The 144,179-nt window shown below is 35.1% G+C and overlaps 1 protein-coding gene across 1 annotated transcript; it reads left to right on the top strand.

Moving 5' to 3' along the window:
* Positions 1-37,500: 37,500 nt before the first annotated feature.
* TUSC3 (tumor suppressor candidate 3) lies at positions 37,501-136,886 on the top strand. The gene is made up of 10 exons (XM_015862354.2): positions 37,501-37,667; positions 72,617-72,786; positions 78,808-78,925; positions 80,922-81,062; positions 81,733-81,873; positions 89,869-89,958; positions 116,556-116,619; positions 129,662-129,736; positions 131,960-132,050; positions 136,600-136,886. The coding sequence occupies exons 1-10, from the start codon at positions 37,542-37,544 to the stop codon at positions 136,613-136,615; spliced, it is 1,032 nt and encodes a 343-aa protein (XP_015717840.1). The 5' UTR covers positions 37,501-37,541; the 3' UTR covers positions 136,616-136,886.
* The last annotated feature ends 7,293 nt before the right edge of the window (positions 136,887-144,179 follow it).

The raw sequence follows: 144,179 nt of genomic DNA, 5'->3' as shown, positions 1-144,179 counted from the left end.
AAAATAAATGTGGATTTTATATTTTTTTAGCCAAAACCAAGATTAAGATGGTTTGATCAAGGAAGCATAGTTCAAGTCCAAAATAGAGTGTTTCACTGTCATCATGGAGTGAAATGAATTTATGAAAAAAAGAAAGTTGGAAAAAATGAGGTCAGGGAAAAGAAAAAGGACATCTCACAGTCTCTGTTCAGCTCACAGAATGTAATTTATCCTTACAGCAAAATCCTACAAAAAAATTACACAAGCAATGACTTGGTCTTGTCATGCTAGAGTCAATACCAAAGATAGATATATATAAGACAATTTATCATATCTACTTTGAAGCCTAAACAGTCCCATAACAAAATGGGAAATAAGGAGAACCATCTGCCCCACAGCTTTTAAATGCAAATGAAAAGGCATTTGATAGGTAACATTTGTACAGAAAGCTGTAGTTGCACAAAAAAGTTTATGCAGAGGGGATTTCTAATGAAGTACCTATTATTTTATCACCATTCATACAGTTGATGAACAGAAAGCAGAAAATGCAATGGAGGAGGTGAGGCTGATTTTAAAAAGACTGCTATGTACAGATTATTTCTTTCGTGTCCTCCATTCCGATGCTATTTATGTGAGATCCCAAGAGATTGCCCACAGCAGAATCATATGTTTATTTTTGTCACCTGCTTTAGTTCAGAGCCATGCTTTAAAAAATAAATAAATAAATAAATAAAGTCATGCATTTATGCATGTAAAAACAGCAACAGTCACTGTTAATGAAAATGTGGAAGGATAGATAGAAAAAAGAAAGAGATTTCTTAAGTGCAGTACGGATCTGAGTCAAACCTGAACAAACTGATTATGTTCATAAGTTTGATGGACTCTCAACATCCACTGAAAAGATCTAGTTGAGGTAAGTGCAAGAACATGTTTGATCTCAGAGACATCAGAATCAAATAAATAAATGCAACCTTACTTGGGTCTTCTGCAAACAATGTTAGCTTTGTCTGGCCCTGCATTAACGGAATTGCATAATTGTTTTATTTACAAAAATACATGAACTGATTTTTCATGTTTCTGTGGACTTACTTAGGCATCTAAACTGTATTTTTTCCCAGGCTGATAAAGTCCATCTACTGCTGTAATGTGTTACAGAGTTTCTGGCTGTGATTCTCATTGGATTGAGTATAATCTCATTCTTCTCCATTCCCTTGGAAGAGTTATGGATTTGGAGGGCTTCAGTATATTTTAACCAGTTTAAAAGTCTTGTGTAATTGCTAGCATATGCCTTGCCTTTAACGGTAGTAGTTCTGGATTCATTTTTATGTGTTTCTACCTTTTCTAACATGACTAATGTATAGAAGTAATATACACATCTAGGAATATATCTGAAACCACAGGGTGTTAGAGGAGCCTGTAGGTGTGCATGTTGCTTGTTTCTTGACTGAAACATCCAGTTATTCCAAAAGTTTCATCTTAAAGAGTGCTCAGGGAGACAGTTGTTGGCTGGGGTGACCTGCTTGGGGTATGGTCTAGGTACAGATGTAATAGGCTGTCAGAAGGTGATGTACTCCATGATGGTTTCCAGGCAATGGCATGAGAAGCAGGAGTCAGATACAATAAGCAAGTGTCCTAATGCTCTGATTTTCTGCTCCTTGCAACACACAGGCAAGTAGGAGCTAAACCTTCTGTGAAGGATTACCTTCACACACTGGTCCTCAGTGTTTCATCCAAGAACTGCCTCAAGGACTGAGAGGCCTAATAGAAGGTAGAGAAGGGGAGGAGGAAGCTGCATCACCACTACTGCTCAGCAATAGCCCAAACACTGGTGTGTTACCATCAGTTATAGCCAAAGATCCAAAACAGGGCATCATACTGGCTGGTACCCAGACAGACCCATCTGTTTTGCCATTTAGTTAGGTTATCCAAGAAATATGAACATCCTAACAGGTTGTTAGGCCATCCTCACCTTTTGTAGGAGTTCGAGCTGTATCTAGAAGAGTGCTTCAGATTACTGTATCAGCATGTACACCTCTGATTGAGATAAACTATTTTCTCATTCAGTCTTGGAAATACTACTGGAGTTTAATATAAATTAAATGAACATTACTAAAACTAGCATACCTCAGAGAGTGCAGAAAAAACAGTTGGCTTACGGAACCTGGGAAGGCAAAAGAGACAGAAAATCTTACTTGGTAAGTCAACTTTACTTACATATTGGCCATCACCCAAAGCCAGTAGCATTTCATTAATCTGAGGTATTGAATGTACATCTGAACCAGATATAACGTTTAGCTTCCAGAAATCAATACAAAAATCAAATTTGCTGGTAAGGTTCCGGAACTAATGTAATTAGGCTGTAACATTCTCTGTGTAATGTTATAATGACTAATTGTAGAATCTTCCATAATTTACCTTTACTATGTCCCATAACTGTTTAAGATCTGAGTCATCTGTAAAGCTCTCTCAGGTTAAGGAGTTTCTGCTATAGAAGTAATCAAATCTAAAAGCTTTTAATTAGCTGTCTACCTTCTCCTTACCACTCAAAAGCTGAGTATTCCCAAACGTTATTTCTGATTCTTTCATCAGACTTCTGAGGTTCCAGCTGCTTCTGAAATAAGCTACTTGCCATATGTCTTCTGTGTCTCCCACTGTTTCAGAACAGTACCATGATATATATGAGCCCTTTGCCATTTCCTTACTGGCAAATTTATTTCCTAACTCTCCCTGCAGACCGGTAACTTCAAAAGCCTTTGGGCACTGATTCCTCTTCTCCAAGAAAAAGAAAAAAACAAAAACAAACAAACATAAAAAAAAAACCCAAAAAATGACTAAAAAAAAAAAAATCTGATTACTCATTTCTTTATCAATAACAGATAATAATAACTCTGAGTACTGCTGTAATATGTTGATGTATTTCCAGTGAAAGGATTGAAAAAGTTTTGGTATTTTGCCTGCCATAGTACATGCAATGCAATATTCTGATTCTCAGTGCCTTATTTCTCCTAGGACTTCTGAAGGTGGGTCCACAGACCCTGCAGATAGTTGTCATGACACTAAAATAAGGATGAAAAACTGCGTAACAACATCCACATTTTTAAGAACTCACTGATTCTGGGGCTCAACAATCAAATGTTTCATTAAGTGTACATTTGCATCATGTAGGTTTAAGGTCATAGATGAAAAAATGGCTTAAATTGTGTACACTAAGCAGATAATTGGGTGTACGCAGAGGATAAATAACCAAAAGTGAAACACAAATGCCATTACGGCTTGATGCATCGTTTGTAGGCTGGTGGACATTTCAGTAAGCTCAAGGTGGGCATAGACAAAAGCCTAAATGTTTCTAGTGGTACTGGAAATACAATGTATCAGAACTCTTGTAAGTCTAAGTCTGTATCCCAGCATGTAGGCACCTGATTTTCCTGAGACATATGATCAGCTTTTTTGTGTAATGAAACATCACAATAGCAGGAAGCCTACCAGAAAGCAGATGATGCACACTGAAACTGAGGTACTATTTTTCTATCTCCTTGGAGTGAAGAGGGGAAACAGATGTTTAGTTATAAATGCATAATCATTCATCCTTTGAATTCCACATACATCCATAGGGACAAGTTTTAAAAAGCAAAATGCTAATTTACTAGCTACATGTTGCATACTGTAATACATTCTATAATAGTTATATGACTGCTATCAGCTGCTTGTGCTGTATAAAGCTGGACATTGACCTAGAATTTGGACAGGAAATAGTCTACTTTGTCATCCAATTAATTGGTGAAGAACTTGTGTTACAATGATATCTTCCAAAATTTCAAGAATTTTCAGATTTCCACTTGATTGCTCCAGTGAAAAGAAATAAACACCTGTTTAGCAGTAAAAGACAGAGCAGACACAGTACTGAGATGAATAGCTGGATAAGGTAGGGTAAGGGTTTTCCAACACATATATCTTCAAAATAAGTCTTAATTAAATTCTATATAATGGTGTCAGATTTTGCCTTTAATTACATCTGGGAGACCTAGTGGAGAGAATAATATGTGCAAAGAGATTTTGGCCATGAGGACTTCTTCTTTTGAAACCAGTAAATGAACACACAGAGCTGCAGATTGGCTCTTTTTTTTTTTTTTTTTTTTTTTTTAAGAGAAACAACAAAAAAAACTAGAACTTGAACAGAGATTATATAAAGTCACTAATTAAAAACCAAATCAACCAACCAACCAACCAAACCTATCATGCTGCTGTTGCAATGACAAAAGTTGAGGTTGTTCTCCAAATTAGGAAATAATCTCATTGTCATTGTATCAACCTTAAGTTAAATTATATAACTTCAGGAAAAGTAGTTATATGTATGATGTATCATACACAGCTAATGTATCAGAATTTGTGTTTTCTAAACTATTACATCATCATTTCAAGCGTGGCTTTTCAGATGAGAGGAGGCTGCTTCTAAGAAATCACAAATGGCAACCTGAATATATTTTGTGACTCCACTGAACTATATCTGATGAGCATACTTCAGAAACTCACAGAGATAAGAGTGAAAAGACCACTGTGTTACCATTAAGTAAGAACCTTTATGGTAAATCCAACATCTGCTAAATCAGGCATTTTTCATAGAAGAAAAATAAAAATGTCTTCTGCAGTATAGCATTAGTTGTTAATGTATTTTTTTGTTATTAACTGTTCCTGGAACATTTTACAATCAATGATACTTAAAGAAATTATTTGTGAAGTAGTTAATTCTTTATATTTTTTTTTGTGTTAAACTCCCATGACAGTACAGTAGGAAAGTTCTGAAATAGTTGTATTTTTTTTAGAGCCTTGTAGAATAGAATCCAACAATTCCATAACACTTTTAGCATGTGCTTACAAAAAGAAAACACATTCTGTCAACTGTTATTGACAGTTGCAAAGAACTCATTGCAAAAGCCTTGTAAATCTAAATCCCAAGTGTTTAACATGCAATAAAATGGATTTCTCTGTGTTATTATTTTTAGGAGAACATGATTTTTGAAGGAGTAATTCTGGGAGTAGTATGTAAACAGAGTTCTTTTATTTCCTAGAAATCAATTTTATTTTACAGAAATATTTGTAGTCACTGATACAAATGCCATGCAAAAACAGCTAATCACATGCAATAATAGAATCAAAGTAGTAAGTTCTGTGGAATACATATAGAAAATAATTATTATAATGTTGGAAATAGGAAGCTGAACAGTAAGCACTAAGACTATACACAGGAAAAAAAAAAAACCTCACAGGGAAAAACATTCAAGTACTGAGCACACAAAAATGATCAGTACTGTAGAGCAATTCACATCCACCACAACTAGAAGAAGGAGCATGGAGAGGAGTGTGTTCTGCTTGCGCCCCAGCCTAAGAAGCCTTCTACCTGGGTTCGGAGTGCTGCCATTTCTGTCCTTCTCCCAAGGGCACAGAGACACCTTAATGCAAGATTTTTTTTCTGATGTGACACAACTCTACAACCCCAGAATAAGTACCTGTGGCAGCAGCTAATGTACAGAATTGCTGTGGGACTCTCCACTCTTACAGCACCTGCTCATTGGCTTGGGAGACACACTGAAAGTCCTTGCTTGATATGCCTCTGTCTGGCCTTTTATCCTGTTAATCCTCAGATCACCTCACGCTGACTTGAAGATTTGATTTCTTGGATTGTCCTCAGATCTGCCTTGCTGCTTTGGGTTTTCCCAGCTGTGGCTGATCCAATTACTTCTATGAGATTTGCTTTGTTCTTATTAAAGTGTTTCAGGGCTGAATCCCTTGTTAATGAATCTACCTAGACACTGTCCTCAGTTTCTGGCTTATTCTTCATTGAGGAGCAACCCACTGATGTGACCCTGGCTGCTACCTATCAGCTTTCCTGGTATGTATTTCAGTTGACTATAAACAGCACAGATTTTATTGAGCCTGATGAATCAGTGTGGAGCTAACTGAGTTGCAAAATGTTTAGGAAAGTGGTAAAATTTTAGTTCCATAGTACAGTTTAATGTGGATGTAGAAAGTTTTTTGGTTGCCAAGCTGTTAAGCATCATAAATGTCAACAAGTGAGGTCTTAAATAAAAGATACACTTGATAAAGAGTTACCAAACAACAGCTTTTATACAAACAAATACAGGTTTACAGTGCTACTTAGGTTTATGAAGAACTAGACATAGACATAACATAACAAATCATGTTAGCTTTAACACTATTGCATATTTAAATGTTTAAGAACACTTCAGATTAGACATTTTGTGGACTTAATAAATGAACAGTAGCAGACTTGTACATAAAACATTTAAAAACTTATCAGCAGTACAACGTATGTCTCAAAGGAGAGAAACTTCCAGTCACTAAGAGAAAATTCTGAATGTCTGACCTAATAATTTTCTTCTGGAGACTTCTTCCTGCAACGCCTGAAAATAATAGGAACATCGGAGAGAAAGAGTGTGGTAACCGATTTATAGGCCTTTAATAGTTATTTTTAACCCATGCGGCTTAATTACAGCAATAATTATTCAGTAAAATTTAGAAGCTATTTCCTGTTATTATGGTTGGAGACTGTTTAGCAGCCTATCTATTTCTAGGTTTCAGGTCCTGTAAGTTCTCTAAGTCTGAATGGAAAGATGCTCAGATCCAGGAATCACCTGTGTCTATTAAAGCTGTCTTCTAGCAGAGAATTTCTTGAAGTCTAAATAAGATCATATAAGAAGCTGCTTACACTACCAATAAAGAGGCATGAAAATCAAAGAGAAACAAAAATCTAGCAATCTGTGTATAGAAGCAGCAAATGCATATATATTTTTTGTTATACTCCAGTTGAATTTTGCTTCTGTTTAAGAAACTATAGGGATCAGTCATCATTAAAACTGCAGAAAGCAAGCTGAGCAAACCATAGCTATGTTAGCCTGTCCTCACTCAGCTGAAACGACAGCTACTATGGCTGCTGACATTTCTGTGCCTGTTGCTCTGCTGTTTGCCATATGTACACACACTGGAGATTATGCAGTATCATGCTCTATTTCTTTAAATTTCCCTTTAAATAAAAAAGCTTTGGAGCCTTCTAGATGCATGGCTTTTGATCAGTGTAAAGGTTGGATTAATGATACCTAGTGATACCCATCTCTGACAGGTGTTTCTCAGTTTCTTAACAAACACATTAGTTAGGATGACAAGTTTCCCACCTGTTTGTTTAGTTAGGTAGATGTCATTACTATTTGCTTAACAGAAAGGTTCAGATTTTCAGAATATTAGAAATGTGTTGAAGCTCAAAACTACTGTGTAAGTAAGGAAAATCTTTTAAAACTTAGTTTTCCATCCAGAGGTTGTTAGCCAGGAGGAAGAAAAGAAATTGAGCTTTACTACATCAGTTAATAAATCTTCAAGTTTTCATGTGATGAATGCTTAGAGTGACTGCTAGAATTACTTATACTACTAATTGGCCTTTATATAACAAAGATAAATACAGGTATGTTATAAGGGTTAACTGAAAAATGAATGCTGGCAGAAAGAATTCAGCCACTTGACTTACAAAATTCTGTCACATTATTTCGGTCCTTGGGGGCAATGAATGTGTTAGGGAAGACAGTGAAGTGCCAGCCCTCCCTGCCACACACACACCCCACACCTGTATTTTCAACTAGGAAGGAATATTCTGGACTTGAGTTTACTGCATTTTCTCACAATTCCCTTCAAGTATGTTGATGAGACTTGCAGTTATATATGTCTTAGAGAATTGTATTCTTCAGTGCACAGAATCTGAATCCACACCTCACATAGGCAGAGGTGCCTGTGCTAACATAACAGTGGTGGAGTACACATTTGAAAATCACACTGAATTTTGCCCCTTCAAAGCTGCTGTAGGTCTAAGATAACATCCATGTTGACGCTCAGCTGCACTGGTGAACTGGAGCCCAAACCTGTGCCTGCCACCCTTGAGAGAAAGTTGTTTCTATGCCTCCATTAAGCTTCTAACTTTTTCACTACATATACAAAAAATAGATGCTGCCTATTCTTTTGGTCTCTGCTCAGGAAGTGAATCAATAATTGATTTTTATACATATATACACACATTTCAGCAAAGTCAGAGAGAGATTTACAGTTACAGAGAAAACCGGAATTATTTTCTCACCAGCAGACTGGGTAGATTGTTCTTCAGCAGCAGTACATACTTTCCCCGGTCACTCACTCTATGTGCAGCACTTGCATACGAGCTTGTCAATATGTAATTGTATCCATCAGAGCCATGCATTCCCCTCAAGAGTTTAGTATGGTGTGCTTCACAGTATAGCAACCTTAAAACAGGGTATTTCAGAAAATTAACAGCCAAAGGGGTTCTCTCAGTACAGTGATCACTTCAAAGACCACTTAAAAGTAAAATAAAAGAAAAAATGGAAATATTTGCTGCAGACACTTATTTTCTTTAGCTTTGCAAGTTTTAGTATGAAAGGCATTAACTAGTGCATTATCCCTTGACCTTGCAGAAGTGAAAGGAAAAAGATACTAATCACTAACAATACAATATGCAAGCTAGATATGTTCTGTAATCAAAAGAGAAACATTCAATTTAATTATAAAAACATCTGATTGGAAATTATAGAAGATGAGAGGGTGGAAAGAAATGCTCTGGCTACTGTTATGAAAGCCATTCTGCTATTCCTTTGCATTGCACATAAATTGCACTAATCCTTAACATCATTTTAAAAAAACATCTTTCCAGTCTTGCTTCCAAATCCTGCAACAGTAAACCCATAAAACAACCCTAAGTCTTTTGTAGATTTTTCTCATGATGAAAATGTGACTAAGATCTAAAGAGTAAGAAAATACTCTGAAGCTGTGTAGATTAGAGACCTTTTTCCCCAGTCCATCTGATCCATTCTGTATGGTTCAAACACTACACAGGAGATCCATTCATTATTGAGTTATATTCTTAAAACTTTTATAATGAGTTTTATGTTATTCTAAATAATTTCTTCCTCCTGGTGTCAAAGTGAATAAGATTTGACAGGTAGACATTATAATGGTTAATTTTCTTTTTAGGCTGGAAATTTATCTGTGATATGAATTCTCATTACCTAATTAATAGTATACTTAACCACCTAAAGTTACTTAAAAAGCAGATTTAAATATTTCTGTGTATTATGAGGAATGTATCAACTGAACACCAAAGTTCAAGTTTACCAGTAATTATTTTGTGTTTGCTTATTGAGTTCATTTTCTTTGATTATTCACTGGAATTAAGCTAATGATTTTGTATAGATTTTTAGATTACTATCCATACTTTTCATTATAGGATTTTGGCAAAATTTGACTTGTAATTGAATATATTTTGCTGAGACTGCCTTCTACGTTTGCAGGACTTTCTAATAGTTTTAATTGTTCACTAAAGCAGCATTTATCAAACTGGGATATATCATGAAGGCAGAGCAAAAAAAAGTGTAAAGAACAGCAATGTGGTCCTACCAGTTGTCACTGTTATGCAGCACATAGTTGCTCAGCTTTCTTGGACTAAGATGTGGATCAAAAGACACCTCTCTTAATAAGCACCTATTTGTTTGCGTTAGTTTCAAAGATCATGCCCATCTCCTACATTTTTCCTAATAATCCTTATCTCAATCGTTTAACTAAAATACAAGTTTAAAGTTATTATTTTCCCACTGATTCTAAGGATTCTAAGAGAGGAAATACAACACTGTAGAAGTTTGAAGTGAGTTGCTGGGTACTGAAGAGTAGTAAACATTTTTTTTGTTTGTTTGTTTTCTGTAAATAAGATTGCTAAGTAGATTTCTTATCCCAGAGAAAATTCTTACATTTTGAGGCAAGCTTAATGGAATTCCAACAGTTAAAAGCCCATTTAAAAATCTTTTATTTGATGTTTCTTCTATTACTTAAGCCAATGGAGTGGATGAACTTCAGATGACTAATTATTGAGTTTATAAGAGTACAAGAAGAACTGTTCTGTTAGCAGAGCCAGATTTGATTTACTTTTTGTATTTGTAGGTATATTTGAGCACTTACTAGCTCTCCAGCTCCAAATCTGGAATCACATGAACTTCAAACAAATGCTAAACTCTGTTTTCAATTAAATAACTTACTGCAGTTTCTTCCTTACAGAAAGAAACCTTTACTGCTTACTAGCTGCACTTAAATAAGATCAAGTGTTAGTGATGGAGACTACAAAATTGTGGTTGGACCTCCAGAACAAGTATTTTGGTGTATTACAAAATACATTCTGAGCAGTTCAAATGATAATACCCAGTTCACAGTTGTGCTTGAAAGAATGCAATGAAGAATAAGAATTTTTATTTCTGAAGGATGTGGAGAAAATGTGTGCGGAAAGGCTATTACAGGAGTATTGTTTTGAACATATAACTTAACTCGAGGCATACAGAAATTTTCATATTTTATTTCTGTGGTGTCCTGCTAGCCTCTAACTTGGGGTGATTATATAGACCTGCTGGATAGACATATCAGAAAACTTTGGAAATATGAATGCAAATCTCACCAAACTGAATGCCTGATTTGGGGCCACATTCAGAATTCTGTTCTCCCCAGTAACTGTTATCTTTGGATTTTAAAAATATGTTTCTATATAAAAGCACACGCCTTAGAAAGGAAGTCTGCATTCATGCTCTTTCTGAATACAAAGAGGGGATATGAAAATATAGTATTTATGTTGCACTATCTATCTAAGAACTGGGTGAGAGCTAGTAGTTATTAGATGGTGAAAAGGAGTTAGAATTTTAAGAAGGCTTTTTGTAATGTAAATCACCAAAAGAGGGAGCAAAACTGTTCTACAGTTCTTTTCTTCAAGGACTTCCATCTCTTTACAGAAGATGAACCACATAGGATACTATTGTGCTTTAAAATCCATGAACAGGAACTATCTCCCTGAAAGAAGTTTTGCTGCACAGGAACAATCAGACCGTCATCCAGCACCAAGCACTAATTCCATCACCAGAATTCTTTGCAGAGGCTCAGTTCCTGCTTCCAGATTCTGGCTTCCTTTTCCCTCTTCATCCTCTCAGTTGTAGTCAATCAGTCGACTCAGAAGGAGACATTTTCACTGACACTTTTAGGAAATGACAGATGGAATTAAAGACCAACACCATTATGAAGGAGTTTGGGAAAGAGGAATTTATCTCTTAGCCAAAGATGCTAATCCTAGAATTTCCAGAGATTGAATATAGGTAGTGAGCATAATGTATATGGAGACATTTTCTCTTGCTAATTTTTGCTCAGTGCTGCTTCTGTAGTGCTGCAAATGGGATCACTGAAGGCTGCTAGAAAGTTTGCTGGTATGTCTTCTAGTGTTATGGCTGCAGGGTTTAAAAAACTATTTCTTAAAATTGCTGACCCAACTACTCTATGTATGGGAGAGTCCATACAATTTTTCCTATCCAGGACTGCCTTGGTGACCTGGAAGACTGTATGTGAAATTTCCAGATGTATAGGTCTGTGTCCTCAGCTAGCTTCTGGACATCCAGAAAATCCTGCACATCTTCACCATTTCTGGCCTGGTCCTATGACACGTAACAGCACGAGGGATGTTCAAGAGAGCTTCCACGTTGACTGCAGCATTGCACGAGGGCTGCTGCTCTGTGGTGCAGCACTGTTCAGAGGAGTGAGATGAAATGCTGATGTGCTGCATAAGTGTAGTGTGACTAACAACACTTCTATGGACTGCACTGAAGCTAAGCAGTGATGATTTGTACCTGTGTAACTCAAAAGAGGTTAAACTATTTTCCTGCATTTAAAAGATACCATAGAGGGGAGAGAACAGACCTTTCTCCATGACTGTGGTAAACAATGAAAAGAAACGGTCTTAAATGACACCAGAATGTGTCTGGCTATGCTTTCTTATGTGTAAAAACTGCAAAGCGCTGAAACGGGTAGCTGAGGGAGACTGCAATTCTTTATTGCTGGGAATACATAATGGCAAATTAAACTAGCACCTGTCAGGAGATATAGATCCTGCTTTACAGAGGATTCTGGGATAGCTGATCTCCCCAGGTTCTTTCTAGGCTTATTTCCCTATCATTGTATGCACAATAAGTCTGACATGTCCCAAAAGTTTCCAATTACTGTGCATGAACAAACCATCTGTGCAAAGCGATCTCAATATGGCTGATGCTTCCTGGAAGCATTTTACTTAGTGAAACAAATATAACATTTCTACCCATTTATACAAATGTCCATTCAGAGTCACCCCATAGAGGGAAACACAGTCTGGTACAGACATTAATTTGAAATTGTTTTCATTGTTTACTTAGCATTTCCTATTTGAATTTAAGTCACATCCAAGTCTTCCAAGAACAGTAAATGCTGAAGATATCTAACATCATGCAAGTTTTCAGATGTAGTCATGCCTTCCCCTAAAAATTATCAGCACATCAAAACGGTGTTGCCAGAATCAGGTCTCTACAGGAAATCTTGGTGTACTGATACAATTATTCTTGTTTAAGGAATGCATCAAAACACTGTTTAAACTTTTCCTCATGGAAGGAAAACAAACATGACTGTAGCTGAATTACAGTGTTAGTGGAGAATATTTGCTTAGCTGTCTCTAGCTGTAGCCTTAATGTGATATGCAGTCATTTCTACATAGCTGAGCAGAATGGCTGAAGCTGGAATCAAAGTTGTTAAACAAATTGAAATTCCTCAGCTTCAGAAAAGGTGATGTTCAAAATAAAAACACTTTCACATAAACCACTTATCATAGAAGGCTGTGGGCAAAGACTATGAGAAGTTATAACCAGGTAGAGCAGCTGACATTTGAGAGCTAGTGAATTAAGCCTTAAAACATCTGAAATCACTTTTGAAACTTTCTCAAAGTGATAAGCATGCCTCTAGTTTATGTAACTTCCTTATATTTAGATTATTCTTATAGACAGATATACTACACCAATTTTTATGGTTTACATAGACTGTGAAAAAAAAATTATCAGAACATATAGAACAATATTTTTTAAAGCTTACGTGGTAAAAATGCAATATATAGTTAACATAAAATCATGTCTACTCAAAGAATACAATTTTGTACAACAGTTCAGTACCTTTAGAATTGAGAATATAAAAAAAGTAGGACCAAAAATAAATGTTGCACTGTCTTTTTCCACTTCTTGTTTCTACTGCTGCTGTTTTATTGTGGTAATAGTTGATGGTACTGATTGATTAGATCTGGGGAATGCTCAGACCCACAGAATGCAAATCCTATCTGCAGCTCATGCTACAGTGAGTTCTGCCCTCTTGGAGCCTTTCTCTCATTTCCAGACAAGCAACACAGTGATAATAAGGCAGGAGTTGGGTTTGGGGGAATTTATTGTAGATTTTGAGCCTAAAAGGATGAGCCAGAAAGAAGGTAGAGGATACAATGAGAAACAATAAGCAGAGGAAATTTTTCCCCAAACACCTAGTATTAGTTTTGCATTTTAAACTTAGAGCTGAACTCATTCAAGTTCCATGCTATAAATTGGACTCTGCTGAATGAACAGACCCAGAAAAAAAGCTTGTTAAAACCCAAAACAAAACCTGAGTTTTACTAAAATCCTGAAGGACAACAGATCTGTCCTTCAGCTCTTATATGATAGAAAGAAAATTTATTCACAAGAATATACTGAGAACCAAGTTTTCTAAACTAAATATTTCTAAATGTTTAGTGTTTAACATCTGATATGCTGTTACTTTCCAAAATTACGAAATAATGTGAAACACTTAAAAACAACAACTGTGTGTTATTAATTTATTCAACAAAGCTGTGCTGCTTTTAACTGATAAATTTCTGAGTAGCATATTCAAGAATCTCAGATACATTTACCTCTACACAAGAAAAAAATACATGGAAGACAGAGGTCAAAAGAGTGAGATCTGAAGGGGAATGTGCATGTGTGGAAGCAGTGAAGGAAACATAGAAGACTAAGACTGGGAACAGTTTATCTTTGTCAGCAGATCTTGAATATTACTTCACATCTACATGAGGCTCTCAGTACACTTAAATCAGAAAAATAAAGAAAATCTGAAACAAAAGACAGAAGTGACGCCCAGAAGAAAGGGAAGGACAGACTGAATCAAACAATAAACAAGTAGGAGACTGTGACAAAAAAAAACCACACTGGAGCTATTAGACACCTGGAAGTCAGCAGAGATGCCAGAGATTCACTGACTTGAGACAGGCCAGAGAAGATCACAGTTACTGACAGTTCCTAATGGGTGCAAAAATCAGCATGTTGTTCTCAGTTGAAACAGAACTCAGAAAAAAGTGGTGAAGACTTGAAAGCCAATGTTTTTTTCGCTCTGCACCCTGAAAGAGCCTTTCATCTGACATCTAGAGCCCTTCTAGGAAAGTGGCTTTGGTAGATGAAAGCTGAAACTTAAGGCTCTTGCTTCGTAATTCAGACTGCTAGAAAGGGAGCAGAGGCAGCTTTAGTGACACGGGAGGTGTAATGAAAAAACAATATCTGGGTCAAACCTCTGGGTGGGGAGATGGAAGGAAGTAAGAGTAAGGGATTTTTTCTTTTTAGGGGATTATTTTGGGTGGTAGATAGAAATCCTCTTAAGTGTTCTAAAATAAAATGCCTGAGGGGATTTGAAGAACCATTCTGGTATCCAGTACCAAATCAGTGGCTATTTACTCAGATTGCTGGATAGACTACCCCATGGCTCTGAATTGCTTTGTGCTCCGTAGGAATGTAAGTTCACTCAGAAAAATAGCCTCAAGTAGTTTGTTGTTGTTGTTGTTTGTTTATTTTTTCTTAAATATGTTGTAAGGAAAACTGTTGATCACAGCCTGAACCTCTGATTAACCATCTGAGCACAGGTGAAGGTAATTCAGTTGTGTTCCCAGAAGGGGTGGAGCTTGACTCTACCTCTCCTAAATCCCATTTACGGGCTGACCACCACTAAGGTAGTATTTCTGTCTGGAGATTTCGCCTTTGTGTAGTTTTTGTGGTGAGTCTTGATATTGGTGAGTGTGCATCTTGACTGAAGGCCTCAGAATCAGTGAGTCTTTTCCTTAGATATCCTCTGCCTATCTATTTCCAACTATATGTGACAGTACTTGTATTACACCAACTGTACTTTAACTAATGGAATGGCATGCCAGTTAATTTATTTTTTTAACAGCTGAGTAATTTGGCTTAAGTGAAGTTTCTATATCATTCAATTTAGAGAAAGGATGGCAAAAAAAAAAAAAAATAAATTTTTTTTTTGCTCTATCCCTGCAGACAAAAAATACCTGGTTGGAAGACATGATGCAAAAAATGGAGCAACAAGGTTTAAGAGGGTTAAATCTGCAAATTCTGGGACAGATTTTTAGATAGGATGAATCTGGGCAGTTTGATTAACTAAGACTATTTAATACCCTATCAAAGATTGTTTCTGGCATTGTCTTCAGTAACAGTTCTGTAATTTAAAAAACATTCTGTTTGCATCTTTCATTGCAGGATAGCTCCTTATTGTAATTAATTTAAGATAGCTCAGTTTAGGAAAAATATGTCCACCTGATGCTACTTAGCCTGCACCCTACTTGACTACAATTATTGAACTCTAACATTTCTACTGTCTTGTAAAGACTGAGGCTCTTTGCTTGAAATACTGTGTTGATACGTTACTACTTACCTATTGTTCTCCGCATGTCACATATATATACACATTTTTTTTCTTAATGGCTTACAAGTTATACAGTGTGAAAACTTTTTTTTAATTATTCTTTTAATTTTATTCTATAAATTTGTAAGGGCCAGATGAGAACTGTGTCAGTCCTATGTATGACTGTATTTCAACTGTACCTTTCTTCAGGGACTGCTTATTTGAGGATGAATTCGTTTCTGGTAATTAATAGATAAATCTGGAAGGAAAAATGAAAGATTAAGGATGTAGTGAACAATTCATATGTCTCTGCCAGTCATAACAGCTGTTAGAAATGTCTGTTAGATGCTTTCATCAGCTTTGCTTTCAACCTGTGACTAACAGGATAGCTGAAAAGAAGCACATAGGTTTTAAAATTTCTTTTGAAATTTATTTCACAGGACAAGTTACTTCAGACAGGAGGTGAATGAGAGGGCATGTAAGAGGTGTACTGAATAGAAAAGAAAAAGGAGATGTAAATTTACATAGATATAAATTACATAATTCTATCCTCTTTCACAACAAAAGAACATTATAAAAAAACTGGAGGACAAAACATTGTAAAGCTAAGTATATTTGCAGGAAAATACTAAATTAGAAGCATCACAGATGGTATGGACTTGATCCCATATTGAAGAGATGACAAAGTTTCTCATTGGCTTTAGTGAGCTTTTGTCTTGTGTTGTGAGATGAATTTGCAAGCTGAAAGATAGAATGTGAAAGGGACTTGTGCCTACTGGAAGAACAGCATGCCTCATTCCATGGAGAGCTAGTTTTGCTGTGTTTTCACCAGTGGAAAGCCTTGCTTTGTAAGACATCATAATAAAATAAAAGTTGAATAAGGAAATAGTGGTCATTAACAGTTGGATGATACTGATACATCGTATAATTTAGATATAGCACAAGTAAAGTCTTGCTAGGAAATTCAATGAAAAAAAAACTTCACTTCAGCAATGAACAAGTCCTAGAATCATAGAATGGCCTGGGTTGAAAAGGACCACAATGATTATCTAGTTTCAGTCCCCTTGCTATGTGCAGGATCACCAATCACAACCAGACCAGGCTGCCCAGACCACATCCAGTCTGGCCTTGAATGCCTCCTGTGATGGAGCATTTGTTAAAAAAAAGGAAGTTTCTAACAAAAGTCGCAGATGTCACTATAAAAGTGAACTGGAGTCTGTGGAAGTGGTGGAGAAATTGCACAGAATGTGCTTAAAGAATGGAAGTTAGTGATGCAAAATGCAAGGTATCTCTTACGTATTAATTTTTGCTTTTTCTACCCTTTTAGAGAGAAACAAGTGGGGATATAGATGTGGTTGAGTGGTACGTTAGTGAGCTTGATATACTAGAGGGGTTCAGGAAGCTCAAACTACCACTGGATGAAAGAAAGAGGGAAAGATATGGCCTCAGTTATTGACCTCAAGTTATAGACTTGTTCATTGCTTTTTTCCAACATTTTACAGGATGTTAGAAATTATTGCAGAAGTGTTTAAATGTGTTCAAGCCACATTCAAAATACAAAGGCAAAAACCAAACTAAAAACGACAACAGAAACTGTGTAGAGGGTAGGCTAAATTCTTAGCTTTAGCAGTCAGTTTTATTTCAAAACTAGCTCTTCCTTAGTTTCTGCAGTGCCTTCTTAGCATAAATGTTAGTGCCTGAGTCTCTGGCCTTTACTGTAATTAGTGCTGAATTCAAAGCACCTGTGAAGAAGTTGTCATCCCTCATTGCTGTTTCAGTCCTCAACAAAGTTAAGCTTCTCTTCAAAGTGTGAGACATCAATTGAGTCTTAGCATTTCCAGAAACAAACCTTAGTTTGATGCTCTGTGTTTTTTTTTGGTTTTTGTTTTTTTTCTGCCCATGACCTGAGCACTCATATGATTCAGGGAAAACTAATTCTTCCCTTTGGGAACTCCTGTCAAAGACTAGGAATACTGCATGGTTTTCATTTCTTATGCTGCAGAAACACTAACCACAAAATTTCAAAGACTCTCCAGATAATTTAATTATGGAAAATAACATTCCTCAGCAGTCTTGAAATTCTAGTTCAGTGCATATAAGGGAAAAAATATGTTAAAGAATTGCAATATAATCTCTCCAATAAATCTTTAGTTATTAAATATTAAATAAAAAGTAAAGCTGTTCTGCTTATACACTTTCCCCACTGAAAATATTTTACCTGTGTAAGTTAGACTTGTAGGAAATTATTTGTACACATTAAAAATGCAATTAATTTGTTGACAATGACAATAACAGTCCTGTATTTGCACAAATGTGGGCTTTTATTTTCATATTCCATGTTCAACTATGCATTTTTGAAAAGTAGCAACTGAAAAACTTGTTAGGCAATCCCTAAGCTAGTAAGATTTCTCTAAGTTGCATGAGGCTCTTTGAGAAGATGAGTTCAGTGCATGCGCTGCAATTCATTAAGGTTTATATTCAACTTGCTTGAATGTTTGAACAAGAGATACTATTGCCTGATGGCACATTTGATATGTCTTGCACTGAAATTCAGACTTCATTACTATTTGACTGTTTAGAATCTTTTAGTTTGCATGTCTCCTTTATCAACCAGTATATTTTTCTCCAAATTCTGATTTTGTATACATTGTTTTTTTATTTTGTGTCCATGTATAATTTAGTACTTTCAAAAAGTGCATTTCTTACCAATAGCAATATTTATTTGCTGGACTTTGCCTTTTGTAAAATTTTGAACACATCTGAATGGGCACTTGAGGTTGCTAGGTTTCCTTAAAGACCTTTAACGTTAGTGGTAGAAATAGTATCACTGTTCTTAGGAAATCTGTAGGAAACTGTAATTGTGCAGAGTTTCAGTCCAATTGTTACAGCACCAATTTTTCTCTATATAAATATGACCCTAAATGGGCAGCAGAATGTCAAGCAATCACAAATAGGTCCTTTAGCTGTACTCTCAATTTGAGAGTAGATCCGTGTGTTTTACAAGGGGGAAAAAAAAAAAAAAAAAAAAAAGGTCACAAAAGCCATAAACAAAATCACTGAAAGAAATCTTTGGGTTGGTTTGGCTTATGCTTAATTCATCGAAAAGGCTAACTTCAGGTGGAACTGAACTCAGCCCCATTCTTATACTACAGACCACAACATTTTAAAAGTTTGTGACACTGGAGATACATTTCTTTGCCTACTGCTATAACACAGTCTTTTATCACTGAAACTAGAAGAATCCCTGTTAGTTATTAGCAGTGTTATACCCGTAACACAAAAGCTGGTGAGTCTGCTTCTGTACTGTAGAAATCAAAGATATCCTCTAGATAGGAACATTAATCACTCTAATCCAATATATTCTCCCTGGAATTATGTGGAAGAAAAAATTCATAAACAATATGCAGTAACCAACTTTTAGAAGTTTATTTTCAGTTCATGCAGTTAGTAGTTATACACATCCTGAAGCATGAAGACGTAAATGAATATGCTTTCTTCAGTGTAGTCATATGAGATCTCATGGTGTATGGAACAGTATATGGAATCCATGCATTTATAAAAATATGTACAATGCATAATGTATTACTTACATGCTTTGGTAATTTGTTTCCTTTATTAACTCCTGCCTCTATCCCTTTTTCTCCATCTATGCACAAGTTTTAAGCTGTCCTGTGTTCACAGGGCAATAAGAGGAACAGTATGCTTCACCAGCTTGCCAAAGCGTGGACTCCTGAAGCCATGGTGTTAACTCAAGTCCTGCATCTTCAGACTAAGACTTCTGAGAGGCCATTTACAATACTGGGTTTCTCTAGAGGAGCAGGAAGAAAGTTTCATTGTTTATATATAATCACCTGGCTTTTGTGATGCTTCTGCACTAACACTTGTTCAGAAAAAAAAACTTCAGCAGCTCTTATTTTTTAAACTTAACCTGATAGAGGATCAGATCTTGCACACTGCTCTTTAGTTAGCTGTATAAATTGCTTTGGCTTGTACAAGGAGATTTAAGTAGTAGCTTTCCCTCTTGTAACTACACTGCTTCACTGTTGATGTCCACTGCAAATCAGTGCCCTATTTCTCCATCAGCCTTTCAAATACAGAGCACAATCTTCATTCTAAATCAGTTGGGAGGAGGTGATGGTGTGTCATTGTTTCCTAGACTTATACAAAGCAGCCAAGAAACCAGATTGCAGACAGTAATGCGAGAGATATTTGCCTGATAACAAGATCTAATTTGTACACACGTGTCAAAATGTTTGTACACTTTCTGCAGGAAGACTTGTGCTTGTGTAAAGCTTCACAGGAGAGCTGCTTCAAAAGTAACACCTCCCATTTTATGCTGAGCTATGACGTAAGAGGCGAATGTTAGTAGTATGGCAGTACAGGCTGAACCTTCCCACCAGTATTCTGTTACATTTTGTTGCTGTGCAACAGATGGCAGCAGATGGGCTGACAAAATGGCATCTGACATGGAAGTACACATGGAGCAAAGGTGTGTCACTGAATTCCTCTGTGTGGAAAAAGTAGCTGATATTCATTCATGCTTGCTGAATGTTTATGGAGACTAATCAGTGGATGTGAGCACAATGAAGCAGTAGGTAGAGTATTTCAGCACTGGTGACAACAGTGTAAAGGATAAGCCACATTTTGGACAGGCATGCAGATTTTTATGAGCACAGCATGCAGACTTTCATCGCTGGTGAAAATGCTCAACTACTGGTGGGGGCTAAGTTGAAAAACAGCATCTTGTAGGTGACAATTTGCTTTATCAAATAGTGTTATTGTGCTCTTTGTACCTGTTGTAGTTTCCATGGAAATAAAAATGAGGCATTACTTCACATTTTTACAGCTGCTGCTTAAGGCTTTTCAGAGGCAGCAGTGAAGTCTTGCCACTGAGAAAAGCTTTCAGTGTTGTTCTGTTTCAAAAGCTGAAGCCTTCTGCATCAGTTCTAAGAAATAATGGAATGGTTTTACCTGCAGGTATTTCCTCTACATGTTCAGCTTTTTGCTGAGATATCAAGAAATTTTTGGCAAAAATATGCATTTTTCTTCTTCAATTCCATTGCTACTTTCTCTAATCTGTTGCTTAATTCTATTTTTCCCTGAAGTTGTAAGCACTTAAATATAGTTTACAGAAGCTGTAGAACATGTCCAGTAGCAATTCTGGGGTTATAACTGCATGGATTAAGGGTACTTCTTCAAGTTGTGTAGCTCCCAAATGTTAAAGTTTATAGCAGCCCTGCCTGCACAAGCGGGATGATGTCTAAATATTTTTTTTTCTACTAAGTTTTCGCTTTGTTTTACATCTCTTTTGCACTCTTGTTTTCACCTGAAGCTACGTTATTACAGGTGAGAATTAATCACTTGAGAAATGACCAAGGTCTGTAATCAGGAAACCAGATATTATCAGGTTTCATTATTCAAACTTGACACTTGACCTTTCAAGTTCAGCATGAGGCAAGGGGGAATGTGAAGCACTGACACATGAGTTTTTCTAATACAATCTAGAAGTGCTGAGATTTGCAGACATCTGGCTGTGTATGTAGAACATAACAGTTCAGACACATGAACTGTCTATGTCTCACTAGTTGTGCATAGTCTACACAGCGATCCAGCTTGCTCGAGGTACTTGTGATATATGTTCTTCATTCATTTGCAGATCATGCCTAGCTGGTCTAACACTTCCTGAAGGTCTGAAGCTCCCTGCACACATGCTAAACAGCACTTATGCATATATGCTTGCTCAGAAGTATCCCAGCCAGAAATAGGGCAGTTTTTCTTTGAAAGCTATCTATCTGACATATATTTAGCAAAAAAATCATGTGGACAATGAAATTAATTTATAAATGGTATTTTTACTATGTAAATGATAATGTCAGAGTTAGCTGTGGATAAAAGGACTAGTATTCTGGCAAGTATTTCTGAGGGGAGGAGGAGAAAGCAAATCATAATTAAAAAAATCATTAAATCATTAAAAAATCATAATTAAATCTTTATATGTTTGCATTTTATCACTTAGAGCCACACTGTTCAGAAATGATAAAATTATGGATATTTAAAACAGTGGCCATTAGTTTTTAGGAGCTTGACTTTTCCTACCCTGGGTGTATGAGCCAGCAGGTGAAAACATATCACAACCTATTTGATCTCTAAAGCAGAAGCACAAGAGAAAACAGACTCTCAAGTTAAAAGGTTTATCTCTAGATGTAACAGACTGTTTTATTTTTTTAATGCTACAGATTAGCTAATACTCTGTAGCCCTAGTACTGGTGGTGTCCATTGTTCAGATGAGTTCTTTATTTCACTTTCTGATGTGTAGCTGCCTTCAGTATAGTTCAGGCAGCAGAAATATAAACTTACAACATAAACTAGTAGAAATTAACATTGAATAAGTCCTAAGAGGGTTGCCATTGTCATCTTTACAGATATGAGCTGAACAGATTTTTTTCTTTCCTCTTTAGTGTGGCTTATTTTAGAGAATTATTGGAGTAGCTGCATGAATAGTCGACTATTTAAAGCACTACATCAGTGTTCTTTGTAAGGCAGATTTTTCCATTTTATCAGGAGCCAATTGCAATATCTTCCAAAGTAACCATAAAAGAAAGAAACTATGCTAAGACTTAATTACATTCAGACTATTATCTTTTTATTAGTCTAGATTTACTTCAAAGTATTAACTATTATTTCTATTATATCCCCATAAAGGAAAAATTCAATATAGTACTAAAGACTGGGCAGTAAGAAGACAACATTAAACAGCTCTTGAAGTAGAACCTGCACCTTTCAAATGTCTTTGGAGCTGGTTTGTAAAAGTAGGAGTGGTGTTTTTTTGTTTTTTTTTAAGTTATTTTTTTATTCAACTGCACTTCAGATGTGTTTTTTGGAAGGAGAAAAGAGGTGAGCATATTGGTTTTAGAGAGCTACAACTCCTTTTGCCATTTGCAGATACCTTTAAAAACACTAAAAAGCCAGGAAGGGTGGTTTTCTTGCCAAACAGATGTGTATTATCTCACATAGGACCATAATTATTATGCAGATATATATAAAGATATATATATATATCTTATGTATATAGATATAGATATGTATATATATCTATATATATATAAGAAATTATGCAGATATATATAAAGATATATATATATATCTTATGTATATAGATATAGATATGTATATATATCTATATATATATAAGAAATTATGCAGATATATATAAAGATATATATAAAAGAGGGCTATCATCTTTTAAACCTGAGCCTATGAGGCTTATAAAAGGACAGTGTATGATTGTAGCCTTTGGACATTATGGAGAAGAGGGATTTCTCCCTTATTACCTTCCTAGGAGCAAGACATTGCCCAGGAATGGGAGTGGGAGCAGTATGCTACTTTAAGCCATCTGTGTCAACTTGAAATACATAGAGAGGACATCACAGGTAATGCAATTTGGAGATCAATTACCCAAGCAGCATTCAAGTGTCTTGGCTTTATGTTTGAACATAATTAAGAAGGTACCTTATATGCAAATTGTTGAAACACACTTGATTCATATATTTGCCCTTGTGGCATCACTGAGAAAGACACAAATCTAATAAAAATCACCTTTAGAAACAAGCTAAGCGATGTCTCAATTCATTTCCAAGGACAAATTTCCTGCATCAGTTTCTGAACCTTGTAGTCTTTAAATTTTGTCATTACCGTACAATTTAGATATTGATTGTGAACCCCTTGATTCTGTTCATAGAGATAGTATTCAAATCTGCCTATGAAGTTTTGTATTCTCTTCATAAATTAATATGTTCCAAACCTCACTATACAGGCATAAGGAAAATTTTTACTAGGTGTTTTGTTTCACATGGGTGTTGTACAGTTCTGAATCAGCACTATTTATTATTTATTTATTATTTATATTTATTTAGTACTTATTATTTATTTAATATTGTTTTCTAAAAATTGTCTACTTCTAATTTTAACTGAAACACACAAAATACCTCAGTGAAATGTTTCAGAAATCATTAACAGGATCTTATACCTTATCCACATATTCCAGTGTAAAGTGCAAATGATGGGGAATGCTACCAACTTGTGTTCCTGTTTTGTTTTGTGGATATTAATGCTGCAATTTACTACTTTTTTTTTTTTTTTTTTTTTTTCCTCCTCTGTACAGTATTTATTCTTAGCTAGAATGTTTCAGTTCTGCTTTTCATTCAGGATGACCATCACGGAACATTAAATTGTAAATAATGATATATATATATATATTTATTATTATTTCACTAGGTGAAGTGTTTAATATTAATTGCGTATTATACAACATATGTTACATGTCATATATTCATTGTTATACACCACATACAGCACCTATACGCTAAAGAAATTATTATTTATTATCATAGAATCATAGAACTGTTATGATTGAAAAATATCAGGTCCAAATGTTAACCGAGCAACACCATAGTTGGTAACTAAACCATGTCCCTGAGTACCACATCTACATGTCTCTTGAACACCTACAAGGATGGTGACACCACTTGTTCCCTGAGCAGTGTTACAGTGCATGACCATTCTTTTGGAGAAGAAATTTTTCCTAATATCCAACCTGAGCCTTCCCTGCTGCAACTTAAGGTCACTACCTCTTTTCCTATCTCTATTACTTGGGAGAAGAAGTTAACCCCCACCTCACCACAATCTCTTTTCAGATCATCGTAGAGAGCAGGAAGATCTCCCTGAGCTTCCTCTTCTCTAGAGTGAGCAACCCCAGTTCCCTCAGCCACTGTCCATAACACTTGTGCTCCAGACCCCTCATGGCTTTGTTGCCCTTTTTGGATATGCTCTAGGGAGCCAGGTGCAGCTGATGACAGCCTTCTGATGCAGAAGATATGTGCATTTGCAATATTCATTCATGATCTGTAAAGTATTACTAGCCTCTTGAATAGATGCATGAGGTAGCTTCTGAAAGGATTTCTCCTTTTTCACGTACTAGGTTTTTCTTCAGAAAAAAAAAAAATTATTTGGTGCTGTAGCAAGTGCAGCTGCATAAGGAGTAGGAGCAATCACATTGTTTGAAGGATACAAGTAATTTGCTTTTGCTGATACAGAAGCAGCACTATAATTTTCTGTGCTGGTCTTCTGCCTATCATATTTTGTCCTCACAATATCAAGATTAGCTCAACTTATATATTCTTCTTTGAGTTGATTATACTACATGAATTACACAGCTTTTATTCTCATATTGTTCTACTTGGACTTCTGATTCTAAAGCTCAACAGTCAAAGTAGTTGATGCATACTATTAGCATCTCCTACCAAAACTGTTAGTGTCAACTATGAAACACACCAGTGAATGCAGATCTCATGCATGTTGTTGGCTGTGACACTTCAGGAAGGTTTTTTTTTTTCTTTTTTTTTTCTTTTTTTTTTTCTCCACTTTTCATTAAGGCCAAGAGGGATCATTAAGTCATCTAGACTGATTTTATTTACAATATCTACTTCTGAGTTTCAGCCAGTTAGTGCCCACAGCTTATTTCGTAGAAGGAAAGCTGCAATGAGGTCTTCCTAGAGCCTTCTTTTTTTCCATCCTGAACAACTCCAGATCTCAGCCTTTCTTTGTAAGTCTTTGTTTTCTTTGTTTTCTTTGTTTATAGCCAAGGACCAGATTTCTCTGAGGTTATTAAGAACTGGTTTTCTCTTGTAAATTGTTTTCAGGATTCTTTTGTTTGTGTTTGAGTATTGCAGTTCTTATTTACAGATGTAGAAAAAAAGATTTTCTTAACTATCTTCAACCTGCTGTGTGATCCAAGCAATTTGACAGAACTGCATTGTTGCCATTGCAATGTTCAGGTTTTGTCAGCAGTGTGGCTATGGATTTTCTTATATAGAACAGTAATAAGAATGTTTAACAGTAGCAGTTAGTTGTTCTCTGCAAAGCCTCATAAAGGTATGCCAATTTGATAATTTCTTATTAAAAGAAATTCTGATATAGACAGGTATCTGTTCTAAATCTGTTTTACTAAGTTACTTAATGACTTTTTTTTTTTTTTCAAAAGCATGTTATCCATGGTCAAAAACTGCTGAAGAGCACATTTATGACATTTACAGTTACCTTTATTCACCAAAATTGTAATCTGATAAAAAATGAATATAACTTAATATGTTATATTCACAACAATTCAAAAGCCCTGAAGATTTTGATGGATTTTGAAACAGCTGTCATTGCCACCTGCCTCAATTTCACAAGGACATTTATGATTTTATGCTTGTCATCACAATTTTTTTCATGTAGACCTTTGGGATGAATATTGTCCATTTTTTCTTTCTTCAGACTCTATTATCTACAGTTTCTGAGCATGGTAAAAACACACAACAATGTTTTATTTCTCTTGTACCATCTCTCTATGTACTGCAATATTTAACAGAGAGAATTTCAACAGTCATAAGAAAAAAAAAAAAAAAAGAAAAGAAAGAAAAGAAAGAAAAAGAAAAAGCATAGTAAAAGTAATTCCTAAGTTTACTATATGCAGCTAGACAATCGTAGACAATTGAGTTTGCTTTTTTTTTTTTTTTTAATTGTTTGTAGGTATGTGTGTCCAGTGTTTTCACCATCTAAAATGCTGCTTTTGTATAATAGCAAGCCTAGTCTGAATTACTATTAGAAAGAAAAATCATAGAATTATAGAATCATAGAATGGTTTAGTTTGGAAGGGACCTTTAAGATCACTTAGTTCCAAACCCCCTGCTATATGCACAGACACTTCTAGACCAGGTTGCCCAAGCCCCATCCAGCCTGGCTTTGAATGCTTCCAGGGAGGAGGCATTCACAACCCTTTTGGTCAATCTGCTCCAAGCCACCACCCTCACAGTAAAGAATTTTTTCCTAATATCTAGTTGTATGGGAGATTGGTAATCACAGTGTGAACCACTGATTAATCATTTGGGGCAAGTGTTGGGTCAGCTGCGGGAGCACAGGTGAGAGTAATGTAGCTGTGCTCCTGGGAGGGGTGGAGCTCGACTCCACCTCCTCTGAGACCTCATTTAAGGGCTGACCATCTCTGAGGCAGCATCTCTTGGAGATTGCTTGCTAGTGAAGATTGCCCCAGCTCCTTCAGCTAAAGCGTCATCACTGGTGAGTTCCCCTTTTTCTTATATCTTCTGTACATTTGTTACCATCCTTGTAGTTACCACCTATACACTAGTCTAAATCTACCCTCTTCCAGTTTAAAGCCATTTCCCCTCATCTTGTCACTACCTGTACTTCTAAAAAGCCCTTCCTTTTCCTGAAGCCCCCTTCAGGTACTAAAAGGTATAATTTCTTTAAGATTCAAATTTTGCTTTGCAGTATGTTACACAAAGCAGTAAGCATCAAATCAGCTGTATTAAAGGCTGTTTCCACATCTGCTTATCCAACTCCCTGTCTTTCAAAGGCAATACACAACAAGTAAGGGTTTATCTTCTTATTAGTACAGGAGAGGTGAGTATAGTACAAACAATGGGCAGACGGAAGAATTTTCCAGGACATACTTTGAGTGGCATTACTGATTCTAACTTTCAGGGGATGTTTGAGGGTAAAAAAGAAGGTGAGTGGAAGAGATATCTGAACACTCAACAGAGGATGTCATTCTGAATACTAAGAGCATTTTTTTAAGCTAAAACTATCCATAAGTGTTTACAAACTATGAAAAGAGACTTTGATATCTTCACCTACCATATGTTGAAGGAATTAAAAAGACAAGTCTTCAAATTTATCTTAAGTAATTCTGCTGTTTTCTGTTATTGCCTAACAGTACCCTGTTCTACAATCGTTATGTTCAAGGGTTGCAACTCTAGTGGTTACACCCCAGTTAAATAGGAACAGGTGATCCCAGTATTGGAGGCATTACCACCACTAGTCTGAAATTCTTTTTTTTTTTTTTTTTTTTTTGGTTGGTTGTTGGGAGTTTGTTTGTTTTTTAAGTAGACTTTCAGTAAAGATTAAAGTATTCCACAGAACTTCCATAACGACCTAACATTTGCTTCTGCAAATTATACAGGAAATTCTACAATTCTACAGCACTTCTTTCAATATAAAAAATAGTGGTGGTTGTTGTTGTTGCTTTTTTTTTGTTTGTTTGTTTTTTAAATTTTGAAGGTAGTGTCCAAATTAAAATGTTGCAGGCATGATTCTAGACTTCAGTAGTAGTATGCAAAGAAGTCAGAAGTCTGACTAAAATATGCAGGCATAATTGTCTTGAAGGTTAGTTTCCTATAGCAATGGAGGGAGGGTAGACTGATAAACAGTAAAATGTCCTCCTTAATCAGCACAATTCATGTGTGACACCATCACAAATACACCTGTCTGTCTAATGCAAGTATAATAATAAAGCAAATTCAAAAATGAATGGTTTGAGACTTACTAACTCCAAGGTAGAATAATGTGCATTATTTCTGTCACAGATACTATGTCAGCATAATTAAATTGGAAAATGTAATTAATCGAGCATCTTAAGTAACTTAGTGTGCATAAGGTCAATTTTCATCTATCCAAAGGCAACGTAACAGCCTACAAAAGAGGCTGGAAAGGATTTGCCTTCTGTATTGACTTTTATGACAGCAAGATGCTGTCAGTGGAGAATTATGTACCTAGATTCAGAAGAGTATCCTTTTGGGATGTTTTTAATTTATCTGTTACAGGTATGATTCATCAAAACTTTTGGGACAATCATAAATTTTTGTGATTGCTCCAGAACATTACAAATATGCAGTGAAGTTTACTAACCCATATAGAACTTTATTATCGACTGGTGATTTTTCTAGTCTAGAGACAAGATTGGTATAAACACCTTGAAATATATGTACATATACTTAAGGGTCTTTCATTAGTTGTAAAATGAAGTTTAAGTGTGCTATTTCCTTGTACCATTAAGGACAGAATTGTTTCTCCAGATGGACAGAAAGGAACACATCTGATGTCTCACCTGTATCCATTGTGCTAGTGGCACACTAAGGGGAAACAGGAGTAGGGAAAAGTGCAGTGGAGGAGAACATTCCCAGGTAAGATAACGCAAACTTGGCATTATTTTTATGAAACATTCTGAGCAAACTGAGATGAGTTTTCATTTCACTTTTTCTTATAGGCTTCTTCCCCTTACTTCTACCCTTACAGGTAGATAATCTATAAAACCTTTAAAATCAGGCAAAGTGTGCTCAGGTGTGCTTGAACACCAAGAAATTTAAATGCATGTACTTTTCCATTCTGACATGGTCATGTCCATTGTTGTGGGAACAGAAGAAAAACTATTCAGAAGCTGCGGAGCAAAATAAACAGCAAACAGTGGGATTCTGTCTAACTCTGGATGGAAACATGCTGAATGTTCAACAATTGAGTAAAGTGGATGAGGCTTTGAAATTCATTTAAAGCACTCTGATTTACCTTGGGCTTGCACACACTTTGGATGTAAGTCAGGTACGGAGTGAAATGTAGGCTCAGGCCTGCACTTAGATACATCCACTGCAGCTATAAGTTAGCAGCTTTACTCTGTATACTTTTCTTCCTGGTTAGTTTGTTCTCATCTTGTTTGTTGTTGTTGCTCATGATAAACTGGTAAGCTCTTCTGAAAGTTAATCCCCTGTTAGCTTTGTAGTTCCTGTGCCAGGCTCTTATTAGCTTTGCTACTTGTACTTCTGGAACTGATTTGCATTCCCTAAGCCAGAGCTGAATCTCTTTGCAGAGTGCTTACTATTATTGCATGGATATGCATTTTTTAAACAATATGTTGAAGAATCCTACCCATAGAACTTAACACAGGTTGAAGACATTTTACATGAAATGATGTTTAAATGGCCTTAAAAACAGCTACAATTTTTTATTTTTTTTATCCTTTTATCTGGGAATAGACTAGCCAAATGTTTATGACTTTTAAAATTAATGCTCAGCTCTAATTCTAGCTCATACTTTTGAGACTTTAGTGCTTGTATTATTCTCTCCTCCAGATGATGAAGCTCAGCTCCTTGTACTCAAGTCATTTCCTACCTTTGATCGTTACGGTTACCATCCTTTTGTAGCCTCTCTTCAGTGTTGTAATTTTCATTTAAAAAAACAAACAAACAAAGAAACAGCCGTATAAAAGATGATACCACAGAGTTGTACCTCAGAAGAGAAGCTCTTAGCTAGAATGTCCTTTCATTGCAACAGTGTTGTGATACTGTTGGTGGGATGTTTGGAAAACTATTTGGAGACAGTAACAGCTTGGATAGTAGCTGGACAAGAAAGTCAGTGTGTTTATGCAACAGGTAGGCTACTACACTGAAGAGCTATTTGGCATTCCTTTTGGTGCTCATTTTAGAATAAAATAAGTAATTATAGAATAATTATAGAATTACCTACAGAGTTAACATCAGATTGCCACAAGTTGGGTTTTTAAAATTTTTTTCTTTATGATTCCTTACTTTATTTTTCCCTAGAATGCTTTAGTTCGTGTGTTCACTTAGCTCATTAATACATAAGCATTTTTATGGTCAATCATAATTCATGAATGTTAGTTTTTAACTGTGGTTGCATTCACAGCCATTTGTGCTGGCCTGTCAAATATAATCCAGCAGCTGCAATTAGTCAGGCTAAGACAGTAACAGAATGGTGGAGACAGAGGTCAGGCCTTATACAGCTCCCTGAGCAAAATGGTACTAGATGAAACACTATTCTCTAAGGAAAGTAACAATCAGAGAACTCTTTCTCCCATTCAAGTTTCTTTTGGTGAACAAATACTTGCCTCCATAGAACTATAACAGATATACAGACATTTGTGTTTGCCCCATCATCACAAGTCCTGAATGCAATTTGCCAAATTAACTTTCATTCACTATCTTCTTGTCTTTTCTTCCCTTCTCCCATTTCCCTCTTCCCTTTCCCCCCCACTTTTTTTTTTTTTAATTGACTGCAGAGTGGATATACACCAGAATGTTTGTTCAAAGACTTCCAATGGAGTTTGTGGAGTTCGCTCATGCTAGCGCCACCCAGGTGTTCATCACGTGGCTCACACAGTGCATATGTTCAAAACCAAATTAGGTCAAGTGCCTTGACATCAACTGTGTCGCTGCTGTTAGATCCACTGCACATAAAAGTAGAGTTCAGATGGTTTACACATGCAGTTTATATATGCTCTTACAATGTAATGCTGACCTGGCTCTGATAAGTGTTTTATAAAAGAAAAATGACAAAAAGTGCTTTAGTAATGCAGATGGTTAAATTCTATTAACAAATACTAATGCACCTTATGATCCGGAAGGTAGGAATAACATATAGTAACAGTGAGCAGATTAGCTTATTGGACTACATATAAATAGTGTTTCTTACAGTTCCATGCATACCAGATAGTATACCAGAAGAACATAATTTGTTGTGATTAGATTAATTACACTACTGGGATTCATTTTTCACGAGATTCTATCATTTTCATGCTCATCTGAAACTAAATTATGACTTAGCCATCATATTAATATATAGCTGAATAGCACTTTCAGTTTATATTTTTTGACTATCCCTTAATTGGGATGGATGATTCAATTTAAGATTCCTAGTAAAGCACTTAGTAAAAAGTGTATTATTAAAAATTTGTCATAATAATGATATATGAGCATGACATGACACTTACCTTAAGTTCAGTGAAGAATTGAATAGTTGTTTGTTTAATAATTGAGTCCGAGTCCTTGCTTTTGTAGCAAAAGGTTATTGTAAGACTCTTCTGAATTTTTTCACTTTTGCTCATTAATTTTTCACACTGTAAAGTGATATGTTCCTCTCCTGACATAAGATTCATTGCTCATCTTTTAATTAAATTGGTTAAGAATGATGAAGGATACTAGACTGTGAGAATTTTGATTACATTTTACTAATTTCAATCCACTTTTAAAACATTTGATGTAAAATTTGATTTGATACTTATGAAAAGTATATTTACTTCGGGTTTTAATCCCTAGGCACATTTTTGTACTGTAAGCACTCAATTTTTATCTGTAGATGTTAGACATCTATCTGAATGTTTATATGTTTTTAATATATACTGCTATATAAAAATCATTTATGGGCAGAAATAGAGAATACAAGCTCAGTTACTTTGGTACCAGGCCAGTGTTTCCAAGTGTAATTGTTTCATTCAAGTACTTTTATCTGTTGATATTGGTATTTGTCACAATGGAGTGTAGAATGTATTTCCTTTACCTATGCTAATTTTTATCAGTAAGAGGTCTCATGAACTTAAACAAACTGTTTTTGCAAGACTGGTCATCACATCCCCATCATAGGAAGTCTTCCTATTGTCTTGGGTTTTCAAAAATGAAGGAACCAAAGTTGTGCCTTCCTGCAGTTCTTTGTTTAAGATTATCATAATAAAATATTTGTTTTATCACAGATTTTGGTCTCTAGATTCCAAATACACCACAGCATATATATATATAAACATCAATTTCTTAGTAAAAAACATGTAAGCAGCACTCAGCAAACAAACATATCTAAGAACTCTTGTGGAAGTTTTTTAGAAATTCTGACTACAGCCTCAGTGAAACAAAACAATTTCATCACCTCCTGTGTTACTGAATATGCTTTTTTACACGTTTCTGATTCAGTTTGTGTTGGGAATAATTTGTATTGATGAAATGTTTTAGACTATTTTTAGAAATAATTCAAGCAAATCATTCTATGTTCCGAAAATATATTTGAGCTGAAAGACATCCTTTCAGCTTAAACACAGTTAACTTTTCACAGAAAGCTGCAGACTTTTTCAATGTTTGAAAATTAAAAGTTTTGAAAATAAAGCTTAAATTGTATGTTAATGAAACAAAACAAAACCAGTATAACAGCTATGACCAGGCTGAGATTTTGTGCACTACAATTAGGGACTAGAAAAATAAAAAAAACATCTATATATACCTATTGACTGTAATCATGTTATATTATTCTCTTTAATTAATAATATGAATTTCTTTAATGTTCATTGAATCACAGCTTAGATGTCACACTACACATTATCCATTTTTCTGGTTTAAACTCCATTTTACACAGTGTACGTACAACATTCCAATTTGTACCTACACAGTGTAGATACAATATTCCAATTTTGGTCTCTCTAGTTTCTAGAAAAACATTAATGCTGTCCTAATTCATCTGGGTATTGGGTCACAGTACTGTGTTTCAGATAATGGTAAAATCTCATCTAGACTATGTGTTGTTTATAATAAGCCGTTTTGAGTCCTTAGGAAAACTGTAATTATTTAATCTGATTATTATGTCATTAAAATGTTTCCATTACTTTTGTTTAATATCTGATGTTAAAAATTATCTTCATATGCTTGATGACTATCATAATTTACACATTAATGTCATTGTTTCCCTAAATATACATACAAAACCCTTTTCCTCTGGAATTATTACATTCAAAAAGTTTCTTTGATATATAAGTTTATCTTCCTTATGCCAGGAAGATGCACCTTACTACAAGCTGTCATGGATTTATTTGTTTCTTTGCTTTGCTAGAACCATTTGATTTTTCTCGATCTCTCAGAGACCCATTGAAAAACTCAGAAATTGATAGTTAATACCACAGATGAGCTTTTTTTTACAGAGAAGAATCCTGGGTTTTTTTTTGTTGTTGTTTGGTTTTTTTTTTTGTTTTTTGTTTTTTTTCTAGGATACTAGAAAAGTTCACATATTGCCTGTATCTTTAGTCTATCCATCTCTCACAGGCTAGGACTTCTTGTCATTCTTTCATACTTTCTTTCATTGCAAAATTAAAAATTAAAAACAAATAGACTTTAAACTTGTACTAGAAAGTTTGAAAGTAATGTGTAATAAAAAAGAAAGGGCAATTAAAACTTTGTGTGCAATCAACATTTGCATAAGAGTATGCTTAGGTGAGTGCCTGCAAGAGCACTCATTCATTAATTCTCTCTTAATATCATTCCTTAAGATATTATTTATAACTAAATATTGCAGTTTCAGCTAAGTAAATATGTAATAGGTTATTTAAAATAACCAAGCACTTATTTCAGTTATATCTGATATTTTTAACACTTTTAATAATTACAAATAATTTTTACTATCTACCATAACCTAAAACATATTCAGTAATTATTATTTTTTTGTTACTAATCAAATGTTAATTTGCATTTCTATTAAAAGCATACAATCCGAATGAGTGTTTAACAGAAATATTTAGCATCTTAGAGTAAAATGGATTTTCAGCACTTTATTACAATTATTAATGGAACAAATTAAACCTTATTGTGTGCAATAAAAAGTCTCATTATTGGTATGGAAATAATGTAGGTTTGCCTTAACTTTCCTAGAGAAGAAATAACTAATATTCCCAATGGCATCACTTGAATTTAGTTATTTCCACAGGGAGNTTACTGAAATAACCATCTGTGCTGCTTGATTTAGTAGCTTTCTTCATACTTTTTTCATTTGTTAATGAAATATTAATATGTAAGACTAGTAAGTATTTTACAGGCCCTTAATTTTTGTGATTCTCAAGATATTATGAAAAAATAAATAAAAAACAAATTATGTGTGATCTTATTTCTACCTATTCTAGGCACCATTGGAAATGAAAAATTCAGGGTTCTCAAAATACAAATCACTTTCAATTCTATTTCCACTTTCCATTAATACCCAATTCGTTACATTTGTAGATTAAATTTCTGTGGATAATGTTAATTTGTTCCAAAATCAACCAACGTTTTAATGTATTTTCTTAAATACACCACCTATACAGTCAATGAAAATAACTGTTTCCAGAGAGTGATTCACTGTAATTTAAAATAGCTGGTAACTTAAATTAGTTTAGAAAAATTCTACTCCAACATAATGTGCTGACACAAATCTTCTGTATATCACCAGTGAGGATCAGTTTGACATTTGTATCAAACACTCACTCCAAATTCCAGAGTGAGATGTTAAAAGGCATGAGCAATTTCTTATTCATGAGATATCTTTCTTTTTCTATAATCAAATGCCAAACTTTGAGTTTTCATATCAAAAAAAAAAAAAAATAGCATAACTGTGGGCATGGGAATGAGTTGTGGTGGTGTCTGTAAGAGTTATAGGAGCTTATTAGCATATGTTTTATTATTAGTGTTTGTCAGCAATGGAAAATTTCAAAAAGCCTTTTAGCCTATATATTAAACATATATGTTATATGTTGTATTAATGAGCTGCAAGTGATTTTGCCATTCTTCGGTAAACTATTATTTTCTGAATGGTTTTGTTTTCATTTTCCCAGCTCCCATTTTCACTGCCAGGTGCTGTTAATGTATATCTGTAATTTTCCATTGAGGTTAAAAACATATTTGCTCTATTCTTGGTGATATAATGATGATATAACACTGCATAGAGATGAAGGAAGTTCTAAAATAGCATTATCCAGAATCATACTAAACAGTGAAGGACATCAGGGCCAAATAAGCATAAAGCTAAAATGGTCTAAGACTTCCTAACCATGGTCTGGATTCCCATTCAGATTTGATTACACATTATCAGTATGGGTGATCTGTGCTTGGGTACTGATCTCAAAGGAAAAACCCCCCTTGTCTTATGTAGTTAAGAATCTTTTAATATATTTATATATATGGACACATAGAAATCCATTAGTCCAACCCCAGCACTGCACTTCTTTTATTCTTTCTTCTGTACTTCTTGAGAAAAGAGGGAAGGGGAAACATCCTTTCACTTTTAGGCCTTCATTAACATGACCATACATGTCATAATTATACAGCAGCTATGTCTGTATAAAATACCTTCCAGGCTATGTCTATTTCTAGATAGCTTGAAAGTGAAAAAACAAAACAAAACACAGTTGCAGGTTCAACAGTTTAATTGTATTGCAGCTCCCAGACATTAATTCAACCATGTGAAGTCTCCTTTAATCAATGAACTAAAAAAAAAAAAAAAAGTAATGCATATCATGAATATGAAATAAAAGCTCTGGTTTATACAGAACACAGGTTAGAAATCCAAGCAGAAAAATAGGTCAAGCCCATGCTGCTGTTTCCTGCTTGTGGTCAAGACTTTCAGGACTCTTGAAAATTAAGACTTTTGATCAAAAGTAAATATAAGATCCTTGACAGATCTGCATCATGTCAAAACAGTTCCTTAGCATTTCTTAGAAGGAAACATGAGCTTTTCATTGTTTGTCATGTTCTCATAGTTTTAATGCTTCTCTCACACAGCAAAAATGTGGAAGGTCCATGGTGCCTGAGGTTCAGGAGGAGACCAAGAGGATTTAGCAGTTCTGGATTTAGCAAGAGCATCCTGAGATTTTTAAATTACATATTATTTCTTTTAGCACATTGTTAAAAAAAGCCTCTCTTGTTCCAGTGTAATGTTTCTAAATGTATAGAAGAGAAAAAGGTCTACATCTTTCATAACATCATTCTAATAGCAATATCCTGTCCCTATAAAGCAGAGTTCTGTGCTAGGAATCGCTGTAATCCACTCTAACAACAGCTTTTTTTATTTTTAATTTTTATTTTTTAGTCATTTATTATAGGGAAGTAGATTCCATGGGAGGCATTGGGATAATAGCAGTACTAAGGCATTTTTTTTGTCACAGTCTTGTTGAAATATTTGTACTGATGGTAGTGGATAAACTATTTTGGGAGCGTAGGCTTCTCAATAAATGCCTCTGTATTAGATTATTAGATTCTAGACTAGAGAGTGGATGTAAACATATGGATATCACCTTTTGGAGGGGTAAGAATTACAATTAAGGGTTTTGGGACCAGCTGAGAAGCAGAGCCCACATAACTGACCACCTTATGGTTACTGTTGTCCAGTGGCAGAATCTGACACATGCGGATAACTGGATATTTAACTCTCTTGAATTTAAGAAACTAATATCAATTTTAAGTTGATTAGCTGAATATGATCCATAGTTCCTGTGGGTATGAGTAACTTTTCAAAGACACATTGCAAATATAAAAGAACACCACAGCCTTACAGAATGTTTTAAGCACATATTGCTAAGTTTGTAGTACTGTTGATCTAGCATCCAATGCTGTCATTAAAATACCATCTAAAAATTCTGTGCCCAAAATAAATACCTTTGAGCATTCTCCCAGTGCTTCAGCTTTCTATTTTCATCTGATATTTTGATTAGAAGACTCATAATATTTTTTGAGTGACATAGGAAAATCTCTAAAGAAATGAATAGTTCTGTCTGTGGAGCCTTCAGCACAGATGCGTGTAAACAAGGCACAAAGCATAACTTGGAAGCTGAAAAAAGTAAGAGGAAAAAAAAAAGGTTGGTGCTCATTAATTTAACATTACCTAACCTGAGCACTGCAGTGTGTGTTCCATGGAAAGAAATGAGATCGATGATTAGAACAGTGTACAGTGCACAAGAATATTAAATTTAAGCTGCATGGTTAATGCTCTGAGAATAAAATTAAAAATAACTTTATTAGTGTATTACATGAATATTATTTTCTGCAGAGATGACTTTCTGGGTGAATAGTGAGATCTGAGAAGTGTATGCAGATGAATGTGGAAAATAAGGGTCTTCAGTTCTCTGTTTGTTTAGTATAGTCTCAACTCATAACTGCACTCAGTGCCTCTGACATCTGCCATGGCGGCCAGCTGTTATATGGACTGGAATTCAGGTAAAGCTGCTCACCACTATCACTGCTATCAGCTGCTTGCTTGGGGACCACTGCTACCTCTCTCGGGCAACAGCTCTGATAGATGCCTCCCCTGATAAAGCTGCCAGCAACCCTTCACCGCACAGAACCCCGTGCGTTGGTGTCCGACGTGCCCGACACTCAGCCCTATGACACCGCCTATGGCACCACCGCCAACGTGGCGTCGGACCGCACTCACCGGCACGCGGCGCTGCGGGTGTAAAGGACTACACTTCCCAACAGCCTCCGCATCGGTCTGCATCCAATGGGCGGAAGGAGGCGGGCAGTAGCACCGCAGGTGCTCCCGTGCGGAGGCCAGCGGGTAGCGGGAGGGGGATCATGGCGTCCGGTAGCTGTGTGCTGCGGCGGCTGCTGCACCTGTCGGCTGGGAACTGCCTCCTCCTCTTGCTGCTGCTCCTCCTCTTTCTCTGCGGCCAGCTCGGGGGAGGCCAGAAAAAGAAGGAGGTAGAACCTTTGCTTCTTTCGCCTTCGCGCCCGGCTGAGGGGCCGGGGCTGCTCTGCCGTGCCTCCTCCCCGCGGCGGTGTCCCGGCCGAGGGTCTCCGTCCTCCTGCTCCGCGGCCCCGGTCCCCCGGGGCCGCCTGCAGGGCGCTGGGCAGCTGCTGGCCCCCGCCCCCCGAGCATGGCCGGCTGCGGGGCCGTCCCTGCGGCCACACGAGCGCACCGGGGGGCTGAGCCGCAGCAGGAGGAAATTAAAGCAGGTTGCGATGCCACCTGAACGCCCCCGGATAATAAGTAACAGCGAAGCGATCGCAGCGGGCGTGTGCTGTGCTGACATACGTGCTGATTGCCGGCCCAGGGCATCATCTGTTGTGTGAGAGGTGGAGGAAAGGGTGGCTTTCCTTAGGTGGCAACAGAATGTCTGCCTTCAGCAGACGGGAAATGTGTAAATATTTACCCTTTTCCAGGTTTTAATGCTTTAATGCAAGTGCTTACTGAATCAGCTTGCCCCTAGTTCCAGGTGAGGTTCTGCTCACCTGGGTGTCAGGCCCTGCTGCTACCAAGCCATCTCACTAAGCTCTGCTCAGGCAGAATGGTCACAAGCATTGGATGGCTTTGATTTTCTTTTAAGTAGGTAAATGATTAAGATTCTCAGCTTTCTGGAATTAATGTAGTCTGTAAAATCCCAATTTCATCATTAAAGTGATAGTCTGACTTTGTGGCAAACCTACCATGTTATGTAGTGCCTGTCCACATAAGTCATTTGGGTATCAATGTAGAAAATGAACACCTGAAATCTATGTGTTCTGCCCCCCCCCTTTCTTTTTTCTTCTCCCTTTTTTGCTTGCTGGACAGTTTTATGCAGCTGGAAAGCATAGACAGTAATGTATTGCTCTGCCATATAATTAATGTATTTTTTCCAATATTTACTTTTTTTTATTTAATAAAATGTGTTTAATGTTTATCACTATCGATTCCCTTTTGCTGTGATGTACTGGCTTAGCAACTTTTGTTGACACTTTAATGTAGAGTGGCAGCTGTGCTACCAAGATAGCCAAAATAATCTTTATTTCTTTTTACATGAAATCTTTTTTTTGACAGTAAATAATGGCAAGTTAAAATGGTTGTCTACAAATGCTTTCTACAAAGTTAACTGGTTTTACTGCATAGTTGCATTGTGAAACAGGACTGAAACATACCTTTTATTTAGCAACTTGCTAGCACTGTTCAGGATGGTGGTGCTCTGAAAAGCATCTGTTTGCTCAGTATGAAACTTCAGCTTTCTCAGAGTAAGCAGCTTGGAAATCACCTCTAAAGAGTATTTTTTTGGAGGGGGAGGGGGAAGTAGAATATAGGACCTTGTGTTAAAGGAAGCTTCTGTTCACAACACCGGTAGTTGTAGAAGGCAGAGATGACAGAAATTAAGTGTGAAGTGAACCTGTTTATCCGTATAAACACTGACCAGATTGTCATAGCTTTTATGGAAGCTGGAAAAATGGTTGAAGGTACAGTGAAGTGAACCTTCTTGAGGGAAGTTAATGGAACTAAAAGGAACTTTGGTGAAGACAATTATTTTTTATAGCGTCAACCATATAGAAAATTGTGCATAAGGTGTAAATCGTTGCTGTGTCTGGATCAGCTGTTAGAGTGTGGAAGATGGAAATAATGACTGCAGAAAGATCTGAGTTATTAGGTGTGTTTTGAAGTACTTTTTGCTAGCAGAAAAGAACAAATAGAGGAAACTAGTGACTGACATGACTTTGTGTCACAGATTCACTGTATTGATTGTGGTATACTGTTATAACTGTTTAGAGCGGAAAATATGTCAGTTCTTAAGTTGCTGAAATACACTGTTGTGCAGCAAAATACTGTGATAACTCTTCGGAAACTTTTTGTTGTGGCATATCATGGAAGGCTGCTGAGTTCCATATTAAATTTGCAAAAATTTCAAGAACTGTCAGAGAATGGTTTTGAATTATTGCATAATTAGCTGTGTGCCATCATTGAAGTTACTTTTGTGGAACAGTAGCATTATTATATAAACATAAACATTCCTGTTTCTTCCCTCTATCCTGCTCTTCACATTTCTGTTTTGCTCTTTCATTCTCGACAGCTTTTGCCACTGAGGAAATAAGTAGAAAACATTGCAGTCTTTTTTCTTTCATTCCTCTCTGTCTAGTTTCTGGTGATGGACATAAATGCAGCAAAAAGCAGCCTGACAGAGCTAGGGCCTGCCCAGCTTGCAGCAGTGTGCTGCTGCCTTTGGTCACCATTGCTCCAGAAAGGAAAGGGCTTAATGGGACTTCTTCCTCCATCTCCTGTTGCTGTTCTTATTGCCTGTAGATTTATTTCCTTCTTAGAGACGTTCTGGTTGCCTATTTAAAGAAAAAAAAAAAAAAAGATGGTGAACATGTAGCAAAGCCAGTGGAGAAAAAAGGAAAGAAGTAAATATTAGAAGCAAAGTCTTCTGCAGAGGTAGTTGGTGATACTGTCTTGGGCATTCTGTTATTTCCACGTGGAACAAATAGTGTTGGAAGAGCAAAAGTAAAAAAGGTGGGAGAAGTAGGAGCATTCAACACCTTCAGTGGCATGTGTGGTATAAAGGGTAGTTATCCTTCAGGACCTCTGATAATTTTAACACAATAATGATAATTAAAACCCTTCCCTGTCTTTCTGCCTTGAAATTTTGTTTCAGCTCGAATATAAAGACTTTTTGGTCTTTTAGTCATTAAAATGTGTTTGGTATCCAAGTTGTGGAGCACTGTGTGTCTTTGCTTTTGAAACAGCATGCAGTCAAATGTTTGGTACTTGAAGTGTAGGCTCCTCTCTAAAAGCTTTATTAAAAATCGAGATGTGGCTAGGGTTGAATTTTTGAAGGGAAATGCAGTCAAGCTGTAGATTCAGCTTGAAGTAATTTTAAAGCTGTATTTAAAGTGGAAGCTTTATATTCTTTTGGGTAATTTCCCATTTTCTCTTTTGTTGCAGTAGGGAAAGAAGAGGCTTTTTCAATCAATACTTAAAGCTTTTAAGTAACCGTCCTGGTTTTGAAGTGGAATAACATCTGTAAGTCATACCTCAGAATGTAAAAGTCTTTGAATGCAATTCTGAGTGTTTTTTACTCAACCCTGTCCAAAAAAAAAAGGAGGTATGTGATTGCAAGAATTCTTTGTTTTTTTGCTGATCTTCTCAAGCAGCCAAAAATATCTCTTCCCTCTTCTGTTTCTAATTAACTGAGGTTTTGGAGAAACTTTACAATATTGGCTTGCAGTTCTTATTTTAACAAGTGTGTGTAGAGAAACTTAATGTCTCTTGTGATCGGATACGAGAAGTGGAATAAGGAATACTTACAACAGCAGCCTGATAGTGTTTTTTGTAATTGGATTGCTGAAACTTCTTTCTGCCCAGATGTCTCCATTTGGCATCCTTGGTGTCATAAGATACAGCAGCGGATTAATTGATTTTTTCCCCTGTTCTTCTCTTTAATCAATTATACGGAGCATCCTTTGTACCCACGTGGAAGACAAATAGTATCTGCTTAGGTTCTAGCTACTCTGGTAAAATCAGTCTGTATAGTTAGAGGGGTAAAGAATGTTTGTTTGATTTGTGTTTTATTACTTACTGTGTGTGTTATTATTTTGGATCTTCAGGTTTATTTTCATTTCTAAAAGTGTTTTGGAGGTCGCATTTTTTTGGCTAAGCTAGTGATCAGAACTACATATGGTAAATCTCAAAGCGGGCATAATAAAAAGTGGTGTTTTTTCATCTAATGCTGTTAGATCTAATATTCATAGGTATTGTAGTTGCTATGATATGTATATCAAATTTAATAAATTAAAAAAAAAATCTTTAATATGCTATTACCATGAAATACATTGAAAGATATTTCTGTAATGATCCTCCAAGCTGCATTTCAGATGCTATGCTGTGATAAAAGCTTAGAAAACACGAACACGTCCTATACATTCTGAGAAACAGGCAGATTTTGTCATTTCTTTGGGAAGACTGTTTTCCTTTCTAATAGTTTTTATTGGTAAGATTTTGTTTTTATCTAATCATTGCGTCTCATACTTTGGAATGCCCTCAGTTAGTCATTTTCTACAACTGCAGTTGAAGTTGTTAACTTTATTATGCCATTCCATTACTTTTTCTTGCCTTTTTTCTTTGAAATCCCAAGCAAATTATTCTTGAATTTCATATTTACCAGACTTAGTAAGGTTTGACTGTATTGCATAAAACACTTGTATATCAACATCATAACATAAGTAGTAATTGGAATTGTACATTGCCTTTGTGGATTGAAAGCTTAGCCTTAGAATTCTTCAAGGTTATAGGCCATAACATTCACTGCTTTTAAGATAAAATCTATTTTCTCCGCTTTTGACTTTTTTATTATTTTTATTTTTATTTTTTAAATAGTAATTCCCTACTGCTATTGCTATCTGCTGCACTGTTACATAATGAGGATGTTCAGTTACTTTCCTCATCTTGTTGCCATTTGCAGGCCAGCAAAGACATGCTGTAGACCCGAATCTTGTATAGTTCCATTTCTGTTCAACTTTCCTTGATTTTGATGTGTATGTCTTTATGTCTGGGCTTCTGTAAATGTCCCTCTAATTTTTTTTTTTGAGCTCATGCAGCAGAAACAAAGACAATATAGTGTAAAAACCCTGTGAGATTTATGATTAATATTCATGAACGTGATTGTTTTATGAAGACCTTTGATGCTTAGCTTGTTTTCATGACATGAAATAATTGTTGGTTGTTATGCTAATTTACTAGCTAATTCCCTTTATGCTGGTTTTATCAGGTTTTGTTTAAACATTCAAGTTCTTACATTTTCTTTTTTAGGTTTTGTTAGTGGCAAAGAAACATTCCTAATCTAAAGTTAAACCTTTAATTTATAAATGCACTGTCCTCCAAGCACTTGTTTGGAATAATTAATTACTGCTTTCACATCAATTTTTTTTATTTATTTATTTATTTATTTTTTGGTCTGAATAATATGGTAGATTTATGGGAGAGGTATTTATTATTCACTGTCTCTTAAACTTTTCATGCTGACTGTAGATGCTTTCTTTTTATTGTTGAGTCCAGTCCAAATTGTTACTTAACATATTTTGATCATCTTCTTAGCACCAACTCCGTATCACCTTCCTCTACTTTTAGTAGTAAACTGGAATCTAAAATGGATTGACTCCATGGTTAGTAAATTCAGTGGGGTATGCTAAAAATATTAAGTCATTTTTACTTTTAAACCTGTTTTCTGTGAATCTTTGTCATTCTGTAAAAGTTATAGCTAGAGACTCACAGTCTGCAAGGGAGATTAATGTGTGAAATAATAAAACTGAGCAGACAGGTTGCTTTTAAATATGGCTACTTTTGATACTCTGCTTCATCAAGGTTATCTGAAGATATAAAGAATACAAGTAGAAATATATTTTAACTGAAAGAGGTGATATATATTTTTCCAGATAACGTGGAAGGTGTCATGTAGATAAAGTGAAGAAATGACATAACTATACCAGCATGTGTTTAGGCATCTCTCAAAAGAGAGAAATTCAAACTGCAAATAGGTGAAGCAATTGAAGAGGAACTTAGTAAAAGGAGGAGTAGGACATCTCATCAGAGGACAGTACCGGCTTCTGTTTGGACTGTGTAGAAGGTGGTAGTGAATTTGTACATCCCCAGCTGGCCAAGCCAAGAATTTATAAGGGTGCATGAATACACACAGCAGTAAATGGATTTAGGTTTCAAGAAGCTTTTTAAAGTAAAACTTATTTGACTCCTTTTAGTAAGACAGTTCTGGGTTTTAATTAGTTTTTTTCTTTTTCTTTTTATTTATTTTTTATTTTTTTTCCAGATTATGCCAAAGATCAGATGCCTAGGAATGGCACTTGTTGCCTTGTTTTAGTATTGTGGGACTATAGTCATACTCTCAGTGCAAAGTCTGAAAGAATGTAGGATGCATTCAGAGACCTAAAGAACACTGAGAGTTCTTCAGTATAAAACTATGAAGAGCTGGAGATTTGTATTTGCTTCCTGACCTCATTTGTAAAATATGCTGTAGGTTTTCATCAACCACTTAAGCTACCATTAGATTGTGAGGACACTTCAGCCTATCTATCAGTCTAGCCATTGAATATTGCAAAGAACATTTCAACAGATCAATCTTTGTGATGATAGATGACTGAAGTTGATAAGATTTCTTCTTATCAGCTACCAGCCATGTGCTTTAAATGGAATTGCAGTTAGTGGCACGTAAAATGTCATTAGTAGGCAGATTTCTCCTTTGAGAACACTCAGCAAGCCATAGATTCTTCTAACTTACCTTGTGCTGAAGCGCAACTTGCTCAGTGTAGGACCTGATCAGGTAGGAGTGTTGATACATAAATATATTAGGAGGTACATAGTAAGATGCACTTTTGAAAAGACAAGTTTTGATTACCTAATAAGAAACTGTTTTGATCTAGCATAAATATTTTGTTCATTCTACCTAGATGTGTCTGTCTGTTACAGTTTAGCAGTGGTTCTCATGAAATCCGGATGATTCCATTTAGTAGTATTGTGTAGGAAACTGTTCCAGCAGCATGCTATAAGGAGCCACAGTATGACCTTGCCTTAGCAAATGTTTTGCAGGCTTAAATACTGCAGTTTGAGAAAGCCAAGTTCAGTGTTCAAATGCTGTAAGATGTGTGGGTTCTTTAAACTTTTAAAAATCTTCGGGAAGGTGAAGATGGTACTGCTAAGCTGTCTGAATTCTTTTTTATTTTTGCCTCATACTTTAGTCTTTATTTGTGTTCTTGGAAACCATATGATGGTTCAGCTTTAATAGATTCCGGTGGAAGGTTTTTCATCTTTTAACTCCATGCCTTATTTATGTGAAAGCTTCCAACCTAAGTGGGAAGGGAATGGCAGGAATGGCAGGAATTTTGTTGAAGTTTCAAGTAGGTCAGCAGTCCTTGGAGAACTAATCCAAGATGAAAATGTTGGACAGTTACACCTCTTATTTTATCCACGGCAGATGTATTCACTTACTGAGAATATCTCAATGCAAGAGATGAGGCAGAAGTTTTAGTCTGTCCAGCTGGATAGGAGTTGCTCATTAAATACTGAAGTTACTGTGGCAAATGTTTTTCTTTTGTTGTGAGGCATTTTTTCTTCTAGGCTGGTTGTGGATAGCAACTGTTGCCTATATTCATAAGTTTTCTTCATATCTCTGCTTATTGATAGCAATGCACTAACTCCTTTAGTGGGCAATTTGTTTAGAAACTACGATAAAACATTATTAATATCCGCTGGAGAAGCTCCAGATATTATCATTCCTTTTCATTTCCTCTTTGCTTCTTTGGCTTTAGGCACTGCTGATCATTTTCCACTTAAAATGCACGATAGGCTTTTTCATTTTTCTAGTTGTTTTGTCTAAGCTGGATAAATGAGACAATACAGATAGCAAAATACATATATAGTGGTTTGCCCTGGCCTATACGGGAATAGCATTTACCTTTGCATTGACAATTGAGTTTTTGTCTTCTTATGAGTCTAAACTTAAGTCCTACAAGGGATGAAAACACTTAAACCAGAAATCATGGAGAATGTAGCTTCTGGAGTCTTAAGTCTTCATCTAAAATGGTCTTGCATAACTGCATATTGATTCTGCAGGTTGTTAACTAAATTTGTCTTAAAAGTAAGAGGCACATGAAGTCATGCTTTTATGCATACAGAGGACAGTCCTCATCTAATTTGGTAGCTTGCATTTTAGCCCATTCTGTGCATGAAAATGTGGTGGTCTTAAACTTCTGTCATTGTTTGCTGTGAACTTGTGTGGTGTTTAACAATAGGATTTAATTTCTCAGTGGAACGTGACATCTTGTCCCTTTAAATTGTAGCCTCGTGGTTAGAGCATGTCTGGGAAACTGAAATAATGAAAGCAATTGATACCATTTCCCGGAGATCAAATAATTATCCTGCTTCACAGGATAAATGCTTGGCAGCCTGCTGTTCTGGGTGCTTGGGTCCTCTTAAGGTGATCTGTCATACTGTTTAAATTAAAAAAGAGTAAAGTGAATCAGCTGTCGTCCATCTGTGAGGCACTGTTTTTGTGTTGAAATGGTCTCTGAGTGTGTGAACTGGATTCTCATATTGAAATTAACATGAAACATACACTCCAGAAATGCACATACTGTACTCCAGCTGCTAGTTTACAGCTGGTTCTTGGTTGAGAATTAGTTCGAAGTAAAATCCTCAAAACATAGAGGATTTTATATTAGGACTAAAGACCTAGGTATTTTTTTCTGAAGATCTTTTCTTTAGTTTTACTACTTGCTAATACAAATGTATCCATAATACAACTATTCTCTTGCACAGGCTCGGAGCTTCAGAGAAGGCTGAAGCATTTGCTGAGCCAAAGAGGAACAACAAGAGGGAAAATAATTTTGTGGCTGAATGATGATCATTCTGGAGAGGGAGTTTTAGAGTTCCCAGAACTGTTTATACACTTAATCCAATAACTGTTTAATGTAAAATATTGTAATGCAATCTGTTCAAGTAGGTTTACTTGTCCACCATCTGGAGATGAGTGCTTCCTGCCAGACTTCTTAGTTGGGGAACAGACAGAGGGCAGTGAAAGATGTCAAGGTTGCTTCTGAATAGTGAGTTCTTCTGTACAAGCCCTGCACGTTGACTTTCTCCATCCAAGTTGCCATCACTTGTTGTAACTGCTGTTATCAGTGAAAGTGGCTGAAGGAAGGAAATGTAGACTCTGCTATGCCTAGTGCCTTAAGTGCCGGTGCCTGAACTAAAATAGAAGTCCCTGAAATAAACAAGAAGTGCTCTAATCAGCACTTTCCTTCCACTCACTATTCTAGGCTTGTTAATGTACTACAAGAATGTGAAGGAGAGGGAGAATGCACTACATTGGGGCTGTAAGTGCCCAGCATAGCCAGGAGAAGCTTCTTCAAACCTGGAATTGCTAGCTCTGGTCTCACTCCCCGGTTGCTGTACATTACAGTACTAAGTTAACTGCTTCTATGTGGCTTAATCAAAGTGTCATATTACTTTTATGGTACCAAACTAGTGAGAGTATAGCACAAAAGTAGTGGTGTTTGGTTTAGTTTATAGGTAGTCAGATGTGATGAAATTTGACTCTTATTGGTATACAAGATGGGAGGGACGAAATTAATTTGTTTATTTTACTGAATAATGTTTTATAAAATATGTTAGTAATAGGGCTGCAGTAAAACACAGTGGGACCTGACTTCACCCCACCTGAGACTTCTAGTTGAGATATTTTTATTGGAGGTTTAGCAACCTTTAGTACCGTCAGTGGCAGAAGAGAAGGCAGTTTCACTCACATATCATTGGAATGATATCAGTCATGTTCATTTTAGAAGATTCTTGAGTGATGTGAACTGGAGAGATCTGAAGTCTGAGTATGTATTATATGCTCAGGTTAAGTGTGGTGTTGTAGAAAGTAGAACTTTAATCTTTACTTAAATTTTTCTCATCCCAGTGTGTTCAAGTAACATAATTACAGCTGTGTTAGTATGTTAGTCTCTTGGCATATATCTTAGATGTCTCAAAAGTCTAGCTGAAGTTGTTCAGTTATGGCTACATTAGTTTTTTGAGCCATGAATGCATTGTGCTCTGATGCAAAACTCGTGTTCACTTGGCTGAGAGGGGAAATTATAAGTTCATTAGCTGATACAGCAGCTTTGTTTTCAAAGGTAATTTAAAGTCTGTACTTCTCCCAAGAAGTCGTAATAGATTTTTTCTTAAATTTAATGAACTGTTTAATAGTAAAAATGTTTGAGGAAACACATTTTTACTCAAGTTTCTTTGCTGAATCTTGAATCAACAAAGAGTTAGCAAAAATATTTTAAAAGTGAGTTTATGGTCTTTTGGCTCCTTTCAACTGGTTTACTGGTTTTGATTATGTAAGAAGAAAAAATATGTAGACCTTTAGTAATTAGATTTCAGTTAAATTTCAGAAATTCTTTTCAGAAGGTAGAAGACTTCATGACATATGCTACTGCTACTGAACGCATTTAAAGGTTTTACATTAAAGCATGCTGACCACTTCAAACAGTTTTGATTCAGCATTCAAGAAGAAACAAACATCTTTAGTCTTATTGATTGCACTTCTTTATTTATATCTAATTACACATTGGTATCTGTAGTCTGTCATCAAACTGTTCAGAAATAGATCTGAAACTACAAAAAGAATTACTCAGTGTTGAAGTGATTGAGAGTTCTATCCATCACAGGAGATATCTCCTCTTGACCACAGGCTGTCCATTAATTTTAGCACCATGCTATGTCTCTTGTCTTGTAAAGAATTAGTTACTGGCAAAGATGAGGGGAAATTCTGCTGAAGGAATGCTTAATACTACTCTTTGTTGATATATTGGCAACTGCAGGTATGCAAGAACTTCATCCAGATGACTGACAGGAAGAATGAAAGTTGTGTAAAAAGGTATTACTGTTAGAAAATGTTAAGGTAATAAGCACAGAAAAAAAGAATGTTAAATTCAGTGATTCTGTATATATATATATAATTTTTTATTTTATTTTATTTTTCCCCTCAAGTGAGATAGAAGCTGCTAAGAAACCATGATGATAAACTGACCAGTGAAAGGATGATATAATAGAATGAAATTAAGGTGATTAAATGTCAGAGACAGTAAAGAATATGTGGGTAACTATTAGGAAAAAAGTGACACTGAGATAGCATAAGTAGGGATGGATAATCTTTCCCACAATGAAAACATTAGTCATTAGTCATGATTGAAATTAGTTTGATAGAATATTAGGAGGCATGCTACCCTGAAGTATGCATTAACACAGATAATGGATACAATATGCAAATCACTTGATTTTTATAAGTAGAGCAGTGAATTGCATTCAGTTAATGGTGATGCTCTCAAAACTTTCTTTATTGCCTGCTATCTCATTGTTTAATTGCTTGTTTTATCTTTTAACTAAAAAATTTCACCAAAAGGAAAAGGTTTGTTTTCTGTACAGTGGAAGGTGGGAAAACAAAAAAGAATATTCAGAATTTGAATCCTAACTTAAAGTGACTGTGAAGTCTGCATGTTATGAAATTGCTGCAAGCAGAGGAAATTGTGTTTGATGGACTTCTGCTATATACTTAGTGAGGCACATGGTTGGAGAAATCCCACAGCTATCTTTTGAGGCAATATCTGCAACTTCTGTACAATAGGTTTGAAAAGAAAAGCCTGAAGATCTTTTTTCCTCTTATATTGTTGTCATAATTATTGGCACCTTTATCAGTGAACATTTGTATTGGGCCATGTTAGAAATCACTTTTTTAAGGAAGAAGAATGCATCCAGATTGTTGTCTGCTCTATGAATGTGTAGTACTACCTACATAGTATAATAACAGTTGCTTAGAAATATTTAAAACAGCAGCCCAAAGAAGAAGTGATTTTTGTCATCTCTTCTGTATAACCATTCTGAAGAAATGTGCATGAGAAGTGAAAAATTGTGGGAGGTATTGAAGAAACAGTGTGCAGCATGCCAAGGACAGACTGGTAGGTTGTTAGTTATATTCCAGAATTCTTTTCACAGAGAGAGACTTGTGACAAGTGTTCTATTTCATCTCCCTGAAGATTTTAGGCTTCCCATTACTGACACAAGTACTTGCATTAAATTAGTGTAGATTGGTTTTGTCTTATTTTTTTTTTTTTTTTCCCATAAATATAAACAAGAACTGAGGGAAAAGTCCTTTTTCAGGCAACAGTTTTCAAAATGAATTTTTGTCTTTAACCTTCTTGCTCTTGGTTGGATATGAAATTACTGCAAGCAAATGCTACAAGATGTTATCTGGTTCTGAGCTTGTTTTTTTTTTTCTTTTTTTTTTTTTTCCCCCCTTCCTGCCACTTCAGACTCTTCACTGCATATATTTGACAAGCCAGAACTGCACATTTTCCCCCTACCTGCATTCTGAGGTAGTCTTTCCTGTGGATAAGTTTATTTCATTTAAAACTCAAATTACAGATGATTACACCAAATCTTTTGATCTGAGATCTTTCATGCATCTCAGTTATGGCTTTGTTGGTGTTCATCTGTAACAAACATTGTTTTTATCTGTGCATCTGTTTGAAGTGGGGAAAAAAAAATAGTGTGCAGGAATTAAACTTTGTCAATATCAGAATCTTTTACACTGCTTTGAAAATTTATTGAAGCAGAAATGCTTGTATATTTTTATTCCTACCTATACTTAATCCATAGTGCTTAATTTGTTTTTATGACAGTTTGCCTGCTGTCTAAGGCCCTTACTGGATCAGGTTGCCCCATCCCTAGAGGCATTCTAGGCCAGTTTTTGGGGGATCCTTGGCAGCTTAATCTAGTGGTTGGCAACACTGTTCAAGGCAGGAGAGTTGGAACTAAATGATCATTAATATCACCTCTAACCTAAGCCATTCCATGATTCTGTAGATTTGTCTTTGCTACACAGTAGATGTGTAGAGTTTACAGCATATTTCAAGGTAAGAACTGTCACATTAGCATAAAGCTGCAAAATTAGAGCTTTTACTAACTTATCTTAGTGATCAGCAAAACAGCAATGGTAAAGAATGCGTAAATACCAACATGAAATTAATTTCCCTTTTGCTTGTGTAGCAACATCAGTTGAAAGCCTACCATGATTGACACGAGGCAAACTTTTGCTTTATCAGTTGCATTACCAGGTTTCCAGGTGATAATTTAGAATGTGAAAGGATAATAACATTCAAAATCATCTCCAGTAGATCATTGCCATTATATTTACTTTATTATTTTTAATTTTAATGTAATTACTTTCCTGCTCAGAGATTAATAGTGGTATTATATTTCATTTTAGAAAATATAAATATTATAAAAAGGTATGTCTCAGTGTTATTCAAAATGTTGATGTAATGCAAAACCAGAAATAACTTCTCTTTAATTCCCCAGAAGGTGTAGATTTTTATTGATATTTCTCTTCAGGTAGAAATACCGTTACACTTCAGTATTTCATTTAAATGAATAACAGTACTTCTTGTTTATTTACATTCACAAGAGGATGTTATGTTTACCTAGACTCTTATAAGAATAGAAATAAGATGAACAGGAAAGTGTGTGTGCTCTTTTCCATTTCATGTTGCCCATATTTTTTCCTTGTTTCATTATTTTCATCTTTGGGCTAGATATCATGTCTTGGGTCAGTACAAATAACTGCTTTGTGTTCCATGCCTGCAGAAATCATAAGGCAGTCATATATATATATATACAAGAACAACAGCAAAATTAATTCCTTGTTATAGACTTCTTTGAGAAAGCTTCTGTGCCTCACTGATGTATTTAGGAATGTACCTACTGCAATCCTGGCCCAACAGGGTTGCAACCGATTTAGTATTATGCAAAAATTATGCACAGTATTATGCAATAATAAAACAAAACATGCTTAGTGCATCCCCTATGAAACAAAGTGCATTTTTGAGGTTATGTTGTTAGTAGGTACGTGTTAGACTGTTTAAAGCTTCCCTTTTTGAATATTCTGGTATTCAAAGATGTATTGAGTTGGTTGAAAAATTCATTGAACTGATTGTAAAATTATTAGATGAAAACTTTTTCAATATTCAGTTTACGCTGTGATCTGTTGTGCTGATGTATTGAATCTAGGGCTGCTGTTGATTCCTTTTCCGGTGCATTTTCAGTATCTTCTTAGTTAGGTTTTTGGATATATCCTAAGGATACATTCCAAATACATATAGTCTTTTAGGTCATAAATGTGCATTGAATTGATTGTTGATTTGCCTCCTTCCCTGCTGACTACAGGCTGAGAACTGCATCCATGGCTTGCAGCTGCCCTTACTAAGGGACAGGCAACCCAGCCTTCAGTGGAACTAATTTCTCCCCTAAATTTCTTTGTCCATAAAATTGATGAGCAAACTCTAAATGTTTTTAAAGATTTCTCATATAGCATATGCACCAAGATTAGAGGGTTGTTTCTTTCATTTTCAGCTGTTTGGGCCCACGGACTGAGGATGTTTAAACTTGGAAAAGGCATTAAAGTCTTCAGCTTAACAAACTGAAGGGAAGATGTGTAAATTACTGTTACATCAGTAAGAGGATTGTCATCTGTTTTTTATCCTTTAGTTTTCCTTTTGATTGTACTTTCAAATAAAATGAACATATTCTTTGAACACTATATAGGTATACTGCTTTTTTTTAATGGAAATGAATATATTGCACAAAAAAGACACACAAAACAAATAATTGAAATAATTAAACCTGAAGTTGTTGTTTATGAAAAGTTACCATGTTGTTTACTCCAAAGTGATATTAACTCTCTTGTATATCACATGTCATATCTGTCCACCTGAAACAATGGTCCTTCAATAGTCAATGACAGAAATGATACACAAAATATTACAGTTTTATGTGAATAATTTCCTTCTAGAGTGAAAATAACCTCATGATTCAGTCAACTGTATGTCTGCTATTTGGTGTTGACGGCTGCATTATGCCTAAGATTTTTCACAAAGATTGGTCCAAATGGAAATAAGCCATTTACCATGTCTCCATTCTATTCTGCTTTTACACTTTCGGTACTATTGTCCTTCCCTTGCTTTGGTCCTGTCTCAATCACCTCCCTCCTTTTCTCCTGTTATAACTGTGTAAATATTTTAATTTAGAAATAGTTAGTGCTCCTGCTCATTAGCATGCCTGTCTTCCAGAGAGAAGTAGCTTAAAAGTAACCAACATAATTCTATTTGTTTTATAGGAATAGAGTATGTGCCTTATTTTAATAGCACTATACAAAACAGCAAAACAGAGAGCAAAGAACAACATTTAGTAGTAATAGTGAGGAATCCTTAGGAAATTAGAATACAGTCTGCATGTTTGTTTGTTTTTAAATATGATTTTGCTCTTACCTGCTGTCCATCCTTCCATATTCTCAATTTTTGGATGCTGAGTTCTAACAGACGAATTAAGGAGTAATCAGATCAGTCAATTACTCCTGTGGTAACTAAACTGACTTGATTTGAAATGGGATGGGGGAAATGTAAGGTGCCTATATCAGTTTCTGTCTGTGGAATGGCATTTCCTCGTTCATTTTACTTCATCCTCTGAATGTTATTTTGATCTTTAAAACAAATTTACCATCTCAGCAGGCAGTTGTCTTTATGTATTGGTTAGTCATTCTGACCTATCATTTATCCTTGAAATTCCCTTATATGGGCAGAATAAATTATTTCCCAAATGTATGATAGGGAATGCAGTCTTCCTGTAATAGCTGTTGCTGCAAGCATTGACTTAAAATGACTTTAGATCAGAAGAGTGTTTATCTTTTCATTCCTCAGACTATTTTTGTTGGCCATCTTCCTCTGTTTTTGTTATCTCTTTTTGTGTAATTCTCCTGGGAAGCAGTTTGGTACCTATGTTGTCTTTGGATATTTGCCTATAAAAACTGTACATAAAGAAACAGCATAATAGCAGGTAGTCCTTTATAACCTCATTTTTTCTCTCTCCTTCTGACAGGGATTTTGCAGTATTTTTTTTTTAACACCTCTAGAATTAAATTCTAATTTTCTGAGTAGACTTTCCTTGTACTTTTTGCATTTTCTTTTTCTTTTTTTTTTTTTTTCCCAAGATAGAATTCTCCTTTTTCTGCCAAACCTCTGAGCTTTTATGAAACAGAGTAACAAGCTGTAGTATCAAGTCATCACACAAAGAGTTTTATTTTGCTACGTGACTTCGTTCTTTTCTTAACTGGAAGGTCTCCCTATTTCCTTCCTGTATTCGAAGCGCTCTTTTGTGTGGATTCATATCACTTGCTTCTTTCTGTTAATTTCTGTTAATCTCTCAGCTTCTTTATTTTCTCTAGAAGTTGAATATTCATGTATTTCATGGACATTTGATTCCTGTTCAGCTCATCTTGGAATGTTCATGGCTGCTGTGGGGAAAGTTACTGGTGCTTTTTCTGCCAAAAATTGGCCTCCAGGTCTGTTCAAAGTCAAATTTAAGACTGCCACCATTCATTTACTGCATTACGTTGTACTTTCTTTTTTTCTTATTGTTAGAATGTAGTATTTTCTTCCATCGTTTTCTCATACTGTAATTCCCAGTGCTTCTGCTTTTTTCTTTATATTATTTTTCCTTTGTCCCTTTAAAAAAAAAAAATAAATAATAGTTATTAATTTTCTATTTTTTTTTATATTTATCTGGGCTGTTTTCATTGTAGGCTTTGGTTTCATAATTTACATATTTTTTCAATAACATTTTTGACTTTTTTTTTTTACCAAGAATTTGAATTTTGATAATTTTTCTTCTTACAGGTGTACTGCTTAGTACATGTGAATGAATTTAAAGAGGCTGTTCTGTGATCTGTTTTTTGTTTGTTTGTTTGTTTCATGTTCTAAAACAGCTGTCACTTTTTGTTCCTTTAAGATGACAGCTAAATGAAATAACAATGTAGGGTGACTTAGATTTTGATCTACTTGTATTGGAAGAAGTACATCAAAAGTACATCATTTTTTTTCTTCTTCTCTACTCTCTTCTGAGTATCATGGCTCTGGATTTGTTAGGAGTGGAGGTGAAAGGCATGTCTGGAATCATGGTAACTGAAGACAAGGGTACCAAGGAAACAAGGGTTTCATTTCATTATTCAAGAAATAAATTCTCATACCTTCTTTCTCCATTTGTATCATATATTCTAAGATCAAATACTATGTGCATATTAATGTTGATGTGCATACAAACATATCCTGTTGATCAGGACTGGAGTACATTCAGTTTACAGCATTCAAGCAGTAGTGCACCTAATGTTTCCTTCAAAGCTTTTAACCCTTTCAAGTGAAGACATCTTGAACGATTCTTTTTATAATTATTATTTTATTTGAGCTTTTAAGGAATCAATTTTTCCTAAAACTGTAACATCTGTTTATTTCTATGTTCATCAAATCTTATAGAAAGCTATCCTTCGGCTTCCACTCCAGAAAGAAATAGTCAAAATCTGCTTTCCAGATATTATCTGATTTGATTGAGATTTTCTTTGAGAAATTACTAGCAATACTAATCTAATTGATAACAGATGCTTAGCATCTTGTGCTCTCCTCTTGCCTCTGAACTTTGGTAAGTAAGAGCAAATAAAAATCCTTTGAGGACAGTTACTGCCTTTTATGACCATAAGGTGCTACAGAGTGTTTTAGCCTTATAAATACTTGACACATTGTTAATAAAATGAAATATTGTATTGACTGTGCCACAGCTAGCTTGTCTAATCATGAAAGGAAGTTCTGATATTGAGCACAATTCTGTTTCTTTGGGACCACTATCGTTTTGTCTTAAGAAATATATTTCATTCCTCATTTTTGACTAAAAGGTCTTCATTGTGATCTGTTGAATGTTTTTTTCCTTGTTTGTTTGTTTATTTTCCTTCCTCATCTCCTCTGATTGCAGTACCCTGATGTGTACCTGGTGATGGATTCTGGACTCATCTCTTCACTAATCTATAAAAGGGATGATTCTCACTTATTAGGCTCTAATCGTTGCCTCTCATGTTATCCATCTATTGACAGAAGACCTCATGGAAATGATTTTTGTTCTGTTACTGTGCTCTATTGAGAGAATATGGTTCAGATGATATCTTTCAGGAACAGTAAACTGCTTGCTGTAGTGAGATAATCAGCGAAAATCTTTTTTTCATTTTTCCTCAGGAGTAGTGGTGAAAAAAATACCTTGCGCATTCAGTATGTTTTAACATCAGATCAGCTGTGATCTTAATATAATATGGATAAGAACGATTCACGTCATTCAGATTGAGTTAATCCAAGCCCACTGTTCTTTTTCAGACAGCATCTGAAAGGGATGCTTAGGGAAGAGGAGTAACAAGAAAAGAATTACCCCATTCCCAGCCCATAATCTCACACCATTCCATTACATTATGCTCTTTCTCCAGTCTGATGTTTTACACTAATAGAGCTCTATGAGGAATGCTCTGTTGTGATAAATTCAGCAGTCCTGCATCTTGTATAGCATTCTTTACTTAATAGAATTTTTACAGAATCTGGATCTGTAGTGTGTGAAGAGGATTGATCTGACCCCAGATTAAGAGTATCTAATCAGTTGTAAATTCTACTATTGTGTGCCTTCTGTTGTGGGAGAGTTGTACTTGGAATCTACTGAAATACTGTCCTCCATTTAAGAAGCAGGAGAGTCCGTTTTCCCGCTGAAGAGACATGTCTCTTTCAGGATAATTGGGTTGATATTTTGACCTCTTATTAATATTCTTAGACTGTGAATGCAGTCATTCAGCTTTCTATGACTGAAAATAAATGAGATTGAGCAGTACTTTTTACTTGACAGTACTTTTTCGTCTTCAAATGTATTTTAAGTCATAAGTTTGGACTGCATTTTACTGTTGAGGTAAAAGTATGTTTTGTTTTTCTGTGCAATTTACTGATGTACAGATTGCTGATGTGGCATGTTGGGCAGCCAGTATTTCAAATATTGCAATTTAGATATGCTTTGAGTGGGAATTCTTTACTACTGTGGGTAGCTGTTCTTCTCCATGTCATGCAGTTTCGGAATTGTAGAAAGACTGAAGCATTCTGTTCTGTTTGTTTCTTAACTTATTCCCCCAAAAAGATGATCTATGGACAAATTTTCCATTTTCTAGCACTTTGCATAGTGAAAGGGCAGACAGATGAGGGTCACAAAATGCAGAAAGTGTAAAATTTTCACGGTGTGTAAGGGAAAAAAAAGATCTTTATGAAGAGGATACCTCAAGAGGTACAAACAGTCTGGATGATTTTATGCTCACTGAGTGCACCTGGGATATGCTACAGCATTTCTGAAATGTAAAGAAATGTGAAAGTTTCTGAATCTACCTGTCTAATGTTTCTGGGGCAAAAATGTTTTCAGAGAAAATGTGACTATGGTTTTTTTTTTTTAAATCCTAAAGCTTGTTAATGCATGGCTGTGTATTTCAATAGACAACCATGAATGGACTGCAGACAGCAAGTGCCTTATGGATTGAAATTGAGTGGCTTGACTGCAGATAAAAATTAGTTTAATATGGTTGTTTTGGTAAAGAGATTAGTTGTCAGATGGTCATATTTAGCTACCAGTTCTAAAACTTCATACAAAAGAGAAAAATACACTTTCTTGAACAGGATTGTTTTATACTTACTTATAACGTACAAAAGCTTAAGGGTTTTGTAAATTATATGTTTTCTGGTGTTGAGGATGGCTGGTGTGATAGCATGAGGCTGTACTATCAGCAGTAGTCCTTTGAGTTTGGAATGAACTTGTGGTGGAGATCAATGCATTGTAAAATGTGACTGCTTTATAAGTACATTAGCAATCAGTCTATCTTGAAAAATTGAACTAATAATGATCATGTGACAGTAATTTACACTAAACACAAAATATGATTTTATTTTGAATGGTTGAATGTATGAAGCACAGTCAATAACTTAAATATAGAAAGAAAACGGGAGAAGCTGTGAAACAGTAAACATAAATTTAGATGTAGAGTCGAAGCTGATTTTAGACTCTTTATTGGCTGTAGGGTGATAAGGTTAGAGTTATGGTAACCATTTGCAAGAGAATACCAATTATAAGCTGAGTGTGATTTCTGGATAAACATCAGGGTGGTGCTTATCTGATCAAATTATTTCATATGCAGATAGTGTTGGCATGGATGAAACAATTATAGCCAGTTACAGTAGATGTGTCAAAAAATACATTTCATGAATAGCGAAGAAATTAAGAAACAACTGCAGGGAATATTTGTACGCTACCTGGATGGGTTTCTGGTATCTGAAAGTCAGTTGGGTAATTTGTTACAATGTTAGCTGAACATTTCAGTCAGACTATTCAGCACTGAAATTAACAGTGATAACATTCTGAATGTCGTTTGTTGATCTTAAAGTTGGAGCAGAGTAATAATGCAAGTCATGCTGTCATAGCTGTTGTGTTTTCTACAACATGAAGAAAACAACACTGCACTGATGTCTAATCAATCCATTCATTTATAGATTATAGAGTTTCCATTGCAAGCCTCAGAGCTGGAATCAAGATTTTTTTTGTTTTAGATAATGCATGTCATTTCTCAAAAAAAACCAAAAGTGAACAAAAAACATAAGCACCGTCCTTTCTGCTCCTCCTTCCTCTTCTGTCCCCTGCAGTACTTGAATATGCTAGTATTGTGTGAAGGCAGCATTTACTGGTAGGACAAGGTTAATTGCGTATATGCAACCATCAGTATTCAGTTCAGTGATTATTATTATTTTTTTTTTTTGCTAATATTTTTATATCTCACTATCTTTGTTTGTCAGAACAAGGCTAATGAATTACCTATGTAAAAGTACTGGACTAAGTACTTTTCAAAATTGCATTTATACTATCACCAAATTCATTATGAAATCTTTTATCTGCAGTTGGTAACCCCACTTTGAATGTCATTGTGAACTTCCTTGCTGATCTACTTTATATGCTATCACCTGAACAAGAAGATGAGAACAGAACTGTCAGCTTGAGAATGGCTAGATTTCACACTTAATTTCACACGATGATTAGTAACATTATTTTAATCAATTACCTGAGGAAGTGATCAGCTGTGGTTTAGGGATGTAGTAAGTAGATGCTGTAGGGATTATAGTAAGTGTCAAAGCGTACATCCAGACACTATTTAGTAGTAAAGTCCCTGTCATAAGAACTGACAGATGAAATTATTTAAAAAAAAGTAATTTGACAGGTAAACTGAAATAAGTTTTTTCCATACCATTAATCTGCAGAGAAGTGCTTTAGGGTTTGCAGAAATTTAATAAATATGCATAAGGTGATATTTTGTGTTCCACATCCTTTACATTTATACTGGCTTATTAAAGATTTAATTAAGTTTTCTAAAAAGGGAGAGGATGCAGTCTTGCAAAAAAATGTAGATGACAGTGTGGGTTCACAATAATTAGGGCTTCAGGGATAAAATAAAGGGTCTCTACAGTTAATGAATGTTAAAGCAATGGCTCCTCTGAAAACTTAAAAAATGACAGCATTTTATTTATCCCATCTGCCTTCTGTTTGTATTCTAGCTCTGGTCCTTCAGTATTTGTGACAAATGGCATACCATTTACTTCTGCAACTATTGGTAATAAACAAATGCTTCAGAACGTATTTCATTTTCCTGTTCTGTGCATAAGCAGATTTTTTTTGCTGTCTCCCTAGTCTTTATTACCCTGCAGTGTCTTTATTGTCCATCTGTTTAACTCTTCAAAACAAAAAATCAACTTTAGTAATATTTTCCTATTAGAGGAGCATCTCAGGAAGCATTGTAAAGCATTTGTTCTTAGACACCTTCGTAAGTTGCTTTGGCTTTTGTTTTCTTATTTCCAGAACCCTTACAATGATTAGACAATAGATCTGAAGCAACTGTAGATTGTCTTCTTGTATTCTTAATTGATCTCTTGTATGTTGTATGCAGGTGTAAGTAAACAAACGAAGGAGACACTTCAAGGGCTAGTGCTCTCTGTGGTCTGTGCTTGTCTAGTGCCTTGTGTGGTTGCACTCTGCTCCTTGACTATGATTTAATAGGACTCTGCTTAAAGACAAGTAGTCAAATCATAGTTACTTGCACAAAATAATTAAGAGCATAAATCAGAACGATGTTATGCTTGTGACCTAAACTTGTCTACAAAAATCTTTATCATTTAGAGTAGAGGAAATGCATTGATTGTTCTGCTGTTTAAAAGGTCTGTTCAGTATTGAGTTACTGAGTTGAATACAGCTGCTATGGGCTCTTTTTTTTTCTACCTTCTTTCAAGTGTGTAATTCGACTGCTTCTTTCTTTAAGCTTTACAGACCATATTTAAGTATACTTTTTGTCCTTGTGCTGTGAGTATAGTAGAAGCTCACTTTATTGTGCTTATACCTTCTTGGGTGTTTTCCCAATCTGCTTCTTACTTTCAGTGTTAATCTTTGTTGTTGGTCACTCTTGTTGATCCCATGTTACTTTTAAAATGGAAAAAAAGAAAAAGGAGCTGTTAAATCTAGTTTGGACCATGAAGAGAGACAACAGGTAGCTGAGCTTGCTCTAAGTGTTTGTTTCACTTCAGGAACTGAACTCTCACCAGCACAGCCAAAGCCTCTGTGAGAGCCTTGGGTTTCCTCTAGTGTACATCTTCTGGCAGGAGTGTACCCTTACCTGAAAATTCTCTTCTTGGTTGAAATTTTGGATTGTAATTGTCAAGAGATTAGTGTGTGTACATCTCTTTTTGTCTCCCTGACAGTCTCTTTAAATGCCATTTACAGGTAGCAGAAGAGTAAATTTTCTTCTTGAGTTAACTGTGGTTTTTGTGTGGAAACTTTGATATGCTTTATACAGACTATTTGTATTTATGTATAAGTGGAAACTTTTCTTTTGGCGTTAGAGATTCTGGTTAACTGTTCCTGACTGCAGAACTGTGGGTATATAAAATGACTTAATAGCATACAGATTACTTTTATTTATTTTGTTGCCGTTATGAAGAAGCGGTAAAAAGCCATCTGGGCTACATACCCTACGTATTTTATGGGATCTTTAAATACTTTTATTTCTGAACATTTATTTGTCATTTGAACCATATGTGCCCATAATTTTTGACAGACGTGCTTTTTTCAGTAAAATATTATTTATCATCTCACGTTACGGTGTTGGTCGTTTGTCCAAACTCAGTTGGCCAAGCTAATAGATTGGAAGGAAAACAGGTGACTTCAGTGTAGCTGGTGTTACTTGGATTCTGTGTATAAACAAATTTACTTGATGATATTATTCTACAGTTTCAGTCCTTCATGTTTAACTTCTTGTGTGTATGTGTAGTCTGGAATGCTATTTATAATTTTTATTTTTGTTTACTCTATATGTTCATTTAATAAACTATTTCTTTACTGGAACTGAATTGTTCTGCAGAGCAAATTAAATTCAACTGAACTAAATTCTTGGAGAAGGAGATAAGTACTTATGCACGAGGATAATAAATTGGAAAATAATGCCTCACATACTTATTTTTAAATTTGATTCAGAGCTGCAAGTTGACAGCAAAGCACATAGTGCTCTTGTTAAAGGATAGCTCTCTGTCAAATGGAGATAAAGTGTGTTCTCAGTCTTCATGTCTGTAGGGATTAGGACAGTAATTGCATCTAATTTTTGGTAATTCTTTTCTCCTCCGTATGGTCACTGATGTATTAGTTCAGTTTAGTTCAGTGAAAATGTATGGAAGAGTTTAAGTGTCCGTTGTGCATTTCTTGAATCTGGATGTAAACCCTGTTGCTTATGTTTGATCTTTATGCATGGTAGAATGAGGTGTATTTGTTTGTTCTCTGCACCCCCTCTGCTTCCCCCCCATAATTATCTTCAGTCTTTTTTTTGTTTTTCCCCTTGTACTAGTGGGTACATTTTGTGACTGTGAATAATAAAGTTTTGTGGAAAAGGTATTTGTTAGTATGAAATATAATCATTCATGAAATTAGTTCATGATGTGAAGTCTAAAACCATGGGTCCCTTGAACAGCATGATTAATTGTGCTGGGTTAAAATTGGAAGGAGCTAGTAAGGGTTATGTTTGCTCTTCCTTTGGTATATTTCTTAATACTAGAAGATGTTTGGGTCTCATATGCAATGAAAATCACCCTAATAGATTATGTTTAAAGCATTGTGATCAATGTGAAGTGAATGTTCCTGATTGGTGCTTTTCCATGTAGTAAGGCAGTTTGGTTCATGTTCTTGCATGTGCAGTGAATACGTAACCATTTTTATGTTAAACACATTTATGAGGTCTTACCTTTGTTTTTAATCTTCTTCTCAATAGCAATTATTTTATCAAAGCTATTTCTCGCATACTCTCTTCTCTCTCCCCTCCCCCCAGCCCCACCCCCCCCTTTTTTTTTTTGTTCTCCCTTGATCTTTGCGTAGTTGGTTAACTTGCCACTTAGGTCATCATTGGAAAGTGAATATATGAGAACGATGAATAGATCAGAACTGGTTCTCTGCTTCAGTTACTACTTGAGTTTTTATGGTTTATCTTTCTATCAGGGAGATGTGAGCTTAGACCATTGTTCTTTGTTAGCAACTAGATCTAATGGGGTAGTTAACTTTGCCAGTTAATTATAATGGTAAGAACTGTAGTAGCATTTGTTGGGGAAGCGGTGAAGTGATTTTCTGAAGGGTCACATTGAGAAAAAGTGCAGCACTGCAGACCTTCTCTTTTGTAAAGGAAAACCTTTCACATGAAAACTGCTTCGGCACAGTAAAAAACAAGGTTTCTGCCACTCGTGTTGTATTATAATTTTTTATTGCACACTGGATGGGAATTGAAAAGTGTATGAGTGCTGGAAGGTAGAGTGGTTAACTAGCACATTAATATTGACATTGCAGGATTCAGATTTCTAAACTAGAATATTTAAATGTGAGATAATAAATTGAATTAGCTGTAGTGTATCTTTTCACTTAGCTGCTAACCAAGAAGAGAGGAAACTGCATACATTTTATTTGTGCACATATGGATGTGTTCCTTAAAGATAACACAGCCTTTGGATTCAGTAATTTTTCAGTATTTATCCTTTGTGGATATTTATTTATTAAAAGACAAAGATAGTGTTTTCTATTTCAGTTTGTCACTTAAATGCAAATGATGAGGAACAGGACAGTACGTAGTAGGATGTGTGTGCTCAAGTGGATTAGGCTGGTACTTGGCCTGGCCTGATGGAGTTGCTGTTAAGAGCTCACTGTATTAAGAATGGATCAGGGTGCCTGCTGGTAATCAGAGGCAGAGATGTCTACTTCTACAGCTTCAGGAAAAACCTGGAAGTGCGAAGGAAGAAAGTGCAGCTGATACCAGTGGTGGAGGGTATTAAGGTGTTTCAGTATCTCTGATAACAATAGTAACTTTTCTACTTTAAAACTTGATAACCAGTGTGATCACAGATTTCAGAGGAGAAGCTTTGATTTTTCTCATTTTTTACATAGACCAATTTGTGCAGAAAATATTTAGCATGCTTAACAAGACAGGAAACAACTTTTGCTTATTACTGCATCTTTGCAGTAATGCATCTGAAATCATCCTTTTAAATCTCTTACTATTAAGTGTGATGTGAAGAACCAAATGAGAAATTTAACAGTATTGCTTCATTTTAAGGAAGGTAACTCTTATTTATTAAAAGTAAAGGTGCTAGTAGGGAACAGGTACTTGAGAATTCACTCTGTAATCTATGACCTCTGCCTATTCTGTTTGTATGTTTTGAGAGATTAAGTAGCCAGTGTACTCATACCTAGAATGTTTTTCAACTAGATGCTTTTTGAGGCCTCAACTGAACTGATCTTTTTGTGCTTATGTGGAAAACCTTTGCAAGAATTCTGCTGATGTATTTAGTTAAAGGTCATTTAGCCTTATTTAAAAGTCTTTCATATTCTTTATTATTGTCTACTCTCATTTTAAATGCCCATTATATAGTAACAAAATAAGTTGAAGTACTTCTATGTTCCTTGATGGAGCTATTAAAAAGATAAATAAATCTTGCAGTCATTATTAGAGGGATTGTGTCAACATTATTACGGCTTGTTTGATGGAGCTGTCATTGTTTTCTTGTTCAAGCAGTATATTTCTGATTACTAAGCATGACTTAAGGTACTGTACTACAATTTAATTTCTGTCCTTTCATTCCCCTCTTTTACACTAAGTTTTGACTCATTTATGGACCCAAAGCATCTCTGATTTGTATCGTATTTACTGTGCATTTATTTAAACAATTGTTGAAGCTAAATTAATTTCTTTTAATAGAATGCCCCTTACCATTCTAACTTCAGAATCTAGTTAACTGTAAAGTGTTATTGATTTTCCCATAGATAGAAGTTTATAATAAGCTGCTTGTTGTTGTTAAAAGTTGATTTAATTGTAGCAAATCTTTCCATGATAGAAAGAAGAGCCTACAGGATTTGCATTTTAGCATGTTACTCGAAGTAACCTATAAAATTGATGATGAGGAAGTAAGTCCCTTTTCATCATTGCCTGTAGCTTGGTTATCTGTCATAATCTAGTTTGATTATCTGATAACTGGGTAACTGCAGTGGTAGCACAGTAACTGACAGCTTGTAAGAGTTTAGACTATGTGGTGATTCCACCGTGAAGAGAGCTCAGCTATGAATGGCTTTGTAAAATGTCTTTAATATTACTGTATATAAAGAGAAAAAATCTGACTAACATTTAAGTTCATTTTTTTCGGATGCACTGTTACACAGTTCTATAAGATTGACTCAAGAGGCACTTGCCTATATATATGTAATTTCTTTCATCTTCACAATATTTTGACTGACTCACCTGAGCTGGTTTATTGTCAGCATTCCACTGAAGCAAAAGGAACCTCAAATTTCAAAAGAGATGGAGCTGCTCTTCAGTACTGTTCATATACCTTTATTAAATATCATGCTTTCCATCTAATGTTTTGAAATTGAAAGGGCTCTGAGGAAGGTCTGAGAGAGCTGAGACTGTTTAGCCTGGTGAAGAAGCTCACAGAGATCTTATCAATGTGCAGGAATACTGAAGGCAAGATAAAGAAGGTTCTTTTCAGTGGTATCTGGTGAAAGATAAGAGGCAGTGGGCAGAAGCTGACACAGGAGGTTCTGTCTGAACAACAGGAAGCACTTGTTTGCAATGGGTGGCTGAGTACTGGCATCTGCTCTTTGGAAATTCTCTGAAATTGCTCTAGAAATGTGAACTTAAACCTACAACCAGGCAGGTTTTTAAAACCTAGCATCATTTTGTGGAGGATGAAATCCAGGGATGTGAACTGTTTTCTTTATCTTCTGGTTTAAAGTTTGTTTCTAATTACCTGTACTACATTCCAAAGTAACATCAAAATCAACTTCATGTTCCAGTTCTTTTGTTACGGATATCGAAAATATTACTGGAGAAATAATTCTCAAAAGGATTTTTTTTTTTAAGGATCTTATTGCTTTTCTCAAGAGTGTTGTTTTTTTGTTGTATATAAAGTACATGAGTTGCATTTTCTGTAATGAACTCTTTAACGTGTGAACAAACAGATCCCGGATTACCGGGTTCTAATGGCTTGTTCTGTAACAGTGTATCTTATTAATAGTTTTCCTGCTTTAAAGAGATCCAGTAAAATATGAGAATTCATAATAAAGCTGGTGGGGAAGCATTTGGCTATGTACGGTTGTTTGAAGAAATGGTCAGCTTATTTTTAGAAACAGTGCTTGAGAATAGCTGTTAAACAGAAGTCTGAAGAAACAGAGACTGAAATGATTTTTTTTTCAAAGGCTCTAAGGACATTAGCCTCAAAAGATAGAAAAAAGACATTTGGGGTAGGGGGAAGAAAAAAAGTCAATGGCTTCTACCTTGGTTTTGTACTATTGAGATTTTGCTTTTAGTACTCAGATGCCATTTCTTTAAACAATTTGTATAGTTTATTAAGGCTGCATGCTGATTATCCAGATCCTGAAGAAGTGATGGGAAAGAGGAGGGTCAAAAGTTACTACCTTTTTTTTTTTTTTTAAAAAAAAAAAAACCAAAAAACAACAAAAGAGGTTAAAAAAAGCAAAAAGCAAAAGAGCACGATGTTAGTGGTGAGTTTAGAAGTTGGTATTCTTTGTAGCAAGAGAGAGGTACTCAAATTATGTAATAGTTGTTGAATGACTTCCAGCGATTACTTCATAATTCTCTACTGGAGATACAGCCAGGTTTGTGAGTGCTGTGAGGAGAATACTGCAGCAAATTGAACTTGATGAAAGATCTTGGAGGGTGTTTGGAGGAATTCCTGAAACTACTGGAAGTACTCATAGAAATTAATGTAAAAGGCTGTCCTAGCTAAGCATGTGATCCTGACTAGAACTCACAAATATTTGAAAATGGCAGACTGAATGAATGTTAATGTGTGTCTCAGTGATCTATAAGCTGCAAGGTATGTTTGTGGACTAAGAAAGTTCACTATTTGTGAAATTATAGTTGAGCACAGAAATATCATAAAATATCTGTTTTAAAATTATAAGCTTACCTATCTACAAAGATCAGCCATATCATGTTAGAAGGAATCTGAAGAGTTCTAAAATACTGAATGAAACAGTCATTCATAAGGTGAATTGAACTATCGGTGGAGATCTATATTAGTTTCTAACTTTTTACATCATTTTAATATTTTTAAGTGTTTAATTTACCCCTGTCCTAGAGCCAATGAATTTTTAGTGTTCTTTGCTAGGTCACCCTGAAATCTTTTCCAGTGAGAATAAACGGACCTTGTTAAGCCTTTCATTACAGAATCCTGGTTGTCCTATATTATGCTGTCTCATGTGTAATATCCCTTAAGTATAAATGTGACCTAAACAAGATAGAATGTAACGTTTAGCAAATGCTTTTGCTATAGTATGTTCTCTCAAATTCATCCTTCTGATATTTCTCATTGTGTTTTTAATTACTTATATACTGTGGAAAACAACAACAACAATGAATTAAAGTAGGGAGAAAAGTCTATTGTGTTGCACATGGCGTCTTATGTAGACCTATTTCTGTATGTTCAGCAAGAGATGAATGCAGTGTTTAATGCAACACAACAGGGATATCTGCTTGTTCACAATACTAGAACCATACTTTATTACTACTAGTTAGTAGTTAAATTTGTTTTAGATTAACTGTATATATCTGTATCCATGAAAAATAGAATTTGTGACAAATCTTGAAGATGATGAAAAGTATTACAAAGAAAATTGTTTTCCTGTATTTTTGAAAGTAATCAAATTTGGATTGTACTTCCTGGAAAGTCATGGAAATCCACTGGATCAAATAAATCCATGTAAACAGTTATGTAGGTTACTTTCTAGCCTGCATTTTCTCCTGTGGGGAAAAAAAAAAGCCAAACAGATGCATCTTAATGTAATTTCTTGTAAAATTATCAGATGATAGCTGTATGTAATAGGAAATTAACTCAGTTTTTTATTTAATTGCTAGTAATGGGCCTTGTGGCCAAAAATCAAAAACGTCAGTTCTCTATTACTTTATTTACTCAGATCTTAAAAAGACATATTACGTTTATTCTCAGAAAATCTAGGCTATTTTACGTAATTATGAAAGTAAGTTGTATGACTGGAAGAAGCAAATCCTGCCTAAACCATCACAAACACATCAAGTCAATGGAGCATAATATTGAGTAGTTGTACTGTGCCAGCTTACATGGGTTCTCATTACTACGTTTAGATAATGGTTTTTTGTAAATAGAAATAATACTTCTATATCTGTTTTCAGAGAAGTTACTGTCTTAAAATATTTCTGTGTACGTTGGTAGTTATATTTTCACTAACACATGCTTGTTTATTAAATGAAGTCAACCAAAGAGAAAAAAAAAATAATAAAAAACTGATGGCATGGGAAGGAAACATTTACAGCATGGATTCTCAATAAAGGAATTTATTTCTTACTCAAAGAACAAGGATCGAAGAAGTTATTTTTTAAAAAGAACTTGATATCCATATGCCGTGTGAGCTCTAGTTTAGCATTTCCTCTTAATGAAAGAGAGAGAAACCATAGGGAATTGTTAGAGAAACTCCTGCTTTTGCAAAAAATGTAGGGACATTGTGTTGATTGAGGCCTCTTCTAATTCTTAGTATTATTTTTGAGGACTTTTTCTTAATAATAGTGCTATTTTATAATACAGACCATGACCCTAACTTTCCAGAGTTAAGATTTACCGTGCTCACAAGTATTGAAGGAGCACTTCAAAGCTAAAACCTCTTTTGAAAGCTGAAGGAGCCCGGTTGATAGATCCAGTACTTTCTAAATGAAAGGTGGCTAATTTGGGCTAATTAAGAAACTGAAGTATTAAATAGGATTTTTGGGACTTCCCTTTTTTAACAGTTCTTTATGCTGTATGTTACCCATGTGGCAATGGTCTAACGGAAGACAAGGTAAATTAAAGGAGAATTAAAGATGAAAACTCAAAATAAACTGTATGCAATGTAAAGCACTTAGAGAAATCTGATTATTTAGTTGTTTATTTTCCCCTGGCCATGAATGATTTTATCTGAGTCTAGAGAAACGAAGTTTTAGCCAAAGAAGATTAACAGTCAAGTGAAGGGAAACATCTGTAAATATTAGGTTGTAGTTTCTGTTGTTTATCCCTTTATCTTATAGGCATCGTGTTTAGGGAGAATGAGTGAAGAAAGCTTTGTTTAGAGTTGCTAGTCTTCTAGTCACAAAATACTAAAAGGAAGGCTTGTGGATACCAAGCTCTACTGATTTAAGAGTCAAGAAAGAGACGGGGACGTTGCTGGAAAGCAATCTGCAACAGGGTGTTGTTTTGTTGGAAGCTTCTAATCAGCTGCAGATGCCAGAAGCCAAGCCTGCCAGCATCGTTTTTCTTATAACTTGTTACAACTTGCCTTCTGTTTTGATAGGTAGCATAGGTGTTTCATCACATAAGTGGAAATAAAGATTTAAAACAGAGGAACTGTAACTATGCTCCTTTGTTTTTTTCTTGTTTCAGTGGTACAGACAAGTTAACATGGAAAATTCCTTTGTTAGCCATGGGGACAAAAGCAGAATTATGTAAAATTGCTCTTCCAAGAACCTAATTTCAGTAGGGACTGCTCTTCTGGCTAGTGGGATTAAGGCCAAAACATTAATTACTTTGCTCCTTCTGAAGCAACAAAAAACATTTTCGTAGGTGATGTCTTCATGGAAAAATCCCTGTCCTAATTAAACAAACAAACAAACAAAAAAAAAAACCAAAAAACTGCTTTCAGTTTCTTCCGTATTTTGATTTTTCTCAATTAAGTTTTTAAAGGTTACTTAGTTTGGATAACATGTTGTGCTTTGTATTTGCATTGCTTTCAAAACAGTGTAAGAATGGAAGCAATATTATTGTTTTGGTTTTATAGTTCTTAGCATTTATTTTGTTTCCACGTGCCTTACGTATTCTCTTTCTGAGTGGAGAGGATATCAGCTAATGAAAGTAGATATATGACACAGAACTGCTTTCTCATCCACTGATTTAAATACTTTGTGTAGCTGAGTAATTCCAAGATGTTTTTGCTTGAAGGAGGTATTTCCTGTCCTCGAAATTTTGCTTGTGGGTTTTTTGTTTGTTTCTTTGTTTGTTTCCAGTGTTTCAGCTAAAGTAGTCCCATTGAATTATCAGCATAATGCTGGTAAATTAACTAGTAAATATTCATAGCAACTCTGCAAATAAATAAGCTTAAGAAAGTGTGGGGTCTTTATTTGTATGGAACAGACAGGAGCAAAAAATGAGTTATTGTCAGTAGTTTTCTTGATAATGAGCAACAATTATTCCTATATCTCAGTAATCATTAGATGAGTTTTAGTTTAGAGAATTATAGTCTTAGGGACCTTAAAGATGATCCAGTTCCAATCACCTGCCATAGGTAGGGCTGTTACTCAGCAGGTAGGCTGCCTGTGGCCCCATCCAACCTGTCCTTGAACATCTCTGGGGACTGTGCATCCACAGCTTCTCTAAGTGCCCTGTGCCTCACCACCCTCCAAGTAAAAAAATTATTCTTAATAAGTAATCTAAATCTCCTGTGTTTTAGTTTAAGGCCATTCTTCCTTGTCCTATCAGTATCTGCCCATGTGAAATGTTGGACTCCATCCTGTTTATAAGCTCCCCACAAATACTGGAAGGCCACCCTCAGCCTTCTTCATAGGAGAGATGCTCCAGCCTTTTGGTAATCTTTATGGCCATCTTCTTAACCTGCTTCTACAGGTCTACATATTTCTTGTGATGGGGTCACCATGCCTGGATGTAGCTCTCCAGCTGGGGCTTCACAAGGAGAGAAGAGGGGTACAATCACCTCCCTCCCCCTGATGGCCAGCCCTCTTTTGATGTAGCCTAGGATGCTGGTGGCCTTCTGGGTTACAAGTATTCACTGCTGGCTTGTGTCCAGCTTTTCATTCATCAAGACTCCTAAGTCATTCTCGGCAGGGCTACTCTCAACAAGTTTTTCTCCCCATCTGTACATTTACATAGGACTGCCCCCAACTCAAGCGCAATGCTTTGCACATGGCCTTGTTGAATCCCTTTAGATTCACAATGAGTGAATCAGATTTAATCATGTTCTTTTATCTGGAGATGTCAAGGGTTGTGGCACACATAAAAGTTTGCCAGGTGGGAAGAGTTTAAGTTATTGACACACCTGCAAAAGTTGGGAAGGCTCAGGGCGATTCACTTGGTTGATAGTTTTTGTACTTGTGTGGTTGGATGGTAACTGGGGAAAGAATTATACTGAAGGACATCTTTATTTTCTTTGCAAGTATAATTTTGGAGAGATCGCTTTCATTTTGTTTTCTAACAGTGCCTGCCTGTGTATCAATGGAATATTTTCCCCATCAAGGCTTTTTCCATTGCTTTTCAACTGTTATTTTATACAGAAGTTTTTTTTGTTTGTTTGTTTGTTTCTGGAGATGCAACTCAGTCATGCCTTTACTTGACAATAATTTTATCTTATTTTTATACAAGTTTATTTTAAAAACTCAATTTTCTTAGAAAAAAAATAGCTAAGAGACATTCTGGATTGTGAATCTCTAAATCTTCAGTATTTAAAAGTAACATTTATTTCCCTTTGAATATGCTGCTCATTTTTTAGAGCATACTGACTAAGAAGTGGGTGCCTTTCTGATACTAATTTTAAACAGACAGTTGTAATGCTGAAATCTGCCATATTTCCTGAAAATTGATACTCAGCTTCAAACTAAAGCACATCACTACAGCAGAAGCTCATTTAACACTAGATGTATTTCTTTCATTATTGAATGAGATGAGCAGCATTCATTGTGTGAAGATCCTATAAATGATAGAACAATATCAGACCTTCAACTGTCTGCACAGTGCTATAAACCAGAAGGCCTTAAAATATAATACATTCCACAGGTTTGACTGTGAAGTTTAGACCTACTCTGGAAGGTCTTTTCTATTAATAATTCTGCAAGAGTAGACTTTCTGGAATAGAAGTGGCTTTTAAAAGTTGTAGGATAATAAAGTGCAGCCAGTGACCTAAGCTTTGGTAATCTGGCCTATAGAAGGAGTTTTATGATGTATGTAGTTATCCACCATCTATTCAATGGTAGTTTTATATTTGAAACAAGTATATTGTTTGGAATCCAATAAAGCAAGTAATAAAATGGTACCTGATAGCTTCATATTCCTGAAGTACTAGCTTGGCTGCCTAGTGTGGTAAATTTACTAGGTTAGTTTGTTTGGTAGTTTTTTTTATCTGGTGCACTGAGAAAAAACCTGCTTACTGTTGGGTTTGTTTTTTTTTTGGTTTTGTTTTGTTTTAAAAGAAGTTTCCTAATGTCTTTTTGAAGTTAAACTTCCAAAAACAAGTAAGCCTTTTAGTGGAAGTAAAGTTCTAGTATTAATTGTTTCATTGGTATTCTCCTGATAAACAGTTATAATCTCATTCAGTTTGGTAATTATTGATCTCAACCAAAGTAAAAGAATGTCAGTGAAAATTCAAATGATTATTTTTAGGCTTTTTAGGGAAAAAAATTGTTTCAAAACTATTTGATATGAAATCTTCTCTTAAACTTGAAACTTCTGATTACAATTAGTGTATCATAAGAAGCTGTGCAAGAGCCATCTTTTCTAATTCTTAGGATGGAAAATAAGGAAGACAGTGTAATTTACTAGTAACCTTAGTACTTCAGTCTTTCTCTCGCTCATATACATAGGTCACTCTGGAAGTAATGCCACCTCTTTATTTCCATGGACACTACAACACAGACAAAGAGCACAATAACACTGATAGAGCAAATCTTCAGCTACAAAAACATTATTTTTCAGCAGTCACCATAATTAGCTATGAGTTTTCACAAGAGATAAACAAGAGCCTTTGTGCCGAGCTTGTAAAAATCTGCATGGCCATCTGGAATTTCACTTGTCTTTCATGTAATTGTTACCACTGCTGAAACACCTCCACTGTTTGGTCTCCGTATACATGAATGCTAATAGGTGTTTTTTATATCATGGAGGAATTCAGTAGCATACCTTTGCTTCATACACACTTCCATGTCAGATGCCATTTTGTCAAACTGCCCCTCTGCTGATATCAATTGCATGGTAACAAAATGTAATAGAATATTGATTAGATTGTTCAACCTCTGCTGCTGTACCACAAATGTTTGCCTCTGACATAATGGGCCAACTGAATAAAATAGGAGGTGTTACTTTTGGAGCAGTCCTTGTATGTATATTGCTGATCAATATAGCCTGATTTTTATACTGATCTTACAGTTTATTTATTTAATAACCTATTTATTAAACTCATCTCCTTGGACAGTTCTTGCACAGTATTTGGTTTCATCTTTTTCATACCTGTCCTCACGTTCTCTTTTTCCCAGATCCTCATTAGTTTGTCTACTGCCAACTCTTGTTTGCTTTGGCATAGGTCTCTCACTTTCCAATTTTCTGACCTCAGTTTCTCTCTCGCTTGCTGCCCTTTAAACTTGTTTCCATTTCTGTTAATCTTCCTGCAGCACTCCACGTCTGTGTAAGTCATATTATCCAGTTTTCTCATCAATTTTTTTCTTTCCATAGCAGATTTTTTGCATTATAATATTACCTTCCTGTAATTCAATTTTTACTGAATAGAGTACATGATATAATGTTTCAATTTCTAAAGCTACATGGAAGTTAAGTGCCATACTGGTATCTTACATTTAGTCATCCTTGCTTTACTCCTTTGTTTAAGTAACAAGCTGTAAGTCTGATTTCATGTGTCATTTCTCTTAAAGACCAGACAGTTGTTTTAAGATACTTGTGATCTGCTTGTCTACAAGCAAGGATAGACTATGATATAGAGCTGCCCCCTAACTTCCAGATTAAGTCAGTAGGAGCTCAGGAGATGCAAAAATAGAATATAGTCACAGAGTGCTTCATGTTTCAATTTAAACATTCCTCTTCTCTGTCCTCAATTACAGAATCTTCTGGCTGAGAAGGTGGAACAGTTAATGGAATGGAGCTCAAGGCGCTCGGTCATCCGCATGAATGGAGACAAATTCCGAAGATTTGTGAAGGCTCCACCTCGTAACTACTCCGTGATAGTGATGTTCACTGCTCTCCAGCCACAGCGGCAGTGCTCTGTTTGCAGGTAATTTATACCTTAGCGATTTTTTTCCATCTTTCTCACCTCAGTTTTCAAGTGAACGTTTTAATCAACGTTCAGTATGAGTGGGGTTGTTTTTTGGCTTGGGGCGGATATTTTCTGTTTAAGTCTCATGTGGTTTTTACAGCATCTTCTTCAACTTCTTTTTAATCTGTAGGACAATGTTCAGAAGTTTTCTCAGCATTTTTAATTACAATTGAATAAAATGTATACTGCAGAAAACAAAACAAAACAAAACCAACACACATTTAAGAAACAGTTTTATGCTTTGGTCTCCCCAAAGGTGTTTTGTGATAAAGAGAATAATCGTTATTTAGTAACATGACATCCCACTATCTTCTTCTGTTAAGTGATATCCTGGGCTCAAGTGAGCTCTGTGATTTCGCAGATTTGAACAGTTCTTAAAAATGTAAGCATATTTTCCCATGAGAGCATAAATACTGAGGAATGTAGTCTGACACTGCACTTCTGATATGTGCTGGTAGTTCCTATCAAAATTTATATTGGAGTAGTACTGGTATTCTTATAATACAAGATTTTTTTCTACAAATTTCTAGTTCAACGGAGTTAATCCAGAAATGATTAATGATAGATATGGGACGGGGGCCAAAGTACTGAAAGCTAGTAATGCATTTAATTACCATACTAAATCAGAAATTGAGCTAATAAAACCTTCTTCAGCCAAAACATGCACTGGAAATTATTGAGTCTAGTAATAGGTGGGTTTATTGTGCTGGATGTTCTAAACAGTATCTAAATCTGCAGCAAAATGCTGCATGGAACTGTGAAATAGATAAGTTTTATAGGAAGAAGTATTTCTTGGTTTTAAGTAGGTGCACTGTAAATAATATGCGAAGTTGATAAAGTCGCTAGTTGGATTTGTTAGGTGATGGAATGCAACTTTCACAATAGGAACTTCAACTTGAGTAAGGTTGTAAGAGGTAAACCTGTAGTTCTACGTATCTTTCCTTGAACTTTGCTGTAGATTTTTTTTTTTTTTTTTTGTTAGTGTTGATTGCATTCCCATGAGTTCACCATCAACTGTGAACTCTCAAGGAGAAGGTGTAGGTACAGAAGGTGTCCAAAATTCTGAAGTCAAAGGAATATTATTTTACCACTTCCTAAACATGGCAGCTACTGTTTGATCTTTATGTTTCCAGAGTTCAGCTTTAGGAGGTGAAACAGGTGTTGAAAGTTTGCCATATTTTAAATTGCTACTTATTTTATTACCAGGTAGATAAAAGTACAGGAGCTCAGCTTTATAAGGGATCAGTGTATTTGTTGTCGTAGCAATAGTAGCAAATTCATTCCCTATATAATGCACAGATTTTTTGCAAGATGTGTGAAAACACCATTAATATTGCGGTTATTAAGGAAGTTAATTTTGCTTAGAACTGCATATTGTTTAATGAAGTTAATTTTGCTAATAATCTTTATCCTGTAATATGCCAGTTTAGGCATTTATGTACACAAACAACTAAAAATCTTTAAGCATAGGAGGAAAAAATCAACATTACCGCTTTTGGTTCGGATTGTTTAAATGATTGTGAAGCTGAGATCCTCTCTTTCATGTGTAATAAAAGGAATTTAATGAGGTTGATCATACTGCGCATAAAACCATTATCAGGAAAATCGACATTTTCAAATCAATGGGTAATTAATGTGCAGGAGCACTGATAGGGTATACAGAACTGAAACACATGCGTTATTTTATTGTTAGCTATTCAGTGGTCAGTTTGCCTAAAGGAAAATTAGATTTTAAAAGAAATCTGTAATGTTCTGTGAAGATGCTTCTGTCCAAAATTTATGCTAACAGTTTCTCTTCATAATACTTATGAAACAATTGCATACAAAAAAAGGAAAAAAGTAAATGAGTAAAGAAAGGTGGCTGTTTTGTTAGCAATTTTTAAATAGATTTTCCAAATATATGTTGCTGTTTCTATGAAGTACACCTGAACAGAAGATTAACAGACCAGTAATGTTGTTGGGACAGGATGTTGTCTGGGTGTGCTATGTCCTAGCTCTGCACTTCTGAGAATAAGCTGAACTGTTTTCAAGTAGCTGATCAAACAGGTCAGCAGTAAAAAAAATAAATAAATAAAATTGTCGGTCAAGGGGATGTTACAAAGAAGAAAAGGACAGGATCTCTCCATCTGCCTCTCAGTTTTCTGTTGGTTGATCAAGAGCGAAAGAGCAAGTAGTGAGAAAATCATTGCCACGTGTCTTAGCTGTAGTAAGAACAAATTATCTTTTGAACTCATGTTCAGAAAAGGAATAGGGGGCATGGAAGGAGTCAGTGAAAGTTCTATGTGTATTTGTTTTTCCAGTACAATTTAGTATCTTGGTAGAAAGATAGAATAGCTTGGTTTGGGAGGTACATTAATGATCTTCCAACCCCCTGCTGTGGGCAGAGTTGCCACCCACTAGATCATACTCCTCAGAGCCTTGCCTAACCTCAGAGCCTTGAGTGCCTCCAGAGATCCATAGGTTCATTGGGCAACCTGTTCCAGTGCCATACCACCTTCTGAAAAATATCTAAACTCTTAGTATCTTAGTTGTTGTTTTTGCTTTCCGCTTCTCAGATTCCACAAAATATGAACTCTGTGTATCACTTTATCTGCAGAGTATTGGACTTATTGGAATGATGTATATAGAACAGCATGGATTTTAACTTGCTTTCTGTTATTACTAATATTTAGATTGCATAAATACTGCAGTTTTTAACTCCTATCCACACTGTATCATTTTGTGCTATGTGGGGAATATTCTGGACGTAATGGTAGGTTCTTTCATGCTTTCCACCAAGAAACTGAGTCACCATAAATGAAAACATAGAAGCATATAAACTTTCTGAATTTGTTATCTTTATACTAAGTAGCAGTAGCTAAAATATGTCTTTAGCCTCTTCCTCTCTTCTTTTAGGGAAAAGATTCCAAGTAGTATACAAGAGTTGCTTTGGAGTTAAATTACTGTATTGATCACAGATGGGTAAGAACTGGTAGGTCACCTGCTAGTCCATTCTTTAGCAATTGTACATTTTTAATGTTTTTTTGTTTTTGTTTTTTTTTTAATTTTTTTTTTTTTTTTTTTTACAGTCTATAGTATGCCAAAAATAATGTTTCTACTGCTTTGTTTGGCAAGTAATTCCACACTCTATTTTATTCCTTCAGGAACATTCCCTTTGTGTTTTCCATACTATAATGTAGGACTAATTGAGTAAAATTAATCAAATTTAATATAAACCAAACTATACAGATGTCATTATCTGCCATAGACACCTACAAAATGAATCTTCCTAAATAAAACATTTAATATCTAATGAGCATAATATAAAAATACTTAATGAATGTAATGTAAGACATTTTGCTTAGCATCTTTTTTTTTTTTTTTTTTTTTTCAGTGTGCTGAATATTCCAGGAAAACCTAGTAGTAACATTTCATTGAACTGTTAGCTATTTTCTGAAAGCTTTTTAGTACCACTGCTGGCATTGCTAGTTCCTAAGTTGCTACCCATTGTTACAAAATTAAGAGGAGACTAGCAGCAATGTCATTTAAATCTTCCCTAAGAAAAATCCAGTCAAACCTAACAAGAACAGAGGTAACATTCTTATGATGAGTTTATCCCAAGTGTGATCATGCTGTATGTCTGTAGAGTATTTTATATATTTTATAATAATTTCATACTATGTTTATATTGTCATAATTTTATACAATTGATATCACTTAATGTAAACAAATGATAGAGATGATATTAACTAACGGTAGGTGTAGACTAGTAGATAAATGGTGATGGAGTTGATATTAACTGTTGTTAATTGGAGGTTGAATTTTTTACATCCAAGCACTTACACTAATATTGTATTTAAAAACAAAGAGTAACAAACATTTCAAAAATTATTAATGCAATTTGTTGTATCAGCAGTGCATCTCTTAGAAGTGATACAGAGGATGTAATTTTTGTAATTTAATATAGTAATGGTAGGATGTTCTTCAGTAACTTTGTATACTTACCCCTCCTTGTTGGAGTCGCCCCCTTCCACAGTAAGAGCTGCAATGAGGGTGAACTGCAGAATACTTTGCTATCTTCAGTGCATTGTTATAGAACATCTGTATGCTCTTACAGAAAATTTAAGAAGACTTTTTGCAAAATACTACTTTCTGAAGGTGCATTTTACCTGTTTTTTTTTTTTTTTCAATATAGTTTAATGTAAAAATGCACAAATACATGTAGATCACAGCGAACAAGAGGTTTTTGTCAAACAGTAGAGGCATAACTGGAGTATCCAAATTTCCCAGACATAGTTACTTCACAAGTGAAAAGTAGACGAAGAAGAATGCTGTCGTGAAGATGAAGTGATTTTTATCTTGTTCTTATAATGAAAATGGTCCAGCTTTAATATAGGAGGTTTAACGGAACAATGCCCTACAGATACTTCTTGATTTTACAGCATGCCTTTGATGTTGTCTGACTGCCCTCTTCAGGATCACAGTGAGCATGTTAGTCTGCTTAATGCTGGTATGTGGTTCTAGAAGCAACCAATCCAATGCATAATCCATTATTGTAATTGCAAATTTAACCTGTTGAATAATTGTTTTAGGTTGCAAGTTGTATTCAGTCAGTAAGGGTGAGTTTATGTCTCGTAAGATTTACTTTTTAATGGGTGGAGATTTTTTGTGTGAAATATTTTATACAAGAAAGATTTATCCCAAAATAAAAGAAAATTCCACTGGAGTTGTTTGTAATATATCTCAAGCCTAAGGCTGGTCTCAGTTAAGAGTTAATGGGAGAGAGAGGTGTGTTTTGTTACAACACTTACCGTCTTCCTCCTCTTTGCTCTCAAAAAATGATATTTTAATGTTCAGTGCAGAGTTTCTGTCTTGAAGCTATAGTTTTTAATTAAACAGTATTCTTTGCCATCATACATGTGTTTTGAGAAAAGCTGCAGAGCACATTTATGCTGCTTTTGCATCTAACCACATGCAAATAGAAGTTGCCAAATATTGGATTGCTGGTTTGAGGTCTATGACAGATGCAATTACTATGATTAATTGCTAAAATGGAAGTAATTAGTGAAGGAGCCTATGTGAAGATGAAAGTATTGCAAGGTTCCTTCCAGGTTGTTTTCCTTTGCTTTTTATTTAATTATTTGTTGATACGAATTTGTCCTGTGGAAGAATTTGTTTTATATTTCTGTCTGTTGTTTTGTGGCTCTTCTCTGTGGGTAAGGTTTCCCAGTGTTTCTTTTCTTTTCTTTTTTTTTTTTTTTCCCTTCTTCTCAGTGTGGACATGACCAGATTTAAGATAAATGAAGCAACCAAACAAGAACAGAAACAACCTTGAATACAGAGCTGTGAGAAAAGCCAATTGAAGCTTTTCTTACAAATACTAGTAGTAATAAAATTGACTTTCTAATGATGATGGAAAGGATTATGTAATGCTGTTGTGTTGTGGAAAACTATCCTTTATCACTTCCAAAACATGTTTTATAGAAATAATCTTGTGCATTTTTCTGTTACTAGCAAACCTCCTGTCAGTTTAATTGCTTCCCCAGTGTTTAACAGTTTTTTTTGAAATAGTGTGGGCAGAGCTTTTTCTATGCATTTGCAGTCACATTTCTTCATGACTTTTCCACCAGTTTGAATATTCTCTTCCTCAAGTAAATCCTGGTATTGTACTTGAGGACCATGTAAGTGTCTCCGTGCATAGATGTGCTTGCAGATTTTGGTGATGCTGGCCACTCAGGCCACTCCTGAGGCTTTTGTGTTTTCTGAGGCTTTTAAATGTGAGCATCTGAAATGTTTCTGCTTTTAGTTCGACTTAAATCATTTGTAATTTTAGAGAAGGCAGGTATGAAGCAGTGATGCATAGAGCTGAGACTTCTTTTAAAATTGATAATATGGATGTTGAGAGTGATATTGCAAGAGTAACTAATCTAATTGCTGCAGCTGGCTAGAGTGTCGCTTTTGCCAGTGAATGCCACACGGATATATGTTTGTTTCTTTTAGGCAAGCTAATGAAGAATATCAAGTTCTGGCTAATTCATGGCGCTATTCGTCTGCTTTTTCAAACAAGCTGTTTTTCACAATAGTGGATTATGATGAAGGGGCGGATGTTTTTCAACAGGTAAATGCTTCATATTGTAAAACATTCTTAATGTTATTTACTAAAGGACACTAGAAAACAATTATTTCCTTAGATAACATTCCTCTGTATGCACTTCATATGTAAATTCTTTCTGGATACAAGTAACAGATGCTGGAATTTCTATGACGTAACCAAGGACTGCTTATGCAAGTAGCTACTTTTGGTATTTTCCAAATGTGGTTCATAATGTTTATTAATAAATTAACTGATGCAAATGCAAAATTTAATCAGCCCTTTGTTAGTGTGTTCTGTAGGTAAATATAATAGAAATAACATTTGTATTTAAAGATTTCCTTCAGGGAAAAAAATGTATTTTAAGTTATTTAGTTGCCTTTATGTGAGAAATATTCTTCAAATTTAGAACTCTTTGTCTGGAAGTTCTTCAGGCAAAAGAAAATAGACTTTTGGTTTTCTGTATTGGCTGTGATGAATGAGGAATCACTTCCTGGAGAATAGTCTGAGATTCCCTCTTAAATTGAGTATTCAAGAAAAAACACATTCCTGGGAAGTGTTGCCAATTACTTCAGTGATGTTCTGTTTAATATTCATCTCTTGACTGAGGCTAAAAATGGAGATTAAGAAGAGAATTGAGTTTTGAAGCACTCTATTTTGAGTAAACTTTTCAGGGAAAATCTCTAGTATTTAATTTTCAGAAGTTTAATATTTTTGAAAGTTTAATTACTGTATTTCCTGACTATTTTTGTGTCCAGTAGATACTTTGGAATATGTTCTGTTAAGTAAGTTTGTTAATAGGTAAAATTTTGCTTTATTAATTTTGAAATAACCTTTAAAATTTTAATTTCACATTATATTTTATAGCTGCAATAATACAAAATATACTGTTTAATCTTGCCTTAAGTCATCAGTGCATATCAGAATAGTCCAGTCCAGCTTTTTCCTTATGTAGAAGAGAGCAGCTAGAGTTTATGTCAGATTATGTGCATTTAAACGCACATAGAAGTTATGCGAAATTAGATAAAATGTTTTTTATGTCTGCTTCTGAGAAATCCAGTGTTAAGCATAAGGGACACCAATTACCAGGGACTTTTAACACGAATTTTGAAATAATTCTGACCTTGTGCGTATGTATGCAAAACAGTACTGCTCTAGTGATGTCAGAGCAAAAAGTTGGGGGGAAGGGGGAAGGGAGGAAAAAACAACAAAAAACTGTTTTGCTTTTTGTCTTTTATCCTATTTGTCGAGAAACAACAAAACATCTGCAAACCAGCTTTCCCTGGGCCCTGTACAATGATGGCAGATGGTTTCTGCTTCTCTAGCTTTTAAATCTTAGAAAATATTGTGTTAAACTACTTCACAACAGCTCTCTTATCCTTTCTAAGGGTATTTTTATTTTGGTATTAGTTCACTAAGGAAGTGGGCTGCTTTTTACTTAGATGAAAAATATTTAAATATCAGGTAATTTCTAATGATAGAGTCAGTTTTGTATTGATTAGATAATGTTTTGGTGATGTGATAGAATTCATTTGTTTATCTTATTTTTTTTTTTTTTTTTTTTTTTTCCTCCCTGTATGAAGTATAGCTGCAGAATATAGGGAAGAATGCGCTGGCCTTTGAATTTCAACCTAATATTCTTTAATTGATTGGAGGGAAGCGAGGTCTCTGTTTTACTATTTATGGGGAAGTTCTTATAGTGTGTGGAAACTATGAAGCATAAGATACTCATACTCAGAAAAGCTTGCAGGTGAAATACTCTGAGCTGTGAAACATCCCAAAGGCTCTACCAGAAGAAAATAGCAAGAAATGCAGTGCTCTGATCACTCTTCTTACAGAGCTGTGTATGAAGATGTATTAAAAAAAAAACAAACAACCAGAACAAAACGACACTAAATTATGATTTGGGAATGCAAATACTGCTTTTCACACTAATTATGCTTATGTTGTCTGGTACATAAAAAATAAACATTTTTAGATATGAAGTTACTAATTTTTTTGCTATTTTTTCCTGGTTTTATAGCTTAATATGAACTCTGCTCCGACTTTCATGCATTTTCCTCCAAAAGGTAAACCCAAGAGAGCTGACACATTTGACCTGCAGAGAATCGGATTTGCGGCTGAACAGCTAGCGAAATGGATAGCTGACAGAACAGATGTTCATGTAAGTCTTTCAACAATTTTAAAAGTTGGAGCCAAACGTATGTACCTTGGTAGTTTGAGACAGGCAGATGATAAATGTCATCTCCCCTTAATACCTGTTTTTCCCTCAAATGTGGAATCATGACAGCAAAAAAAGAAAAAAAGAAAAAAAAAAAAAGGAAAAAAAAAAGGAAAAAAAGTAGTAGTTATGGTTATGGTAGCTGCAGTTTGAAGATTGTTCTTGCTTTGTAGATTATATGTGGTCTTTTCTAGATGAAGAGAAGTGGTGATATTGTGATAATTAGTTCTTAATAAGTAATATGTGCTTGGAGTAATACATACAAAGTAAATCAAAGTAGCTGCAACTAGTTCAGTCACAAAGGCACATTTGTTAAAAAATATAATTATTATATATATACATATATTTTGTTATGTATGTCAGCTTCATTTTCTTACAAGTTAAGAATTGAAATGTTCTGTATATAGGTTTTCAGATTAGTAGCAAATTATTAGTGCTTAAAAACTGTTTTCCTGTTACCAAAGCTAGTACTGTTTCTTCTTATTCATGGGTACATTCAGTTATTAGTCTTTGTTAACACCAGACCTCAGATGTTCATTGTTTGTCTGTAATGAAGGTATTCTCCATGTATGTATTTCCTTGTGATGTGTATGTTTGCATTTATCTCTTTCAGATTAGAGTGTTCAGGCCTCCAAATTATTCTGGTACAATTGCTTTGGCTCTTCTGGTATCTCTTGTTGGTGGATTGTTATATCTAAGAAGAAATAATTTAGAATTCATCTACAACAAAACAGGCTGGGCCATGGCAGCTCTGGTATGCACTTTTTCCATATGTATATGCTTTGAATTAGTTCCCTTTTTTAGCATATTTTGTTATTGCACAGTAAAGTTAAATCTGTCAGTACATACATCAGGGTGGTAGCAACAGATTCATCTTAATCTTGGAGCTAACTTGTCAGCTGTGAAGATCAGTTACTAGGAATCATTCACTGAAAATTAATGTTTTTTCTTCAGTTGTTGGCTGAAGATTATTGTTTGAACTTCAGCAGAAAAATATGTTTAATAGAGAGTGTTACTGATGTTTCTTGTTATCATTCAACATGCTTTTTGTAACAAGTGTTGCAAAATGCTACTTTTTATGGCACTCAGCTGATGAGCTCGCTGACAACTTATTACACTTATTACATCAGTTCAAGGAAGAAGTTACTTAGTGCCTGGTTGGTTGTAATTCATTTTGATGTCTAAATGATTAAAAAGATATTGAAGTGGAGTCACTGTCAAGAACTCTTTAATATTTGGCTGAAGGTCTGAATTTAAGTTTTCTTTCAATTTCAAGAGCCAAGGGCAGAATGTGTTCTTTGTTCCAGGATGTCATGTGGAGTATGCTGAGCTGTAGCATATTTTGTTACTTGCACAGAAACTAGAGTTTTAACAATTTCCTTCCAAAATAAGGCTGTTCCCTCTTGTTAGTTCCATGTATTTGTCTAGGTTACTGGTATTTCCCAGTGATAATTTTTTTTTGAAAGTACCTGAAAACTTGTTTGATAAAGATATGTAGCAGTTATTGGAATCTTACTTGAATATTTTGAGGTCATCTGTGTTAAATAATAATTAGCACAATAAAATAGATATTTGTGTCAAAAATCAAGTATGTAATCAATAGAACTTACTGTGTTTAATCATGCACCATGTCTGTGGAAACAGCAATTTTATTCCAATTTCATGCCCCAGTGTTTCTTACCAGAAACTCAATGTTGGGAAGGGGGGAACAGGAGAAGTTGTTTTCCATCTTGTAGAGACTAAAACTCAGTTCTTCAAATGAAGAATAATTCTATTACTATCTGCATCAAATAGATAGTTGAATACGTAACTAACTTAAAAACTAAATTAAGGAAGTTAATGAATCAGTTTTTTTTTCTCAAAATATTTGCTGTTATCTCTAGTGCTGCTTGACATTTTACATCTGTACATAACTGTATACTACAGAATAGGAAACTTCTAATTACAGTGAACCAAGCTCCTTTGGAGAGAGTCACTGCCTAAATGTAATCAGACATTTAGAAAAAAGACAGCACAATATTTGTGCCTTTCAGTACTTACCTGCTGATTGCATTAATAGGTAATGATAGAATTTAAAGGGATAAAAGTGGCATCAATGTGATTTATTGCTATTTCTAATACTGCTTCCTGTAAAATCTGTTTGTTTTAAAGACGCGCAGCACTTGAAAAGATATTTTAGAAAAAAACATCTTATATCTCAAGGTAAATAAGAGGATAGCAATTAACTGTGACTTCAGCTGTTGTTTTTAAAACATCTTCATTACTCTCTTCCCTTCGCAATGTTGTCAAAGCCCCATGCTGAAATGTTTGAGCAATGTTTGTCCAGTTACTGTGAGTCCTTTTAATCAGATCTATATCAACGTACAAGTTAACACCGATATTTCTTTTGATGGAGTCAGCAGGGAGTCGAGATTTCAGGCTTTGAACAGGTGACCTCAGATTCTCTGTATGTTCTGTGAAATGACTAGAATGAGTCAGGATTCACAGAAGTGAAAATGGACAACCATTAGTATATTCATTCTAAGATATATGATTATCATTGTCTTATGTTGGTGCTTTTTTTCTATCGTTGAAACGTACTTTACTAAAAGTTTAAGTTCCTAAAACTTTTTTTTTTAATGTGTTTTTTGTTGCTGTTGTTTTTTTGAAGATCTTTTAATTTCCTAAATTTTGGATAATTGTTTTTGTTTGTTTTTAATGAAAAACTTACAGTGTGTCTCTTCCTAAAAACAAAACAAAACAAAAAACAGAAAAAAATTCACTGTATAAAGCACCTCTACGAGCAGAAGAAAAAAGAATACCAGAAGTGTTGACTAGACTTATGTTCAATATGACCATCAACAGCAATGAGTTGTCTTAGAAATAATATTTCCAACAGTGTTTTAATTGAAAAAAATTGGAATGCCATTTTGAATGGCACTTGTAATGTTTTTGATAGGCTCAGAATTGAGAGAAGCTTCATCTCATGCATTGATTCCAGCTCCAGTTAACACAAGACTCAAATTAGTTTTGTCCTTAACATTAAATTGAGCAGGAGCAGCGCAATTAGCTGTTTTCATTCCCTCGTGGAAGCACTGGAGACTCAGTAGTACCTTGTATGCCTTAGGCATTTTTACTTGCAGCATTACCCAAAAGACTTCTAGAATGGCAAACGTTGGTGGTTGAGTACCTAATATTAAAAAAAAGGCATCTTTTGGAATCACACTCAAAATTTATCCCCTGCATTATTTTAGACTTTAATTCATTCTTACGACTCATCTATGGATATTTTTCATATTGTGTGTAGTGCAAAAATGAGGAGGGATTTAGACTTCAGCCCTTAGATATTTGCAGAGTCATTCATTTTATACTGATAACAAGAAGCAATCCAGGTTCTTGTCAAGACCGTTCATTTCTGAAGCAGGGAGCAAAAGGTCAGACAGTGGAAGCTGAGCAAATTTCTAACGTTTTAGATAAGGAATTGCTACATTTCAGACAACAGTTCTAGTGCCGAGAAAATATTTGTTCAATTAACTAGAATGTAGAACTGGGAGGGCTTTCCAAAACAGTGTATGTACCAGATTGTCACCATGCTTTCCTGCAAGTAATTTTCAGTTTCGTTTTTGGTGTGTATTTCAGTTTTGCCTATGGTGTCTGTGAAGGCAAAGTCTGTGTTCAGAGTACAAGACATCTGCCTAGGAGTTGATTCTTCTGGACAAAGGCTGTGAAATCACTTCAAGGAGGAGATGAATACATGTATTTACTGTTGTCTCAACAGTTAGTGATTATGAGATATATGTTCTGTGCTGCACACTGCACAATGCCTATATCATATAGTACATTCATCATTAGTTACAGCTCCAAAGGAACTTGAAGTCTGCTAGTAATCCTTTACTTCTTTCTTGAAATGAGGATAGATAAGCAGTTTGTTTTATTCCAGTATACAGAAGGAAAAAATCAGGCTCCTATACATGGGAACTCTAAAAAAGAGGTGCAAGTCATGTTTAAAGATACAGAAATGCCTTCTTTTTGCTTGTGTACTTGTAGTTCCTGTCCTTGAAATGTCTGTGCCTTGCTAGAGATTCTAATAAGTTGTTCTTTAGAAATTGAGTACAAATACTGCAGCCTTTTTTGAGTGCAAAAGGAAATTTAAACTGGGTAGAAGGGATTAAATTTCTTGGGAGCAGTAGTTGTGAGTTGGATAAAATTTACAAATGTAGAGTAATTATAGAAATTGGGTACAGAACTGGCTGCTTGGGTCTCCTCATTTTTGAAATTAGGCTTCTATTTAACTATTTTTATAAATGAATTTTCCTGTTTTTCATGTGTTGCAAAATTATCACCATGTTTTGTGGTCTAAACCTGTAGAGAGATATAATGAGCTTCTTTGCATAGTACCTGCTTGCAGGAAGTTTTATTTCAAAATGCATGCCAAATGGCCTTTTAAGCCTCTAATACATTTGTTAAGTAAATTGGCAGATAGTGTTAAGCAATGTTTGTACCTCTGGAGAAGTAACAAATCACACCTAAATCATTTGACAAAATTTTGAAAGTTTGAGAATAGTAGAGAAATTTTCTCCATGTACTTGTAAGACTGCATCTTAATACTACTTCAGTGTTCTGAAGGAACCCTATGTGCTTAGTTACTGTTTGTCTACTCTTAAAAAAACTTCTGGTAAACCCAGACACACCACTGGTGAATTCAGACCTGTTCCCTCTTATCAGAACTAAGGCTGAGATTTTTCACTGTGAAACTATTGAGAAAGACTCCCACTTGCAATTTGTTCACAAGGTTCTTGAGCAGACAAACCTATTTATATATATGGTGCACTTGAGGTGAGCTTTGTTATGTTTGAAGCCATCCTGTGGATATTTGGTCCTTGGACCATAAAGTGTTGAAACTAATCATTGGTCCTTCCCTCTCTGTACTGCTTTTGTTGATCATTCTGTTCCACACTTTGCTGTTATCATTTAGATGCAGATCAAGCAAGCTAGATCAAGAAGCTCCTAAAATATCACAGAATCACAGAATCACAGAATGACCCGGGTTGGAAGGGACCTCAAGGATCATGTAGTTCCAACCCCCCTGCCTGGCAGGGCCACCAAACATACACATTTACTAGATCAGGTTGCCCAGGGCCCCGTTCAACCTGGTCTTGAACACCTCCAAGGACGGGGCATCCACAACCTCCCTGGGCAGCCTGTTCCAGGACCTAACCACTCTCTTAGTAAAGAACTTCCCCCTAACGTCCAACCTAAATCTTCCCTCTTTTAACTTAAAACCATTTCCCCTAGTCCTGCTATTATCAGCCTTTTCGAAGAGTTTACTCCCCTCCTGGGAGTAAGTTCCCTTCAGGTATTGAAAGGCTGCAATGAGGTCACCCCGCAACCTTCTCTTCTCCAGGCTGAACAAACCCAACTCCCTCAGCCTGTCCTCATAGGGGAGGTGCTCCAGCCCCCTGATCATCTTTGTGGCCCTCCTCTGGACCCTTTCCAAAATCTCCATGTCTTTTTTGTACTGAGGGCTCTTTTGTACTTGGACACAGTACTCCAGATGGGGCCTCACAAGAGCAGAGTAGAGAGGGACAATCACCTCCCTATCCCTGCTGACCACCCCTCTCCTGATGGAGCCCAGGATCCCATTTGCTTTCCGGGCTGCCAGAGCGCACTGCTGGCTCATGTTAAGTTTCTCATCTATCAGGACCCGTAGGTCTTTCTCTGCTGAGCTGCAGAGAAATGCAGCTAAATCCTGAGCTCCCCTGATAAAATTATGGCATGCAGTTGGTAAAATATTCTGGGAGTATGATGACGAGAAAGAAGGGGGCAGGTGTATGAAAGGGCTGTCCTTGGTGAGGTGTGTGTTGTACCGTATCTGTAGTACTGGGTAAGTGGAGTTATAAATCCTCTTACGCTCATAGAGGAAAATGCCACAGCTTTTTTTTTGTTTTTCTTTTTTTGTCTTTCTCCACCTTTAATCCTTTCTACCTTTACAAGATACAGTATGATACAACCCTTTAAGGTAAACATGAAGACATTAATCACATGTTGCAAGTCATTCATAGAAGTGTGTTTGTAGAAGCTGGATCTGGAGAAACATCAACTCACAATAATGATAAGAGTTGTGAAAAGTTTGAACATATGGAAACCAGGGGGTTTGGAATGTTAAGCATGGGATATCACACTATCTATAATACATGCGTGAGTTCTAAAAATAGTGAGGTATATTTCAGACAAGTTTTACAAATACTAGAAGTCTGTAGATTCCACTTATAAATACTGTGGAACAGTACCTCAGTGATAGCAATAAGAGAATATGGAGTGGAGCGAAATAAGTTTGAATGTCAAGTATTGTCTATAGCATACCAAATGCCTGCTTAAGGAATATGATGGAAATGCTAAAGTACCTAAACTAGATTAAAAGGTTCTTCCAAGTGTTTTCTCCAAGGTATTTTTTGTTAGATGCTACCATGTTGTGAGGCTGTTTATTTATACTAGCAGACATTAGAGAGCTTCAGTAATTTGAAAGAATTCTTAGTTATGAAGTTCATAATAAATAAAAACTGAGGTTTTTTCTTGTTTATGTATGGAAACAGATTTGACTCAAGAGACTAAATTATACATTTATTTAAGAATAAGTAAAATGTTAATTTTCATTAAAAAACAAACAAAAAAGAGACCAAACTGTTCTTTTTTGGTGTTTTACTTTCCAACTGTCTCAGTCTTGGATTTTCATCTCTTATGTCATTTTTCTTACCCTCTTCAGTTTCTACACTTTTACCTTTACATAAGCTATCTACTGTATGATTCATCACCAAAATTACAGTATAAATTCCCAGCTAAAATGATCTGCAGGATGTTTCTCTTTGCCAGTAATTGAAGCATATAGTCTTTTCACTTTATTGCATATTAATAATTAAAACATAATCTGTTTGCTGATAATCACTACCAATACGCTTTCATTTGCCATATTAATTACAATACTGTTACACTTCAAATCCTGTTATGTACAAAATGAATCACAGTTTATATTTAGCACCAAGAATTTGTTCTTAGTATAGTTGCAATCTAACAGCATATTCTAAGAATTATTATTAAACCAGATATGATAATTACAGGGGAAAAAAACATTCTTGCTATTTTCTTTATACTGATTTTAAACTGTCAATTGTAATAACACATTTAAAATTGTTATGTACATACTTCTAATGTCTTTCCTTTCTGAATTCCCTGGTTATTCTTCTGGTTCTCTTCAGAACTTGAGAACTTTTGGCTTTGGTCTGGGAAAAGGAATTATTAGGGTGAGTTTTCTTGGTTCTTCATTGGGAGGAGGATAATTTCTTCCTCTTTGCTGTAGGACCTATTTGGGGATACTTTAAAATTTTGTCCTTTATTCAGTGATCTGTGACTACACTTTAAATCAAAATTTAAAGGATAAAGGGATGCATATCTTTTCCCTTTATTACCCGGAGGGCAGGTTTTCCCCAGCTTCCTTATCTCTGTTTTACCACTAATGTCATCATGTGCCTCCTCTCCTACTATTCCATACTGTGTCTTGTGTTACTTGTATTGATGTCTCTGCTATTATCTCATGCCTACTCTACACCATTATCTTGGTCATAGCTAATTCATCCTAATGAGAGTAGAAAAACAAACAAAAGTTGTGCACTACTGAAATTCTCAAAAGTAATATAGATTAGGCATAACTATCTGATCTGTTTCTATAACATGGATGTGGTGCTCAGGAACATGATTTAGCAGAGGGTTGTTAGAGTTAGGGTACTATGGTTAGGCTGTGGTTGGACTTGATGGTCTTCGAGGTCTTTTCCAACGTGGGTGATTCTATGATTCTATATAACCTGTCAAGATTCAGTCCTAAATTGTCTGAAGTTGGTTCAAAGTGTATTGCTAGAGAGTCCATACTGGATTTACTGGGATAAAGAACTATGCTGGTTTAAATTTATCTAACAAATACATTGGTTCCAGAAAAGTTGAAGAGCTCTTCCCCACCTTTTTAGTAAAAAACAAATTTTTATCTTTTCTGGCTTAGCAAGCCATTCTGTTAAAAATAAATGAAAATTTTACATTTGTGATCCATCTGCTTATTGATATGACTGTACTGTGCTGGGGGGAATATATATATACAGTAAAATGAGAGTGTATGGAGAAGCTGGACTAATTTATATTGAAGTTTTAAAATGATTATTTGTACTAATAAATCTTAAATATGTTTCTAAATATCTAAATATTTATCAGAAACATAACAATTTTTCTCATTTGGTAATCAGAAGGTATTACACTTTCCTCTTTAAGATTGTCATAGTGACTACTGCTATGACCAACTGCAAGATGTATTTCCCGTTTTGATGAATTCCTAACCTAGCACCAGTGAAGGAAATTTCCTTTTCTGTTGTCTCAACCGTTGTATTTTGTCGTAGCTAAAATGAATCATAGTCATATAGTACACACAGTGGGAATTTCTTAAATGGGTGGATAATTCAGTTTTTTTTCTGTTGTGTTTTTATATTGTTTCCTATAACTTATAGCAAACTGCTAAACTAAAGAAATAACTTCATGAAAGGTTGCAGAAATCTTGAATTGCAGTTTTCAGTATATTTGCAATGAATGCCTTTCACAGTCATGAGTGTTTTCTGCCATATGGGTGTGTAAACGTGGCAGTTTCAAGTTCATATAAAGAGATGATTGCTTCAAGTCAAATTCTGAAAATCCGTCTTTGTAAATAAATGATTGTATTGGTCTTCTGTTTTTCTAGTGTGTTGTATTTGCAATGACATCAGGTCAGATGTGGAATCACATCCGTGGACCCCCGTATGCTCATAAAAATCCTCAGAATGGACAAGTGGTGAGTTAATTCCTTTAATTGTATTTGGTGGTGAATCTGTGACTGCAGATATTTGCCCTGTGTGATACTGGGCCAGAGTCTGAGGTCTCAAACTCTAAGCATATTCTGTTACAGAATTTTTTGGTGTTTTAGAAAATTCTGCTGTCTTTGATTTGAACAATGAAATTTCACAATTCCTTTATCATGCTCCCAGCTGCAGTGAATGTACTGTAAAGTGTTTCATAGCACACAGTTTCCACTTTTCAGTAATAAATGGATTTTGTCTTTTTGTAGAAAAATACTCACTTACTGTGAAAAACTTTTTTTTTTTTTTTTTACTTACACAAACCTTTGAAATCTGTAACCTTTTCCTCTTAAGCATTTTAGTTAGAAAAGATGACAGAAGAAACACATTAAAATATTTGCCATTTTCCATCATACCTGTCAGATTCCTGCTGAATGTTCAGAACTTTACGTAATGCTTTTTCCTGTATTTCATTACTCCTTCAATTTCTCTATCAGCTTCTTGGGAAGTTACCATTAATTGAACACTCCTGAAATTGATATTATATGCTGATTGAGCTGTCTTTCAAAGAGTTTTCATCCTTGCTCCTTTCTGCTCATAAATTAACACCGTTCATCAGAGCTCACAGGGAGAATTTGCGTGCGTGGTGGCAGGTTGGGGTAGAGAGGACTGTGTGTAGTTTCTGGTACTCTTCCTTACTTACTACTTCCCTAATAAATTGTTGTGAAAATTAGGCAGGAAGCTTTTTTGTGCATGTATGGCATGTTGAGCCATGTTCGGCTTTGACCAACACTAGTTAAAAGAGATTGGCTGATGTCTAGGAGCTTAAAAGAAAATTAAAAGAAAATTTATTCTCTTTGTGTCTTATCTTAATTGGACTAGCAAAAGAAAAAAACAAAGGTTTGATTACTGATCTGCTTTGTATCAGGAATATAACAGCATACTGTGATCTTAAAGTAACATGATTCAATCTGTCAACTATCTTATGCAGAAGTAGAGCTGGTAGTGTAGTAAATAATCTTTATAAAACAGTTTATGAAAGTTTTAAAATTTTTCATTACTGACTAGCAGTAATAAACTTATGAAGTTTTCCTATAGAGTGACAGAAAGAGAAATACTGCATAGAAAAAGCACTGTTTCTCTTAAATTTGTTTGTTACCATACGTTGGTTTATACACATAAAGACTTGATTCTGAAGTGTAATCTACCTCAAATCATTTAAAAATATCCCTTTTATCCTTCCTCAGTCTTTGCAATCTTGTTTTGGTTTTCATAATATGAACTTAGATTCTCTGTGAATGTGTGTGAAAAGGTGCTGCTTTGGTAGTACAAACACAAGCAACCAAATAGTGAAAATAGCGGTGAGACAATCATAAATTCTAGTTGCTAAAGTGTTATATTAGTCAACACGTATACCTATCTATTTTTATTCCCCTAGATGTCTTCAGGTAAGTTATTTTGATTCTCTGATTCACTTTCCACGTGTTCATGTGTCAGTATTTTTATCTCCTTGGAGCTGCCTTGATCAGTAAGTAAAATGTCAGATTCTAAGAATTAAAATTGATATAGGTAGTTACAGGATCGCCAAGCTCCTGAGTAATTTAACATATCTCTGACCAGTTCTGTTGCAATTTAAAGCTTTGATTTTTACAAGTGCTAGAAGCTTAAGTATTTTTTAGACCATTACATGTCATTTTTTTTTGCAAAAAATATTATTGAATTTTTTCCTGTTTCATTTTATCTAACAGTCATCAATGTTCCCCTGAATCTGAAGTCATAAAGCTGCTGATACAAGGCTTCTGTAAAATGTATTCAGCCATGATAATAAAATGTAGCACTGGTTTTGTATTGTTTGCAACTGCTATCTTTATATCTGAATGAAATTTAACTCATTGCTTTATTTCCAATGTCCAGGACTTAGTACCAATTCCAAATTTGCATGCCAATTTTGTATAAGGATTTCTTGTATAAAGTACTTACAAACTGCTTTCAAAAATCATTTAAACTCTCATTTTCAAGAGAAGGCGCAGAATATCTCGCCAAGCTTGGTTGTTTTATTGTTAGATTCAAACTTATATAATATAAATATATTCTGTCATTCAGAAAATTTTCTTGTCATAATTTTAGTTGGCACTTCATTTATCTTATATATATATATACACTTAGTTTTTTAAAGATGAAAAGGCATTTGTTTGCTTTCCTTAAACAATGCTAGTTCTTAGTATCATTTTATTGTAGGAGTACTGCTAACATTTCTTAATTTTTTTACTTGTTCTCTGCATTTGTGATTCTTTGCTTGATTACCAAAATTACTTTTGAGTAATTCTGTGATTATATTCTTGGAATGGAGCTTTTAAGCCTTATTTCTGTAATTCCGAGTAGATCTGTTCTGCAAAGTTGATGCACTCTCTCACTGACCTCACTGAATTGTTTCCTGTATTCATCCCTACATTCAGCTAATTTTAGTTTTTGGATTCGTATACCGTCTTTCAGTACTGCTTTAGGTTGACCAAACGAGTTCAAACTTGTTGTGCTAGACTTCTGTCTTGATGTTATCTGTTGTATTTTTTGATAACAAATTGAAGGACAAGATAGATCTAAAAATAATGAAAATGGTTTTGAAAGCTTATAATTTTCCTTCATTATTTAGAAGAAACGATTAGAATTTGGAAAGTTTGTGTGGAGGGGGAGATACTGTATTTTTCTTGTCAGATATTAGATGCCTTTCCTACACAAGTTGATGCCCTGTGAAATGGGTAATAGTTTTGTTTGCCGCTATATTAATTGGATTCCATTCCTGTGTCTTGTATTTTCAGAGCTTGTTAAAACTGTTCAAGTGTAACAAAAAATATGTTGTTAGGAAGTACTTTTTATACATTTTGGTAGTTCTTTTAACAGAGCAGTTCAAATATAAGTATCTCTTTTACATTACAATATTGTTTAACAGTTTTAAAGTAGAAGATTTTTATCCAGGAACTGTCTTTAAAGTACTACTTTTCAAATAATCTCCCTGATGGGGATGTCGAGTAACCTGTATGTTTCTGTAGTTAAATGAAAAATGTTTGACCTCTCTGATTCATTTTTCCATTTGCCAATGTAAAGATAAGGTACTCTGTGAAAATTTATATTTGGACTAAGAAGATAACTAAATTCACAGCATTTTTCTATAGCTAAGTAGCAAAAAAATAAATAAAGAAAGAAATCAGGCAAGTATAATAAAAACTAAAGCAGGAAAAAACAGCAAAACAACCACCTGAACTATTTCTTGGAACTGTTGTTAGAAATACCTTCCCTCTCAAGCTCAGTAAATAGACTTCTTGCTTCCAACATTTGTCTAAATGTGTATGAATGCATATTGTATTTGGAATGTGTGGCCACATTATTTGGTTCAGCTTCAATATATAAAAATGTCATTTTCTGAATGACAGAATATATTTATATTGTATATTTGTATTTCTTTTGGAATTTTTTTTTTTTTTTTTTTTAAGTTCACACAGGTTATTGTCCCAGTGTCTGACATAAGATATCCTGATTAACCTTGTACCACAGCAGTATTTTGGTGCATCCATCAACAATAATCATGAATGTACTACTGAAATTAATACTTTATTTATTTGCTGGAATAAATAATTTATATATATCAAGTTTATATACTTGATAGAAGTGAGAAGTAGGTTATTTACTTAGGGTTTATTCAATGAAATAGATTTTCTGCATTAATCACAACTGAATTTTCTCAGAAACTTTTTCTAGTAAAGGGTTTCTCTAGTCTTTTCTTAAAATTTCCATCTTGATTCAGTAAAGGAAAACTTTAGCAGTGTAAGAAGCTAATGTAAAATAAAGCAAAGTATCAAGTAATTCTGTTAACAGATCAGCACATTAAAATGAACAACACTGTAGTGTTTGGAAAACTATTAACAGGTGCATCTGTCCTAATGTTTGAGGTTGAAGGAGGGCTACTCATAGTTGGCACTTCAATGACTTTCTGTATAACAAATATTTCTACTTTGATATCAGAAAAGGGCAATGTTACCCAACATTTTGCACGTGTTTTTTAATGTGGGAAGAGAAGGAGAAGAATTCTCATGACAAAACTTTTTTGGATGAGAGATAAGAACTTCTAAATTATCAATTCTTGAAGCATACATGCTGTAAAAGATTAGATAGGCTCATTTTATTGCAGTACTGTATTTTGGCTCTGTAAAGATTGAACACATTCTCATCAAATAAAAGTGGATTTTGGACAATCAAGCAGGCAGCAAGCATTTTGTCATGATAAAATCCAATTAAAAAAAAAAAAGCAGCCAGATTTTAATTGCTGCTCATAACAACAGAAATTCAATTTTAATTGATCAGTATTTTCAAGTAATAAACAGTTCTTCACACTGCCCCCTTTCCTTTTAACTCTATGTTGATAGACTTCTAGAAGCAATTCAGTTTCATTTGGAAAATGAACTGTTCTTTGCAGAACAGTTTTATATCAGAAATCAGGTAAACTTCAACATGTGAAGCTGAGAAGCATCTTCAGGTAAGATGACAGAATGCAATAGTGGAAAAAAAAAACAACCACTTTTTTAGGAAGAGAAAAACAGAATGATGCATGGAAAAATACCTATTCATGTAGTCCTGTTGCGTATCAGAATTTACTGTTTTAATAAATTGAGCTTCTGAGCTAGGTAGGAATCTGGTTTTTCTCTCTTCCTGCTCTTTTCTGGCTGTGCTTCCCCTTAACTGAATAATTTTGAGTGGAGGATACCTGTGAGGAACATCTAGGCAACCTGCTTGTTTGATTCTTGTGTGATTGCTCAGGACATTGTCATAGCCAATTTTAAATGCATGCATGGGCAGAGATTTCCAAAACCTTTCCAGGCAGCCTGTTGTAGCATTTGACCATCCTTACAACTCATTATATTTTACCTTTTAATTTAGTCTTTTTATCCTTCTAAACTTTATTTCCTTTAAGAACAGACATAGTAAGTTTTATTTGATTCGGCAGGTGCAATTGACTTTAATATGATTAAACTTTGCCAAGCAGTACGCCTCTTCAGAGTTGTATCTTAAGTGGTGGCATAATTATCTGATAACAAAGATACTCTCACTGGAAATGAGAAGATATTAAGCCTGGAGATTCTGTTCACTGTAGATGAATAGAACTGTTCCTGTACCTTGAGACTGTTGTTTGTTCTAAAACCTTAGGAAGTATTTTAAACAATTTTGAGGGAGTGAGGAAAGAAGAGAGGAAAACTCTACCAGCATTCCTTGTTGCATAGCATAGTCTTTTCCTACATCAGATTATTTTGCAAATATTTCACGTTCCCTTCCAGAAGATAACCTTTAACAAAAGGGTGCCGATTCCTTTTTTTGTTGTAAAATTTCAAAATTGTGTCATGATTTTATTATCAAAATGTGTTCTATCCTTCAGAGACTTCCGGGGTTAAGGATCTAGTATGTTCTTCTGTTGAAGAGCATTTTAGTCTCTCAACAGTTTTCTAGTAAACATTAACATTGTCATTTTAGTGTAGCAATGTTGGATTTCTCTTACACCTCTGAAAAATGTCAAGAGAAAGAACAGGCATTTGAACAGCTGTCTAAATTTTGCTGCGGTTTTGTTTTAATCGGGAAAACAGCAGCTATTTACTACTTGCTATTTATATATATATAATGCTATATATATATATATTTATATAATGCTTTTTATAAGTTTTCAAGGAAACAAATTAGTCTGGTCGGTCCATCTCTCATGCCAATATTTGTTCCTTTCTTTAGCTAATTTTTCATTTTTACTGCTTCTGAAAGAACAAATAATAGAAGATGACTAATTTAAAAGGTAAACTAAAAAGTCTTATTCTGTACGCATATTGTACTTCTGGGTCTCTAATAAGGAATAGGATCCTGCGCTTTTATAGCAAATACTTCTCTGAGTTAAAACATTCTACTGTTTTGCGATATCTGAGTGAATTAGATGTATTGCCAGTAAAATGTTTTCTGTGTGAAAACAGAACTTCAAAACTGAGCTCTGGAAATATGCAGAATTATATGGCTATATTTGTACTCACAGCCATTTTGTCTAGCACTAATCTGGAGAGAATTTTGACAATAATAGTACCTTGCCTTCTGAATGCGCATTTAACCAGAAGTATACTACAGTAAGTGGAAGTAGTGCAAGCACTGGATCAGCTGCGCAGATTAAGAACAGATTTTAAGAACTGATTTATGAACCAGATTGAATTAAATACAAACTGTTAGTCATTTTGAATCTCAATAATAAATCACTTGTTTTATTATTTATTCTGTTAGGAAAATACAAAGTCACAGGAACCTGGTGTGAGTGTATATACTACTGTAGGAACTCACAGAAGGATTGTAGTATGTTTGTTTTATGCTCTACGACAGTCTTTCCACTATCATAGAGTTATATCATAGAATGGTTTGGATTGGAAGGGACCTTTAAGATCTAGTTCCAACCCCTCTGCTGTATATAGAAACACATCCTGCTAGACTGGTTTATTGGAAGCCTCATCCAGCCTGGCCTTGAATGCCTCCACGGTGGCATTCTGAGAAACCTGTTCAAGTGTCTCACCACCTTCACAGTAAAGAATTTCTTCTAAAATCTCCCTCATCCTCATTCTATTAAGTCTAGGACTACAAAAAACATATTACAAACCTTGAATATCTTGAAAAATAAAAGCAGTAAACAGGCTTGAATTTATTATTGCTCTCACTTTTTTCCTCCATTTCATTTCCTGTTCTCCTGTTCTGTTCTTCCTGTTAAAATGTGTGAGTGCTTAGTTTCCTAGCCTTTAAGGGCTAGGAAAACTTTCTAGAAGTAACAGATTAGACTTTCATTAAAATCACTGTTACTCAGTTTTTTCTGTGTAAATTGAAGATAGAACTTGGGATATTATGGAGTCCTAAAAATAGACAGATCAACTGAAATTGTAAACACAGAGCAATGTGGGGAAGGACAGTTCCTATACATTTAGTGTAATACCAAGTTAGCAAGTGCTGTCCAAATTTATAATATTGGTTAGAGTTTTTTCTTATCCTTTGCTTCTCAATATTGTTAATATTGGACAAATGGCACCATTTCATCTAGCCCTGTAGTTCTAAGTGTGCAAGAACTCAGAAGCAGAAGGGGCCTTGTATGATCAGTCAAGGGCAATTGCAATTTTATCAAATTGCAAATTTTATAAAAAAAAAAATTTATCAAAAAAAAATTGCAAATCTTATCAAAATCTTAAACGTAGATTTTGTTCCTCACGCTCATATCAGAGCAACATTGTAACACTTTGAAAATGTTTTTAATTGACTGATTTGCTATTTATTTGTCATGTTTGCCTCTGAGTTGAGTTCCTTCTTGTCTCTTGTTTTATTTACAGATATCCTTCCCAATAGCCTTCATTTTCTAAAGCCTAGACAAACTCTTTTGCTCTTCTTTCCAGTAAAATAGTATTTTGTTCTTTTGAGTTGCTTCCTGCCTATTACAGACAAATCCTGACTACAGGTGATGAATAGTTTATTAATATATATTGCAAGTGTGTTTTATATCCGGAATCTGGCTTAACTTTCTGATGGATAGATCACAATAATGAACACCGTAATAATGGACACTTCTTTCTGAGTTGTTTTTCAGATGAGAACATAATTTGTGGAAATCCTTCTCACTTCCCAAGCAGATGGCTTTCATTTTTTTTTCCCATGTAACGTAGCGTTCTTTTTAAATCTTTAAGCTGAATCTGTTAGTACCTGTTTTTGTACATAAGTAATCAACTTGATACTTATTAAATTAGTCCCAAAATGTTCCTCTGTTAAATATTTCTAAAAGCCAGTTGAGCCAGTTATTCAGTGTTCTATAATGTTTACTCTAAACCCATTTTTCTAGCTTTAAATGTAGCAGAATGAATTACTACAGTCCAGATAAGTAATACCACATTTGTTTGTCAAGAGGATTAGTTGCCTTATGAAACATATTTTGTCTGCTGAATATGTTGTCAGTTTCTTTGGAATAATTACTTCATCTCATTTTTCATGTTCCTTCATACGTTTAATTGTTCTCTATTTCAAATTCATCCAAAAGCATCTCAAGTTAATGAAAGCCAAATTTGCTTTCATAATCCACATGTTTCTCATGTATGCTAATCCATAGCTACACACTAGCATACTCTGATAGACTCAGGATAAATATATTAAATATAGGCTTTAAGGTTTATCTACTAGTTTTGAAATGAGGCTTTTTGGGTTTGCCATTAGTATGGCATAGATACAGTCTGCCAGCTGAAAATACTTGTCTCCCTTTTATTCATCATTATCATTGGTGAAGACAGGATTCAGAAATTAGGTCATTATCACCCTTTACTGCATATTAACTTCTTCACTTGCTCTCTGTTTTAATGGCTGAAATGTGAGCTATCTCTTTTTGTTTCATTTGCAGAGTCACCTCAGCTTACTTCTTGACAACTTTCATTTTATCTGTAAGCTTTCTGACCTTTTAAGAGAGAAATGTATTTGCTAGTCAGTCTCTTTTCCACTCTTTCTAAGGTCTGGTTCATTATTATTCCATTTGGGGTAATTAATTAGGCAGGTCTGGAATCCATTCCTGAACTGACATTTATTTATTTAAAGATGTGTGGGATTCAGATACAAGGTAGCTTTAGGAACTATAACTGTTAGTTTGTGATTCATTCAGTTCACCAAATGTTCTAGTATAGATGACTTCCCTCATTAATTTTTCATTTCACTTGAACTCTTTTGAAAAATGAAATCATAAATGGAATGTTTTAAATGTTACTGCTCATCTTTTAGTCTAATTTACTAAATTAACATGGGTCATTTTCTCTGCAATTTTTATACTTCCTGTGACTTCACAATGCCTTTTCTCTTATGAAAACTGTACTTAAACAGTATTGCTTCTTGTTGAGCTTGTGAGTGACTGAAGATATAATCTACCAGTTGTCACATACATATCAGTGATGCCTTCTGTTCTTAGGATCTGTTTCAATTGCTATGTTGAAAATTAGTCTTACATCTATAATAAGGAGGATAAATGCTTTTCAACTGTTCAGCTTTGTGATATCCTCCACCATGAATGGAGCCTGTGTTATCTGTAGAAATCTTTCTCTTTCTCCAGGGCCTGAAATGTTGTTCTGAATGTCAGCTTATTACTTTCTCACTTCCATTTTTCTGTGAGTTCACCTGCATCAGTACTTAGTTCAGATAAGGAGTACCCTTAGGAAAACCTTAATCACTTTTATTTTCACCTTACATGCTTGTATCATGATTCTGTGATTTGGTTGTCATTGCACAGGGTTCATGGAATGTGTTCCTTTTGAATGAAGATAAAAGGTGGATTCCGGGAGTTCACTCAGTGTTTCCTGCTGCTGCTGTTTTTGTCAGTCCATAGAACCAGAGAGGAACTGCTTTGAAGTAGAACCACATGAAATATGTAGAGTGGGTAGTGGGTTCTGAAAATCAATAGGTACCACTTGCTCATTGAAACAGCAGGTAAACATCAGCATTTTTGCATCAGTTGTGATCATCTTCCAGTCAAGTATTGGCATGTCCTCTGTTATGAAGGGTGATACTGAGCATGAGCTCCAGTTCCATGAAGACATTCCAAACAGAGGTTTGTATCTGATATCCCTGTTCCTGCAACAAGGCATGTCTTTTTACCACATACGCTCGTATATGGTAGTGGTTCCTCAAATGAATGTTCATCATGTTTCTTGCTGATATATGTATAAACAAAAAAAATGCAGCTAGAAATAACTTTGATATGTGTCGGTGTTTATCTTGGCAGCTACACAATAGACATCATCTATGTTAGGCTTCTCTTACAGAGCTGCTCCTCTGCATTTCTGATGTTGCAATGCAGACACTAATATTTTCTGTTCTCTGATTATTATTTCATTTGCGGTGATTTTTGTTTTGCCTTTACTTGCACAGTTGCAGATGGGAGGGTTAATTACCAAATGGCACAATCCTTGAGCAGGAAAGACTGTAACAACTGCTGCTACTGTAGAAGTTCTTTGACATAACTTCCAACAACATAATACACTTAAACTGTAAAAGGATACCATTTACTACTCCAAGAAATAAAAATTCTTCCACAAACAAAACTCAATTTAATAATTTAAATATTTCTCCTTTCAAAGATGATTCTATTATTCCTAAAGATTTTAATTTGTCCAGCTTAAAAAAAATAAATGAAATAGGGCACATTCAAACACACAGAAGTTGCATTTTAATATCTATAAAAAAATAGTGTATTTCTCAAAAGAGTTTGCTAGAAAAGGATTGCTAGATAGTATTAAAAATACTAGTTTCAAGGGAGACAAAAGACTAACCTTCAAACTTTTTCTGACTTTGTCTCTTATCAGTCATGCAAGTGTCAGAGTCATAATGTGAATACTCAAGAAGGCTTTGAATTGTCAATAGACGAAGCTTCCTCTTTGAGGTTATATTCACTGGAACAGAAGAGATAACACTATTATCAGTGTTCTTATAGTGTAGCCAATTTCTCATTGCACGTACTGAAATGTGTTTTTTTAATACAATTTAGATATTAGTATAATGATAAATACATCAGACTTTAAAAACTGAATTCTGAACTGTATCTAGTCTGTTTCAGTATAAAGTTCTACTCATATGTCTCAGATATTTGTGAATATTTTCTGAGAAAAAGTGGTTTTTAAACACAATTCTACCCCACCCACCTCCACTCTCTTTAATTTTTGGGGGGAAATTGACATTAAAATCTACACCTATTTTGGGGATGTGAACCTTGGATTGAATCATCAGCCATCTGGAACTTTAGCACTGGAATATAAACATATCGAATAAATACCTGCCCTCTGTATGATATACATTATTTATGATGACTATACCATTGTTTTGGTTTTTTTTTTTTTTTTTTTTGCTTTTGCTCGTTTTGATAATGCATGCAAACTCAATATTTTGACCACTGAATGTATGAGTTGGTTTGAACTGGAGTTAATGGACTTGTTACTTTCATCTTGTACGTATTGATTTCTAGGCTTCTATTTTTTAGTTAATGAACAAAATCCGAATGTGTTTTAGTGCACTGTGCAAATTGTACATGATAAGACAGTAACTCTAACCTTTTATCTGTGGCTCACTTCAAACTTGCTAATATTTATGCTAAAAATCAATTGAGGGTTTAATCACTGCTAGTGGACAGAGAGCTGTAAATATTTTCTTTTCATCTGCTTTCATTTGTAAGTTACTGTTAGCCATATGTCAACTAACTCATTTAAGACCATTTCCATGAGAATTGAATGTTATCTTCACTACCAGATCTAGGTAGTCATAAATCCTTACGTCAGTTAGGTATTCTGAGGTAAGACGTTTTACTTGAGTAAATTCTCATCCCTGATCTTCTAATGTAGAGTTTAGCAAATAACAATTGACAGTTGTTTCAGTCCTTAGGTTTCAGTGACCATCTCTTACATATCAGGTATATGAAAATAGTCCCCTGTGACCATCATTGAAAATAGTAAAATAAAATAATCGTCAAATGTGCTAGATGCCTGGAAAATTCTATGCAGATAAAGTTTAGCTGAAAGCTAGGTTATTTTATTGAGCATGAGAAAAAATATTCCATATTTTATAAGTATTAGAACTAATCAGTAGTAAACATTCATTTGGTATAAACAATATCCAATGTAATGTGAAGTTGACTATGTTGTTTCATCTTTAAGATATCTAAACATTTGGCATCTGTATTTGAAGTTGGTCTTTGGTTTTGTTAACCAGTTTAGCTTACCTTTTTAGAAAGACACACTGCAAGTGTAGATCAAGGGACTTGTGTTATGAATATTGAATTTCTATTAGGATGAGCCTGGAATCTATTGAACTATTCAGAATAATGTCCTTCCAGAAATATTCTTTTTTCAGTGACTATTATCACTGTTTTCTGAAAGTAGGGCATGGAATTTGATGCCTATGGAATAAAGACTACCTGGAACAAGTGTTTCTAGAAAAGTTTGCAAAGTCAATCATTTATTATTCAACATGGGGAAGAGATTTCTTTGGTTCATTGATGTGTAATACTTTTACATTTAATATCAAAAGAAAAAACTTGTAGCAGAAGTCAGTGATGCACAAAGCTGCCAGCAGCTTGTTAAGAGTAGCTTGAAGTTTTCATGGAGCAGGCAAAAAAAATTAAAAAAAAATGAAAAAAATTAAAAGGAAAATTATCTTACTTTACTGATCTGTGACTATGACAATAGAGTGATACCTAAATTTACTTGAAAATCTGCCACAAAATGTTTATATATTTTCTGGATACTATTTAGACATACATTTTTTAAATTTCCAAAACTGTTTGTGAATTTTAAAGGTATTTTTTAACTAGTTATAACGTATATTTTTGTCATGTGCTCTTTATGGGCAGTTCAAGAAACACAATTTAGACTCTAATTCTTCATAGAAAATTGATAGCTCTAAGCTGAAGAGTTGGTATTAATACTTGAGCGAGACAAAGGCATCCCTCTTTCAAGTCTCCCCGTAAAAAAGATCTGCAGACAAAAGCAACAAATTCCAGTCAGCTGGTTTTCTAAGGAATGAGGCTGCATATTTTTTGATGGATTTTAGCCTGTGTGAAACCTGGTAAAAGCTAAAGGAAAGTTGTATAGGAGAGGTAGAAACATTACTGAGTCTGTCCCATGGTCACTAAAAGCTTTTTTGTATTAGCAATTACATTTGATAAGTTTTCTCATTTATACTCTTTATAAACTATAAATAAAATCTTTAAATCTTAAAGGTATCATGTCATCTTTGTAAGCAGATAGAAGAACATATGAACTGCAAGAGAGATGTATCGATTCCTTTTTTTTTTAAATTGAATTGATTTTCAAACTACGAATGGAATGTTGTTTAATTTACACTAAAAGGCATTGTAAGCTTCTAAAAGCATGGGATAAAAGATGAGGAAATTTAGGATATCACAGCTTTATTCTTGTCCTGGTTTCACTTGGGATGGAATTTACTTTCTATGTAGTGTCTGTACTTTGGCTTTAGGAGAAAGACAATGTTGCTAACGCACATGTTGCTGAGCGTTGCTGTATGGACCCAAGGACATTTCAGGTTCTCAGCCTCTTGTAGAATCAAGCAAGAAAGGGGACTGCACAAGGAACTGGGAGGGGACAGAACCAGGACAGCTGATCTAAAATGGCCAAAAGGGATGTCCCACACCCTATAGCACCATGCAGAAGAACTATAAAGCAGTGGGGAGTTGGCCGGGGGACAGAAGATACAGCTCAGGGACTGGCTGGGCCTCAGCCAGCAGGTGGTAAGCCATTGTTTCATGGAGAAGTACTGTGGAAGAGTGTTTTCTGCCATTGTACTGCTTTGTTGGAAATAACCCTGAAACAATTTGAATGGAAAAAAAAACACACTTTGGCTTTTTTTTACTATTGAATGCCTGTAAAATGATTGACTCTTAGCAGACTACTCAGGAGTAACATCTTTGGGTTATAATAGCCAAATCAAAATAACTTTTAAATATGCAGAAGTCAAAAGAGTGTACGTTGTTTAGAATTATAAGGTCAGTCTACTGTAAAATCTGTTTCATGCACAGTTTAATACACTGTGGAAAAAGCAATGGAAAGTACACAGGATGAGCCTAACTATGGAAGTGCTTCTGTAGGTGAAATGGTCATGGCAAACTAGGAATGCAGATGACATGCAAATCTGAGTGAGATCTGTTAAATAATGACATGGAAAGAAGGATGAATTTTCAGTTTATTCCGATTAAATTTGAAGGCGATGTCTTCAAATATAGTAATTCTGCACATTAAATAGAAAGCTGTGAAACTCTTGCTTCAGGCTATTACAGATATTTAAAATGTACAGCTTTCAAAAAGCTGCTCACAAACTCATAGATATAACTAAAATAAAAGCATGAGTTACAAAATAGTTGAAAATACACTGCAAATAATTCAAATGTGTGTACTTCAGGAAATGTGAAAATGCTAGAAGTATAGTCACAAGAACTTTTTAATCAGTTGCTCATTTAAAAAAAAAAAAAAAAAGCAGAAGTTGAGAAATAGTACAGAAATAGTACAGGCAATTCTCATCTTGATGTGTGAGTGTAATCAAGGAGAAGAACGAGCACATACATTACATATGGTAGCTTCTAGCCATCACAGTTCTTTTCTTTGTTGAGGTGGGTATTAAAGTAAAAATCAGTGCTTTACCCATTACTTCCCTGCTCAACCTCTAACTTAAGCTTATTTGCAGAACCTATTCTTCAGTATTATTGAAAGGCATCCAGACTTCAGCTTTTTTTCTTGTGGCATCCTATTTAGTCTTCTGAAGCTCAGTTAAATTTTACATACAAATAATCGTTAAAATAAAATTCTTTAATACAGAGTAAATTATTTTACTTAATAGTTTGTAACATGCAACTACGTGCCTTATTGCATTCTATCTATCTTTCTAAATATTGATGTTCTGCAGTTTGATGTCTAGGAAACTGTTAGTGTGAAAAACTTGCTCTCTTGAAATAGATAGCAAAACACCTAGGTATTTCTTTCAAATCAGCTTTTCATACAGATTATTTTTCATACAGAGAAGAAACCTCTGTGCTTTTTTACAAATAGCACAGCACTGGCACTCTGCTGTCATTGTGAGATTTTGTAACCAGAGCTTTAAAATTCATTATCCACTGTATAAACTAAACAGATGGAAAAAACTTTTCTTCCTTTTTTTTTCCTTTTATTTAAAGGATATTTTGGGAAATTGCCTCTTGTGCTAAAAGAATCACTAATTAGTTTTTAAGAACTGAGAAGAATCCTCAATTGTCCAGAGACTTTAAAGGGGACAGAATTCATTATGCAGCTGACAGTGGCTCCTCTAACACTGGGAACAAGCAATGTGTCAGAATGGTGGGATGTCTGGAGTAATGATATTTGGACTGTGTTTATGTTGTTAAGTTAAAGTACTTGCCTACATAGATGTGTTTTGAAAACTGACACAGTACTGAGTTGTTGACTTGAGTTTTGTTGTAATTCATTTAGAGAAAGCAAGAAACACAGCATTAGAATTTGCTTGTCTCAGCAGTAAATGAGTAGATTAATTAAGTTTAGAGAAGTGCAGCAAGTTGAGGGAAGTGTTCAGTCTTGATTCAGGTTCAGCTAGTGAAGAAGTTTCCCATAATCTTGAGTGATGAGGCTTCCAGACCCTTGATCAGCTTGTTAAGCTGTTTTTTAATTTTTTTTAAACAATTTATGTATGATAAGTATATCTTTAAAAACTATACACAGTCCTTAACTTTTCCAGTTTTTCTCTTCTTTATAGAACCTTCAAATGTTACTCTTCTTTTATCTGACTGGTTATTTTTGCCTTGATTTCCAGAGTATAAATTTTTATTCTTGACGCATGAAAGCTGTTGGCCTATGCTTGCAGCTCTTCACATGGTATACCTACGTATAGGTATAAGTATATAAGTATACCTACGCCCACACTTGCTGAGAAGATTGTCTCTCAAAGCCTTCCAGGCTTTTATTTTTCATAAGTTACAGCTTTTCATAGGTAATACAATGTTGTTGTTGTTGTTGTTTTTACCTTTCTAAACAGCATATCACATTATTCCTAAATCTGCAAATGTTGTTTGCAAGTTTTATGATAGCAGATTATTCAGTGTAATGCCAGATTCAATATACAGTTCCCACATTCACCAATGTTAAGTATCATCAAATGAGTTCTGCCCCCAGAGAGGTACAAAAGGTTTTAATTAATTTCTGTATATTTTATATACAAAATTGCCACAATATATTTGGCCTCACATTTTTTTCTTAGTGTTCAATTAATATTTCTCGTTTTATTTTTATAATAAAATATTTTCAGAACAAAGTTCAGAAAAGAAATTATTTTCTCAACTTAAAGCATCAAATACAAAGCACTTGAAAGGATATTCTTTAATTTGTAAGCTCTCTTGGGTGGTATTTCAGTTTTATCCAGCTACCGAGGCTGCAAAGACTGAAAGCATATTTTCCCTGTTGTTTAGCCTGAGGAAATCCATAGAAATACTTTTCAGACCTTGAACTTTTCTCTAGGTTTTTTTGTTGTTTTTTTTTGTTTGTTTGTTTTTGTTTTTTGTTTTTTTGGTTTTTTGTTTTTTGTTTTAATTGAGAGAGCAGTTTTGTATGTGCTCTACTGTTTCACTGCAATATTCTCTCACCTTCTTATGATTTCTTGCTGTTATTTCCATCTCTTCTAATTCATTTTTTTTAAAGTGGTACTTGGCATTTAAACCCATAACAGCACTAAGAAAACATCTTAAGCATCTCCCTGGATTTACTTTGTTACCTTCTCCTTCATGATATATCACATTTTCAGAAATTCATATGAGCAATTAATCTTGGGGATTTTCATCTGTTTTTATTGTTGTTGTTATTGTTTCTGTGTTTTTTGTGAGTTTTGGTGGTTTTTTTTTTGCCTATTCTTAGTGGCCCTTTCAGATGAGATGTTGATCTCTATTTTTGCCTTTCTTCATCAACCTCTTTCAGGCATCACAGTGCTTTCACATTTAACATACAAATGCTATTACAAAAAAATGTGTTGTGGTGGTGGTTTCATACTGATAGTGGTGTGATGGAGTTGAGCTGTCTCTCTCAGTCTCCATTCTCAAAAGAACAGGGGAAGAAAAAGGGCTCATGCGTTGAGATAAGGACAGGGATATCACCAATTACTGTCACAGGTGAAACAGAATAAATGTAGGGAGATTAATGTTGATTTTTGCCTATTTCTGGCAAACTAGTGCAGTGAGAACTGAAAGCCAACTAAAAATGCCTCCACCCTTTTCTACTTCCTCACCCCAAGTGATGCAAGGAAGAGGGGCTGTGGTCAGTCCATAATGCTTAATCTCTGCTGCTCCTCCGTGGTCACACTGCCTCTGCTTCATGTAGAGTCCTTCCAACAGGATGCCATTCTTCCCAAACTGATCTCATGAGCTCCTCACAGGCTGCAGCCCTCCAAGTATTGCTCCAAGGTGGTTCCCTGCCTCAGGGCCCATCCATCAGGGGCAGACTGTTCTAGCACAGTTCCCCCAAATGTGGCAGCTCCCTCAGCCCTCCTGCCTCACTGGCCCTGAGTTACTCCTTCATGGCTCTCCATGGGCTGCAGCCTCCTCTGGGCCACATCCAATGCAGCATGCACCATGGGCTCCTCCATGGCTGCGCATGGAGATCTGCTCTCAGAGGTGTCCTTTCAGCCCCCTACTAACAAAATGTGGCCACGCGAGCCCCATACAGTGGTTGTCATCAGTATTTAATGTTTTGATGGGCAAATCAATATATTCTTCTAAACAGTGGACCATCTCAGGTTTTGCTTTTCACCAACCTTGCCTAAATTTGTAGCATTTCTTTTCAAACTGCTGATGGTTTACTACAGAGTCTGACTTGAAAATCTAACCATCGCTTCAATTGTAACTTTAGAGATTTGTGTGGTTGGGAATTTAGATTATACCTGCTTAATATATTGTAATACTGAGTATGTTTACTTCTCTCATATTGGAATTTTGCAGTTGCAGTAAGGTTTACTCAGAACTTAAGCAGCAAAACAAAATTCTACTGTGGAAATTCTCAGTCTTTGTTCATAGCTTACATATGAGAAGTTCAGTACAGTAAAAATAGAAGATTTCTAGCCACTGTAAAATAAACTATTGGTCCTAAACCACTCCCTTCCATCACTCAGCAGTGAGTAGATGCCTATTAATTGTTTTGTTTTGTTTTCTTTTAATTACAAAACCAAAATATGTCATGAAAGTAAAATTTAAAACTTGACTAGTTTTATGAACTTAGACCTTGTTGAACTTCGAGTCAAACACTCCTAATATCTGTAGAGTGTGACTAAGGTTATTGTCTCCTGAGCTGAAAATATACTACGATTTCACAATCAAATATTTGTAAAAATCTTTTAACTTGCTTGTATGCAGCTGTCAAAATCTCACATGAGCAAGCAGTTATTATGTCTTACCGGAATTTTTCATTTGGCCTCAGGTAATTCCCAGGTTACTTTTCCCTGAGTACATGAGAAAGTTCTGTCATCTATTGATTTTCTCCTTCTAGGTATTATTAGTTATGGCTTTTATATTAAAGCTGGCATTTTAAATATTTCCGCTTAGTCTTGAATATAATGATCATTTTGAACCTTGTTGTTTTTTGTAGTCATGTAACTTTGATTCTTGACTGTGGGTTTGTTTGGTTTGTTTGTTTTCTTTGTCAGAGATGGCTGACAGAAGGAACGTGAACTGCAGCTTCTCTTACCGACAGCAGTATTTGATTTGTATTCATTGCAGGGTGGAATACTTGCTAAATGTAGCACTGTAGATAGGTCTGAGGTTTTGTGTCATAACATATAACTTTTACCTACAGTCTTTTATAGCATATTAAGTTAATGCTTACAATACTAAACAGAACTATATAAAATACATCATTATAAATTTGATAGTTGCTGAAGTGCAGGATGCTTAATGGTATAACACATCTATTGAAAAAAATCTTGCATTCTAATAATTAGGCGTGCCGGTGTGTTAAACAACAAATTTAAACAAGTGACTCCCATAGCTGCCTTCATAAATCATGGATTCAAAGCATTTGTTATTGTGAAATAAATTCCTATTTGTCAAGTTTGCCTACTTTCAAATTTTATATTCCAAACATGGAATGATTTCTTTGTTCTCAGTTTGTCCTGGTAAAGGCTTCATTTTGCTCAATTTCTGTGTCATGTCAGCAGTACTTTTTAAAATAGGCTAACTAGACCTAAACTGCCACACAGAAAATTGCTCTGGGCAATACAGAGTAATTTTTTTAATAACACAGCTTACAATTCTTTATAAAATATAGGCTTATTCTGGAATATTGATGTGAATGTGAAAAAGTAGTACATCAGGTTTTACTTCGTTCTAATTCATTTTTCTGTCCCTTCAGTACTCTTAATTTTTTGTTCAGACTTCTTTGTAAAGCTGTATTAATTCCTGAAACAAAGATTAAATGAGAGATTGTATCTGAAATAAGACAATAAGCAGGCACCTTTTTTTTTTTTTTCCATTGAGAAAATTCTAGTCTAGGTGTGGGTTTTCTGTTGTGATGAAGTTACTAAGGTAGCCTATAGGGATGTGGGGAGCAGAAAGGTTAAATACAAAAAATAAGTCTCGGGGGGAAAAAAGAATGTTAATGAAGGAATATAAATAAGTTTTCTTCAAGTGTTGTTTGCTTGAATTCATATTTTTTAAAAGCTAGAGTTGTTCTTTTTATTCCAAGACTAATGTTAATATGTAATACTTTGGAGCTGTTGTATGTAATAAAGTTTAAGCTTCAGTATTTAAAGCATTAGATTATTAAGCTAATATCTTATTGTAATAACAGAATCACAGAATTGGAAGGCTGTTAATCCGATCATCTAGTCCAACTCACGTGCCAAATCAGGCTGCCTACAATAGGCTGCACAGGAAAGCAGTTCTGAGTATTTCCAGAGAAGAAATCTCCACAGCTTCTCTGGACAATCTGTTCCATATACTGGATATGGATTCACTGCATAGCCTGCACAAGATTATGTGCAGCTCCAAAAAGTGATGAAAGTTACTCTGAAGCTTACTGTTAGTAGTAGTCTGTGAAACCTATAATTGAATCAGGGGCAGCATCTACAGTTCTTGAGTTAGATAGTTGAACCAAATTCAGGATTGCTCCCCACATTCCCCCATTGCTGATGATTGGCTATGTGTTCCATTAATTTTGCCTTCCATGTGGTAAGCAGGAACATATTCCAAAACAACTAGTCGCAGTTGAACTTCAATTGCAGCCTCTTGATTTGATGCTCTCCTTTGGCTGAAATAATGTTTGTAGGAATGTCATTTTTCTCTGAGATTTTTGTCCTCCTTTTATAAGTTGATTTAAAAGTTGCTAATTTGTTAAGAAAAGTATCGCAGCTACAGAATTTTCTTCTCTTAGGCTGGTTGGCTAATCTGTTATGTAAACTATCTCACTGTACCCGAATGCTATTTCAAAGATGCTGAAAATTTTAATTTCATTTCTGTTAAAGTTTCTCACATGCATAATGCCCTTTCAGGGAAAATAAATTTGTTGCATGCCACTCTTTTAGGTAACTTGGGAATTCAATGTCATAAAGGTAACAATTATTCTATTCCTAATGAAAGTTCAAGTTTGTGGTTTTTTTTTTGTTGTTGTTGTTGGTTTTTTTTTTTCCCCTCTTAAATTCACTGAGCAGTGATTCATCAAAGGATTGCTGTATTTTCTGTCTTGTTATTATTTAGTAATTAATAAATGTGAGAGAGTTCTCTCAGTAGGATAATTTCTTACTCAGAATTAATGCTATATAGCTGAGCAGAGAGTTTACAGTTTTTGCATTTGCAAGATCACCTCTACTAAATAATTCCTCTCATAACACTTCTAGATGCACCAAGTAATACAGTAAAAGCTGTTTAGAGGCAATCAAATTAGGTAGCATAAACCAGAATTTGTATACTATCTTAAATTACACCAACTACCTTTCCCAGCCAGTTAGATGGCAAAACTAAGCAGCATCTCTTCACTTTTGCTTAAGGCTTGGGAACCCAAATCATATTCTGTACTCAGTGCCAGATGGACTCTGTGGAAGTCAGCCAGCACAGTCTGTCTCAACTAACCAGTCCTGTGAAAGCTGGCTGCTTTCTCTGAACTGTGTTTTGGTTTGAGGCAACAGTGAATACAGCAGCGAGCTCAGGCATGGAACTAATTAACAAGTGAATCAAGGAGTCTGTGTGAGATTGTTATGCCTTGCTACAGTACATAATTTTTTGAGATCACTGACATATTTCTTAAAAAGGGAGGAAATTATCCATAGCATTTAAACCAATGTAGCTAATATGTTTTACAGTCACATGAGGTAAGAGGTCATCTCAACATCTATACTAAAGGTTACAACAAGAACGTTGGGATAGGTTAACGTAATTTTATTTGGGAGCAACACAACAAATAAAATTTTCACCAGAGTGGCATTCTGTTGGCTATCATTTGAGTTGGAGATGTTCACAGAGCTAGCAGCTTTCTAAAGTTTATTTCCTGTGGGTTAGAGCTAAATTAAACTGATCGTATTTAATTGTTAAACAAAAGAAAGATCCCTGAAAAAAAAACCAAACTGTTGTTTCAAGTGCTTGCTGCGCATTTCTTGCTGTAGTGATACATTTTCAGTTTGCCAGAAACAAATTTATTATATCAAGTTTTTAATTAATACCGAGTTTAGATTTATTTTGTTTTTAATACTACATTCAGCTGTGAAGCAGTTAAGTATCATTTGCAGATAAGCCTTTTTATTACTGCATATCTAGTGTAAAAAAAGAACTAACAAACATATTAAACATTTGAACATTATCATAACTTTGGAAATGAATATATGATTAGATTAGTCAAAGGGTTCTGACTATTAGTAAGTGGAGTCACACCTTATGTTTTTCTTCTTTTGATAGAGATATTACTTCAAATATTTATTTACATTTTCAGCATTAAACTCTTTCAGATATATTCATATCCTACTGGGTTCTTAAGTAAAAATTCTTATTTGTATGTATGAACTCAACAGGTACTACTACCTACTAATGAGGACATTTTAGAGCACAGGGTCCTGGTGAAACTATGTTGATCTTTAGAAAGCATGATATGTAAACAAGAAACTGCAATGAAAGAGTTCGAAAGCTATGAATCAGAATGTTTTTCACTGTTCCATACTTGATGTGAAAAACTGAATCTTCCAAGAGAAATTCTTATGTAGTCATGAAAACAAACAGTAAAAATTTATCCTGGTGTTTGACCTTGAAATGCTTCTTTACTGAATAAATTAGTATTTCTCCATACCACGATTGACCTTTTTCTGCATAAACTTTTACAGTGAGAAAGTATGCAAGTAGTATTATAAGAACTTGTGCATTTTAAGTATTTAAGTAGTGCAGTCAGTCAAGGTACTCCTGGATGTTAATTTGAAAACATAAAGAAAGATTATGTGATAAACAGTGTTCTTTTTATTGTTTATTCGCTCTATAGATTAAGAGAAAATAACAAATTGCTACAGCTAATGTAAGTTCTTGGCAAAATTGATTGACTGTAATTGAAGTAGGCTATTCTGAAGACATACTCATAATTAAGTAATCCATAGCTTTGCATAATGTTCCTCTTTTTGATGAATTTCATCCTGAGTGTTAATGTGCTAAATTAAGACAAATTGATAGTGCTTTATCCCATTTGTGTGGAGTTTGTAAATTTATTTTTGAGTAATTAACTAGTGTGTTACTTTACCTCTTTCTACCTACTTTAGTCTGAATTTGGCTCTTCCAGGGGATAGTCTTCATCTTGAGATTTCTTCTACGTGCAGTCTAAATTTGGGTATATTAATGTATGAAGTGTTAAATCATAAGCATCAAAACTCAGGTTGAATAGAATTTAGCCCACGGAAAGTAGTTGGCAGAAAATAGGTTTAGATTGGGTATAGAGTGATAAAACCTAATGTAGATAAGGTGTAATCAGAATTTTGTTCCTTTGTCTGTAGCTGAGTTCTGTGTCATCTTTGTTGTCATGTGGATGTGCAGCTATCTCACAGCAGGCCTCCCATACAGCTGTACAGCATGTAGATGCATTTTTTTTCTCCTCTACTTCAGATCGGCAAGCAGTTTCAGAGATGGTCAGCTAGTTAGTCCTCACCTCCTTTGGTGCTGTCTCCTGTTTGCTTTTCTGTGCAGTATGAAATGGAATAATTGCACAAAGCCAAATCCAGTGAGCAGGGCCCTGTGTCAGCTTTCCTTCCCAGCTTGCTAGGGCTGAAGCAGCAGGGTTCCTAAGTCCCTGGGATACCTCCTCTTCCAGTGGCTATGCATGTACCATAGAATGCAGATATACATGGCACTGACAGGCTGCCTGTGTGCATCTGCACAGAGAACAGTGCCTTAACCAGCTCCTGCCTTAATGCAGAGCTTATGTACACATGGCCAACACTAGCAGCCTAATCCTGCTCTTCCCTTTGCATAATAATAAATGCTCACTAGTGGTCACACATACTCCTCGCACCCTCACCTAGAGGCTCAGGGTCCTGGCAGACACGAGAAGCCTGACCACCAGTGAAGACTGAGGCAAAGCACTCATTGAGTACCTCAGCTTTTTCTATGTCTGAGGAAGCTGTTCTGTGAGTCCTGCTTGTTTTACAAGATTAAACTATCCAAAAGGAAAGTCCTCCCTAGGGTTAATTTGGGAGTGCTGGCTGTCTCATATAACCTCAGTATAACCACATGTGAAATCCAGCTGTTTGTCACAGTACTGCTGGCAGCTCTTATCAGACGCTATTCTGTCAGATTCCTCTGCTCCTCTATCGCTATCCACCCTCGTAAAAAGATAACTCATAGATGCCATTTATTTATTTATTTATTTATTCTGATTGCTTTATTTATATAACATTAACAGAAGAGAGGACAGAGCACAGATAACATTTAACTCAACTATTTTACTGAACGTGGCAACTTTCAGTCTTGAAGGGGAATCACAAGCATATGTTGTACTTAGGGAAATTTAAAAATATATTACACTGTTGTTATCCTTGGATAGCTTGGTGAGGGATTATATGTATGTACCATCTGAAGTTCTATAACACTAAATATTTAATGAGTTTACAAATAGTAGATTAATATTTAACACTACTTCATAGAAACTTTTATTCAGTAAACAATTGCTTGTAACTGCCAAATATAGTGGCCTGATTTAGCTAAATTATTATTTTAGTTAGTTAGCAATTCAGATTGCTCTGTGAAATTAAACCTGAGATAGGACAATGTTAAAGCTGTAAAAGGACACGCTGTTCAGAGAGTTAGCCACTTGTATTTCACATCTGCTATTAGTTTTTCTAGCACTGAATTTTCCGTTGTCTCAGCTGTGGTAATTTTGTGGTTGTAGAGCTCTTCTGTGGTTGCATCTGTTCTGATGGACTTCAGCTTTGCATTTTATATGGTCTTCCCCCTTGATGCTTCTAAAATGAAAGAGAAATACTGAGTTTATTCATGAGTTTATTTAAAGCATTTGCCTAGAGCATTCTCAGCTAGATAGACTTCACAGTGTTTCCAAATGTGAAGTGGATTAAGTGTCAGAAAGCAGAAAAGATAGCAAAAATGGAAATCTTACTCCTCAGTCCCTTAGTAGTTTGTAGGTTGTTCAGAATTTTACGAAGGGATGAAATTGTGAAAATAAAGACTTTTCGGATTCAAGATAACCAAAATTCAAGAATTTTATGCAATTGGAATGTGCTGAGGATCACGGAGTACTGAGAAAACTCATATTCCAAAAAATATAACATTCATCCCTTTGAGATATTTAACCAGAAATTCATATTCATCATCTACTTTTCAAAGTAGAATCTTTGCTTTAGGTCTTCTAGAAAGATTTCTTTCCATGTTTTTTTTTTGTTTATTTTAGTTTGAATCAAACTTTTTGTTTGCAAATAAACTCTGTCTAGTCCATGTATTTTTTCTAAGTATCTGCTGATATCTTGGACTTTAAGTAGTGATAACAAGAATACTTCTTTTCCTAATTTTTGTTCTTAAAGATTTATCTTTAGGGAGATTGATTTGCTGATGTGTTTTGTCCCATGAAAGCTTCTCAAACAGCTCCTGGAAAATCCTGATATGAATAAATAAATAAATAAATAAATAAAATACTGAGATAACGTATTTTATCATAATATATTTTACATTATGACATTATGCCGTAAAATCAGTTTCTTGGGGAATTTAGTGAAAAGCTAGGTGAAGATTTCTAACTGAAAACCTAGGATGAAAGCAAAGCAATCTAATGTTGGTGAGCTGTTTGAAGAATGATTCCTGTACTCATTTCATGTGTATGTATGTATACATGCTTTGAATTCTGTCCCATCAATCATGTTACAATGGTTTAAAATGCTACCGTAAAAGTGAAAAATGAATATAAAGCTTTTCAATAAAAATAATCACTCTTATCTAAATGTTTTATGAAAGTTATTCATAGTCTTAACACTAATATGACAGCCACTTTATACGACTGCGCAGGGCAGCAAAGAATGGTGATTAAGGAGCATTTTAATGGTCAATTAAGGAGCATTTTAGCTTCATCTTTAATTTTTCTTAATGAGAAATATTCCCACTTCCTTCTTTTCTTTATATCACTCTATTTTGCCTTAGTGAGATTTATTAGGGGCCCTGGCAAAAAGTCATGAAATACAGATTGGATTATTGTCGTAATCATACTGCAGTGAGATAATCACATGAGATCAGTGATCTTTATCCTGTTGAAGAAAAGACACATTACTTGAGAGACTGCATCTTTAGATACATGAATCTCTTGTATGCTTTAGGTTTGGACTAATTTTCTGATTTGGACTAACATATTAAGTTGAAATTTAAAAGCAGTAGATAACCATCCATTGAGTAAAAAATGTTGTATAGTATCTTATGAATGACATATTTAGACAGTGAATTAACCAGAATTTAACTTGTGTGGATGAAAGGCATGCTTTTGTGTGCTGAAGTGTTAGTGCATTTAAATTGGAATTGTTCTAAATCTTGACATAAGTGATATTTAGGCAGAACTATTCAAATTAAAATGAATTAAAGCAAAATCTCAGAGGTAGGAGAAACAAACTAATATAACCTTGAAACCACACAGAGGGCAAAAAGTTTCCCTTAATTTACGTTATTAGGAGCGAGCATTTTTCTATCTATTTGACTGGGGTGGAAATTGCATCTGTGCTCTGGAAGAATATGTATAAAAACACTTTGAGAACGAATTATATTTAATTTCACATATGATAACACAGCAAACTGCACTGAATAATTGCAATTCATATAGTAGAGGAAAAGAGAGAATCTTGTTCATTTTGTGCACTTACAGACCTTCTTGTTTGATAACATACCTAGTAAAAATAAACATTTAACAATTTCTGAATAGTATCCTGTATTAACAAGAAACATACAAAATGAGCTTATTAACAATGAATATTTGAAATTATTCACATTTAGCATCCATTATTGTGTTTACTGCAATTTCAAGCAAAAACATTTTGTGTATGAATTTTATTTATGATTTTTTTTGTGGATATAAGAATACCTTCATTGAAAATGATGGAATAAAGTTTTCATGAAGTAACTTTAGTCAGTCTAAGAGCAGAAAAGGCTGACATTTTAACTGACTTTTTAAAGGCAGCTTTTTAAGTTTCAGTTTTAACTTCATTCAGACCTATGCTGAGGCATGTCCTTGATTTCATCAGCTTTGTTTCTCTGTATGTCCTGAGCAAATAAATTCATATGCACTTTAACATTGTGAGAATATCTGCAGCACGCGTTTGTATATTAAGTATTACATCCTGTGTATATGTACAATTTCCCTAAAAGTTGTTTTTGACGTTCCTTTTGACTAAATTTGGATACACATGTATGTGTTGTTCAGCTATGTCTGCTGCGGTTTATATTTTTCTGAAAATCAGATTTTATTTGCCTTCATATATGCCCAGTTGTGTCGTTTTCAATTGAATTCTTTGTATTGAAGAGGATTTTTTAATTTTTGTTTTTCAGAGTTACATCCATGGAAGCAGTCAGGCTCAGTTTGTTGCAGAATCGCACATCATTCTTCTACTGAGTATCCTTCAAAATCATGATGAATAGAAAAAAAACAAGTTGTACTATTAAATGAAATTGCTCTCACAGTGAACATCATTGAACTTTTGAACAGGTATTGTATTTTGCCTTAGTATATGATTAAATAATCTGTTTATATTATATAGTGTAGTTATATACTATATATAATATATATATATAATATATATTAGCTAGTATACTAAGTACCAGGGAAAGCCAGTATTGCATTTCACTAACACGTACCTTATCTCTTCTTTACTCTTAATGCCTGGTTATACCTCTAATCTTTTTCCATTCAGTGTTATTTTTGCAGTAGCTGAACCTAATTTTCTTCTCTTTTTCACTGTGTTTTAAAAGTTAAACATTATATTTTAGGTTATTTTACTTGTTTTAAATCATAGGAACATGCTAGCTCCTTAAATTGAAATTAATTAATGAATTATAAAGAGATTGTCTGTCCTCTAGTAGTCTTTGTGGAGTTTTTTTAATTATTGATGTTTTTCTTACTATCTAATTTAAATAATTTGCATCCTGTTTTTAGGAGAATAATTAACCCAGTCCCATTATTTCTCACAGTTTCTTCTGACATTGCTTTCAATTTTTCATTCCTATTGAGTCAGAGCAAATTACGTTTTTTGTGGCGAATACGTCTAAAGAATGTTTAAGAAAAAATAAGAAAAATTCATGTACTCTTTCATTTAAGTTGCTTTTCATCAGCTTTGCTAAGCAAGTGGAAACTGTGGTCACTATTAACTGTTATTAAAGTAGAATTGTGCCTCTCATCTGAGGAAAGTCTGGGGCAGTTTAACATAGAGGAGAGAAAACTTCAAAGTCAACACTCAGACACTCAGTGATTAGTAATTTAATTGATGCATTTTTAAACAAACATGGTAGATGGAGATAGTGTGCATCTTTTTAGGACCTTCTCTAAGCTTTCTTTAGCGTAGTCACAGTTATTTAATGCTTTTTGCTTTCCCCAAAATGCCACAATGGAAAAGAAAAAAGTTATTTGAAACAAATCTAATTTGCTGTGAGAATGGGAAAAATAAAAGTAAAACCCATCCAAGATGAAAAATAAATAAAACTTTTGTTCATTATATATTTTGTTTATCTGAGAAATGAAAGTGATATTTTTTCTTGTTGGCAGATACTGTCTTTAAATTGAGAAGCTGACTAACTAAGTTAAAGCAGCTGGCTGAAAGAATACTTTTAGTAAGATTGCTCATTACCACTTGCAGAAAGAATTCTCTAAGGTCTCATTTCATAGCTCAGTACTATTGAGTTGGGATTTTGCACACAGGCATTTCACAAGTGACATGAAGTCTTGACAGATTTTAACAGTTAAGCATGAAAGAATTAATATTTCTTTATCCTAACAGTTTTGGTAGTAATTATTAGCTGCTTCATTGCTTCTTTATTACTTGTTTATTCAGGAAATGTTGATAGAAAATATGGGAACTAATAAAAAGTTTGCCATACTGAGAAACAGTCATACATTCACTGCATTCTTTAAAGTTTAAAAGCTGCACTGAATTTTAAGGGAGACAATACTTTGCTGGATTTGTCCATGCTTCTTTTCTTTGCTTCTTTTTACTTCCTAGTACTAAGAACAAGGACAAGGTTTTCACTTCCTGCTAGTTGCTGTAATGAAAAGTTGAGTTTCTTTATACAGTGAATTTTTAATATCTTTGGTGAGAAAATAAGAATTTGTGTTCCACTTCTATACTTGTTTTTACCGTATGAAGATCTGCTGTTTTGGCCAGAGCAGTAACTGCACAAGAAGGACAGTGCTGGTTAAGAAGGACCTGTGAATATATCATGCATACTTTTTCAGTTATAAAAGCAAATTAAATAAATTAACGTATGCCTAAAATTATTATGAAATTTAAAACAGATAGTTATAGTCCTAAAATATGGTTAGTATGTCTTAGTGGTAACATACTGAAAGTAAGTAAATTCACTGTAATAAAGAAGTACTTTGGATGTTAAATCTGTAAAACACTAAAGAAAAATAGCACTTTGATTATTTGTAGAGACTAATTTTCTATTTCTATATGTTTTTTGTCAACTAAATACTGGCAGTGCACTTAGAAGTAGATTAGACTAGCTGGCATGTTTGATTTAAAGTTTTCTGAAGGCATTAAAACCAATAAAAAGTTCTTCAGATTAATAAAGGAAGCATATTTCATTTCCAAAATCCAGGTTTTGATTCATCTTGAAGCTCCTTAGAGATGGCGGATAGAGGCAGTCTTACTGAGGCTGGAGTTCACAATATCTTACAACTTGGGTGAAGATTCCTTGTAGTAATTGAATAAAAAAAAAAAATTCTATTTTGATATTGACCTTTGAATTTTAGGTTGCAATAAATAAAAATTTGAATAGACTTTTTAATATTAGATAAACAGTTCTTTACCTAATAGATAGTCCTTTTAATTCTGATATTCTTTTTATCCTATGAAATGAGAATTTGTAGGTCTTTCAGAATCAAACATGATACTTTTGTTGTTTGAAATCAAATGGTCCTGTGGTCCTTATCATTTCGGGATGCTGAGCTGGCTCTATTCACAAGTATCACTGGTCAAACTCCAGTACAACATAGCTTCAGTGCATTTGTACTTATTCTGAGAGCATTTTAGTTCAGAACAGTATCTCCACCCTGTCAAGACATAGGTCTCATATATCTAAACTGTAATATATCCAAATATACAGAGTTGACTTGGCATCTCAGTACAGTTTTCCCATTAGAAAGAATGCAGTACAAGGTACTGGTTGCTAGTGCTTAAGCAAATCCAGAATTAATAAACATTGCTGCACACACATGAATGTCTGTTCAGTCATTCGGTTGGCACCCAGGCAGTTAGTTCTGGTATGAATCAAATTCATTGAGCTAAAATCCTAGTTAATCAGAATCATGGAATCATAGAATTACCCAGGCTGGAAAAGACCTTGAAGATCATCAAGTCCAACCACAGCCTAACCATAGTATCCTAACTCTAACAACCCTCTGCTAAATCATATCCCTGAGCACCACATCCAGACGGCTCTTAAACACATCCAGGGATGGTGATTCAACCACCTCCCTGGGGAGTCTATTCCAGTACTTAACAACCCTTTCTGTAAAGAGGTGCTTCCTAATAAGACCTAGTGTGTGAGTACCTGGCAGAACAGTGAAAGAACTTGCTTGGTTATGATTTATGGTTCTTCTTTGATTCTGTTTGGATTTTTTGCTGATCTCATAGTGGAGTCTTCAGTAATATTATTATGCAAAAAATATTTATTTATTTATTTATTCCAGGCTAGCTCTGCCCCAGTTAGCTGGTTTGGCATGAAGTTCAGCTAATGTCTGTTGAGTTTCAGAGCATTCTGCGTTTCCTTCCCAGGAGCAACATAACTGATTATCATTTGCAATAATGAAAGTTTCATGTAATATATGGCAATATTTATTCCTATATAAGCCTGATAATCACTCCTCCAAGCAACTGTGTGTAATTTGTGCACAGAATAATTTAGGAACATATGTGGCGTTATCAATATTGTGACTTGTCTAAGAAGTTAAAAAGTGATAAATAAGTCATGACAGAAATGGATCAATATTTGCTGTAGAGTAAATATAGCAGTCTGTACAAACAAAAAAATGCATAACATAAGAGCATAATATTGATTGTTTTTTAATGGAAATATTTTTAATGTTGTTGTTAAATGGATGTGAAAACAGTAACTTATATGGGAGCTACCAACATGCTAGACATTGCACAGTCTGTAATGAAAAGTTTTTGCCTCTGAAGAGCTGGAATATCTCTGAGGATGCTGGGACCGCATAATTGACATACATGGATGTCAATTCATATAATTAATTGTATATTCATATAATTAATTGTGCGCAGACAGTGTACATAGTATTTATTGGCTGCTACATAAAAAAGAGGATATATCTAAACATGTTACAATTTAACTATAAAGCTTAGCATATTCTCAAGTTATTGTTGGTTTAAATCTTTGTGCAGTAGTGACTTCTAATCTTATCTTTGGATAAGTTTAAAACATCAAATAGTAATTGGCAAGGTAGAGATCTTCTAACTAGACTACAATATTTTATCTCCTAGCCACTGATGAATACATTCTTATTTCTTTTTAATCCTTTTTTCGGTCTGGTAATGGCACAGTATTTTATTTTTGCACTGTTAGTTTAATGAAACTTTGTTGTGTGCATTTGTTAAAACATGGGAAATAGTGTTTGGCACTTTTTAATTTTAATTTAATTATTCAATCTATTTCAGGCTTCATAGAATGTAGATTTATCTTCCTGTGCTCCTCTCCAAGCTGAAAAATTGTACACATCCCTCTTGGCAATGATGTTTGAGACTGCTGGTGTCTGTTCTTTCAGACCTTTCCTGGCAGAAAAGGGGTCACAGACAGTGTCTCAGAAATAAAAATCCGGTATTCATAAAGAACAAAAAAACTGCAGGTAGAGATTAAACTGTGAAATTAAGAGCTGTCTTTTTAAGGTAGGAAAAATATGAAGTAAACTGCACAATCAGTGCTGCTATTGGTATTAAATGTAGCTGTATCAATCACTGGAATATGCAGGACTGAGCTGTAATTATGAGTGTGTTAAGATACAGCAAGAAAGGAGGAGTAGGGCTGGAGGGGCTTTGTTGAACAAATGAGTCTTTCAGTTTCATTTCACTAACCAATACTTCTAATGAATACCCGTTGTCATTCCTTGTGAAGTAAACTGACTTGACTGTAATGCATCTTTTTCTTTATGCAATAACATGAAATCTTTATAATACAGAGTAAGCTAGAAGTTACCATAAATATTTGCATTGTGAAGAGTTCAATTTATTAAACAAATTATTTGCACAGAAAGAAGTGAATCTAAGGACACTGTTATAGGAATTAGCAGTTAATATTAACCTGATAATATTTCTCATTATTGCTGCTAAACCTGCTTAACTTCAACGCTGATAAAAATACATGCATCTAAGTGAAAATAGAAATGTCTCTCCAGTTTGTTAATTTGAATTCCCAAGGCAGAATTGAATGTGACGGCTGTGTAGGTGGATATGAGATGTTGATTGAAAAGGAAAAAGAGCGTGATTGGTTATGAAGAAAAAGACAAATCTTTTCCACAGTGGTTAAATTACACCTATTACGAAAGACATTTCCTGTCCTACACTGTGAATTTAATGAAGTATACTGAGTGCCTCTTTGGTTTAAGGAAACTTAAGCACAGAGTGAATTTAAATGGAAGCTGCCTTCCCATGTGTCAGTAGAGCTTGTGCAAATGTGGTCACTGAGTGTAGGAGCTTGAAATTAGACCTAGAAACATATTTGTTTAGATCTCTGTTCTAAGACATTATCAGTTACTCACAATGGAATCAAACTGTGCCCCCCAGAAATTATGTAAAAGAAGATGCCAATCACAGCAGTGAGATAAACTTTCTATTTATTTAATCTTAAGGGTGAGGAAAAAAGAGATCACCATTGTTGAAAAATATGGAACTAATAGAACAAAATTATTTTAAAACATTTTTCTTAATTAACTTTATAAATCAATGTAACAAAGCATGCTGCCTGTTTTCAGTGCTCTGCTTGCACTTGTCCACTAGTGTCTGTTAACCTTGTAGGCTCTTTGGGAGAGTGCCTGACTCCAACCAAATGTAAGAAAGCATAAGGAAATGATTATTTTTCAATCGATGATATTGGTATTTCTTTCCATTACCTCATTCACCAACTGATTTGATCTCAAAATAATTCATAATTATGAACTGTCGAGGAAAATACTAAAATCTCTTAGATGCCACCGAGATGCGTTAAGGACTTTATGTTTGTAGCTGGGCGTTTGTCAGTACAACATGCAGTGTTTTTCATCAGCTAATTGAATGACAAGTTGCTGAATTGCTCTCAGATGTGTTTTGTGTCCCATGTACGAAACTGCTAACTCACTGATTTTTCAACTTTTTTCAGTATCTGGCTATCTGTAAATTTCCAGTAGAAGTGCAAAATCTTGTGAAGCAAATTTAGCTGTTGCTTTGCCAATTGATTTTCCTTACCAGCCTTTACAAATATCTGACCGCTAGTACACAGATGAAAAAGCATTCATGAACTGGAGACTGAAGACAACAACATTTTTCATTGTTTCTTTATCAGCTTACAGCTTTAATGGGTATTTTAGTTGTTAAGTGGCATAATTGTTTGACTGAAAGATGCAGAAACATAGTCCAGAATTAAGCTTTTTACCTTCTGTAGTCCCAGACAGCTAATTGAATAGTCCTTGACTAAATTCAGCTTTGTCTGTTACAATTCTACACAGATCTTTAAAAGTAAAAGAAAGTACAATACTAGCCTAGAGTCATATATGAGGTATGTGATATTCTTTAAAAAATCCATCGGTGCTTTGAGAGAGCTAGAGAAAAGATGTGTATGCCTCCTAAAAGATTGTGTACTAGCAAAGAGATGAGGCAAAGTACTGAAACAAGTATAGAATTTGAAATAAAGTGCTTCGTGACTGTTTGGAACAAAGTGTTAGAAGAGTAAATTCGGTATTGATAAATATCTCAAATACAGCTTGTTTTAAAAAATATGTGTTAAAAAGAAATGAAACTACTAGAACGTTCATGTAGTTATTTTCTTTATCTGCTTATTGTGGAGTTGTGGACATATCTATGATTCATGAGCCTCTAGAACAGAAAATTTCGAGAACCATATTATAAAATGTAAAGAAGGTCAGAAATTATTTTATGCAGTGGGTAACTACATTATAAGTGACTGTAAGATGGACAAGACAAACCCTTAAAGTCCATCAAATATAATTCACAAAAACAAAAATGTCATAAATACTAAATGTAAAATTAATCTACACAAAGTTAATTTTAAATGCGATCCTAAAAGGCTACACCAGTATGAATAAGTAGAATGTAAATTAGCCTGTAAAGCCTGGAAATGGAGGGATTAATATTTGATTAGTGATTTAGTACAAGCTTAGTCAGGTATATCTATGCTACATTGTTGCAGTTGAGTTAAAATGCATTCCTGAATCTTTATCTTCTTCTAAAGCTTTTATACAGCCTTTCCATTTTCAAATGTCTAAGAGCATCACAAGAGGGCAGCTTCCATCAGATTATTTTTGGATTAAAATGACAATCTCTGTGAAAATCTCATGAATTGAAGCTGACAGTAATCAAATGAATAATAAAGGAACTTTTTCACTATAGCAGTTTCTATATTACTATCAAATTGATTCTCTGTGCTGTACAATTGATGGAAAAGCATCAAAAAAGAGAATGTTGTACTTTAGTTGACATTTAAATGGATGAAATGCAGACTTACAGCTCCTTTACTGTTGTGAATTGCTGGTTTCAAGGAGTTGAGGGGAACTTGAGTGCCAAAACTAGTGTAATAATTCATAAAACTCTTGAAGAGCTGAAGCCAAGGAGTCTTGGTCTGAAAGAATGTTCAGAGTTTTTACTATGACTGTCCCTGCAGCTATAATTCAGGCAATTAAATATATTGATGTTTGACCTGATTGTGTACAATTTATGAGTGAGTTACATTTGTAACTAAAAAAAAAAACCTTTGTTTTTGAACTATGCTCATTTTATCAACATGTGGAGTTATCCTGCACTGAGTACGGACATATAAAGATTGGTAACTTAAACTTACCTCATTCCTCAGCCCTCAGGTCTTCTTGAATCATCCACTGGGATGGTTGGTCTAATTCAGAATTGATGGTGCACTGAAGAGTAGAACATCAGACTCATTGTTCATGAAATGAAGCAACAATGTCATAAAAGAAACTATGAGTGCACTTTCACTTCAGAACCATAACTTTTCTTGATTAGTTTCTTTACCCTATCATTAAAAAAATAATGGATGGGGAAAAAAAAAAAAAAAAAAAAAAAAAAAATGGAAAAGTCACTAATACTTCATTTTCAAGAATTGCACATAGCTAAATAGTATTTCCTGAGTAGAGTGATTGGAATGCATGTTATGTTTGTTTTTTTTTCAAATTTAAGCTGAAAGTTAAATATACTTTGAAATTGCTCAGTTAAAGCATAAGTACAGATAATACATATTCAATATTTCTGAAAGTATAGCAGGTATTTTAGAGGTTTAAATATTAGTAGGGAGAAGCTAAGGCAAATAATTTTCTAGGTTGGTATAATATGCCCTCTTCTCATAAGGCGACAGCATATTGTGTTTTACTTTTTATTCGTCTGGGGGTAGGAGGGGGGAAAGTATACAGTAAGTCATAGATTTTCCTGTTAATCTTGATACCCCTTTACTAAAGATACTCGTGTTTTTGTCTGTTCCATGCATGATAAAGTGAACTACAAGTTTTTGAAGGTTGAGAGATAAACTGTCCCCATTTTAATTAACAATAAAGTGAATACAGAGTTGATTGAATGAACATTTTGTCCCTTAGTTATTTTTGCACATATATTATTGAATAGTCCACAGATACAACATAGTTGCTTCTTATTATGAATGCTGTTGATTTAGGATTTTTACTCTTAGCAGTAATCCAACAACATATGAATGACACCGCTGTTTTTTTTTGTTTTTTTTTTTTTAACAAATTTAACAAGTTTTCTTTCAACTAATTTTATCTCCTTCTGTTCCCCACTTACCAGCAATTAGGACTAAATTTGTGAAGAAATGTTATAAATGGTATATCATCACATTAATAACTTGCAGAATGCCAGGTTTTCTTCTTTGGGGTATTCTGTCTAGATTTAGTAGTAATTAAATTTTCAGTCAAAGCATGCCCTAGTAGAATCCAGAATTTACTAGTGATTGCTTTCATTTTGTAAGGTATCTGTCATTATAGAGTTTATTGATCAAATTATTTTTCTTAAAAATACTTCCAATCAAACATCTTGGTATTTGCAGAGCTAAATATCATACTCTGCTACTGCCGATCATTTAATGAATAATCTTATGAATTTTGATCATGACTGTTTTTCATCATACTATTAAACTTCTCCTCATTTATCAAAGTATTCAGAGCCTTTTCAAAAATGCTAAGTAACAAGTGTAAGTTATCAGTTTCAATTTCAGTGAGGATTATGTGCCACCTGGGAAAAGGGGCAGCAGTGTAGTAGGTAAAACTGTAATAATTCCAAATTTAAAAATTGAAAGATATTTAACAGTCTTTGTAGACACACCTACCAAATTGCTACAAAAGGATATGTTTACCAGAAAGCATCTGAGTTGAAAACATTTGCTATCCGTAGTTTATCTGAGTGTGTCACGATTCCCTTTTCAGTGTAGTTTCATAATGCATAGTGACAGAGATTAACAGAAATCAGAAAAACAAGTATATATTTTCATGCTATTAAACTTTTTGAAGGTGAATGACTGTCCAAGTAACCTCTTGACAAAACTTCAAATTCTGTATTACTGAAATGAGAAATGAGATATGTTAAAAAGATTATTTCTGGAACAGGACTGTTGCTTTTATTTTGTGGAATATCAAAATAATATAAAGACATAACTTACAATGCTAGAAAGAGGAGCCCAAAATCGTAATTTAAACTAAATAGTTTATGGTACAAAGCTAATGATTGCATTGAAATCGAGACTCAACTGACTGAAGTTTTGCTTCAACATAACATATTTAAAGTGACTCAGTCACTGTTAGAGTGTGAAGTTATAAATCCACTGTCATTGACATCAACCAAGTGAAGCTGAAAACCCAATGAAGATTGAAGTTAGAAAGCAACAACTGAAGCAAAAGTAGTAACAATGTGAAAGAAGTTGGAGGGGTAATGATGTGAGAGGGGAAAAGAGTAATGAAAAGAGGTAAAAAAGGGGTAATGAAAAGAGAGGGGAGAAAAAAGCACAGTTTAGCTATATATCAGGTTATAGATCTGCTCTCAGTTGCAGAGGATATGTTGCTTTTGTAAAAATGTTCTTCCCAGTTTGTCCATTAAAAAAAAATAAGGTAAAAGGCAAAGGATCACATTATGTACAATATCACAGGAGGTAATCAAGCAAATAAATTTGTTTACATAGCAGTACAAAAGCTTTGCAAAGCATAGCATTACCCTGAGACGCTCTGGTGAGCTGCAGTCAAGCGCTGTTTGCATTATTTTTTCCTTTGATTTTTCCTTATGATTCTATTAAACTAAAAACAAAACTAACTACTGTTATAAATCTAAATGAGAGATTGGTAAAATAAATTTGGTATTAGATAATTCAGCTTTAGGGGGGTTTATTGACATGGTAGAAATATACGTGGAATCTGTGCAGTATTTCTTTCAGCCTTTGTTGTAATTTTATCAAATCATTTTTTGCTTTCTTAACATTTGAAAGCAGAGAAATGAGTAAATTTCATGGCACTCTTTCTAGTCTTACTTAGAAGCATATGATTAGCACAAGAAATTTCCAGTCTCTCATGCTCAGAAAAAAATTTTAGGAGGTGATTTTCACATTCTCTTCTAATTTGTCTAATAGTGTGGATTCCATTTGTCCTCCTCCAGATATTTTGGGAAATGATTTTAAAATATTCTGTTAAGCCTACAAATAAGCTCCTGGGATGTTTCTGTTGTTTTCCATATTACTCCATTTATTGGAGTACTTTTAGAATGGAAATATATATTTTACTGAGTACTGTAGCAGAATTAAGATAAAATCAATTCATGAACAGAGCATTTAAAGATACTGTACATTATCTGTGACACTAGGCCTGATGTGAACATTTAAAAAAAAAAAGTTTCTTTTAGCCTGTGGCTTTAATGAAAATGTGATTAAACCCAAGGATGACGTAAGGGAAAACATGTTTGAGGTAGCTAATTTTTAATATCCATTAGTAAGGTTTTTGATAATTGTGTGATGAATGAGGTGTATGTGTAAAACATGACAGGTCCTAATGACCATTATAAAGCATTTTCTCAGAGTCACAGAGTGGTTGAGGTAGGCAGGGCCCTCTGGGTCCATGTGGTCCCATTGCCGCTCCAGCAGGGACACCCAGAGCTGGTGCCCAGAGCCACATCCAGGCGGTTTCTGAAGGTCTCAAGGAGGAGACTCCACAGCATGTGGGCAGCCTGTGCCAGTGCCCTGTCACCCACACAGTACAGAAATGTTTCCCAGCGTTCTGTGTTCCTGGTGAAACACAAGGAAAAATCTTGTGTTTCAATTTGCTCCAAGAAACAAATTTTTCATTATCTTAACCTCCAAAGTCCTTCTATAATTACCCACTGTTCTATTCTTGCTTTCCTTTTTTCTTTCATCTGCAGTCTTCCCAGTAGTAATATAATGTCTGTCTGAAGCATTCATGGTATTACCAGGTTATTTTTGCCTTCAAGAAATTTCAGAGCTCTTCTTTCAAAACAGCCATTCAAAGAGGAAATAATAGTGATTCTGATATCTCTCTTAACATAGATTTAATAATAAATTCCTTGGTATATTTACTCTGACTTTCTGACGCCTTGGGGGATAAAGAACAACAAACTATAAATAGCCTTGAGACTGAGAATCCAAAGAGATTATTCCCTAGAACTGCTGGGCTTTGGTTGCAGTCTTTCCCTTGCTTTTCTCTGCCATTAAGAACATTGCATTTTTTTCTTCCTAGTAAAGTGGGTCAGCATCATTAGAAAGATGGAGAGTGCCTAATTTCAGGAGGAAGTAAATCCCCAGTTTTTCATATTTCTGAACAATGATATTGTGCGAAACTCCACAATTTATTCCAGCTGAGCCCATTACTTCCACGTTCTGCCTGTGTTGCAAGTGTCTTAAATTAGAACCATAGGTAGATGTCTACACCTGAAAAATTTTTTTAGCTTACATTGCCTTGACATTGCCCATTCGCTGATGTGAACACATGCCACATTTTGCCACTAGTGCTTGCTTTGTAAATTCTGTTATTCTTCACTTGACTTTTCTCAATCCACATGTAGAAAACTCACAAATCTCAAGTCTGAATCAGGATACTGAATCTCTGATGAACTGAAATGATGCTAGCATTGGCATATTTAAATACTTTTGTCCAAGCTCATTTCAATTGAAATTGTATAACTGAAATTTCAGATATATTAGAGAATTTTTGTCTAATTTTGAACATTTTTAACATTAAAAAAAAAAAAAAAAATGTTAATAATGTTATAGCCAGTATAATGTCAGAGTCTAGAAATACTGCTCATGGATGTAGTATGTTTGAACCATCTTGTGTTTATTATATGTGTAGGTAAAGTTAAATATGTCTCTTAAATTTCTTAAATTTGGTAGTCTGTCATCCTGCTGCCTAGCCTGGGGAAAGTAAATTTTAAAAATCTCTCCCTTATTCAAGATTGAGTTGTGTCTATTAAAATTCATGTTTTCTGAAATTGTGAGATATAGCTCACGTGACGCACTCCTGCTTCAGTGTGGCATTCATGCCTGCTTCCTCCTCAGAATGGATTTTAAACACAGGAAGTAGCAACCATTCTTTTTTATTTATGGAGTTTTAAGTAAGCGACTAATGGTATGGTTTAAGATCTTGCTATATTGTTTTATTGTTACATAGTTGTTTGTATTCCTAACAGTAATAATTAGGCAATAAAACTCAGAGTGACTGAGGACTTGCTTTTGGGATGTTTCTTTGCTGCAATATGACACTAAAGACTGAGCAAATGTCTACTGAGAAGCAGATTAAAGATAAAGCAGTCCACTTTTTTCATTAAAAAACCCACTGTGGAGTAGGAATGATTTCTCATTCTTTTAGACTTCATTTTGTAAAATCCTTTACTTCCAATATACCAAATACTGGAAAATATTGGGGGATATCTATTTCCATAACTGTTGAAAAGTCATATGTTCTGTATAAGGACTTACTCTTATAGAGCTTTTTGAACCTTCTTTCCTCTTTTATGTAGAATGCTGAAAGGAAAATGTTATTACCTACTTTTCCCCTAGGTGAATCTGTTGGTACAGTAGACTGTGATATGCAATTTTATATATAAATGTTTTTTATCATTTTGAAAACTTTAGCTTTTAGCAGTGCCTTTGTGGCTTTCTGAGGTATCCACACATCTGCTGTTTCCTTGACAATGGTGATACAGATGCTGCTATCACCATGGGAATGGTGCTCCTGAATGAAGCTGCTACCTCCAAAGGGGATGTTGGGAAGAGGAGAAGTAAGTTACTTAGCACAATTAAGATAATGTTATTACAGTTAAAAAGATATTGAGAGGTTACAAGTAAATATCTGATTAAGTTTTTAAAAGCTCTTCCTTGAACTAATTTTTACATGTTGTGGGGTGGAGAAGAGTATAGCATAGAGCTTCAATAGATAAAATTATGTTAAGGTGTTGTAACAGTAAAAACAAGTCTTAAGCATCCCCAGTCAACTTACAACTTGACATGGTATCTCTATGACATAGAAAAGCATAGTGTCAATATTTATTGGCTTTATATTATATTGAAAGTCTGTGAGTTAAGGAACAGGAATTTCAAAACATTCTCAAAATGAGTTTAGGCATTTAAAATGCTTGTGACCACAAGCAAAGGAGTGGAAAAAAAATTCTTGCTACACTTTGTACAGTATGTCTCCAAAGGAATGTGGAAGCACAACAGTGCAGAATATGTCCTAACAGGCTATAGCACAAGTTCAGACTTGTTTCTACTTGTGGTCCTAATTTGAATGCTTTCTGTGTAACTTGTGTTGTTCGTGCTTAACAGTTCATTTCACCGTGGTTTGAAATCACTGGCAGGTTCTCTATGATGAAGAGTGTGTATAATATCTGTACAGGACTAATTTTCTCAAAATAGCTGCAGAAGTTTTAACATTTAGATGGATGTATGTCAGTTTTTTACATAGTCGGTTGTAATGAAAAACAGCAACCATTTTCGTCTTCACTGACTGGACGGTTGCTTTTTCTTTTTCCAAAACCTGACACTTTTGAAGCGTCAGTATTCCAGTCAAGTAGCAAAAGTTTGCCTTACCTAGGAATGATATAAGAAGAAAAGCTTTCAAAATCAAATAAGCTCACTAGAACCAAACCATTACCACATGTACTTAGGTTGCTATGAAATTAATGCCTCTTGTTTATTTATTTTCATGGAAACTACAGTGGATACAAAAACACCAACTACTTGAGAGAGCAAATTCTCAGCTACAAAACAGTGTTTTTCAACATGTTCACCACCATTAGCTCATTAGCTATGCATTTCAATAGCAGTGAGCAAAAGGCTGTGTGCTGAGCTCATAAAAATCTATACCAGCAGAGGTGACCCACTGTTGCTGTCACCATTGCTGAAGTAAATAACCCACTGCCTCACTGTGCTCACATTTGGTCTCCAAAAATGTTCGTCAAGCATTGATGCATGTCAGTGGATGCCATTTTTTCTTTGTGGAGGAGTTCAGTGACACACCTGTACTTCATACACACTTCTGTGTCAGATACCATTTTGTCAGACTGCACGTTTTCTGCTGTCACATGGCACTAGAGTGTAGCAGGATATTGTTGCTAGGGCTCAACCTCCACTGCCTTACCACCTACATCCTCCTCCGTTGTGGTGGGCTGAGGCATTACTTTCAGAGCAGCCCTCATAGGTGAGAGGCGTCTCAGGTATGTACATCAGACTGTAAAATATTTCCTCTTTTCCACTTGTGCACAATTGATTGAGCTATGATGATTGAAAAGGTTTTTTGCTACCACTACTAAAGTATCAACTAGTGTTTCAGATTTCATTTGTTAATTTAAGTATTTAATTTGCCAATTCATTCTTAGCTTGAAAAGGCTCAAAGAGCTTGCATCTGGGTGCTCTCAGAAGGTCTATGTCATTGTTACTTAACTTCAGTACCCAAAGACATAATATTTCTGTTAAGAGTAATTTATTTGCCAGCCCTGGGACTTAACACAGTGAAATGTTTTAGCCACTAAGAATTCGATAAAGCAGTTACTAAACAGCCTTTGCAGTTACTTTAGCTTGAGATGGTTGACTAGAGGCAGAATGATTCCATTAGTCCAGGGATGTTTTTTTCTAAATGTAATTTGTTTTCCAAAAGAACAAGCAAATACCTGAAATGACATTGCTTGATATGTATAATTTACAGGGTTATTAAATCTGTTATCAGCAGTAAGGTGTTTGCATCCACAAACATTTGAGGTGCAAATTGCTGCTCTCTTTTCTTGAAAGTACATTTAAACTGACAAGTTATTTTTTCTTAATAAATATTATTTCCATGTGTATTTGAAATCCTATCAGAAGATAGTGAACATCAGTAGGCAAGCAGCAATGTTTCTGTATTTCACTGTCAAAATTCTGTATAAATGATTGACATAAATAATATTCTTTGTAGAGATTCCAGTTTAAAATCTTTTATATGCTAGTAAGCAAAGTTATTTTCTTTCCAGTAATATGCCTGGTAGGCCTGGGTCTGGTGGTCTTTTTCTTCAGCTTCCTGTTGTCCATATTCCGCTCCAAATACCATGGCTACCCATACAGGTAATTTCTCATTAAATTCTCATCTTACATATTTTAATAACATTGTCTAAATTTAAGAACAGTTTTTAGGTAACAAATCTTTAATTTTTACCACTGGAACCCAAAGCTTTTTTGCGTAAGAAATCTAAAAGATACTTAATGAGAAAAAGTCAGTCTTTTGTTGTTCCAACTGGTTCCAAGATTAATAACTTTGCTCCATTGTTTTTTTTTTTATTTTTTCTTTTTAAATCCTATTTGAAACTGTGCTGTTCTTGATTTTGCCCCAGGCTTTGCTCCTTTTCAACATCTTTTTCCTATGTACTGTATATATGTATGCATATAAATGTGTATGTATGTGCACATATGTACACACACAAAACATGTTTATACAATTGACAAAGTCTTAACATGCTGCGCAAAGCTTTACAGTACAGCTAAGATGTATAAGAGCAGTTTTTTATAGTAACATGTTGCTGACAGATCTTTTGATATGATGGATTGTCATCTAGTGCATGTACAAAGTATATATAAGCGGAGCATTGGTAATGCAGATTCACAAGTCTGTGTTTTCAAGTAAGTAGAGACTGAAAGAACTATCAATATTATCAATTCTGCTAGTTGTTTTTGTTTTTGTTTTTGTTTTTTTTTACAGTAAATGTTAATGCATCAAATGGGGGATACTACATTTTTTTCTGATACTTAATGTTGATTTCCATTAGTAGGTCTTGTGTGTTAGTACAGAAGCCAGCTTTGTAATCTCAGTTTTGTACTACTACTCGAGATTGTTAAGCTCTTCTCCTTGCAATATGCACAGCAGGTCTTTTCCCACTTTTTATTCCATTCTGCTATGGAAAGTGATCTGTAAAGGGCCCTATAGTATAATACTGTGAGATTTCATCAGTATGGAGTTTGTAAATTGCCTTCTGGAATAGTCTGTGCAGCTTCTTAGCACCTTCTGTGGAAACTACCTCTTAGCCTTGCCACTGACATTTCAGTTGTCTCAACCATCTTCATGACAATGTCATACGCTTTCTGAAGAAGACTTCTTTTGTTTATATAGTTACAAATTCTAATGAAGTGATGCAGAACTGAGATCATCATGAAGTTCTTTACAGGGTATATAGTATCATGATGGATGAGTAAGCATGTAATAAATTTGTCTGGGCTTTTTATGCTATTACTAAACCACCTTTTTGTGGGAATAGGATAGAATTTTTCATTTTGCTAAAACTTTTGTTTGAATTGTTGTCATTAATGGTTGATTGATAATACATTAATTTTATTTCACACTGTTGTACATTTTTGCCTTTATCCCCTTCTACCTGCTGTTGGGAATCTGCTTTAGCTGGGGAGTGGACTTAATGATCTCTGGAGGTCCCTTCCAACCCCTGCAGTTCTGTTGTTCTGTAACAAGACCAGGAGTGTTGATATATCCAAAGAGTATTTTTAGAGGCCTTCTCACTCCAGCATTTAAGTTGGATAAGTGATGTATTAAATAAGCATCAGCTATTCAGTCATTGAGCATTTCACTATCTATCTCAACAAAATGTTATCAGTAACTGGGATACATGCTAACAATAGGGAGTACAATTTTAACTATAAGCCAAAAAGATGAAATCTGAATTATCTTTCATATTCAGAAAAGAGCATGAAATGTTTTGTGCAAACTTTACTTTAGGTTGGTGAGAAAGCACATAAAATATTAAGAATGAGGAGAACAAGAGAGAATACATTGGTACAGTAGCAGAGTAGTGTATCACTGTGAATAGTAGCAATAAAAGTATTTGTAATGCTGGTTTCTTTAAGAGAGCAGACAGACATATTTAGTGTTTAATGATGGTTGGGTTTTTTGTTTGTTTGTTTGTTTGTTTGTTTTAAAGTTACCCATGATTTTTGTTTTGTTTTGCTTTATCTTTCACTGAAATTTATGAAGTGGACTCTGAAATATTTAAGGTCATTTCATTATTATGATGGCATTTCTTATTGTCCTTTCAAGTCTAGGTCTTACCATGCACTCTTGTTTTAATATGATTTTAAATTATACGAACAACAGAAAATTTGAGGGCTTTATGTAATTTTTTATTAAGTTGCTGGCATTGTGTATCTTCTTTAAGAATTTTTTTGCAACCGCAATAAAGAGTTTCATTATCAGATGAGCCTTTAAAGCAATTGCAATTGTGTATTACTGAAAACGTTAAGGTGAAGAGGTTTTAGTTAAACCATAAAAAATAATCAGCATTCAGAACTATGAACTAAAAGAATGGGAAAATACATATTCTGAAGTGACTAGCATAGAAAAAGAAATAAGCTGCAAGAAAGCATGATAAATAAAAGATTCCTTATTTTCATGAAATAAACATAAAAGTTAAGTCAGACATGAAGTATTTGTTCTTTGTCTAGAGTCAGAGCAACAAGAACAGACAAGACACAGAGCTGGAGATCTTGCATTTACTGTATATGCCATATAAGAAATGTCTACCCTCGATGTAATTAAATTAGTTTCAGTAAAGAAATCTTGAATAATATTGAACAATTGAAATTAACTACAATTGAATAAAATACTTATTTCTTAAAAATAGATTGTTAAAATGTAAGTAAATAGAACAAATAAACAGTGTCTGCAGACAAAATATTAGTAAATGCAAGTGCTATAAATAGCTGCTCAGATGTTCTATGTTGACTTTACACCTAATTAGTTTTATTCACCTGAAATTTATGAACTGGCAAATCTATTTCCATTAAATGGTGATATTCATAGTCAGGTCTGTAGTATTCAACAAAATAAATTAGTTCCTTCAAAACTGAGGCAATCGGGATAATTTTACAAGACAGGAGAATGATAATACACTTTTACCATTATTTTCCTCATTTTTTCTCTTTTTATGACTGCACAGCAAGTTTTTCAGATAAAAATAAATGTTGCCCACTGAAATGGAAAACAGCCCAGTCTCTTCTGTTTATCTAAATCATCAGATGTTGTACTGAGTTCATGAATAGCCGTAGACTTCTACAGTCCCCTCTGAGTTTTCTAGTCCTTCACAGAACAGGAGCTCTAAATTTCAGGTGTCTGGCTCCATAGTGCGTCTTTTAAGATAGACTTAAACAGATATTGCCCAACTTGTCCTTAAGGGTTTTTCTGAAACCCTGCCCCCTCCTGATCTTTTTTTTTTTTTTTTTTTTTTTTTTCCCCTTTTTTTTTTTTTTTTTTTTTTTTTTTTCCACCTTTGGCTTTTTCCGTCTTAGACTTCTGTAACTTCTGAGTTACCTTTTTGCTGTTTGCCTTAGCTGCCAAGTTTCTTCAGTTACAGACAAACTAAGGAACAGCTGATATGGTAGCAGAATATTTATTCAAAATGACACTGCCATATTTATATTTTCCTACAGTTGTACCTTCTAGTTTTTCACCTCTCCTGATTCTGTCATTGTCTGATTACCCTTCCTATTCTTCCTGCCCCAAATTTTCCCATAGTCTTTATTCCTTTCTTCTTAGTTCCTTCTTTCCTGTACGTGGCCTTGCATATCTATCCTACAGCATTCTCCTACTTCCCTGTTCAGCAACTTGCAGTTCTCTTTGTACAGTTGTTCTTGCATTTCCTTTTCAATAATCATTTCACCCTCTAGCACCCAGCCAGCTGCCATCTGTTTTGCCCTGGTTTGTATGTCTTGCTTAATGAGCATGTCAACTTTTTGCAGCAGGGAACATCTTTATAGTGGTACTGTCTTTTAAGCTCATGGCACTTGCATGGCTGTTTTGTAATGAGTGGTTAATTATGCCATGAATGGAAAAGTGTTGAAGTTAATACAATGTGTATATTGGAGCACACTGTATATCTTTGAGGAATCAGAAGTTCTTTCATTTGAAGCTAGAGGCAGTGAAGCTACAGTAACTCTTCAATTCAGCCTGTCATTATTTTGTGGTTGTGAATTAGCTCAGTCTGTGGTTGCACCCAACTCTTTCTCTCTGCGTTCCCCTTTGTAAAGATGTCTCATTTGACAGTGTCCTTGAAAAACCTAAAATGAAATGTATGACAAGTGAAACGTAAGCTTTTTTTATATTTATTTTAAATGCAAGGTTTTCTTCCAGGGATGAAGAAGCAGCAATGTTGTCTGAAACTACTTAATTCATTAAAATATTATGAACAAAAGAGTCTGGAGCCTTACAGAGTCTTGCCAAGTCCTTTAGATCCTCCCCATTCAGGGGCCACTTCTACAAGGAAGAATGATTGAAATAAACCTGAAACATCTCCCAGGAGATGTAGCTTTTACTTTTAAGTAGTAAGAGCAGGTGCAGAGCTTGATTGAAGAGAACAGATGTTTGAAGTGCATTTTGCTTTTTAATGTTTTTAATATGAAAATACAAGTTTCAGTCACTCAGGTTTTTATTTGATGACTTTCATGCTTACTTAGTAATTATCTAATGAGATATAAAAAGTTTAAGAGATTATTACACAAACGTTGAATGGCTTTTCAAATGACTGTTTTGAAATCCTTGTTTATTCTCTTGGAATAACTATAATGCTATATTTTATAGGCATTTTTCAGCTTTTAATCATGTTTACTTTCTTTTCAGCTTCTTAATTAAGTGAATTCAAGAAAGATTCATTTAGAGCTGCCTACCATGAAGATAACATCAGTACCAGCTTATCTGTGCACCACTGCTAGATGTATTCAAGACTATTTTGTTGGCTCATCTGTTTCTGTGATAATTTATATATAGTATGCTGATAGAGAAATGAATACAGTTTTATGCAATGAATGCTTAATTTATAGATATATACCATAAACATCTCATTGGGAAGTACTTAAATGTTATGTATACTCTGCTCAAGAATTTGAATAAACTTCGTTATAATGGGCTTAAGGCTTCTGTATTAATTTTTAGTACAAGAATCCAAAGAGTTTTGCCAGGTTTTAAATATGAAGTTTGTTAAACGGCTTTAAGATGCATTTTAGAATATGTTCAAGTAATTTTTTCTTCAGCGAAGGTTTAGAGAAATGCCGTGGTGGGAACTATAATGACTGCACGCATCTTGCCACCGCTTTTCTTTGAAAGTGTAAACTTAAAGAATAATAGGATTCAGCCTAAAAGTTTAATTTTATGTGCTTGATTGTAAACTGAACATGCTAACACAGGGCCATGCAGGATTTCCTCCAAAACACACTGTAACCTTTGGTAGCTGTGAGGCTTCTAGAGACAGTACAATCTCTTATTTCATAGCTAACAGAGAAGAGTGAGGATCAAATCTTGGGAAAGTCACTCCTTTACCTGCTCACATCTTATATGAAATGGTTTCATATGTAGGTTTTGTATATGCCTGCATACTGTATTTAGTGCAGATCAGAAAACAAGAATTGTAGAATGTCCCTACACGTGCAGTTTTTCCAAGTTTTCCTGTTAACTTTCACTGCTGTTCCAGGGATGAAATCAGATAGCAATTTCCTTCATGTTTTATATATGAATGTCTCTAAACACGAGGATGAGATTCTCTGAAATCTACAAAACTCACTTCATCAAACACTGTAGGTGTTCACTTTTTGGAAGCTGTATGAACTGTACAGACAGAAGAGTTGGATCAAGAGGATCCTTATGAAGTTCAACAAGGGCAAGTGCAGAGACCTACACTGGCAGAGAAATAACTTCATGCATCAGCACAGATTAGAGGGTGATCTACTGGAAAGAAGCTCTGCAGAGAAGAGTGGAAGAATTAGAATGTTTGGTTTCAAACCACAGCCCTAGAGTAACACACCTCAGAGACTTGGTGGGAAAATTGTGCGTGTATGTGACGCGCACAGATACATATCAGTATGACACTGGCCAGACTACTAACTTAGAAATAGCACATCATATGTGGATGGTAAAGTAGTACCGTGCACGAAGGATGACATAGGATACAACAGCATAGAGGTCTGTGCTCCTGTAATAATAAATCTAATTCTTGAGAACTGTGATACTAATCTTTGATCAAGATGATGATAGCAATCAGGAAGTGAGATAAGAGAAACTGTAATGTTCAGGCAGTGGTAGTGAGCGATCAGAGGAAATTAAGTTTTCCAGTGATGTACATTGACTTTCTAGAGCAAAGAATAGATCTGAGCAGCTTGCTCAGTACACAGATACCTTTACAGGAAAGATTCATGAGAGAGTAACCTGGTAAAATCAAGAACAATAAAATAGGTTTAATATTGTTGCAAGAGTGGACAATCAAAGTGAAATCTGAGATAATCAGTTTCAAAGAGCAGTAAATGCAGGTAATTAGAATAAATAATGGAACAATACAAATAGCAAAACACCACCAGGCAGCCTGCAGACTGATAAATATTCTATTAGACATCTAGGTAAAACATGTGCCATAACTCGAAGTAAAAGAGACTTATGTAGATCAAAGTTACAAAAGCATCTTAGGGAGTTCTGTGTTTAAACGCTGGCAAGGGGAACAGAAACACTCATAGAACATCACAAGTTAACTGCAAACATAAGAGGGCTAGAAAAGTAATGTGAAAATGATGTTCAGGTTGGCAGCAGCATTGTAGTGCCAAATTATTAACATACCAAAAGCAGGGAATCAGGGAGGGAACCAATGAAAGAGCTGATGACCAGGGTTTATGAATGGGGCGCCCACTGGTAAGACATAGAGGATGAAAATTCTCTGTATAGGTCAGAGGAGCCAGATCAACTTCATTTAAGCACCTTCTGTGTCTTAGCTTTAAATAAATAAGCTAGATGTGGTAACTTCTCAGGACCAAATTGCATTTATCAAAGAGCTCTCAAGGAAATCAAATGTGAGGCTGCAGAACTACTGACCGAAGTACCTTCGCCCATCGTTACAGATTGCCTCTGTGTCATAGGACTGATAGATGCAGCATAGCACTCATCTATAAAAAGGAATCTAGGGGCCTCAGTGCTGTGAACCTGTGAACAATTTCCATTCCCAATAGGATGGTTAAGCCTGTAATAAAGAGTAAGCTAGTATACTGAGGGTAAAGGTTAATATGGTCAGCTGAGATTTGTGGGACCGCTTACACATTCACAAAGCTTCTTCAGTACTAGCATGGTATTAGAGAAGCATGTGAATAAAAACTTCTAGGCGAGGCTTTAATAAAGAATCTAATCTGGAATTAGAGGAAATGTCCTTTTCATGAATTAAAAACAAACTAAAGGATACCAAGTAGAAGATAGGGATTCCTATACTCACATCTCACGACAGAAGAAGCAAAAGATTGGGGCAGAGATCACTTGAATTCATCAACAAATGGCACCTGCAGTGCCAACTCATAGATTTGGATATTCAAGTGCTCTGCTGTTGGGGTGAAAACTCTTAAAGAACCTCAGTGAATCCACAAAAAGGCAGCAAATAAATTAACAACAATATATGTACAAGAGAGTGACTCATAGCTTATTTGTTCACGTAACTCAGGAAAGGCACCAATCTCACAACTTGGTAAAAATAAAAAATGCTGTGGGGAAAAAAATACAAAACATAGCAGAATGCAAATATACAGAATGTATTTAGACCTCAAGAACTGCAGTTATGAGAACGCACACAAGTAGATTTTAAAACATATATAGAAAATTAACAACTTGAAGATGTTTTTCTTGTATGAGGGCATCAGAAATATCTAAGGAACCTCTCATGATGCCAATGGACAATATTTTATGAAGTGGTATTTGTTGGAAGAATTAATTCTTTCCTTGCTATTATACTCAGAAGGAGCTGATAACTCAGTTCCTGTCCTACATCACAGATAATCATTTCCAGCACTATGAATTTATCATCTTAACTACAGCATTCACAGTAGTCTGGGGACTGGTTGTGGTTTGATTTAAAGAACAAACTGCAGCAGTGAGAAACAACACAGCTGTACTATGGGCAATAAGAACTGCACGTCTACACACAGCAGGCAGTATGAATTCCTTCATTTCTTACACTTGCTCTGCTGCATTCTACTTGGCACATACGCTCCTTCTCTACCCCCTGGGCTTAACTACTTTCCTATGGATCTTAGGAAGCAGTTTCAAAAGAATTTGCTCCATTTTCTTACATTTTTGTATGCCAACAGCTTCTCCCTTCTGTCATTTTTCTGTATCAAAGTTTTTCACATTTGCTCATGGATCAAACTGAATTCTGAGCAAAGATATCATGCATTTGTTTTTGTTTTGTTGCACTTGGGTACTAAAACTAGATGTTGATAGAACTGGAATAACATATTGTCATTATAGGGATGTTAAAGTACTGAGATTCTAAATGAGCAGGATTATGGTACTAAAAATCTTGATGGCATTTTGCACTAGTTGGCATTTGCAGCAGAAGCCACCTAGAGATGTATTAAAAAAGAAAATCCGTGCTTGAGGACTGGTTCCCTCCACCCATCATGCTACCGATGTCACCTGGAGCAAGTGGATTACCCGTGATTGACACAGGCGAGCGCGAATGGGAAACCTCCATCGTCCAGGAATCTCTAGAGGGTATCTGGACTGGCCTGATGAGATAAAAAAGTTTGAAACATCACCGCGAAGAGGTATCAGACGTGCTAAAAGAGAGGCCCCACCACTACAACGAATTACGCAGAATAATGAAAGAGACAATGATTTTGCCCGTAGTTCACTGACGGAGTTCCGTGTCGCTGATTGTAGGAAGCATCGCAAATGAGAAAGCTGCTAGATGTGGGGAGCCCCACACGACAGTGTTTGCAGGGCCACTGAGCTAAGGGGAGAACTTCAAGCGAGTTTGCAGAAGGTAAAAGCGTGTCCAGCTGGCCTTAGATTTGCTGAACGGGAGAGGTGGCCAATGGACTGTATCTCTTATACTGACTCAGGCGATCGGTCGGGCAAATGCCCATATGATGGGGCTGGGTTACAGCCGGTGGGAACAGAAATAACTGGCAACGGGGGGAAAATCTGTTTGGCCGACTGAACGTATGGAGGGACATTGCTGCCGCGAACAAAGAATATGGTGTAAAGGTGGCAATCATGTGGACTGCACCTGGCCCAAAAGTCGGGCTACTGAAGAACAAAACAGAAACACACCATCCGAGGGTAGAGAGATAAGCTGCCTAGAATGAGGTGGCTTGCCGTAATCGACCTTGGATGGCAGCAGAGATAAAGGGCGAGATTATTTCTAGCTCGGATGGGCTCATGGAGACCTCAGGCCATCAAGGAAGAGAGCGCAACATATAAGTGGGCCAGTCCGAGACCGCGAGGTGACTTAACCATGGACGCTATACTTGCCGCAGATCTCAATTCGCGATGATTGTGGAAACAGTGGTGCCAGAGGATTGAAACAAGCCGAAGATGGAAACCTCTCTGCGGAGTAAGGGCGATGGCAAAAGTATAAAATATGGGGGAGGGCGTGGCAGCGTGTTATATCACTCGTGCCACGAGCTCGCAGTTGGTGAGTGCGTATTGTAGCTTCACATATGGGAGAGGGCACCACTGCGGTGGCTTGAAAACGACAATACGCAAGTACCCCAATCGCGGACTGCTCGAAACGCCCATATTTAGGTCTTGAGAAACACAGTCCCGTGTGCGCGATCATGGCACCCCAGACTAGAATTGAATCTGATAATGGGACCATTCAAAAAATTGCTCTATAGAAATACCTTGGGCCAAAGGTATCAGGGATTGATGAGATTTATCATGATTTCCCTCCAGGTGCACCAGCTTCTGGGTAAAGGTCTGCACGATATAAGGGGAGTTTGTTGAAAAACTATGTTGAAGGCAGCGTGGGGGGGGGAACGAGTTCAGCACTGGAGAGAATGCTGGCAGACGCCAGCGTTGGGTTGGTCGAAACGTAGAGGATCTGATGCATCGTGATGGGTTCCTGAGTCAAGTCTGAGCCCCGCTACAAGCAGCTTGTAGAAGGACGAGTAAGGTCCCTGTGTATACATTGTAACAGAACATGTTGGGAAAAGCTGTTTGGGTCCTTTCCAGCTTCGGGTGGAAAGGGGAAAAGCCTATCCAGTGCGGAACTGTCCTTCGCCCAGGGACCTGCGGGTGCACTTGGGGTGGGTAATGCGAGGGATGGGGATGTTCAATGTGTGCCACAGGGCATTTGATGCTTAGGAGGGAGTGCAGTCACATCTTACTTTTCCAGCTGGTCATCATTATCTTACTATATATATGTTTGCATGTCGTATCTAGTGATTTGTATTCTTCAGTTGTAACCATCTTCAGTTATGCTTACACATTGCAATTCTTACTATTTAGCTATCACAATTGTAGCATACGTGCACATACTTATATGCCTATGATCTAGTACTATATTAACCATGCATGTAATAATGATCGATAAGGGGTGGAAATTCATGCGTTTTGTAATTTTGGTAATTTTGCTATCAGCTATTCCACCATTCAATAACATCATGCTCAAGATATGGATTACTTCTGCATTGAATGTGCAGTCCACAGAAGAGACGTACATTATCCATGAGAACAACAGGAGTAACAAAGTACCGTCACGCGGGGACCAGCCGACCTCGATTAAAATCTCGTTCCCAGGTGGAGTGCCCTCCTTCTTCTCTCTGAACTGCTCGGAGAGTGGGAAGCGTTTCCAGCCGTGTCGCCTAGAGTTCACAGTTAGGCTCTCGGCTTTTCGGAGACTCCTCTCTCTCTGTTTCGTTCGGAGTTTGCTAGCCTTAATTATATTATATTGTGTTATCTTGTATTTCGATATCATATTTAGTAAAATAAGTTTTTCCTCCTTAGATTGTCGCTGTTTTATCCCACTCCCCTTTTCCCCCTCCTTTCCAGGCCCCGGGGGGGGGCGTGGGGTGGCTTCCCCTGTCACGGGCATAGGTAAATCTAACTAACCCGTGACAAGGACTGAAGCAAAGATTTACAGCAGCAAGGCCAAGCTACTGAAGTTACCAAGGAAGTGAAAAATATTCACCAATCTATTTCCAATCAAATTCAGCTTGGGATGCTCTTCAGAACAGCCCAATAAAACTCTGTCAACAGTTGTGTGATATTAATAAGGTTTGTTGTCCAGTTAAGGGTCAAAAGCAGACCTCCATATAGATGCAGGTGCCTGGATGCAGGTGCCTGGTCAGGTATACACAGGTGCAGACTCAGGAGACAGCCCCTGAATGATTTAAAATGCCCTAAATCAAGTTAGAAACTCTGGCAGTTATTCTTGTCAATCCTTATAACCTGCACAAAACTAAGTATGATTTTGCTTTTTATGTCTGGTGGTACTGAATATCTAGATTAGAAAAAAAAAAAAAAACCTGTAATATCAAATTGTTGACTTTTGTTTTTTCTCTTTTCTTCTTAAACGCTCCCTATTTCCCTCTCCTAGAATAATTTCAGCCTTACATCCATCCATCCCCCCTGCCAGTTAGCTGTGGTATTATACAAGACATAGATAAAATGAGTAAAGAAAACTCAATCTTTTTCCTTGTGCACTGCAGTAAGATTGCGATGTGAAAAGAATCATCTTTCCCTATTTTCAAGGGAGGTTTGTATTATGTGTTAGCACAGATCTGTACATCTCATTTCAGATTAGTACCTTACATATTCACCAGTTTATATATTGGTCCCTCTAAACCATTTGAATTACATGGGGAATATTTATTTGGTTTGCATTTTAGCCTTTCCGTCTTGCTCTTTAAAAACAGTTCAAAATTGAGAACAGTAAAGAAGAAATCTCAGAAGTTCCCAAGTTCGGAAGATTTGTTTTATATATATTTGTTTTAATACTTCTACTTTTCCTTTAAGATTCTTACGATAGAAAGAGGATAAATAAATAAATAAATAAATAGATAAATAAATAAATAAATAAAGCCCGAAGGTAAGACATTACTAATGAGTGCTTCAGGCACACACACAAAAAAAAGCCAAATAAAGAACAACAACAACAAAGGAATACGTGAATGCATTCAGGCTGCAGAGTGCACAATTCCACAGTTATTTGTTTACCTTCCAGTAGCATTTGTTGCAACGTTCTTATTTTCTAGGTTTAGTGATAGAGATCAGGAAGCTTTGTATTACATATCAAGATGTTTAAATTCTATTCAATTATAGTTTGTTTTGCAATGGAATGTATTTTCACTATCAGCAGATTCTTTTTGCAGAACGTAGATAAACATAACAGTTTACGTCTTGTGTAAAAATATTTCTACTGGTCAAAGTTAGTAGAGGTTTTCTTTTTTAAT

This window comes from Coturnix japonica, chromosome 4 (assembly GCF_001577835.2).
Source record: "Coturnix japonica isolate 7356 chromosome 4, Coturnix japonica 2.1, whole genome shotgun sequence".
NCBI classification, from domain to species: Eukaryota; Metazoa; Chordata; class Aves; order Galliformes; family Phasianidae; genus Coturnix; species Coturnix japonica.
This window is presented reverse-complemented; position numbering and strand designations above follow the sequence as displayed.

Coding starts and splice junctions, on each gene's coding strand:
- TUSC3 (XM_015862354.2), top strand. CDS start 37,542: ATGGCGTCCGGTAGCTGTGTGCTGCGGCGGCTGCTGCACCTGTCGGCT. Junction 81,874..89,868: donor GCTGGGCCATGGCAGCTCTG/GTATGCACTTTT, acceptor CTGTTTTTCTAG/TGTGTTGTATTTGCAATGAC. Junction 89,959..116,555: donor ATCCTCAGAATGGACAAGTG/GTGAGTTAATTC, acceptor TTTGTTTTTCAG/AGTTACATCCATGGAAGCAG.